Source organism: Myxocyprinus asiaticus, chromosome 45 (genome assembly GCF_019703515.2).
Source record: "Myxocyprinus asiaticus isolate MX2 ecotype Aquarium Trade chromosome 45, UBuf_Myxa_2, whole genome shotgun sequence".
Classification (NCBI taxonomy): Eukaryota; Metazoa; Chordata; class Actinopteri; order Cypriniformes; family Catostomidae; genus Myxocyprinus; species Myxocyprinus asiaticus.
The window spans coordinates 24,625,337-24,738,987 of record NC_059388.1 but is presented as its reverse complement, the minus strand read 5'-3'; the positions used below and the strand labels follow the sequence as shown (position 1 = coordinate 24,738,987).

Sequence of the window (113,651 nt, the reverse complement as noted above, 5' to 3'; positions counted from 1 at the left end):
TGACCATTAAATCTTTTTATCTTTAAATCGGACAATCTTTCCAAAGGTTTGACACTTGTGAGATGCGGCAAATAAGCATGCATCTAACTAAAAACAAAAATTTGCCGGTAGGGTTGAAATGAGGTGTGGGATGACTTTGTTTTTAGCCATTATTAAGTTTATTTCGTCATATGTAACAAAACACATCGCAAAGCACTCCAGGCTCAGTAGATAAACTTTTGTTTTTTTGTCTCTGAAAGTCTTGGTTCAAATCTGACAATTTTTAAATTTCTTTCATCATATTTAACAAAACATCCCTCCGAAAAACACACAACAACACACTCCAAACTCAGTGGCTCAGGAGGTAAACTTTGTCTTTTGTCCTGAAAGTCTTGGTTCAAATTGGACAATTTTAAAGTTTATTTCATTATATGTAACAAAATATGACCCCAAAATTATTAGTAATAATTCAAGTTATGTTTTTATTTGGTAGCCTAAGCAGAAAATTATTAGACTTCTATTGTGTTTGCCCTCACAAAAAATAACAGTGGGTTCACGAAAGTAGCTATAGTTTAACCATAGTATTTAGTTAAACCATAGTTACCAAACAATTAAAAATGGTTTCTACTGCAATATTACTGTAGTAAAACCATGGTTTCAGCCAAAAAACAAATCAAACCAAAAAATATGGTTACTGCAATATTACTGTAGTAAAACCATGGTTAACTATTTTATTTAATTATTTATTAACAAAAATTACCCACAAACTCATTATAAGAAATGTCACTTTAGATATGTTGTTATTTTAGTGTGAATTTACTCCAGAAGCTGTTTCTCTGATTTTCTATCATTACATCTACAAGGCACTGATCCCTCTTGTTTGAACGAGCCTTGTGATGGCGCAAGTGCTTGTCTGCTCGTGTCTTTCAACATGCATGTTAAGATGAGCGGAGGAAAAAATAGTTCGCATCCTGCACAAGTAGCCTATTTGCTAAAATAGCCTAATCCTTTTTATTTCACTTTGAAGCTTATTGTACATGTTCATGGTCACCAAATGATAATCAATCAATCAATCAATATTTATAAAGCACATTTAAAAACAACCATGGCTGACCAAAGTGCTGTACAAGGTAAAATGGTTATTACATGAAAATAAAACAAAGTAGATAAAAATACAATAATATAAAGATAAAACAGGTGACAATAATTAAAGAGTATTGAACGCCAAAGAGAATAAATATGTCTTTAGAGTAGACTTGAAGGTTGAAATTGAGGGAGCTAATCTAATATGTAGAGGTAGACTATTCCATAGTTTCAGTCCTGTGACTACAAATTCTCGATCGCCACATTTTTTTAGTCTAGATCTAGGCAAACAGAGTAAACCAAAATCTGAAGATCTCCGAGTTCTAGACGGAGTATATGGCTGAAGCAAGTCTGAAGGATATTTAGGAGCCAAATTATGTAGTGCTTTGTAAACAAACAGTAAAATTTTATAGTCAATTCTCTACTTGACAGGAAGCCTGTGCAAAGCAATTAGAATTGGTGTAACTGACTCGTACTTGCGAGTCCCCGTGATAAGTCTGGCAGCTGCATTTTTTACCAGCTGTAGACGAGAGAGGGAAGACTGAGACACACCATGGTAAAGTGAATTACAATAATCTAAACGAGATGTTACCAAAGCATGAATCACAGTTTGAAAGTTTTACCATTGCAAGTCTATTTTTTGTTTTAAAAATGGCCAAAAAGAAACACATCTCTCTAGAAATTAATCAGTCTATATTGTTCTTTTGAGAGCTGAAGGCTATTCCATGCACTACTGTCTTGAAAGAAATCAATCATCATAGAACTCTCTCACAAAAGCTGAAATCTACACCTGAATATCACCACGTGTGATTAATTGCAAATCACCTTTGCATTGTTTTACAAAGCTGAAATCTACACCTGAATATCACCACAGTGTGATAAATTGCAAATCACCTTGCTACCCCCCTTCTCTCTCCCCCTTCTCCCCTTTAACAGCTCTGGACCAACACAAAGACACAAGATTTATATGTAAAAATATAACAAATACCATGAAAACAAAGAATGCAACTGTGTGTTTGATATCATTTAAGAGGTCTCTGTGCGACTGGTATAGTGGTCTCTTTCCCATGTTGATAAAACTAATGGTAACATGGTTATAAGGTCTTTGCCAAATACTGCATAATTCTGGAGGTGGCTATGCCCCTCCTTGACCTACAATTGAAATGATCTCCTGTATGTTAACAAGGTTAAACCCCAGGAGGTCAAGAACCCATTCACCCCCAAATTCTCATTGTTCAAAGGATAATACCATTTGGTACACAATGTTTATTCTGTCTGGATATTTAAGGAAAGTTGTCAAGAAGCTCGGGGAATCTTTAAGCAGATCTCCCATGCTGTACCGCTGCATGTAGTTTATATTTGTCGAGGTCTCTGTAGCCAGATGATCCACACAGTAAACATTGTGTGTTGTTTTTTCTCTACCAGGTAATTGCAATTTGTTTTTCTTATGTTTGGTAAATGTTTGAATAGAATGCAACTTTAATTATAATATTATGCTTGGTTCATTGATAGCTTTGAATTTGATTTAATATTTTAATTTGATTGTTTGAATATATTACTATTACCCAGTAAATAAATTGTTATTATGATTCATTCTGAAGGACTGTTTTCTAGTATACTTATTAACTACAAATCTATGGTTGGCTTAACTAAGCTACTTCAGAAGTAACCCATTAGTTATGTAAAAGGCTAAACGGCAAACCGAGAATCTATAATAGAACTTAGCCAAGTAGAATTAAACAGGAATACTAAGGATAGGACTGAGAATCTGTGAAACAGAATTTAATTGACTGGGTCTAAACGGTGAGTCGAGAATCTATATGAACTTAGCCAAATAAGACTAAACGGATAAAGCCGAGAACCTATAAGGACTTAGTCTAAAACTTACTAATATCTGAAACTGATGAGTTTTGTAGTTAAAGGACCTGTGTCCGGCCGGGACAGGACCCAAATAACATTGAAATAACAAATGCAGTCTAGAAGAGAGAATTTAAAAATAATAAGATACAAAACTCAAATTCAGAGCATAGATACATCAACAAGTTTTTTTCATAATTGGAGTCAGATGTAATAAAGAAAAGAATTAAATGATAAGATTAATAAAACATGGAACTCAAATCAAATAATCAAAGTATTATTTTATGTTGCGCACGATAAGACAGAACACGCAGGAGACCTTCAGCCACGCCATTGGATACTGTCCTTGGACCAGTGGGTGACTTCCCCCTTACAATGCCTAAGGTGTTATTGCTGAAGTGGAGGATTCATTGATGAACAAAGCATGAAGAATAAAGGATTTATATAAATAAAAATAGTAATTTAATATGATACATTTATTTACTGTAATTCTTGATCAATAAAGCATCCTTTAATGTTAAAAGTTAATTTTAAATGAATGCTGATAGGCAGGGTTGGGGAGTAACGGAATACATGTAACGAGATTACGTATTTAAAATACAAAATATAAGTAACTGTATTCCACTGCAGTTACACTTTAAATCATTGGTATTTAGAATACAGTTACATTCAAAAAGTATTTTGATTACTGAAGAGATTACTTTGCATTTTATTGTCATTTGTTTCATTTAATATTTAGTCCTTTCAGATGGAAAACATTTGTACATATAAATGATGTGATCCAAAGTGCATTTGAACAGCGGTGAAACACTTTCTTATGATGTGTTACATTCATACGAGCAGACAGAGAAGTAAGTTTGAAGTAAGTCTGGAGCAGAAGAAATAGAAATAAACCTTGTGTAAACTGTCAGCTTTACGCTAAACTAAAATGCTATTTCTAGTCATTTTACATGCACGTTACATTATCAAGCATGATCATAATTTTTTTTTTTTATCAAGAAAATTTCTTTTTTCTAGTAAGACTTTTGATATTAGAGCAAAAATCATATTCTTGATAATTTTTGTATAGTTATCCTGTAAAAATATCTAAAAATCCTTAAAACAAGATCAGTTAGATATATCTTGTTTTAGAAACAACACTGCATAAGATATTTAGGTTTTTCAGAGAATGTATTTTTAACGTGTATTTTGTCTTACTGTACTGGCAGAGTTTTTATAGTCAAAACAAGTGAAAAAATCTACCAGTGCTGAAGAAGTAATCCAAAGTATTTAGAATACATTACTGACCTTGAGTAATCTAACGGAATATGTTACAAATTACATTTTACAGCATGTATTCTGTAATCTGTAATGGAATACATTTCAAAAGTAACCCTCCCAACCCTGCTGATAGGATAGCCTATGTTTTAGTCTCTAGTACCAGTGCTGCTTCAGTTGGACTCACCCTAAAGGTTTAGAGAACCTATCCAAATTTAAGGGACATGCTAGATCAAGGGTTGTCAGCTTTTTTGACATGAAATGCCATTTATAATTTTTCCCTTGTTAATCATTGTGCAAACTCCCCACACCCCAACCCCCCTCATCAAATTGATAGCATGAATTTCATAGTTTCTTAATAATTTGGAATTTCCTCCTGCTCTTCATTATATTAACCTTCCCAATCATAGATAAATGTTATTAAAATGAATTGTATTCCAAAATTTAACTACCTGTTACAATCTCTCCCTGTAGATGTCCCCCTCTCTTATTTCAAGCAATTTGATAGCATAGCGAACACCTTCATTTGGAATGGTAAACGTCCCAGATTACATTTCAATAAATTACATAGGCCAATTGACAAAGGTGGGCTAGGCCTACCCAAGATTTTGTTTTATTATTATGTGTTTGGTCTCAGACATTTGGTTCATTGGTTGCTTCCACCTGAGAGAGCCCCTCCCTGGTTTGGTTTTGTATTGAACAGGAAGTTCTTGCCCCTATTTCGCCACTGCAAACCCCATCTATCAAAATAATCTTAAAGTTAAGTTACACCCAGTTATCTTGCATTTGCACTCAGTATGGACAAAAGTGTCCAGAGTGTTTAATTCAGACATTTATTTAAATGTTGCCTCGAGCATATGGCTGAACCCTAAATTATGTATTAATAAGTCCCCTTTCTGCTGGTCAGACTGGATTGTGAGGGGGCTTACTACACACGGTGACCTATATGAGAGTGGAGTATTGAGATCTTTTGAAAATTTGGTTCAACATTTTGGGATTCCCAGATCACAATTCTGTAGGTATTTACAGCTGCACCACCTGCTCTGTACTGTTTTTGGGGGTAGCACACACCCCCCTAAAGCAGCAGATACTCTGCGAGAGATGATTACTGCTTTTGGAAAAGGTCATGAGGCATCAGTGTATTACTCCCTGCTAATTCAGAGTCTGGGGGACGGAGCTTTGGCTTCTCTCAAGAGATTATGGGAGAAAGATTTAAACTTGGTAGTTGAGGAGGGAGTGTGGGCTAGGATTCTAAAAAACATCAAGTCTGCATCTAGAGATACAAGGGTGCACCTTATACAATTTAAGATTTTACATAGATTTTATTGGACCCACTCTAGATTGTATAGGCTTTGTCTTAGACACACCCACCTGCTGGCAATGCCAATCAGTAGATGGAGACAAAACCCATATTTTTGGGGGGTGTGGTAAGATCAAATAATTTTGGTTGAAGGTACAGAGTTTTGTGTGTGACGTGTTGAGCACTCAAATTTCGGTCTGCCCCAGACTCTGTATTTTGGGAGATGGGGCGGTCATAAATTTGGAGGAGAAGTACATAAAAAATTGGGTTTTGACCAGTGTTATGATTGGTAGGCAGGTTATTTTAAGGGGATGGAAGTCGGATGGAGCGCCCCCGTTCCCGGGGTGGTGTGCAGAGATGGAGAGGGTGGCTGCTTTTGAGGAGGGGTTGAGCAGGAGGATGGGAGTTGGGAATTTGTTTGATAGGAAATGGGGCAACTATTTAGTGTTTTTGGGGGACTCTCGAGGAGGGGCGGTGGAGAGAGTAGTTTAGTTTAATTTTAAATATATACTTTATTATATATATTTGTGTGTGTGTGTGTGTGTGTGTGTGTGTGTATTCCTATTGACCACAGGGTTGTTCGTGGGGGGTCAGGGTGGGGTGGGTGATTGGGAGGGGGAGGGTTATAGTGGGGGTTTCATGTTAAATGTGATTCATTATATATGTATGTTGTGGTTTTTTCTTTGTGTTAAGTCTATGAATCAAAAAATGTTAATTGGAAAAAAAGAAAAAAAAAATGTCCTGCTGCTTGATTTGAGAATGTTCTACAAAGCATCTTATGTGCTTCAATGGAAGCAACAAAGCCTGACCTTTTGTAAAATAAAATGAAATAACTTTATATAAAAAATAAATAAATAAATAAATAAAAGGAGTTAACACGATTAAGGTCACAAATTTGCTAATCTGATTAGTGACCTATCCAACCATTTCTTTTGCACCCCACTGTGTGTATGAATGCTCTTTTCCTTTATGTAGTTTTGAGAGTTACTGTCTTTGGGGTTTAAGGAGGTGTATCCTATGTGGGGTATGGTGAAAGATATATATATTATTTCTTTTTCTTTACTTAAAAGTGCAGTCAGTAACTTTTGTCTTTGTGTCATTTTGGACTTACACTGACACCTATAGCGGCTTAGATGCAGCATAATTTAAAATCAATAGTTTTCAGTTTCAGATGCCATTGTAGAAATTTAGTATTCACAGTCAGCCATGATTAATTTAATCAATGAGTGAAAGTGTCAAATAACAGGATGGTTACTGAGATTAAGCCAGTAGTATTTGGCTGGTCATGTGATTCTAACATGGCAGCCCCCATGTGCAGACCCTCTCCATGTAGAATAAAACAGCTTTCATAAGGTTACTGATATGACTGGAGTCTTCATTTTAATGTGAGTGGTCATGATTTCCAACATATACTGCAAAATTAAAATTCAGGTCAAAGTTAAACTTTTTTAATGAGGAAAAAATTACTGAATGTACCTTTAAAAAATATTTTTATGAGACAATCATTTATAATCAGTTATGAAATCTCATTCATATATCTACACTCATGTACACATTTATCTATTCATTCATATTATCAATGAACTCAATACTCAAAATGTATACTGTTATTTTAAGCATCAATTTATACAAAATGTCTTAGTATTCTCTAAGGATCTCTGATCTTGTGCAGATGATGTACAGTACTGTGCAAAAGTTTCAGGCACGCAAGATGTTTCACAAAAACATTTGTCTTAAAATGGTTATTTATATCTTCAGCATTAGTGTCAATAGAAAATATACATATTAGACTCCCAAACATTCCTTTTGCAAATAAAATAGAATAGAAGAACAGAGAGCTCTGCAACAGATGGCATGCCCCCACAGTGCTCCACACTGAACAGAGTCTGTCTAGGATTACTGAAGAGACAAAAGCAACTGAGACAGAAATGATAGAATAATTGTGGAGAATTCTCCAAGAAGCTTGAAACATCCTATCTGCCAGCAACCAAGACAAATTGTGTCCAGGTGTACCTAGGAGAATTGGGGCTGTTTTGAAGGTAACACCAAATATTGAGCTTTTTTTAATATATGTTTCCTGGACTTTGTATGACGTTAACTGATAAATGAAAACTATTTATAACATTATTTTTGGAAGAAATACTCATTATGCAACATTTTTTCACAAGTGCCTAAAACTTTTGCACAGTACTGTAGGTGCTAGGTTTGCACTTTTAAACAATTTATGCAATGGGGTAAGGACACAGATGCCTTTACCATCTTGCTGGGATCGGTATACGATGTATAACTCATACAGTCTGCAGCTGTGGTTTTGTTTTTCACTTCTATGACCTCATCAACCTCACCACATCTTTTACACCTCTTTAGGCAAGAGCAATGTGACCTTACACTTAGGGTAAGCTTAGCTGAATAAACATCCTGTACTTTTAAGGAAGTGCTCTGTTCCTTGCACATAAACAATTCTACCCTATATAGTTATAGACAAATAAATACAACACACTCTCACAGCGAAATCGTAAGGATTCATACGACAGACTTCTTGCTCTCTGCATGGATTCCAAATCTCTGAGGCCTCAGTCTCTTGACTTAACCTTTTCTTTCCTTACTTCATTATATTATATAAGCTGTATTATTAGTTAATACTAGACTCAGTCCACAGGTATATCTAGATTGATTTACTAAAATATATTCAAACATTTATTTCTGTATTTTTTGCATTTATTCAGTATTCATTTTATTTTATTAACTAAATTGTTACAAGTTAATGTCTATGTTATTCCTTCTACAAAACCCTCTGGTTGTGTTTAATCATTTGTCTGCTGGATCTTATTGCATCACTATGGCAAGACAAATTGCCTTTTAATCATGTGCAGGATATACAGTTTAGATATCAACATTTTCATTTGCACAAATATTAATTCTTGATACCAGCAATGGAATTACAATTAGTCAAAGTGCTAATTTGTGATATCAGCAAATACATTTGCACTAGTAAAATGGTTAATTCTTGATATATATATAAAAAAATACACATTCTTGATATCAATAATGGAATTTAAACTAGTAAAAAACAATCCTTGATATCTGTAAATGTATTTTCCCTTATAGAATTTCACAATGATCTATCATTCAATCCCATTCAAAACACAATTACAGATATCTTTAATTCTGTACTAGTTGGAATTCCGAATAAACATATCAGCTAAATACACATCTTAATAGTAAAAATGCTAAATTTTAATATCAATAATTACATTGTTACTAGAACAATGTACATTCCTGATATCAACAACTGAATTTAAAAATAAACTGTTCTCTGTAAATGTATTTCAACATGTTATATTTGGTATTTCAGATATCTGGAAATGGATTTCAGATATCACTAAATTGAAGATTAATAAAAAATATCTTAAACTTTTTTTCTTAGTTAAAATTTCATTACGTATATCTGAAATTAACATTGCCACTAGTGAAATCCAAATTACAGATATCAAAAATAAGCCTTCTTACTAGTTGCAATTCAGTTGAAATCAATCATAATCACAAAATAATTATTGATATAAAAAAATATGAGTGCAACGATCTTTGTCTTAAATCCGTGACCAGTCGTGCCTAGAATCAGGGCTGATCTATTTTGCAGCACGCAGGGAATCACACATACATTGCTACTCCAATAAATGAGTGCTTGCTCAGACCTTGAAGCATGACAGAGTGGCCTTTGGAGAGTGAGTAGTCAACAATTCTAAGCATTCACGAATTTAAACTTTCAGACATTATGTAATTCAAATGAATATACTGTTTTGTTTTCAAAAATGTGCAAGAATTACACGTGTATGAATATTATGTTGCCCATTTTGTAGAGTCATTATGGTAGTAATTCTGACGCTGCAATGTGAGCAGGAAGAGGATAAAGAGGCTGTTAATTGGTATAAAAAATTAAATAACAAATAAACATGCATACAAATCTGAGTACATGCTACAATCTCATGTGACAATGGCTCTGGGTTACTGACTATAGTATATTTTCAATATCAAATATAGAAATAAAGGTACTAATATTGAAAAAGAATTGTATGAGCCAGAAATCTGTATTATGAGAACTGCATATATGATGTCACACTCAACAATATACAGAGTGGAAAAAGGCATTCATAAAGCACAGTATAGCCATTAGACAGGATGCTCATTGTTAACCCAATAGACAGGATGCTTATTATGTTTAGTTAACCCATTTAGACAGGATACTCTTTATGTTTAATCACCTTAATCTGTTTTCTTAGAATGTACAGTACACTTCCTAAAAAGATGGGACCAGAATGTTATTTTTAAAAAACAGATGGGTTGCTAGGTTTCCACCATTAGAAAGAAGTCGGATGATCTAATAATGGTGGCAAGCAAAGACAGGTGGGGAAGCAAGCCCATTGGTTAGAGATAATGAGAATGAACAATTTATGAGTTCAGAAGAGATAACAGAAATGTATGTGAGAAGGCAGAACGGACAGCTGGCCTTCTTAGGTTTATTGGTTTGTTCAATAAACTTTTACCTTTGACATCTGGAACCCCTGACTCTGAGAGATTTCTTGCAAAGAGGGAAAGAATCTTCAACATTTTCCAATACATGACCAGAAGGTCAGGGGTTCAAGCCCCAGCACTGTCAAGATGCCACTGTTGGGCAAGGCCCTTGACCCTATCTGCTCCAGGGGTGCTGTATCATGGCTGACCCTGCGCTCTGACCCCAGCTTAGCTGGAATATGCAAAAAAAATAAAATAAAAAAGATTTTCACCGTATATGTTCAAAATATATAATGTGTGACAAAAAATAAAGGCGGCTTCTTCATCAGATGCTGTGTGGAGCAATAGAGACTGTTTGAGCGCTTTTAGCTTTACTCTCTTGAACATGAGCACTCTCGGTGTCAATAAAACATGCATGCTCTCTAGGTGCTCTCAATATCTCATTAGTCACTCATCCCAGAGCTATTCTGTGAGGATACCAATTTAAATCAGATTAATGTTGGTCACAATACCACTAAAGGGGCCTGGGTAGCTCAGTGGTAAAAGTCGCTGGCTACCACCCCTGGAATTCGCTAGTTTGAATCCCAGGGCGTGCTGAGTGACTCCAGCCAGGTCTCCTAAACAATCAAATTGGCTCGGTTGCTAGGGAGGGTAGAGTCACATGGGGTAGCCCCCTCATGGTCGCTATAATGTGGTTCGTTCTCGGTGGGGCGCGTGGTGAGTTGAGCGCGGATGCCGCTCTGGAACCGTTAGCAGCCGTGATAAGAAAGGAGGCTGATTTTCCAGGGGTGGTGGCGGGAGGTGTTATAAGCTTTTGCTTTATGCAGATGTTATTTTATTATTCGTCTCCGACCCTTCTAGATCTATGTCTTGCCTCCACAGAATTATTCATTCCTTTTCTAAGTTCTAAGGATACAGAGTTAATTGTTCTAAATCCACAGTTTTGTCTCTGACAGCGTACTGCCCAGTAACGGCTTTTCAGCTGGGCGCCTTCCAGTGTTTGGGTATTTTATTCCCAGCAAATTTGTGTGAGCCACACAAATTGTTGTATGGAAAAGATTATGGGAGAAAGATTTAAACTTGGTATTAGAGGAGGGAGTGTGGGCTAGGATTCTAAAAAACATCAAGTCTGCATCCAGAGATGCAAGGGTGCACCTTATGCAATTCAAGATTTTACATTGTTTCTTTTGGACCCCCTCTAGATTGTACAGGCTTGGTCTTAAAGACACACCCACCTGTTGGCGATGCCAATCAGAAGATGGAGACACAACCCATATTTTTGGTGGTGTGTTAAGATACAAGAATTTTGGTTGAAGGTTCAGAGTTTTGTGTGTGACATATTGGGCACTCAGATTTCATTTTGCCCCAGACTGTGTATTTTAGGCGATGGGGCGGTCATCATTATTGGGAATAAACACATTAAAAATTGGGTTCTAACCAGTGTTATGATCGCCAGACAAGTCGTTTTAAGGGGATGGAAGTCGGCTGGAGCGCCCCGACCACAGGAATGTTTGTTGGGTGTCAGGGTGGGGTAGTGGTGGGGGTTAAATGTTGATTCTGTGTTTATATGTTTTGCTTTTCTATGTTTATTTTATGAATTAATAAAAAAATGTTAATCACAAAAAATTATCAAGTGATGGAGACAGGAACTCTTAACCATACTTTTTGTGCACAAAACAAACCCAGTTGGGACTTGTGAAAAGCCGCAATAACATGTCGTGCTAGTAGGGTATAGACAGAGTACATTTGGAACAAAGGAACAGTTGAAACACTGTAAATATTTCCTTTCTAATGCAAGTTTGAACTTTCATTTTCAGTGTGGAAAATTTGAAGAACATTGTCCACAAACTGATGAGAAATTATAAAGGGGGGGGGGGGGTTCTTCATTTTCTCACTCCTCTAATGGTCATTCAGAAATAATGATTTCTGAATGACCATTAAAGGAAACTTTGCTTGTTGTAATTATTGATTTTACTACCTTCAATTAATGTATTTTGGGACATCCTAGGATGTAAAGTCACAGAGAAAATCAAGCAAACATGCAAAGTGATCAGCGGGGGACAGATGAAACACTGTGTTACAACTGTACCCGTCCCATAGTTGCCAATGCTCCTTCTGGAGTTTTGTTAGCTTTCAGTCAGAAAGCTTAATGAATGAATTTGTTTTGCTTACGATCGATAGATCGATCGATAGATAATCAAAAAATATGATTGTAAATGTGCATTTCTGTTTGTTTGCATATTTGTGCATGTCACAGGATGCCTTGTATCAGGGTGAAGAAAACAGAGTATTTCCAGCTGATGTGTTAGAAATGATACAAATGCAAGCATTAGAAATATTTGAAAACAGTCACAGAGTATAAAATGTGTCAGTAAATTTCACTTAAATTAGGCATAATGCCATATTTAGCAGATTACAAATGAGTGTTTCAACTGTACTTGGCATGGGTACATTTGTAACAAAAGCACTCATTTTCTTCAAACACTGACTATAGAAAATAGGAACAACGTATGCAGGTTTTTAGCATTTTATTTGGATAGTAGACAGATAAAGGTATCTCATGTGAAAAAATGGCATGTTTATTCTGCTCTTAATTTGTGTAGTAGAGCGAAAAGCAAAAAGTGTTCCAACTGTACTCGGTCTAACCTAAAGCATCAGCATTTGTACGGCATTGCACTGTGCATTCATCTGTAAGGGATTTAGCTCAAGAAGGGAATAATAATTAATTTGGGGAATATTGAAAGAATTACTGATTACGCCTGATCAACTTATTCGGCCAGTGATAAGTTGAGGTGAACGTATCTACTAATTCAAAAAGGATATTGGTCTCGTTGGCCACCGACAATTGTTTGAAAGAGCTCCCATTCTCAGTCTGTTTTTGGATCAGTTGCGGCTCCTTGATGAATTGTCTTTTGTTCTAAATCACGAGTTCAATACGGCCCACAGGAAGTTGTAGATCTGCCATTTGTTTCTTGTATTTTGCCTGAGCTAACACAAAATGAAGGGGGTTTTACCAGTGGGAGCGGGGTGAATATCCAGTCATGCGTTATCTTCCCTGTCCTGCTTTGGTTCCTTTGACAGTTGAAGATATACAGAAGTGGACTGGCCTCAGACAACTGGTAGAAGAGCTCAGACAAGCAGGCACTATGTCTCCAGGGTCTCTAGTTTATGGCCTTAATTGTCCCAGTCTATGGATCCAAAGCCTTTTGAGACATCTTGTTTATTGCTTTGCCTCACACTCTGTTGGTAAAACGTATACCTCCCTGATTACTCTGAAGTCCTACACATCTTAAAGGTGTTGTAAGCGATTTTTTCATGGAAAAAGGTATGCAAACAATTTTCCTACTCCCTGAAAGATTTTAATGAATTAAGTGTTGCAAGATATCTCACTTGACTCTGTGACAGCACTAGACTGCAAACAGTAAACAAAAATGTATCCACAGCCTCAGTAAAGCTCATTTGGTATCTTTAGAGTTCGGGGTTTTGGAAAGAGGGGACGTGGCTAACAACTGAAATCTCAACTTGCATTAACATACAGTGCCAGCACTAAAAGCAAAACAAAACAAGACGTTCTCTGCAGCACATTTCATGTGGAGTTCAAAGTGGTGCAAATCACGTAAATGTGGAGGATGAGTGTTACAGAGATTTAATGCCCATTGCGATTAATAAGCAAACTACGGGGATCAGTTCTTTCAATTAGTCAAACTCCCTCTTACACTTAGGGAAATGTTTAATGTTACCTGAATTGGTGCTATTTTAGAGTATCTAGGGAGTGGTGCACGGAGATGGGGAGGGTGGCAGCTTTCAAGGAGGTGTCATGTAGAAGTCTGGGGATCTGGGATTCATTTGATGGGAAATGGTGCAGTTATTTGGCTTGCGGGACTCTCGAGGAGGGGCTGTTAAGAGAGAGGTGTAGTTTTAGATGTGTATGATTATTATATTTTTGTACTTGTTTTTTAATATTATGTAATTTGTGTGAGTGTGTAAACTTACATGACCATGGGGATGTTCGTTGGGGGTCGAGGTAGTAGCGGGAGTTAAATGTTGATTCAGTGTATATATATTTTGTTTTTCTTTGCCATCTATATGAATCAATAAAAAAATGTTAATAAGAAAAAACTTTGGGAAAATATTCCACATAGAGTCTTGTTTTTTTTTAGATAATTTTGTATCCATTTTATCTTAAAAATCCTATTTGATGTTCGGTACCCCAAAGCATTTAGGCCTCCTTTTTCTCAGATATTACATATCTCTTTTTTTAGATAATGAGGTTTATATTATACATGGTTATATGATCCAATTTGCACATCGGCCGCCCCGTTTCAATTGTGTTCTGTTTTCCATGGTTCCGTCCGTAGACACGCCAGTGTAACGAGCCGAAATACACAATTTTCTCACAAAGAACGTGTAAGGCTGGCACCAGAATGTCTACACCTAAAAGGCTCTGTGAGAACCAACATCATAAAACTCTCTCACAAAAGCTGAAATCTACACCTGAATATCACCACGTGTGATAAATTGCAAATCACCTTGCTGCCCCCCCTTCTCTCTCCCCCTTCTCCCCTTCAACAGCTCTGGACCAACACAAAGACACAAGATTTATATGTAAAAGTATAACAAATACCATGAAAATAATGAATGCAACCGTATGTGTTTGATATCATTTAAGAGGTCTCTGTGCAACTGGTATAGTGGTCTCTTTCCCATGTTGATAAAACTAATGGTAACATGGTTATAAGGTCTTTGCCAAATACTGCATAATTCTGGAGGTGGCTCCCCCTCCTTGACCTACAATTGAAATGATCTCCTGTATGTTAACAAGGTTAAACCCCAGGAAGTCAAGAACCCATTCACCCCCAAATTCTCATTGTTCAAAGCATAATACCATTTGGTACACAATGTTTATTCTGTCTAGATATTTAAGGAAAGTTGGCAGGAAGCTTGAGGAATCTGTAAGCAGATCTCCCATGCTGTACCGCTGCATGCAGTTTTGTCAGGTATGTTTCTTTGACTTGTCTTTTATTTTTAGTAATGCTTGTTTATTCTGATCATGTGAAATTGGCTTTGATTTGAATTTCTGCAACAATGTTTTATATCCTACCTGAAAAATAAATTGTTATTATTTGATTTATTCTGAATTCCTCCGAAATCATTACTGGATCTTTAATATAGGAGGAAGCCATTTAAAGACCCGCAGTTTGAATTTAAACCCAGGTAGGACAACCAGCTAGGACAAACCGGGTAGGATTTGAATTTCATTAGACCAAGGTAGACAATACTGGAGCTGTAATATAGGAGAAACCACTCAGGACAACCAGGTAAGATAACCACCTAGGACAACCGTGTAGGAGAAAGCCATTTAAAGACTCTGTCACTGCTCACCGCCCGTCTTAGCAAGTTGTATGTACGTGACTAAGCGGCAATATCGTCTGGTTATGAGACAAGCCAAACCAGACGATATTAGTTAACCCTACAACCGCTGACTAAGAATGGAACTGGCTATCCATTTTCGGGAGGTTTACGTAATTTAATAACGGCCGGCGTAAGTCTCCAAAGATCGAAAGGACAATGAATAGAAGAGGATTTAGAGTAATCAATGACCTAAAAATGTTAAATTAAAAGAATGATCAGAAATGTGGTGGTGTAGTGGACTAAAGCACTGAACTGGTAAGTGGAAGGTTGTTGGTTCAATCCCCACAGCCACCACCATTGTGTCCTTGAGCAAGGCACTTAACTCCAGATTGCTCCAGGGGGACTGCCCCTGTAATAAGTGTGCTGTAAGTTGCTTTGGATAAAAGCATCTGCCAAATGTGTAAATGAATAAGAGCTTAAATATAAATTAGAGGTCAACTTAAAATTGGAGTCAGATTAATATAAAATTGGAGTCAGATAAAATGAATAACAGAGTGAATTAACAATAATTGCTTTACTTCAGCGCTCAGAAAAGACAGAACAACGCAGAGACCTTCATGGGCAATTTATTGAAGTTCCACTCCGGAACGGATAGAAAATTATCCCTTTTTACAAATGCGATAGAGGTTGTTACATATGAATTAATAAGCCTGCTGTCCCACTGTGTGAATGCGTGGCAAGTCCTCACGGACGTGTCAGAGCTGGTGTTTACAACAATCGAGCATAATCTGTGGTCTAACCACATGTAATGCCGGTGTTGCGTGCACAGACTGTGACACACACAGCGAGATTTACAGCTGTTAATTCCTCGTTCTGGAGAAGGACAGTGAGCTTCGGCCCATTCTAGTTCTGAGACGCTTGAATTGCGCGCTCGCGATGCACACATTCAAAATGTTTACTCAGAAACAGATCTTAATCGCACATCCATCCTCAGGACTGTATTGCGTCAGTAGATCTGAAGGATGCGTACTTCATGTACCAATTGCACAGTGTTACAGGCGGCTTTTTAGATTTGCGTTCGATGGAACTGCATATCAATTTAAAGTCCTTCATTTCAGTCTGTCTCTGGCTCCTTGCACGTTCACAATGTATCGATGCGGCACTCAACCCATTGAAAATGAACGGTGTGTGTGTTTTGAATTACCTCAGCGATTGGTTATTACTAGCCAATCAGAGGCACTACTGAGCGAACACAGAGACTTGCTGCTTTGCAATATGGAAAATCTGGTCTAATGTCAACTGGCAAAAAGCACACTTTTCCCCTGCCAGTAAATCTACTTTTTAGGAGTTAATGCGTGCGCACCTCATAACAAGCGCGTACAGACCATTCTTCTGTGTCTGTTTCAGTTAAAAAATAAATAAATTATAACCACTGAAGTAATTTTCATGTGCATTGCGGTAACTCGCCACTGTCTGGCTGCTCTAGCACTATGGACAGCGCCAGCCTTCTACTAACAGGGTGTTATGCTGGGTCAAGTTTTCAGAAAGAAAGTGCTGACCACAAATGCATCCAACACAGGTTGGGGCGCGGTGTGTTATGGACGCCCGACTTTCGACACCTGAAAACAGGTGTGAAACGGCCGTGACATAACCACCTAGAGCTAGTGGCTGTCTTTCTAGCTTTGAGAGCTTTTCATTCCGATATTATGAATCACCACATTCTTATTCATTCGGACAACACAACATGCTGGCCCACGTATGGCCGGCGAAACGCAAGTATGCACTTCCCAGGTCCTGGGTAGCTTAGCGTGTAAAGATGCTGACTACCACCCCTGGAGTCGCAAGGTCGAATCCAGGGTGTGCTGAGTGACTCCAGCCAGGTCTCCTAAGCAACAAAATTGGCCCGGTTGCTAGGGAGGGTAGAGTCACATGGGGTCACGCGGTCTCTATAATGTGGTTCGCTCTCAGTGGGGCGCATGGCGAGTTGTGCGTGGATGCCGCGGAGAACAGCATGAAGCTTCCACACGTGCTAGGTCTCCGCGGTAAAGCACTCAACAAGCCACGTGATAAAATGTGCGGATTGACCCTCAGTCAGAAAATTCTGAGGAATAGTGTTTGTGCACCTGCTTTTATAGCGGATAACTTCACACCTAAAAGGGTGGGGCTCAAACACCATAGCCAATATTAGAAAATTGGCATTATTGTAGAGAGGTTTCAACTAGGTTGTGTGGAAGGACAACTCCCCATATGCGTTAGCACACAATGTCTCGTTCCCTTCATCTCAGGGAACCGAGGTTACATACGTAACTGAGACGTTCTTTCTGGTCTTTACAGATTTTGATAAATAGGTGACTTGATTCCTCACAGAAATATCACATATAGAGCTTAACGTGCATTTTTTAAGTGGTAACAATTCACATTTTTTAACGTTAATGCATAAACCAGACACTTTGGAAAAAGCTACCAAACATGCAATTGCTTTATGAACCTCATTGCTATCTCTTAAAAAAAAAAAAAGTAGTGTCATCTGCAAGTTGACTACATTTAATTTCTCTTGAATTTGAATTCCTTTAAACCAATTTTTTTTATTTTTTTTTTTATATGTAATTTCATTATTTGGGCAACTAATAGAAAAAGAAGGGGTGAAATTGGATATCCCTGTCTGATTCCTCTACTGATATTAAATCATTTTTTTTGTTCCATGAGCTAATTTCACTGAACTGTTGATGTTATGATACATAGGGTTGTAATTACTTGTTGAAAATATTCACCAAATCCAAAAAAACAAAAACAAAAAAAAATGAAGGATTTTAAATATAAAATATGCTCAATGGTATCAAATGCTATAAAGAAATCTATAAATAAAATAAATCTATCTTCTGGTATAAAATCACTAGTCTATTAGATCTAACACCAATCAAATATTATTACAGACATGCCTGACCAGGGCCGTAGCCAGGGTTTAGAAATTAGTGAGGTCGAGATTTGTTCTTCTTTTAACAGATCTTATTTACGCAATTCATACCAAAATTACATCTAAACATAACCAAAGTTATACACTACAGTCACACAAACTCATTATCTATAATGAAATACATACAGAGGGACCTGTTGGCAAAAATAATTTTATTAAAGCTGCACAATCTCTTCTTCTGTGTGTGTGTTAGTGTTGTGACAGAGAGGGAGAGAGAGAAGAGAGATAGATAGTAAAAAAGAAAGGGGGAGAGAGAGAGAGAGTCAGGAGAAGACCAAAAAAGCTAATAAACTATTTTGAAAAGGACTATTTGATTACATTACATGCAAAAAAAGGAGATCCACAGCATTATGCAGATATTATAATGTTAGCCATAATGTGCATTAATGTCAGTGCCACTTATATACAGTTTGGAACAAAAGCTTTTCAAGCAGGCCAACCCTCTCTGAGGTGTTAATACATTGATCTGTGCTGGAAACCCTGTATGACACACAATGTATGACATTTCTGTGTTCTGGTTAACAGGGAGAATAATAAGTTGCAGTTTACAGACTTTCAAGAGTGATCTCTCTTCAATCACAGAGAAATTATTGCTCCAAGAAGGCCATAATTATATTCAATGTGGCTCTTAAGGCTCCTACCTGGCAGTGAAGGCTTGAACCGGGCAGTGGGCAAAGCAATGTTTGGTTGAAGAACACACTAACTACAGGCCGTTCATCATGGTCTTTCTCTCCACTTCTTGGCTCACTGAAATTGCATAAAATAAGACAGATACAGACACACAAGTTATGATCAGGTAGTGCAAATGTGTCAATCTTGGTATACTAATCTTCACAACATGCATTACCTTTTGGAAGGCTAGTTGGATCCTCCTGTGGCCAGAGGCATCCCACTGCCTGAGAACTCTCTCTTTGTCAATTTTCACTTTCCAGTGAACATGCATAAGCACCAGTCCTGTGAGCCGTTCATTGGACATGCTGGCTCTGAGCCATGTTTTGAGCCTTCGCATGGCAGAGAATAATCTTTCACAGGAAGTGTTAGAAACAGTTTCAACATACATTTTATGTTTGGAAAGAAGGCCATTTGTGTTGCTTGCAGAGTTTCCAAAGCTGATGTAGGCAGGGAATCATCTTCCGAGTGAAACTTGTGCCTCCAGCGTTCTATTTCCTGCTTCACTGTGTCTGAGTCAGGTAGGTCTTCTCGGTACCACTCTACCAGCACTTCCTCCCTTTCTTCTGTCAGCTTTTTTAGAGCTTTTGGTACAAGATAAGCTGCTAGCATTGCAGATTCATTCTGTAAAAAAGAGAAGGATAATTTTCTATCCGTTCCGGAGTGGAACTTCAATAAATTGCCCTTGAAGGTCTCTGCGTTGTTCTGTCTTTTCTGTGCGCTGAAGTAAATCAATTATTGTTAATTCACACATTTAATTCCGTTATTCATTTTATCTGACTCCAATTTTATATTAATCTGACTCCAATTTTAAGTTGACCTCTGATTTATATTTAAGCTCTAATTAATTTCTGATCATTCTTTTAATTTAACATTTTTAGGTCATTGATTACTCTAAATCCTCTTCTATTCATTGTCCTTTTGATCTTTGGAGACTTACGCCGGCCGTTATTAAATTACGTAAACCTCCCGAAAATAGATAGCCAGTTCCATTCTTAGTCAGCGGTTGTAGGGTTAACTAATATCGTCTGGTTTGGCTTGTCTCATAACCAGATGATATTGCCGCTTAGTCACGTACATACAACTTGCTAAGACGGGTGGTGAGCAGTGACTGAGAGTCTTTAAATGGCTTTCTCCTACCCGGTTGTCCTGAGTGGTTTCTCCTATATTAAAGCTCCAGTATGGTCTACCCTGGTCTATTGAAATTAAAATCCTACCCGGCTGTCCTAGGTGGTTGTCCTACCGGTTGTCCTGAGTGGTTTAAATTCAAACTGCGGGTCTTTAAATGGCTTCCTCCTATATTAAAGCTCCAGTAATGATTTCAGAGGAATTCAGAATAAATCAAATAATAACAATTTTATTTGTCAGGTAGGATATAAAACATTGTTGCAGAAATTCAAATCAAAGCTAATTTCACATGATCAGAATAAACAAGCATTACTAAAAATAAAAGACAAAGTTAAAGAAACATACCTGACAAAACTACATGCAGCAGTACAGCATGGGAGATCTGTATACAGATTCCCAGAGCTTCATGCCAACTTTCCTTAAATATCCAGACAGAATAAACATTGTGTACCAAATGGTATTATCCTTTGAACAATGAGGATTTGGGGGTGAATGGGTTCTTGACCCCCTGGGGTTTAACCTTGTTAACATACAGGAGATTATTTCAATTGTAGGTCAAGGAGGGGGAGCCACCTCCAGAATTATGCAGTATTTGGCAAAAACCTTATAACCATGTTACCATTAGTTTTATCAACATGGGAAAGAGACCACTATACCAGTCGCACAGAGACCTCTTAAATGATATCAAACACATACAGTTGCATTCTTTGTTTTGATGGTATTTGTTATATTTTTACATATAAATCTTGTGTCTTTGTGTTGGTCCAGAGCTGTTAAAGGGTGAAGGGGGAGAGAGAAGGGGGGGCAGCAAGGTGATTTGCAATTTATCACACTGTGGTGATATTCAGATGTAGATTTCAGCAAAAGGCGATTTGCACTTTATCACACGTGGTGATATTCAGGTGTAGATTTCAGCTTTTGTGAGAGAGTTCTATGACATTGATTCTCGCAGAGTTCTTTGACTTTTACTGGAAATGGTGCCTTTTGGTTGTAGACATTCCGGTGCCAGCCTTACAATTCCTTTGAGAGAACCTGGCATCCAGCTCACTAGTGATGTGGTCTATAAAAGGATAAAAGACATTTTGGCATTCTTCTTCTCACTATTCTGTCTGACTTGTTTTCTGTGGGAGGAGGGATCATGGAGGTTGATTAGACCTTAATTGATTACATCACAGCATGCTGCTTGAAAATAATTTACTAAGGGTTTGAATGAATTTGAGTCCTGCACATGTTAACAAGCTAGTTAGCCATCATAACCTCAAGTCAGCTAGCCTTGCTTGAGTCCTTAACTCTAACTGTTACTACTTCAAATATATGAAATGCTGCTGTATCAACATTGATGCTCTAGTTAATGAACGCTTCTTAGCAATAATATATATTTTACAGGGTTGCCTTCTTAGTTTGGATACCTGGCTGTAGTGAGATTTTGATGCCATGTGCTTAATCATGCGAACGAGCAGTTGTGCACTTAATCACGTGCACATATTTGGACTCAATTCAGGGTCCCCTCATCTCCTTCTCTCTCTCTTTTAGCTTCTAAAAATACCTCAATAAACTCAACCGGAATAACGGAGTTGATAAGTCTTTCTTGAAAACATACATAGTATTAGTTGCTAGCTAACTAGTTGCATAGAAAAAATGAATGCCATTAATTAGTGTTGCTTTCTTCTCTCGTGCCATGCACTTAAGGATAGCTTAACGTTAACTAAGTTACATTTATTCAAAACAAATATTATATAGTTAGTTTATAGCTAACACCCTGGGTTACTTAATTAATGCATGATTGTTAGCTGTCTTAGTCACATATCTTGGTTCATGCCAGGTCAGTTCGACATTGGACTGTGGCTGGATTGCTTGATCCCTGCTGGCTGTGAACTTGAGCAGCTATCCAGTCAACACAGAGATGAGCATCACGCACCAATCAGAGAGTAATTTAAGATGCAGCTCCATGGAAACACCCGCTGTGAGGATAGACCAGATGTTTTCAACTCCTGATTATGAGGTCTGGATCTCGGTGACCTCATAGCTGGCTATGGCCCTGCCTGACCTTCTTAAAACCAGACTGACAATCTATGTCATTCTATGGCATTCAAATCTTAAGACTTTTTTTTTTTTTTTTTGTCTTACTGAAAACCTTTATAAACTAAAATGTATAATATTTTAAAAATATTAGCCCCAAACATTGGTTGCTGATATACACATAGATACATTAAAAGAGTTCATATAAATCCTTATCCATCGGTCTGTTCTGACCATCGATGAGATAAGTTACAGGCACATCATGATAACGCCACTTCCGGTTGGCTTCACAGCATTGGTCTGAGCAATAAATTACACCTGAATAATTACACTGAGAAATTATAATAGGCATTGAATTAAAAATACACATAAAAAACACAATTTGAAACGCTGTTTTAACTCATTATACCTAACCACTCAGAGATCACATCCGGGCAACTAGGTCCCAGTCCCTTTTAAAATTAGTGATGGGAAGATCGGATCATTTTACTGACTTGAATCTTTGAGTCTCGTTCAGCAAAATGAACGAATCACTCTCTGAGACTACTCGTTCTTATGAGTCACATAAAAGATTCGTTCAAAACGAACAAATCGTTCATGAACGACCCATCACTCTTTAAAATTCCTCAAATTTATGATGATCGCCACATCGAAAATATAGGGTAGGCTAAAACACAAATATCAATCGATTGTTTTGGCCAACAAATTTGCCCTGGCCTGGCATGTATGAAAATCCCCTTTGTAAACTTTTCAGTTAAAATCTTTATTACTTTATTAGAGTATTACTTGACACTTGTCTGAATGTAGCTGTTCTAAAGTGGTTTTATTGTGTTTGCTTGTTTCCCCAACAGCTATAGCAAAAATATTATAATGAAACTTTTGTTTGAAAGAGAGAATCTACAAAAAATATTCTTATTAAAGAGGGATTGGAACAGGACAATTTTGCCCAAGACGGAGCACATATATTAAAATGAATGAGATTTGAATGAATTTTTTTTTTAAATTAATGGGAGAAATTGGAGCGCCCAATATGTCGGTTGTAGAAATAGAAGCCCCGCCTTTGATTTAAATGACATTTAAATGAGCCAATCACATTTTAGATACAGACATGGTATGTTAGTCAATGGAGAACGTGCATGCACGTTATATAGCCAGTCTGAAAAATATATTTTTTATTTAGCGTGATCAGATCTAAAGAAGCACAATTTATGATTCCATTGTTGCCAGAGTATACTTTAAAATATGTTTTGTGATAATCTTGACCAAACGTTTTGGAGATTTTTTGTCTTTCCCCATTTGTCAGGAGCTGTACTTTCATGCCAATTGTACCTATAGAAAATAGTTGCCTGGGAGCATTCCAAAGATGGCCGCCAGTGGACTGACTTGCCTTGAAATGAACTTTGTTTAAACTCAAAACTTTAACTGAGATTAAGTTATTGTGACAACTTCCCTGTGTGACAACTAGCCCTATAAATAAAGAATATTAGAAGTATGGTAGATTTGGCCACCTGCAGTTGAAATTTTTAACCTGTTTTTTTTTTTTTTTATCCAGCAAAGAAGCTCAAAATTAAAAGAAAACATCCTTTCAAACAACTATTTTCCAGTACATTTTCATGTCATTTATTTTCAAGACAACAAATTATTTTTAAAATAACATTATTATATCTTAAAATAGTACATTTAAAGATCACTGTGATCAAACAACATGATTCAGTCATACACAGAGTACTATACAACATTATAAAAACAATAAAACCCCAGGTAAAAAACAATATTGTATATATATAAAAAAATGTTTTCTACTTTGCCCTCAGTGGTGAAAGTACAAATTAAAAACAGTCAGCAATGTCATTTACAGAAAACATTCACACATTTCAGCCACAGGTATTATATGTCCTTTTAAGTAAACATATTAAAAGCAACAATTAAGCAACTTCACAAGGCAAAAGTTAACCGTGTAGTGTATTCGTAAGCTTTTGCTGGGAAAATGGTTTTCTGGAGGAATTTAGCTCTATCACTTTACTGGATAGCTGCATGGCTCTTTGTTTCAACTGGCTTTTTAAAGCATCCATGTTTGACTTCAAGACTTCCTGAGGTTTCTGAATTTTTGTATTCTGCTTTGGAGATTTGGGTGGAGAAAAGGTCATCTTCATCTTCTTCTGTAGTGATTTAGGTGGAGAGGGCATCCTTTTCTTCTCCTGTGGTGACTTGGGTAGAGAGATCTTCTTTACTTTGGGTATGTAGGTGCTGCTCCACTGGTTGTGAACTTTTTGTTTAGCAGAAAGCACACAAGCATAGTCCTTGCCAGCATTAGAAACTGTTAAGGTAGGAGGGGCAGAGGGACGCCGCTCCAGGGCAAGGCATTGGTCACCTTTGGATCCATATAAGGCAAATTTAACTTTATTTTTCTCATTTGTTATTTTCTTCACTGATTGAGCACCATCATACATATCAAGCTTCTTATTTGACTTGTGAGGCATTGTGGTCATGCATGGTGTTGTATTTGAATGAATGGACACTCTCTCTCTCAACTTGTGTAGGTTTTTTGTAAGGTTCTGAGAGTTTCTGTCCATCATAGCCTGTAAGGGATAATTTTGTCCATCTTTAACTTTTTTCAAATTTCTGCAGTTCTGATTTTCACCACTAGAGTGGTTAATTTCAGATACACCATAAAGGTTATGCTCATCAAAATTTTTCTTTTGTGGCCAATTCTTTTTAATCACAACATCTGGAGCGAAGAGCTCACAATCATCAACAACAATCTTAGTGCTACCGGATTTTGGCTTTTGCTTGACAACAGATTTTGTTGGAGGAAGTGTGATGCGTTGCATGGGCATTTGGAATTTGGTCCTGCTGATTTTGTCTGATTTGACCTTATCTGACTGAATCTTGGGAAGCTCCTGTTTAACTAAACTCTGAATTCCAGGCATTCTGAGATTAGGCATTGCTGATCTGACCATGCTGTCACTTTTTTGTCCTGCCAGTCTATCATCGGCAAAGTGTGCCTCTGTTGAAGGAACAATTGGCTCCTCCCCTTCTAGTTCAAGCGATGGTGCCTCAACCCAAAAGTTAGAGCAGAAAAGTTCACCATCATTGCCCATTGGAGGAGGCGCGTTGTGTTGCATGGGCATTTGGAGCTTGGTTAAGCTGATTTTGTCTGATTTGACCATATATGTTTCAATCTTGCTAAACTCCTCTTCATCTGAACTTTGAATCTCAGTTATTCTGAGATCAGGCATTGCTGATTTTACCATGTGGTCATTTTTTTGTCCTGTCAGTCCTTTATCCTCAATGTTTGCCTCTGAAGGAACAGTTGTCTCCTGGACTTCCAGTTCAAGAGTTGGTGGACTACTTCTTTGCTCTTGTTCATCTGATTTATTAAGGATGCCAAAAGCATCAGTCTTGTTCCTCTTAGGAGAGCATGACTCACTTTCTAGTTCAAGTGATGGTGCCTCATTCCAACAGTGGGAGTACAAAAGTTCACCATCATTGTCCTTTTTAGTAACATAAGTGGAATTGGATTTCTCAGTGCAATTGGTACCACAACCAGAGCAAATCTGTGCTTCGCTACATACATGGTTAGGCTGACTGGGCGAGCTTAACCATGCCACAAGTTCTGTTGAGTCAAAGCTTGATCGAATAGACTCGGCTTTCATGTTACATTGAGGTTTTGTTTCTAACTGTTGTAAGAGCACACAATCATCAACACCAGTGCTAGTGGTATAAAATTTTGGTTTATGCTTAACAAAAACAGATTCCGTTGGAGGACGCGTGTTGTGTTGCATGGGCATTTGGAGCTTGGTTAAGCTGATTTTGTCTGATTTGACCATATATGTTTCAATCTTGCTAAACTCCTCTTCATCTGAACTTTGAATCTCAGTTATTCTGAGATCAGGCATTGCTGATTTTACCATGTGGTCACTTTTTTGTCCTGTCAGTTCTTTATCCTCAATGTTTGCCTCTGAAGGAACAGTTGTCTCCTGGACTTCCAGTTCAAGAGTTGGTGGACTACTTCTTTGCTCTTGTTCATCTGATTTATTAAGGATGCCAAAAGCATCAGTCTTGTTCCTCTTAGGAGAGCATGACTCACTTTCTAGTTCAAGTGATGGTGCCTCATTCCAACAGTGGGAGTACAAAAGTTCACCATCATTGTCCTTTTTAGTAACATAAGTGGAATTGGATTTCTCAGTGCAATTGGTACCACAACCAGAGCAAATCTGTGCTTCGCTACATGCATGGTTAGGCTGACTGGGTGAGCTTAACCATGCCACAAGTTCTGTTGAGTCAAAGCTTGATCGAATAGACTCGGCTTTCACGTTACATTGAGGTTCTGTTTCTAACTGTTGGAAGAGCACACAATCATCAACACCAGTGCTAGTGGTATCGAATTTTGGTTTATGCTTAACAAAAACTGATTCCGTTGGAGGAGGCGTGTTGTGTTGCATGGGCATTTGGAGCTTGGTTAAGCTGATTTTGTCTGATTTTAACATATTTGTTTCAATCTTGCTAAACTCCTCTTCATCTGAACTTTGAATCTCAGTTATTCTGAGATCAGGCATTGCTGATTTTACCATGCTGTCACTTTTTTGTCCTGTCTGTCCTTTATCATCAGTTTTTGCCTCTGTTGAAGGAACAGTTGTCTCCAGGACTTCCAGTTCAAGAGTTGGCGGACTACTTCTTTGCTCTTGTTCATCTGATTTAGTGAGGATGCCAAAAGCATCAGACTTGTTCCTTTTAGGAGAGCATGACTCACTTTCTAGTTCAAGTGATGGTGCCTCATCCCAACAGTGGGAGCAGAAAAGTTCACCATCATTGTCCTTTTTAATCACATGATTGGAAGTGGATTTCTCAATGTGATTGCTACCACAACGAAAGCAAATCTTTACTTCACTACATTTATGGTTAGGTGCACTGGGTGAGCTAAACCATGCCATAAGCTCTGGGGAGTCAATGTTTGATTGAGTAGACTTGGTTTTTATGTTACATTGAGGTTCTTTTTCTAACTGATGGAAAAGGTTTCTAGCATCTTCAGATGACAGCACAGTTACTTCCATCAACAGGGAGTGATCACTTGAATTTTCATCATTAGAAACATCTTCCATCATATATACATCTGTCTTGCCTGAATTCTCATTGTCAGAAATATCTTCCACCTGCCATACGTCTGTCAATTTTTTAAGAGTCTCTGCTTTACCTGATTTCTCATCATCAGAAATATCTTTCACCTGCCAGATGACTGTGGAGTTGCTAGCAGCCTCCTTATTCCCCGAATTCTCATTGTCAGAAATATCTTCTACTTGCAATGTGTTTGTGGATTTACTAAGAGCCTCTGTAGAAAAGGACACCTTAGATTTATTCAAATCATCTGAAACAGCACTGGCACATTCCAAAAGTTTATCTACAGGTCTCACAGGAAATGAATCAGACTCTAAATGTATGACTTCCAGGGGGGAGGTGAGACTGACATCTTGTGTGACTCTGATGTGTTCTTGGTTTAATACTTCCATTTCTTTGCTGTGGTCTGTTAGTTCTTCTGAAGGCATTTCTGATAATGGTGAGAGGTCTGCAGGCCCTTTGTCCTTGATAGCTGTTTCCTCCCTGCCATTTCCTGCCAAAGGTGTGAAAACCTCTGTATGACTTTCAGTAAATAAACTGCATGTGTTTGGCTTTACACTTTGCTCTGTTCTGATGGATGTAACCTCAGGATCTTCTTTAAGTGAATTCTCACCTGAATAGTTTGAAGGAACATAATCTGGCAGTGGTTCTGAAAGCACTTTATCAATATCCGCAGGCTGTCCATCAACATTTAACCAAGAGGATCTGAACTCCTCAGATGACAAACAGATCTCATCGTTGAGAATGTCACAATGAGCCAGTTTATTAAAGTTTTCAGATGAAATGCTTTGAAATACCACAGATTCATCATTCTTTACACCTGATGAGCACTCCGTCAGTTCTCTATGCAACTTTAAAGATTCCAAAAGATTGTATTTGTCCCCATTCCAGTAGAGTTCCAAGATCCAATTGAAAACACTCTCTGGTATATCTGCATATCTAGCGCATAACTTGGTCATCTCTTCCATCTCTATAGATTTTGTCAAGTTCATCAGTTTCAGCAGTGTGTACTCAACCACTGGCACACTGGAAAAGTCAAACACAGTATCACCTGAATCACAATCACTCTGCTCTGTATAATTTTTCTGCAAGCAAATATCAGGACTTTGAGGTATGCTAGTGACTGTGATGTTGTTTGTGGTCTCAGTTTGAATGCTAAACCTTCTATCATCCTGCTGAGTGACTGGTGCAGGCAATTCAGACAGCTTGTCATTTACTTTTGTGACAAAACTCAGTGCATCAGGCTCTTCAGCAATTGACCAAACAGTATCAATCTTTAGAGGTGGACTGTCAACTGTTTTTGGACTTGTATCATCCATCAGTTCAGTATTTGAGGTCTGCTGGGAAATGGGGGGCACGATTGCTATGGCCTTGTGAACTTGCTGAGCAGCTTTCTGTAGAGAAAACACCGCTTCAAGACAATCTGCTGGGTCAGCAGTGTATTGTACCCCATGTTGTCTAGTACCATGTCTCTTCTCACTGCTACTCTGTTCTGTTCTGCCTGTCTGATTGATGTCAGGTAAGACAGATTGTGACGCAAACCCACTCGCATCTTTGGAGATGCTTATTTTTTTGGAGGGCACTTGGTTCCAATAGTCTTTCTGAAATACACCGTAGTACATTCTTTTACTAGGTGGTTCATCTGTAAACTGTGCACTCTGATGTCTAGTTCTTCCATCTGATGGCTGCTTATTTACTGCTGAACTATTAGCAAAACCTTCTTCATTGTCATCCGAACACAGTAATCGATATAATAATGGGTTAACATAAGAAATTAAGTTTAAATCAGGCTTAGACTGAGGGTTAGGTTGGGCTTCATTGGTGAGAGTCTTCTGCTGTGTTTGGTTTTGAGCAGTCTGATTAATGCTACATGTCCTATTGTCTATGCTCTGCTGTTCATTGTTGCTTTGACTATTCTGAAACTGGGTGGCTGATACATTTGGACCTGTATTCATCATCATTCCTAGCTGGCTCTGCATTACAGGACTCTTCTGAAAATTAATGGAAGGCGGTGAAATGCTCTTTTGTGCTCCAGAGTGTGGCAGTCTGACAGAGTTGTTTGAGGTATAATGGATTGTTTCAGTGTTCTGAGCTTGGCTGATGTACATTCTCTGCATCGTACCATTGTTTTGGGCCCAAGAAGTGGATTGTTGAGAGCATCCAGGTTTTGTGTTTTGCATAGTCTGCTGTTGGTCTGACTGTTGTCCAGAGAACCATTGTTGGTGATGAAGAGGTGCTGTTCTAGAAGAACAAGGTTGTTGCTGGTTGTTCATGTGGCAAGAGCTCCCATTGTCAGAAATGTGGAAGTTCCAACTCCTGGTGTTATCATTACACCCAGTTCTAGAGCCTCCACGGTCTGAACGTAAAGACAGTGGAGCTTGGTTAGGGCCACCATTATTTTGCACTGGGCCTATGTTTCCGTAGTTCTGTCGGGAGTAAACATGCGGAGTGCTGAATTGGGCATAATACCTATGTGTATTGGGGTTTTCAGATGGTACTTTTGTTTGAGAGACCATCCCTTGTGTGCAGTGCTGCTGTGTCTGGGAGCCTCTGAATGGGTGGGGGTGGGTCTGATTTGCTTTTGGTTGAAAAACAAGAGCAAAAGAGTCCCCACTGTTTGAGCGAACACCTTGAGAAGAATTCCAGTGATTTACATACTGTTGTTGTCCACTTGAATATCTTTGCTGCGGTGAGGTATATAGTTGTGGGTTGAACTGTGTCTGGTTTGTGTTGGGTGGTTGATAATTCCTGGTGGGTTGGTACATAGGCAGGAGCCTTTCTTGGTACTTGGGCAGAGGTCGTTCTTGGTACTTGGGCGGAGGTCGTTCTTTTTCTTGGTACTTAGGTGGAGGTCGTTGATTAGAAGTCCAGTTGTATCCTTGCATGATTATGGTAATGGCTGCTGCCGTTGCTCTTTAGGCAAATTACTCAGTTATACAAAAAGCACTCTAAAAACAAAAGAAGTTAAAGAAAGCAAATACAGATAATTAGTTAATGAGCACATTTTAGTCAAAGTATACAGACATGTTAAACTCTCAATAGGTGTTCATTAATGAAATTTTGGATTTAAAATGAGTGCCCTAATTACTCTCTATCAGACAAATAATAATTTCATAACACATTTAAAGGTGCTGTTAGTTTATTTTATTATACGTTTTTATTAAAAAAAATTAAATCATGCATTAAAAACTCCCTACTCATAGACAGATAGGCCTGTTTTTTTTAATTAGGTGTCTTGAGAAAACACACTGGTTTTTGCAGTGGCCCCCGACTCTGATAAAAAGCCAAAAATGTGTCAGGGGTGCATTTTTGTTTTTTTTTAAATCAGAAAATCTCTTTGGCTGTCACTCAACAGTTAGTTAGTCAATTGAGAGCTGTAGGGTCTGTTGACATTTATTTGTTAGACATATCTTTGAAGGGCGGAGTTTTTGGAGAGAGGACATGATGTTGAAGGAAATAATGTCAATTACCTAGACATAGTATGCACTCATTTCTCACTATCACAGTATACCAAAGCTAGACAACAAAACTCAATTTAGTGTCCTTTAAGCTGTGAGTTTATGCATTAAGATATCATTAGTACATACAATAATACTTCAATGATAAGGTATTATACAATTAAATATATGTATAACAATGGTAACAAACATTACTTAATACAGTAAAGGCATATTTACATCAAGTCCGAATTTTTGGTACGAATGTTTGTTGCGAACAAGCTTTTAAAAAGGAACAATGGTTTCCTAGGCACAAACACTGAATTCAATGCAAATATGCAGTAAATAAAAGAAAATGTAAACTGTAAAAGCTGTAAACACATTCTTTATTTTTTTTAATATTTAAGTCATGTGCTGATACCTCTTAATTTATTATATACCTGGTAGCCTAAAAAGTAAAACAGTAAAAGTTAACTTTCTTGAAAAAATAAATGTTGGCATGAGTTGTGTTGAATTATCTTTTATTTTTTTAAATGCAGTGAAACAAATGTATTTTAAAATATGATTTATATTTGAAAAACAAATGTCCACCAAACCAAAGTCAAGTGGTGCAACCAATACGTAGGTATTGAGAAGAAGATTTCTTTAGACCCATTAACAAGATTGTGTGTAAAGACATTTTGGTTCAGGTCACTTGGTGCAATGGTGAGATAACTATTCTTGACTAAAAAAAATACATTTATATATATATTGTTTTTTTCACCTTGAAACATATGTTTGAAAACTTTTTTGAAAAGATGTGTACACTCATGTAGGCCTATTCAAGGTGCAATGAAACTATTTTAATACCCTTTACTTAATGGTTGCACCACTTGACATTTTTAAAGTCATTAAATAATTTTTTTGGTACAAAATGCTATAAATGTAGTGCCGACCATATATCGGTCGGACGATATTAGCCTTTCACCGATATATCGGTATCGGCGTATATTTTACCGATATGCGCCGATATGAAAACGTTTTTTCAGAACATATAATGCAGAAAACAATGCTTTAGAATTGGTGTCATAACGTAGTTTGTCCAGCAGAATGCGCTCTTACTCCATTGTTTACAGAGCTGAGCTGATGGTGTCTCTCTTCATGGTAAGTTTTTAACTAATTTGTGAAATACATACTGGAAACTTAAACAATGACCCCATCATTTTCCCTTTTCAATATAACTAATATAGCGTTAACCCTGCCCCTCACAACCATGTCACTCATGTCTGTTTGCTGTTAGCCAGCTATAGTTTGTCAGTGCAGTCAGTAATGTAGCAGATTGAAAGGTGAACATCAGAGCATCTTTTTGCAGCTCAGCAGACAATGGTGGTGGATTGTGTCTGATGAGTGTTGATTTCATGCTATGTTGTTACCTAGTTGGTGAGCCAATTTTCCATGCTGGAAATTAAAATAAACAATGTCCATCTTTTACTCTCCGTGACAATGAGCTTATAGCTAACTAGCTAATCATGTATTTCATTGTTGTCAGTTGAGTGGAAGCTAATGTGTAAACATGTATTCACCAAACTGTTTTGTTCAGGATTTACAGTTTGGTACCCCCTTCAACCGAACAATTCCAGTTGTTGCATTTATAAAATGTAATATTTAAAAGTCTGGTTTTCCACCGTTGAAAGTTTCCCCTGAACTTGTATAGTAGAATACGGTGAAACACTGCTGCCGCTGTTTATCTTGACTCAGCAGTATTAATATAGTCAGCGTTTGACTGATACTAAACAGTACTGATGTTTATTTAGCTATTTATTTTATTTGTATTTATTCTTTATTTTAATGGTCAGCATCTGACTGATACTAAACAGTACTGATGTTTATTTAGCTATTTATTTTATTTTAATTTATTCTTTCTTTAAATGGTCAGCATTTGACTGATACTAAACAGTACTGATGTTTATTTAGCTATTTATTTTATTTTTATTTATTCTTTATTTAAATGGTCAGCAATTGACTTATACTAAACATACAGTACTGATGTTTATTAAGCTATTTATTGTATTTTTATTTTCTCAGTGTTCATTTCTAGAATTTGTTGACAATGTATAATAATAATAATAATAATGTCAAATATACTTTAATAAAAAAATTTAAGAAAGCAGTCTTCTGAGTACCTTTGCATAGTCATATCGGTGAAAAATCGGTGAAAAATCCACATAGAAAAGGTCTGTTTTCATTCCAGCTCAAAAACTAGATTTATCGGCCACCATATTGGTAATCGGTGAATTTTCCCTCTCTAAAATAGGTATCGGTCAGGCTCTATATAAATGTTTTTCAAACAATTTGTAAAAAAAACATGAACTCAAAGATTACTTGACACATTTGTTTGAAACCAGATTTTTTTTAAATATTTCAAATTTTTATCACCTCGGACAACCTTATTTGTCAATGACCCATATTCCTCAAATGCATCAAAAACAAATCCCATCCGGTGCTGCTGACAGTTCTATTTATTATTATTATTATTACCACCATTCTTTTTTTTTGGGGGGGGGGGGTGCAAAAAGGGTTAACAATTGTATAAATGTATGTGTATATACATAAAAGGCATTGACAATAGATCCTTAATGCAAAAAAATATAATTTTTATCAACTGTAGAAAAACAATAATCACTCAACTCACACCAAAATTTCGAAGACATATTACAAGAGAAAAATAAATGGCTAAGGCTTTCACTTTCATTATTACAAAAAGTACACATACCGCTTACATCACAATATCTCGCCAGATGTGCGTTACATGGATACACTTTGTGCAAAATTTTAAAATGCACAACCACGCTTTCTTCCATTGAATGTCGTCAATGACAGACATAAAAAAAAAAAAAAATTATAATAAAAAAAAAAACAAAAAAAAAAAATCCTCTTGGGAAAATTGACGATCGCGAATGGGATAATTGCCGGATAAATGTATTATTACAGGCTGTACTTAAAAATAACTTTCCTCCCAAAAATAACTGAGGTAGTTGTTTACGACCAGCTCCGTAAGTTAGAGACGATTTCATCAAAAACACTATGCTCTCTGGTATAGCCTTTACAACAGATTGATAATCTATAAATGGCAAAGGATATTGATAGATAAATGTTTTGGGAAGTCTTGCTGCCAATATATAAGGAGAGGGAGGGGTAAACAAATCTAGATAGACCTTCCGCTTTTGACAAAAAAAAAAAAAAAAAAAACTATTCCTACTGAAGATAAATCTCTTTGAAGCCAATTATTAAATTTATTTTTAATTCAAGTGCTGTCTGCTCATTATATTTTTTGTTACCTGAATCCCCAGATAGGCCACCTTCACTTCACTTCTGATCGGTATGCAGCTGAATTGGGTTTCTGAAGTATTATTATATAAACAGATTATTTCACACTTAGATAAATTGAGTCTAAATCCAGATGCATTTGAAAAAGGGTTGATTGTATGTAACACCGGTTCTATTTGTTCTTTATCTTTCAGAAACAAAGTTGTGTCATCTGCTAATTGCGAAATACGAAACTCTTTTTAAATATATTAATGCCTTCAAAACTACTCTTATGCAAAATATCAATAGACAAAGATTCTACTACAAGTAAAAATAAAAGAGGGCTCAGAGGGCACCCCTGACGTATTCCACGACAAATAGGTAAATTACTACTATTCCTACCTCATGCAGCTGTGCATTTATTTTCATAGATCCCAATGACCCTAATGTACGGACAATGCATTGATGCATGACATGCAACACACATAAAACGACCTATCAATGAAATCAAAGATGGAAACTTTCAGAGCAGGCTACTTTAATTCGTGTCTGCCCTCATCCGCGTGGTTCTATCTTCGAGCCGTCCAAGATTTACCCTCTTTACTCGTTTAATGCTCTTTGTATACCATTATAATAATATGACGATACATTTAATACTCACTAAATGGCTAATACTCACAATTTACTGCGCATTCCCAAGACCGACCCCGTGTCCACTTTGGGTCTCCAAACTTTTCCAATTTGCATTTCAAAACAAATATTTAGTCCGCATGATAATCCCCAGAATTTTTTAGTTTAAACTCGTTGCATTAGATTTGCGACTTGCATCTTCAATCTATGACCGTCAACAAAGTGTACATCCGAATGAGCGGGTGTTTCTGAGGCATCTTGGCGCTTTTCCAACGCATGACAAAGGAGGGGCTGTGTTCGTCTAAGATTTATCCTCCGCCCACCAGCAATTAGCTACAAAATGAATATGTAAAAATGCAAAGATGCAAAGATGGGTGGGAGAAATCTTGTGTATCCTACTGTTTTAAAAAGTGTTTGGTACTGTCGTGGAATAATAAAGTCTTTTCTCTATTTGCAATAAAACTCTGGAAGTCAAGGAGTTCCAGATGTCAAAGATTAGACTTTATTGAACAAAGCAACAAAGCCCAGATGCCAGCTGATCATCTGAATATCCTATTCCAAACTCTCATTCCTATACATTTCTGTTATCATCTTTTAGCCATTAAGCATACATTTCTGTTATCTTAGCCAATAGGCGTGCATACCCATCATATCTGTTTGCCACAATAAGTTATCAAACCTTCTGGCTTCATTTTAATAGTGGAATCCTGGCAACAAGTCTATATATATATATATATATATAAAATAACCTTTAATCCCATTTATCAAGAAACTATACATTTCATGTAAACAGAATAGAGTAGTTTTGACTAATGATTGTACCATCCAGTGATTGAGGAATGCTTTCTCCACTGTTTGCCATTCTGTATAATATTGCTGATGTACGATAAGACAGCATATGTGCAACCTTCAGGGTTTCCCATAGCATAGTCACGTAGGCTATGCAGCCTTTGTCGTGGAGCATGGAAGACTCTTCTCCCTTTCTATAAGAAAACTCTCGAAGTCAGGAGTTCCAGGTGTCAATGGTTAGAGTTTATTGAGCAGACCAACAAACCCGAGATGTCAGCTGAGATCTGAATTACTTGGTCCAAACCCTCAGTTTTTATACAGTTTGTTATCTTGCATTACCTCATGCACATGGCCTTTTATTATTTTTTGTAGTCAGTGGAGACCATCCGCCAACATTATTTCCCAGAGCCTCTGATTTCTTTTTAAAGGTGGAAACCTGGCTTTTAGTTCATTTTTAAAAAATAACCTTTTAAAAGCATTTATTATAAAAGTATACACTTTGAGTAAATAAAATATAACAGTCTAAGCATAATACGGTCACTTTGACCATTGGCTGTGTTAATCTTTAATTCTTAGCTGTGTCTCTCAGTGCTTTTTCATATCATGGTACCATTGTTTCTGCTACAGCTGAGTGCACTGTGTGTTTCCTGTGTGAGTTCGAGCCCCACGTTGGGCACCAATTTGTTGTGGCTTCTGCCACCTCTGTGAAACATCACTCCTGAAGTCTTGGGGTTTTGATACCAGAAGATAGACTTTATTATCAGAGATAAAAAAAAAGCCGAGTTGCTCCCAGCGCAACTAACTTTCTATATTCAAACATGCCTATATTCACCTAGGGCGTGACCAATACACCCCATACATTTTCTTCTGTGTCTTCAGTCTGTTTAAGAACATGAAACTATTTGAGAGGCCCCTCTCCGTCTGGAACCTCTTTACAGGGCCTTATCCTATATTTTCTCTAGTGTCAAAACATGCGACTCAATTTTACCATACGTGAGGGGCCCCACATTCCAAGACAGACTTCTTACACAAACACACACTCAGTAAAATTAATGCTTGAACGTCAGAAATAATTGTAGAATAAAATGTCTATATTTACATTGATTGTTCTTGATTAATTTATATTTAACTTGATAAAAATATTCTTCACTTGCAGCACAAACACTATTAATAACCACATTTGCTCTCTCCTGGGTCATATAAATCCAGGCTATTCTATACAAGTACTTTTCCATGTTTGATATATAAAAATACACTATAATATAGAAAAATATACTAACCTTCAGAGTTTTCCTGGTTTACATAATGCCCAGGCTACTCTACATTTTTTATATATTTAATCAAATTATACTATAGTACATTTAAATTCTTTAATAAACAGAGGCATAACGCTGCATGGAGAAAAAGCAGCAACAGTGGAAAGTTAAATTTACATTTAACCAACATCACTGTATTGCAATTAAAATACGTCTGTATACTAAACCTTTTGTCCTGTATTATTTTCAATGCACTCTAAAAGAGCATTAAATGTTTCCTAGTAGTAGCATAACAACATGTGCAGATTGATTTGAGTTATCATGCCTGCTTCTCTGCTTTCTTTATGGGGCAACATCTTATGCTGATATTTATTTGCTGTGCATCAAATGTTTTTCTGCATTTGTTTTTTGCAGATAAAGGAAATGAAGAACAGATCACATATAAAAACACCACATCCTTTGGAGGTGAAATGAGGTGAGACCAGAGCATTTGTGTCATAGCCCAAACAAAACAGCTGACAAAGTAACACATACAGTGCATCCGGAAAGTATTCACAGCGCTTCACTTTTTCCACATTTTGTTATGTTACAGCCTTATTCCAAAATGGATTAAATTCATTATTTTCCTCAATTCTACAAACAATACCCCATAATGACAACGTGAAAAGTTTGTTTGAAATCTTTGCAAATTTATAAAAAAAATAAAAATAAATCACATGTACATACAGGTGCATCTCAATAAATTAGAATGTCGTGGAAAAGTTCATTTATTTCAGTAATTCAACTCAAATTGTGAAACTCGTATTAAATAAATTCAATGCACACAGACTGAAGTAGTTTAAGTCTTTGGTTCTTTTAATTGTGATGATTTTGGCTCACATTTAACAAAAACCCACCAATTCACTCGACAAATTAGAATACATCGTAAGACCAATTAAAAAAAAAAAACATTTTTAGTGAATTGTTGGCCTTCTGGAAAGTATGTTCATTTACTGTACATGTACTCAATACTTGGTAGGGGCTCCTTTTGCTTTAATTACTGCCTCAATTCGGCGTGGCATGGAGGTGATCAGTTTGTGGCACTGCTGAGGTGGTATGGAGCCCAGGTTTCTTTGACAGTGGCCTTCAGCTCATTTGCATTTTTTGATCTCTTGTTTCTCATTTTCCTCTTGACAATACCCCATAGATTCTCTATGGGGTTCAGGTGTGGTGAGTTTGCTGGCCAGTCAAGCACACCAACACCATGGTCATTTAACCATCTTTTGGTGCTTTTGGCAGTGTGGGCAGGTGCCAAATCCTGCTGGAAAATGAAATCAGCATCTTTAAAAAGCTGGTCAGCAGAAGGAAGCATGAAGTGCTCCAAAACTTCTTGGTAAACGGGTGCAGTGACTTTGGTTTTCAAAAAACACAATGGACCAACACCAGCAGATGACATTGCACCCCAAATCATCACAGACTGTGGTACTTACCACTGGACTTCAAGCAACTTGGGCTATGAGCTTCTCCACCCTTCCTCCAGACTCTAGGACCTTGGTTTCCAAATGAAATACAAAACTTGCTCTCATCTGAAAGAGGGGACTTTGGACCACTGGGCAACAGTCCAGTTCTTCTCCTTAGCCCAGGTAAGACGCCTCTGATGTTGTCTGTGGTTCAGGAGTGGCTTAACAAGAGGAATACAACAACTGTAGCCAAATTCCTTGACACATCTGTGTGTGGTGGCTCTTGATGCCTTGACCCCAGCCTCAGTCCATTCCTTGTGAAGTTCACCCAAATTCGTGAATCGATTTTGCTTGACAATCCTCATAAGGCTGCGGTTCTCTCGGTTGGTTGTGCATCTTTTTCTTTCACACTTTTTCCTTCCACTCAACTTTCTGTTAACATGCTTGGATACAGCACTCTGTGAACAGCCAGCTTCTTTGGCAATGAATGTTTGTGGCTTACCCTCCTTATGAAGGGTGTCAATGATTGTCTTCTGGACAACTGTCAGATCAGCAGTCTTCCCCATGATTGTGTAACCTAGTGAACCAAACTGAGAGACCATTTTGAAGGCTCAGGAAACCTTTGCAGGTGTTTTGAGTTGATTAGCTGATTGGCATGTCACCATATTCTAATTTGTTGAGAGAGTGAATTGGTGGGTTTTTGTTAAATGTGAGCCAAAATCATCACAATTAAAAGAACCAAAGACTTAAACTACTTCAGTCTGTGTGCATTGAATTTATTTAATACGAGTTTCACAATTTGAGTTGAATTACTGAAATAAATGAACTTTTCCACGACATTCTAATTTATTGAGATGCACCTGTAAGTATTCACAGCCTTTGCCATGACACTCAAAATTGAGCTCAGGTGCATGCTGTTTCCACTGATCATCCTTGAGATGTTTCTACAACTTGATTGGAGTCCACCTGTGGTAAATTCAGTTGATTTGGCATGATTTGGAAAGGCACACACCTGTCTATATAAGGTCCCACAGTTAACAGTGCATGTCAGAGCACACACCAAGCCATGAAGTCCAAGGAACTGTCTGTAGACCTCTGAGATAGGATTGTATCGAGGCACAGATCTGGGGAAGGGTACAGAAAACTTTCTGCAGCATTGAAGGTCCCAATGAGCACAGTGGTCTCCATCATCCGTAAATGGAAGAAGTTTGGAACTACCAGGACTCTTCCTAGAGCTGGCCGCCTGGCCAAACTGAGCAATCAGGGGAGATGGGCCTTAGTCAGAGAGGTGACCAAGAACCCGATGGTCACTCTGACAGAGCTCCAGCGTTTCTCTGTGGCAAGAGGAGAAACTTCCAGAAGAACAACCATTTCTGCAGCACTCCACCAATCAGGCCTGTATGGTAGAGTGGCCAGACGGAAGCCACTCCTCAGTAAAAGGCACATGACAGCCCGCCTGGGGTTTGCCAAAAGGCACCTGAAGGACTCTCAGACAATGAGAAACAAAGATTGAACTCTTTGGCCTGAATGGCAAGCGTCATGCCTGGAGGAAACCAGGCACCGCTCATCACCTGGCCAATACCATTCCTACAGTGAAGCATGGTGGTGGCATAATAGGGTTCAAAAGAGTGTTACTATGAATGCAAATTTTAATACAGTGAAAAAGACACTCTATTAGCATAACATAAATAAAAATTTCCAACATTCTTTTGAATGTCCATGTACTAAAATAAAATATTTGATGCCATCAGTGTACCTTCATTTACTATTATTATTATTTTGAATGGCCATGGAAAATTAAGCAATGTGATAATTTTACCTGGTTGCAAAAAGTAGTCCGTTAATTTACCTGATGGACCAGTCTCCAACAGAAGCTTTGTAGTATAAGACCTTGAATAGGAGAAACTGTGTGTGTTTCTCCAAAATTATTTCTGTTTCAGGAATTCAGTGAAGTGAGAATAGCAGTCGAGAGGTGGACAACTGGACCTCAGAGACCTACTATTGTCCATAAAGGGAAGCCTGTCCGTGGCCTATGACCTGACTCGGACCATTGGAGCCTATATATGGAACTAAAGCATCATGCCAATAATCAATGAGATAAACGATGTACACGATGACCATTTTCAGAAATGTTCTATAGTTATCTATGCTTGTAACCAATCAGAATTCTAGAAGCTATTGCATTAACGTCAACTTGATGCTGTATCTGTCTATAAGTATTGATGTTTTTGGACCCGAGTTCAGTTCGTGATTCTCCTGTCTTCGAACTCGGAGGCTTTTGTACTGCTGACTTCTGCCATTTGATTTTGCAAACAACTGTCTTCATAAAATTTCAACTCATTTGATTGACACCTCGACTCCTGGTATTCATTCCAAGTCTACTGCTCTACGGCCCCAAGCTGTAATCCCCTACAATGCAATCTGAACAAAAAAAAATTTACTTCATTCGATGAGTCTAATGGTCATAAAATAAAATGCAACACCCCGGCTGTTAGCGGTGTGATGGAAATGTTTTATGTAATGGCATCAGAATTGGTCGAAAGGGTATTTTAACATGGAATGTGCAGAAAAATGCAGACTAAGGATGCTCAGGTCAAAGACCATGTATAAATCACATGATTAAAGAATCTAGACTTACCAAAAAGTGCTTAACACAGTAGAACTAACAGTCATATGATTTGCTTAGATTATTACAAACCAGTCACCAGAAGAGTATAACCAATTACAGTGAAGAGGACTTGAGTGACATTGATTTTTACTCAATTATAAGATATAAATGTACATGTATCTTACTGTTCAGGGAGACTCTCTTGGTTGTTATGACCAGTGAGCTCCCAGCCGTGAATAAAACTTCATTCCTGCAAAGAGCAACTTGGGAGTCGTGTCTGGTATATGCTGCGCAGCTGCAGAATAGAAGTACTAAAGATTCTATGCTCAGAGGACCACAGCAAGGACAGTGATAGTGTTGGAAGACTATAGACCTGCACTCGGGGTGAGGCTGTAATACTCAGAGTTTGCATTAATGATCCTGTATCGGACCAGCGTACACCTGAGGAGGGCGGTGAGAGTGTATAGATGCCTAAGACCTGGTCCTCACGTGTGGTTTGAGGTAGTGATAGTAGCTTCTTGACGGGACGCCGTCACCATACTTCGGGAGAGGAATTACCTTGAAGTATTGGATTGTATTATAAGTATTCGGGAAGGGAATTACCTCGAGACACTGTAGTATATTATATCGACAACTGGAAGTTGTTTGAATTGTCCGTAGTGAAGAAGTCAGATTAGTAGGTTGTGTTTGTATTGAGTATTTTCCACGACAGCGGTAAAAATGACCGACCATAGGAAATGAATGGGAAAGACCCTAACACAGAGCAATTTTTTTTATACATGTTGAATACAATTTATATATCAGCCACAATGCTGAACAAACACACACAGAAACGAAGGGGTGAGACTATAAAACATCAAGAGTGCAAAAGATTGCACTCTTGATGCACCCCCCCCCCACCACACTTTTACAGAGAGAGAGAGAGAAATGAATGGGTTAGACTACGACACAGCCAGAATGCAGAATGCACACACACACATTCGCACACAGTCCCATATTCCAGACAAAACACTGCATCTTTTTGTTATGGAAACAAAGAAACTTTCAAACAGTTCTGAGTTATAAATGTGGCCTCTTGGGCATTGGTCACAGTTCATTCTGTGGCAGCACCATGGTGAAATGCTATACTGTTCATGAGACCCTGGAACAATTGCTTGACTCCAGTGATGAAGAACAAGGGCTTGCTGAGGTGGCTGCATAGAACACTGCAGCTGTACTGGCTATTATTATACATTATCTGCTATTATTACAACTTTTCGTCATCTCCATGTTCATTTTCTTTTTCTCACCAGATGGCAGCAATCTATCCTGTCCCAATACATGACACATTCTCATTTTTATTACGTTTAAACTTATAGAAGTGTAGATTTGTAATGTAGCAAAGGTGCTTATTTGCATATGTAAATGATTGTGATATTGAAAAATGTACATGTAAATAAGATCTAAATAACCTAAAATCCCAAAAGAAGTGCATCATTTGTTACTACTTCAGGGCAGTTAGTGTTATAACATTTCATTCATTCACAAATGGGGTACACCTTTATTGTATCCGGTAAAAATTGACCGCAAACAGCCAAGGTGTTGACCATTTTTGAATAGCTTAGAAGGGTTAGTTAATTGTTCTTGTTATTCTTCATACAATTTGGATCTTAATGGGGGCGGGGCGACATTCTTTAGCAACATGTTGATAGTCCGATCTTTTTGAAGTGAGAACAAGGGACAATTCCTCTCAGTACTGGCGCCAATTTGGTGCGAAAGCTCCTTAACATATTTATGACCTGCAGCTTAGGCATCCATTAACACACTGATGGGCGTTTCAGTGATGGTCGGATCTGAGCATGATTAATTTCATTCCCGATGCACAAAATACGTCATGACAAAACATTTCAAGACTTCTGCAATTTAAGTAAGAGACAATAGAGAAAAAAAGAAAAAATAAATTCCAAAATACCCGCTGAATTTTGTAAAAAAGACAGTAAGGGGCTGTTCACACCAAAACGTTTTTGGCGTCCGTCCATGCTGTTTATAAATATTTATATGTAGCCTAAACATGCGCTAGATCATGATTTTCTTTCTTTTGTTTTTTACTTTTTGATGCCAAGGACCCCCAGATATGATGACCCCCTTCTGGACCTTCCTAAAATATAAAAAATAAAATATATATTTTAATGTAAAAAGACCCAATACTTACTGTGTGAGGAAAAAAAATAGTTTAAGATGTGAGATCCAGCAGATGGAAATGACTTCAATAAATCAGATGATTTATAGATGGAATAACAACTTTAATTTGTAAAAATTAATAAATGAATAATAATGAATGCTAAGAATAAATGTGATAATACAGAAAATAAATATTTGATTATAAATGTTAAGTAGATATATCTTAAGGATATATCCAAGGACTAAGTCCTGGGATAAACCTAACAACTCAAAGTCTTGTCTTTGTCTAAGGAACTTAGTAAATGGAAAAAAGTTAAAGTACAGAGATGAGTCAAGATGAGGCCATCAGAAGCGAAGAGCTAGAGAGCTGAGGTGTTAGTGTGACACCCAAAGATTCGTTAAGGTCTTTATAACCTCTTGAGACTGTGCCAGAAAACACTTCCTTTTTAAGCATAGAGAGCTCTGCACGAGATTAAGTTGTAATTCAAGGTGCCAGGTCAGGACCTACTGAAGTGTGAAAACTGCGGTTGAGTGGAAGGAGTAAACTGCAGAATAGCTCGTACAAATATCTTTGCCAAGTACTCATAAATGTCCTGATCTCAGCAAGATACGAACACGGGTGTCTTAGACATATCCTGTGTTTATAGACCTCGCCATATAGTATATTTTATTAAACATAGAAAAGATATTTGTATAGAAGTAGCCTGGGCATTATGTAAACCAGGAACATGTACACAAGGCTGTAAGGCTCACGTGACTATTGCTATGAGAAACACATATATGCTGTCTTAGCTTAAGAGCACACTCAGCAATTTACAAAGTGGAAGAAAGCATTTCTAAAGCGCTGGATGGTACAGCCATTAGTCAAGTCACTCACTATGTTTAAACTACTCTATTCTGTTTACATAGAATGCACACTTTCTTAAATAAATGGGACTAAAATGTTATTTTTTTTAAAATAGATGGGTTGCTAGGATTCCACCATTAGAAAGAAGTCAAAGGGTCTGCTAAATAATGGTGGCAAACAGAGACAGATGGGGAAGCCATTGGTTAAGATAACAGAAATGTATGTTTACTGGCTCAAAAGAGATGTGTAAATGTATAAAAATGAGAGTTCGATACTGGATAGTCAGATGAACAGCAGGCATCTCAGGTTTTGTTGTTTTGCTCAATAAAATCTAACCTTTGACATCTGGAACTCCTGACTTTGAGAGTTTTCTCGCATAGAGGGAAAGAGACTTCAATATTCCACAACAGTCTGTACATTACTTGGAACAATAACTATAAACTAAGCTCTCTTGCTCCAGCTCTGAAACCTCATCGAGTCATAAATTAACATAAACACATATCAGAACACACAAGGAATAAAGAGTTTGGACACATAAGGAGCACATCTGGTAACTTGAATGTAAAGTGGAGAATATTTTTATAAAGTTTAATATATAATCAAGTATAATCAATGTAAATAAAGCCATTTTATTTTACAATTATTTCTGACGGCCAGGCATGTATCTTACTGTATCTTACCTTGTCTGTGTAGAGGCCTGTGTAGAAATGGAATGTGCTCACATATGGTAAACTGAGTCTCCTGTTTTGAAACTAGAGAAAATATATGGTGAGACCCCTCCACGGACATTTCTTGTCCACTTAAAAAACAACAGACTGGAGTCACAGAACAAAATGATAAATAATAGTAACATGTATGGAATGTATTAGCCACGCCTTGGTAAATCATATGTATATAAGCGGGTATAAACCCAGATGCTAGAGTTGCTCTGCAGACAACTTGGCTTTTTTTAAATCTCTGATTGTAAAGTCTATCTTCAGAAGCCACGACAAAAGGCACAGAAATACAATGATAATTTGAAAACATAGCTGCAAGCAGCAATTAACGGGGTTCAAGTGGTTTAAGGCCTTTAAGCACATGTGTAAAAAGGTATTATGTTTTATTTAGCAAGCATGTAACCACCTAGATCATAGATGGATGGAAGACCATTTACAGCCAATACAGGCAATTTACTAAGGAATTACACGGTTTTTAAAGCTTTTTAAAGTGCCACCTATGGTCCGATCTCCATAAAAGTCTGCATGCTTGTTTAGAATCATGTGCTCACCTAATTTCGTGACATTCTGAGTTTTTGTTTAGGAATTATGGGCTTATTTGTACACTTGACCACGGCCATTTTCTAAATGACACTGTTATAGCTACCCAAGGGGAAAAGTTCAACATTTTAGCAAAAAACCTAGGACTAGTTCACAAAAGTAGTTTTTTTCCATCCAAAAGTTTGGGTGCATTATATTAGTATTGAATGAATGTGGTACTCAAAAATGTGTTCAAAAACACACAACCACCACACACACACCATCACAAACACTCAAGCATATTTTTACAACTGTTAAGAGTTGTATTCTGTCTCACAAGTATGATGAATTTGCGAGACAAACTTTCATTGAGTGAGTTTTGGTGAGGGGAGTTGCCTTTTAAAATTATATCCTTGTTAATGTCAGTCATTGAAATTATCTGAAGGTGAGAAGAAAAATTAAAACATAAGACTCTTTTCCACAGCAGAAGAAACTTTATTAAAGTTCAGCCGGGAAGAGAGCCTGCTTGTGGCAAGGCTACTCTTCAAAGTTTCATCCTCAAAACACTTAAATACTGATGCATGCAGCCAGATGATTTTCTTTCTTGTATACTTTGCTTAAACAATAATATAGGACAGCTCTGAAGTCATTTTCATATGCTCAAAATGTATGCTAGAATTTTACATCATTCTCTTTGTATAATCCTGAATGAGAGTTTGTGAACCTTATGGCCTCAAGAGGCCTCTGAGTTTGGGCAAGAGACCTTAGTGTATACCTTATATGTGCTGTCTAGGCACATTTATGACTCCTTTTCAACACAAATACACAAGGGGTCTGTTTTCTACCTCTCGACTAAAGCACAAATTTTGCACCTCAATAGGTTATAACAACCTGACACCTTGAGTTACTGAACATAATACAGAACTCGTACCTAAAAAGGATGTGCTTTTGGAATTACACACAAAAGGTTATAAAGACCCTAAGAGATCTTTGGTTGGCTCTTCCGCTCTCTGCACCTGACTCTAACTCGGAGGCCTCAACTCATCCCTTAAACTTTTTCATTTACTTGCTTAGGTCATTAGATGAGACAAGACATGTACTATTAGATTTAGATGAGACAATGCATATCACCAGTCTAGACTTAGTACACTTGTGTACTTTATTTTATTAATTTATTAAGTTTCATTTATTCATTGTTCATCGTTATATCTATTTTTATTTCATTTATTACTTCTACAGATTTAAGTTATTCCTTCTACAAATCATCTGATTTGAGTGAAATCATTCCATCTGCTGGATCACCCTGCACCAAAAACACTCGATTTTACCAGTTTATGTTGTGCTTAAAAGTCCAATGAAAAAAAGACTCATGCAGTTTATTTTTCAGTGCATACATTTAAAATGATATTACTTTAATTTTGCAAATTTTTTACATTCTTTTCTACTGTTTTCTGTTTGATTACTTTGTTTTAAAATTGTTTATGCTCTGTTTGTATAAAGTCATTATATTATCGTAAAATGAGTAAGTAATTTGGTTTTAATTTTTCTGATTTCCACTGAAGTGGTTCATTCTGCTGAGTAGCACTTATGCAGTTGTATACATTCAACCAATGCTGTGCTAAATTCAAGAGCGAAAAATATTGCTTTAAAGGGATGCTTTACCCCAAAAGGAAAATTCTGTCATCAAATGATCCTCACCTTTATGTTGTTACAAACCTGTATGACTTTCTTCCATGGAACACAAAATGAGGTTGGCAGAATGACAGCCCTACTTACCCTTCACATTCATTGCATCTTTTAACATACAGGGGAGGAACAGGGGCCTGGGTAACTCAGTGGTAAAATACGCTGGCTACCACCCCTGGAGTTCGCTAGTTCGAATCCCAGGGCGTGCTGAGTGACTCCAGCCAGGTCCAAATTGGCCTGGTTGCTAGGGAGGGTAGAGTCACATGGGGTAACCTCCTTGTGGTCGCTATAATGTGGTTCGTTCTCGGTGGGGCGCGTGGTGAGTTGAGCGTGGTTGCCGCGGTGGATGGCGTGAAACATCCACATGCGCTATGTCTCCGTGGCAACGCGCTCAACAAGCCACGTGATAAGATGCGCGGGTTGACGGTTGACGGACGCAACTGAGATTCGTCCTCCGCCACCCGGACTGAGGCGAATCACTATGCGACCACGAGGACTTAGAGCGCATTGGGAATTGGGCATTCCAAATTGGGAGAAAAAGGGGAAAAATCCCCCCCCAACAAAAAAAAAAAAAACCATACAGGGGAGGAAAAGATGGTAAAAAAAAATATATATATATTTTTGGTTGAACATTCTCTTAAAAATTACATAAAAACAGTGTTACAGGGTCTTTAGTTTTCTTTATTTATAATGAACAATGAGTCATTTCAGAGCTGGAATTTAGCTTGGTCATAAAATCTGAGTGACAGGACACTGTTCTGCCTGATCCAGGAACAGCGTTTGGAACATGTGGTCATAGAAACTGGGATGATAACGACAGGCCCTTTCACAGTCCGGGCTGAAATTCACCTCTAGTATCTGAGGCTGCATCACACGCTCTCCTAGTGAAAATAAATGGATTCCTGTTATTTATGTAGTTTAAGTGGTGTCATTCTTTTATATTTCACAGACAAGTACTACACAGAGTATATCTCATAAGACATGACCTCCCCCTGAACTTCCTCATTAGGTTTGGGTCACACAGAGTGACATGTACAACAATATGCTTGCAACTATCAAAAATCAGCACATTCTAAACATTCGACAAGGCAAGAAAAACACATTTACATGAGATTTAAATGCACGCGCACACACATGCAGTAATAGGAGTGAAATCAGTAATCAGGCAAAATTTAGGTATGTCAGTAGTATTAACACAGACTATCAAATTTTGATTGATTGATGACCCTTGTCAATTTATGGCAGCTCGCTGTGAAAGTTTGACTGACTGCATCAAATCCACAATGATCTGTGGACTAATTATCTTACCCCTATCCACTTTCTTATGGTTTGTGTGGTAGGGGGTTAAGAATGTCATTTTACGGACAAGGGGCACAAGAATACCTTTATGGCAGGTGTCCTGTTGCCCTGATGCTTATGCTTCAAAATAAATAAAATAAAATAAAGGCCTTTTGTCCTTTTCTATCTAAATTAAATTTAAAAAAAAAAAAAAAAGTGTTGTTCTGAAGATTTTTTTATTTTTTTTATTTTTTTCAAAAACTAAACTAAAACTAAAATAAATACATAAAATAAATCATAATAATTCAAAGAACATTCCACAAACCACTACAAAAATACTTTTTCTTGGATGTATCTGATTCTGTGAGAATGTTTAACATTTAGTTCTAAATTATGCCTGATCACATGTGATGTATAAAACTTGCATAAACCTTCCACTTTTAAAATACTGAATAAAATAAAAGCATGATAGAGACAATGCCTTTTTTCCTATTGCCTCCCTCTCTTTTCTATTGTTTTTCTCTTTAAAAAAAAAACAAAGTTCACAGTAACCTTTCATTTTTGTTTTAGTTGAAACTTAATACAATTAAATAAAATTAATTTAATTTCTTTCACTTTCCTACCAACAAAGAGGGCACAAAGTATGAAATAGATAAATTTTGGACAAATATGAACACGACTGCCTAAAATACATGATATACCTTCTGCTGTCTGATCCCATTTCAACATGAGGTCAATGGCGTATATGGCTCTTGAGGAGGGGTATGCACAGATCCCATATGGAGCAGGGCGACAGGATGCTGCCTGGAAAAGCTCCGAAAATGCTTTGAAGACATCCGTCTATTTAAAAAAGTTTAAAATGTACAATGCAAAAAAAATTAAAAAAAATGATTAAAAAAAAGACATTTGATGATTATGCTCATCCTTTATCATGATTGTCAAAAGTGAATCTTTCCATTCAATATTAATTCTGTGTGTATTCAGACTGCAAATTAGAAAGCTTCTCAGAGAAAAGTTAAATTGTAAATATATGCGATACATTTTGGTGTCCCATTCAGGACACAATAGCAACTATTTTAGGGTTTAGTATGAGAGACAGCTAAGAAGTGGGGCATAGAGGGGTCAGTGCAAGTGGAATTGTTTGAGGGGAACCAAAAGCGGAACATGACATTGTGGAACATGCAACTAACGATGACAGGAAAAGAGAAACTGGAGGTTTAGGTATTATGCTGCAGGTTGCAGCAAAGTCTAGATCTATGTGAGATGAGTATTATGGTAAAATCGCTAGCGTGGTATTGCAGGGTACAAGATACTCTGGTCTGAGTGAGTAGGCCTACTGACTGCGGGGCAGGACGCTGCCAACTTCTCAGTGGACTCAGAGTCATAACGGACTAGGAGACCAGCGTTAGTTTAGTAGTTAAGGGAATTTAATCCTTATTGGGTCAATCTGAATTTCCATGACAGTCCCATCTCAGAGGTATTGCCCTTCTTGTCTTAACCCAACAATTAAAAGCATACAATAATGTCAGTCTTGACAATCTATTAAACTGACGTTCAGTTAATTGGTGTAAAAACTATTTGTAATTCCCAAAACCATAATATTAAGCTGTGTCCTACATTTTCCCTGCAACCCTGATAATAGTATGTTTATGGTATGCAATGCCATGTGTTTACTGAGATAAGACCAACACAGGGCATTAAGTATTTGGGCATTTTTTTCTCAGCAAATTTGTCTGATTTAGTTATTTTCGACCCTTTAATAAAAAGGTTTTTGAGTGATGTAGGCAGGAGGGCTTCAATACATTTATCTATGATTGGGAAGGTTAATGTTATTAAAATGAATTGTATTCCAAAATTCAACTACCTGCTACAGTCTCTCCCTGTAGATGTCCACCTCTCTTATTTCAAGCAATAATGATAGCATAGCGAAGTCCTTCATTTGGAATGGTAAACATCCCAGATTACATTTCAGTAACCTGCACAGGCCAGATTGACAAAGGTGGGCTAGGCCTACCCAAGATTTTGTTTTATTACTATGTGTTCAGTCTCAGACATTTGGTTCATTGGTCACTTCCACCTGAAAGAGCCCCTCCCTGGTTTTGGATTGAACAGGAAGTTCTTGCCCCTATTTCACCATTGCAAAGCCTTTCTAATCAAACTAATCGGAGAAGTTATACCCCATTATCTCGCATTTGCACTCAGTATGTACAAAAGTGTCCAGTGTTTAATTCTGACATTTATTTAAATGTTGTCTCAAGCATATGGCTGAACCCTAAATTATGTATTAATAGGTCCCCTTTCTGCTGGTCAGACTGGATTTTGAGGGGGTTACTACACTTGGTGACCTATATGAGGAGTATTGAGATCTTTTGAAAATTTGGTTAAACTTTTTGGGATTCCCAGATCTCAGTTCTATAGGTATTTACAGCTGCGACACCTGCTCTGTACTGTTTTTGGGAGTAGCACCCCCCCCAAAGCAGCAGATACTCTGGGAGAGATGATTACTGCTTTCGGATAAGGTCATGAGGCATCAGTGTATTACTCCCTGCTAATTCAGAGTCTGGGGATCGGAGCTTTAACTTCTATCAAGAGATGATGGGAAAAAGATTTAAACTTGGTTTTGGAGGAGGGAGTGTGGGCAAGGATTCTAAAAAAACATCAAGTCTGCATCTAGAGATGCAAGGGTGTGCCTTATGCAATTGAAGATTTTACATAGATTCTATTGGACCCCCTCTAGATTGTATAGGCTTTGTCTTAGACACACCCACCTGCTGGCGATGCAAAACCAGAAGATGGGGACACAACCCATGTTTTTTGGGGGTCTGGTAAGATCCAAGAAAGGTACAGAGCTTTGTGTGTGACGTGTTGGGCACTCAAATATCATTTAGCCCCAGACTCTGTATTTTGGGAGAAGGGGCAGTCATAAATTTGGGGGATAAATACATTAAAAATTGGGTTTTGACCAGTGTTATGACTGGCAGGCAGGTTATTTTAAAGGGATGGAAGTCGGATGGAGCGCCCTCATTCCCAGAGTGGTCTGCGGAGATGGGGAGGGTGGCTGCTTTAGAGGAGGGGTCAAGCTGTAGGGAAACTATTTAGTGTTTTTGGAAGACTCTCGGGGAGGGGCAGTGGAGAGAGTAGTTTAGTTTTAATTAGAAGAACAGGGAGCCCTGCAACAGATGTCATGGCCCCCACAAAGCCCCCCACTGAACATCGTGTCAGTCTGAGATTACATAAAGAGACAGAAGCAATTGAGACAGCCTAAATAGATAGAAGAACTGTGGTGAATTCTTCAAGAAGCTTGGAACATCCTATCTGCCAACAACCAAGAAAAACTGTGTCCAGGTGTACCTAGGAGAATTGGGGCTGTTTTAAAGGCAAAGGTGGCCACACCAAATATTAATTTAGCTTTATGTTTACTGGACTTCGTATGATGTTCATTCTTAAATTAATAGTATTTATGGCATTATTTTTGAAGACATCCTCGCTATGCAACATTTTTCACAAGTGCCTAAAACCTTTGCACAGTACTGTATGTTGTGTTTTTTTCTTTGTGATAAGTCTTTGAATCAATAAAAATGTTAATTGGAAATAAGACCAACAAAAAGACATCTTGTTTCACTATATATCCATTGGTGTCTGTACTTAAGTAAAAGTGAGGATACAAGCAGGAACTCAAACTCTTCTCTTGGGAAAAGAGCTTTAGTTGTCTAATAATAAAACAGAAATTCCACCACAGAAGGCACAATTTATACTTGTCATCAAAACTAATTTCAATCTTATACACACACAAGCCTTTAGATGAACAGGTATTTAAGATCATGAGAAACAAATTCAGGCAAGTGTATTTAAACTATTGGCAAGTAGTGTAAAACAAAGCTAGATGTGTTGTTAATGGACTAATAATGGAGTTTGTAGAATTAGAGGCCTAGGGAATATGCCATACCTCAACCTGTTTCCATGGATACTGTGGGTACTGTCGCTCAAACATGGGAATGAATTCATCATAGTGAACCTAACAGAGAAAAAAATATATCAGAATAATTTCATCCACACCAAATGCTACGGATCTGGACAGTCATGTAGTATTCAAATAATAGAACCAAAACTTTAAAAATTAAATAAATAAATTGCATTTTGGAACAAACAGGATGTTGCATCCAAACATAAGTGAATAAATCTGATCATATTCACATGATTAATTCAAAACTCCATGATTCATAAATGACACCCTCTTATTTCTGCAGCCTGACAAATTCCCATGTCTCAGATAAAGTTTCATACCTGTTTCAGTTCAACTTCTTCAGCATAGTTCATCACTGTGTAGTGCTTCTGATAGTCATCAAAATTATCCAGTGAAAAAGGTCTGAAAAGAGAGGAAGGTAGACGAGCAGAGATCATCCTAATGTAGTGATGTAACAAACACATGAATATAAATTATCCAGTGAAAAAGTCTGGAAAAAGAGGAAGGTAGATGAGCAGAGATCATCCTAATGTGGTGATATAACAGAAAAACATGAATATGGTTTTGCATAATTAAAAAAAGCTTACTGCATAGAAACAGGTTTGCTGATACGAATAGAATACCGTTTTTAATAAAAGTTGAAGTATGAACCACTGGAAATGCTAAAATAATGACAAAAAGATATTCCCGCCCCAAACGGAGACCATTGGTTGAGCCAATGTTGCTGTTTCGGGGTGGTTGGGATGCTCAAACAAATGGAGCAATATTTTGATAGCGCGCAGAGCCACAGTCTGTACACGTTTTGTGGAAATCAATCTACAAATGACTTATGTTGTAGATGTCTCTGCATATTAGGCAGGGATAGGAGAAAGTATTTTAACATTAAATGATCAATGACACACTTAAGCTTTAAAATGACTGCCACTTAATATTATTAGATTAATAAATGCAGCTTGGAGAGAATGGGACACATTCCCTAACACCAACAGTCAAAGAACATAAAGCAAAAGGGTTACAGGAGGCCATTCGTTTAACTTAAACTTAACTTCCACTGTTAGTATTTAAAAGAACGCCCCTGCTTATACAACCACTAAAGCTGTGAGCTTATCTTCAGGATTTACTGTATGTCCTTGTTATCTCGCAGACATCTCTTAACCTTTAGGTAACCTGGCATGGTTGCCCCAACATGACAATTCGCAGGAGTCCAACTTCTCACATCAGGAAATTCTTCCACAAACATTATTTATTTCTTACTTTAATTGTTGCTAAAGATTCATTATTATGTCTTTTATTCACCTTTACACTTTTGTATTCTGAATTCTATATTTTCCTTGCATGTCTAACACATGTAACACATTTTACACATTTTGACAGTTCACATTTTGCAATTGCAATACTGTTTAAAGAGTGTAATTTCTGTGCCACGAATATCAAATGGAATTGCAAAAACTTTTCAAACAACTTTCCCGAAGACTCCCCCCATCTAGCTTTGGTTGGAACAACAGAGCCCCAAACTCACACCAATGGTAAGCCAATGTTGCTGTGTCGGTCTGGTCAGGACGCTAAAACAAACAATGCAACGTTTTGATAGCACTGGAGAATGGTGGAAATTTGTAGCTACAAAAAGTTGGAAAGTATTTTTAGCCTTAAAAAAAAAAAGAAAAAAAGAATCACACCTCAGATTTTACAATTAATTTATACATGTGCATTTCCTATTTGACATTAGTTCTGTGAGACAGAGGGTCTTCTGTGTCTTTAGAGCCAGTGGGTTCAGAAAGACCATATTTCTTATGTAACATTCCATCTGTATGTTGTAATGCATGGAGGATCTTGGTTTTCTCATACTTTTGTTTGAAAGCTCTAGTATAAAAACAGTGCCATGAACAGTGAGATGGAACAAATCCATTTATAACTTCCTAGGCAATGGAAGGTGGTCTTCTCATAGAACAGACACACAGAGGAAAATAATTCAGAAGGACCATTAACTGGACATGGACAAGATAAACTTTCCTTGTCCTCAAGAAAATGAGATGACAATAAGATAAACAATGTTTTGGTGATAACCTTTGGCGTTAAGATAGTCACTAATGCTTAGCTAGCAGGACTAGCAAGGGCAGTGGCGTTAGCGGAATATTTGGGGGTGGGGGGGCTTGGTAGTATTGGGAGAATTCACTGAACATTTGTGCCACTTTTGCACATTATTTCAGCGCATATACCTGCGTCTTATTCACTAACCACCTGCAATCTATTTTAGCAGGTGCAATCAGTGCTGAAATTGTGCTGGGTCTTGATTTAATTAAAGTCATCAGCATACAATACACCCAAAGTTTACACGTATACATCCACAGATAGCGCAAATACTCCCACCCACCCAAAATGCACATTAAATCTTAAAGGAATATTTCGGGTTCAATACAAGTAAAGCTCAATCAACAGCATTTGTGTATTAAAATTATAATTTTTAAAAATCAATTAAAGTTAACAAAATAATTAAAGTGCTTTTATCAAATTACAAGCTTCACATTTCTGCCTTTAAACCCTCCAAAAAATTGGCCCCGCATTAACTTCCGTTGTAAGTGCTTCACTGTAACCCAGATTTGTGCTTTTTTAAATGAGGAATGATTCAAAATAATTTTTTGTGATCAACATTATACCACATATGCTGTTGACTGAGCTTAGCTTGTATTGATTTCCGAATATTCCTTTAATGGACCTGAAAGTATGCTTCATTTTCTTTTCTCAAAATAAATTTTCCCCTATTGACTTTGGACTGAAATAAGACTGATTTTTGTAATTTGAGTTATTTTTGGACAAAAAAGTAAGAACAAGAAATGTTTATGAGACAGGAATGACTCTCTGTGATGAACTAACAATGTCTGGAGAAACTGAATATGAATATAGGAACTAGGACTGGTTTTGTAGCTGATTTTATATACTGACATATAATGCTTATGACTAAAACAATACCAGGAACTGTCTCCTTATGTTATCCACTTAGAAACAGAGCTTTTGCTTAGCGATACGATTTAAACCAATCAGAATGAGGTAAAAAAGTTTTATGGGATGTTGACCATACAATGTAATGCATATAAGCGTATGGGAAAACTTTGTTCGGAGGGTCTCTCTGCTGTGTCTGTATAGTTCTCCTGGTCGTATATTAAACATAACAAAGGGAAAGCCTGTCTGAGTTATTGCTGCAGTAAAAAAGCAGGATATGTGAGACCCTGAGTCTAAGGATGGGGAGGCGATTCAGTGCTAGGTAGGATATACGAGACCTCAAGACATAGTGGGAGTATATCTGAATGACTGAACGCTGTCCACCTCTCATTTAGAGTCTAAGTTTAAGGTATCTTGGATACCAGTATGGAAAACTTGAGTCAGATTTTTTTTTTTTTTTTTTTTTTTTTTTTTAAAAATCGCAAGCTACTTGAACTGCAGTAATCCAAATCACATCACCTCACATACCTATCTTTTGTTTGTTACAAGAAATTATATATCTGAAGGATCCCATGAAAATGTGTGACCTCCAGCTTTTTTAATTGTGTGTGAGTATGTTTGTGGTGGGGGAAGGTTTACCTGTTAGCAAAACGCAGCCAGAACACGTTGTATGCATACAGACGCAGAGGTTCCACAGACCGGAGTAACACCATGTAGCGGATGTCAAATTTCACCATACCCACTTCCTCTCTATTAAACAACACAGGGTCCTCCAAATACTTACTCACCACCTGAAAGAAACACATTCACAGGTAGAGGTTAACACCCATGTTCAAAATCTTGCAATTGCCATACAAGTGTTCTGATAGGTGAGACCAAGGCTTGTCGTGGCTATATCTCAGTAACTATAAGGTTAGGAGTCAAAAGTCCAGCTACGCAAAAGTGTGGATTTGCATGTTGGCTGCAAGTACCTCGATCAAAGCACACCCGATTCTACGTAGCCCATAAAAGGACCGGAAGGGAATTTATTTTCTGAAATAGATTTGCACTCCCCCGCTATTATTTTGAGTTCCCTTGCAATAGCTTTATCCATCACTTATGAAAATTAATCATAGTTTTACTACAGTAACCAAAGTTCAGACATAATATTCGTTGCAAACCCACAGTAACCACAAAATGTACCATGGTTTTAATAGTAACTAGTAACCATAGTTCAACTGTGGTACTTGTCATAAAACCATAACCACAAAATGTAACCATATTTTAAATATGATACCGTATTTCTAGTAAAACCATTGTAATACAGTTAAACTAAAACTATAGTAATAAAAAAAACTATATTAAGTACCAAAAAAAAAAATGGTAACTACAATTTTACTATAGTAATTCCATGGCTAAATTACAAACATAACACTTTGCCTATGTGGGGGTAGAATTTAAAATAATTATTTATGCATGATTCATTCTTCAATATATACATTGGTGTGATGAAGAGGAGGGCAGGAATCAGCTGATCAGTGGGAGAGCAAGATAAAGGAGAGCCAGAGGCACCAGTTCGAGAGAGAGAGAGAGAGAGAGAGAGAGACGAACTTGCTTGCCGGCTCCCGGACACGCTGTCGCCCGCTCCTCAGCCCTCTGGTGGACGCCAGCTCGCTCCTCCCCCGGCGGACAGCAGTGAGTCCTCTGGCCCCTGGCGGATGGAACCGCTCATCCCCTTCTTTGGCAGATGACAGCGGTTCCTCCGGCTCTCGGCGGCCGGCAGCGACCCCTCCGTCCCCAGGCAGACGGCTGCGGCTGCTTCCCTGGCAGATGGCAGCGACGAGGACTAAGCAACAGCGCATCCCTCCTCCCTCCCGGGTTTCAGCACCAATATAACAGGGTAAGGGATGCGCAAGGAGGTGGGAACTGGCTAAACATTCAATGTAAAGTTTAATGATATAAATGAACATCAAATATAGACACACAGACACACACATTTGCGTCTCTCTCTGACTGGCACCTCTGGCTCCCCTTTATCTCGCTCTCACACTGATCAGCTGATTCAGCACCGGCCGTGCATCATCACTGCCCGGCCACGCTCTCCTCCTCGTCACAATGGGTTTATAATCAAATATTAATAAAAGTGTTTACTTATATAATCATGGCCAACAGGTGTATGTAACGTCAAGTTCCATCCTATATTCTGTGGTGCATGTGTGTAAATCTGTTGTGTAGGCAGAAGAGTGCTAGTCCATTTAGGGGTCTCTAGGGACATGCTGAGAGAGCTTTCTCAGAGAAAACACTTGCACATACTCTTTAGAGTCAGACAGATTGACACTAAACTTCAGAAGGACATGATAAACTTACAATGGCCCCAAAGAAGGATGATAGTGGTTATGATGGATGATGGTCCCTTAGGTGCACTGAGACTAACTGTACCCTCTAAGGGAGTCCTAAATGCTTAGTCTGCGGGGTGTAATTTTTAGGAATCATCTATAAGCATTTGAGGATATGTGAACGGGTCACGTAGATATAACACTGATAGGGATGTTGATAGGACGTTGGGGTTTAAGAATAACTGAACACATGTGCAAAGTCCAAAACTCAGCATGTGAACAGATTGAGAAGAAGAGTTGAACATTAATAAACATTACGCCCACATTAATGGTATATAAGCAACTGTTTGTGAGGATGAGAGTTCGAAGAGCAGCCTCACCACTGTAAGGGGGTGGGGGGTCATAACATTTGATCATCGTATTTAACTCTATTTTATATTATACTCGTTCATTTGGATTCCTGTTGCTTAGAGAGTCTCGCGCCGGCTGTGTGCGCGGATCTCACGGTCACACATACGCCAGTATTGGTCATTAAAACACTAATTGACTAAATACTAATTAGATGGCTGCTCATGCTTGCCATTTTATCTAAAAGTATTTTGTTTAGTCCCCTTATATAGTAAACACTTAATTAGAGTAACATTATTTCTACCCAGAGGTCATGACCACTAAATTTACAAAGATAGATCAACAATACCCAAGTTAAAATAGCTTTATATAATCATGCCATAGTTTCCTATGTACACTTAACTAGAAAATATTACAATAACCAGAGGTTTAGACCTCACCCTATTTAGGCTTGGTCGATCAACTTCATGTTGTACTAAATGGAAATTCCATATCGAGCCTGTACACTCAAAGTACACTTGAACTAATGCCAATTTGTTAGTCGGAGCTCTAAAGTCTCAGTCGGTGTGTGCCCCATGCTCCACTCAGAACTGAGCTTTAGTCCGCTACTAACCTGGTCGTAGATTTGTAGAAACATGGACTTAAACGTAATCTACTAAAGACACTCATTTCAGAATAAACTCAAACGTAACAATTTATTTACCAGGTAAAATACATTCATCAATTCCAATTAGACAATAATAAGTCAAATTTAAACATTTATCAAAACACAAGGAATAAGAATTGCATACCTGGTAGAGAAACTACACACAGCAGTTGTGCTGGATATCTGACTACAGACTCGCTGATTCCTTTGTCATCTCTCCTTAAATACCAAACGATTCTATTGTTATTTCAGGTGTGTGTGTTTGATGTTATTCAGGATTTGGTTTACAATTTAGGGGTTTGAAGGTAGACCTTTGAAACTTGTGAATGAGTAGGTCGTTTGATGTTTAGAAAGAATGCACCTAATCTGCTATGCAATCATATTCATATATTCACACTTATGTACTTTTGTATTCATTTATATCATCACTGTATTAATATCATTATATCCATATTGGATGCCTTATGTGTCCAGTGTTCCCGTGAGAACTAAATGCATACGTGAGACCAAATGTATACACATCTGGTCTTCTAGTATATCAGTTTGTTACCCTTTTGACCTGATGAGGTTTCAGAGCTGGAACAAGAGAGCATAGTTTACGTCTGCTATTGTTCTAAGAAACGTGCAGACATAGAACAGACATAGACCTAGTACATAACAGGATATGTTTCGGGATACCTGTCCTCGCATTTCGCTGAGATGAATAAATTTATGAGTTGTTTGCATAAACAAATGTACGAGTGGAGCTATAGACGATCTTTCCACTCAAACCACAAGTTTCACACTTCTATAAGCCAAAAACGCCTGACCTGACACTTAGGGTCATTACATCATTGTGCAGAACTTTCTGCACCTAGAAAGGAAATGCCTGCTGGCATAGTCCTAAGAGGTTATAAAAACCTTATTTATTAACAATTATCTGGGCATTAGACTAACATCTCAACTCTCTAGCTCTTCGCATCTGATCTCCAACTCTGAGGCCTCATCTTGACTCTCTGTACTTTAACTTTTTTCCTATTTTACTTAGTTAATTAGACAAAGACAAGACTTTGTGTTATTAGGTTTATTCCAGGACTTAATCCTTGGATATATCCTTAAGATATATCTACTTAACATTTATAAATCAAACATTTATTTTCTGTATTATCGCATTTATTCAGTATTCATTCATTCATTTATTAATTTTTACAAATTAAAAGTTGTTATTCCGTCTACAAATCATCTGATTTATTGAAGTCATTTCCATCTGCTGGATCTCACTGCATCAATGCCTAATTAACAACATGCCCCGCTATTGGGGCAATTAATTTTTCTTTTTTTTTTTTTTCCCCCAAGGGCAATATTGCTGGAAAAGTTTAAAGGATTTTTACAGCTAAGACTTCAAGTTTTGACCCTATACAGAAATTGACTTTCAAAAATACACCTAGCCTGAGAAATATTCACTGGAGTAAAAATAACCCCGGCCTCCCCAGTCTGATATCTGTGATTTGTTCTATTCCTTATCACAAGGACATGATGTGTCCTCACTCTCAACCTTACTGTGGATATTTAGTGGCTAGGATATTGTCCTCTTGAAGGGGGATGGAGAGCTAGACACACCTGTTAGTATGGGGGAGGGGGAGATTCACAAACTTCTATTGAGTTTAGAAGGAAAAGTGATCAGGTGGGAAATGAACTTTTCTGAATTTTTCTAGCCACAGACTTTTCAGCCATATTTTTCTCAATTCAAATACATAAAATAACTGTTTTTGTGGTGTGTGTACCTTTGGTGTGCTCTCTCTCTGTCTGATGATGTAGTTGAGGTTGTTTGTGGTGTGTGTGTCCAGACCGCGAGCCAGGTTCCAGGGCTTGCAGATCCAGTGGTTATCCAGTCCTCTGAAATAGTCATTCACAAACTTTATACACAAACACTACTAGAGGTTGTACCGACTAGAGTGTTTCTCGACTAAGGAGCCTTCGCCAACTTCCAATGGTAAAAGGTACTGGTGAGACGATATGATATACATATGTGATTTTACAATTTTCTTGAGATTTTCTGGAATAACGTTGAGCTTAGATTTATAACTTTTGGACAAGCATTTACTTCAGAGTATATTTGATCCATTGTTGCAAGATTGTTTCACATTACTCTAACAGAACATGTCACTTTTTTCTCATTAGTATGTATTGTTAAAGGTGCTGTAAGGGATTTTAGCCATTCTGGAACATTCACCAGGCTAGCCGTTGAATTAACAACGCACCCTCTTTCCAAAACCCACATTCCAAAGATAGGTGAGCACACACACACTAGAGACCGCTGTGTTGGAGCAAATGGAGGGGGAGGGGTTAATGGGAGCAGGACACCATACCGGCACTTACACGAGCTTACACCGATCAGCCACAACATTAAAACCACCTGCCTAATATTGTGTAGGTCCCTCTCTGCAAAGCGTGCTGCCATATGGTGTTTAGTGTAAGACGTAGATGGAAAATTGTGACTTTTGCGGGTTAGAAACCATGAAATTAACAAGTACGCTCAAGACCTTTTTAAGTGTAGCATAAAAACCACTATTTAGCATATACTGTAACTAATCTGAACAGTGACATTGAATGTAAACTTTAATTCCAAATGTACCTTTAATACTTTAATTCCAAAAATAATGTTCTTTAAAAAACATTAAGAATTCTTAATATGAGGTTTTTATTCATGCAACGTTTTAGTAGATAGACTAATCCAGTCCCGCTGGTTGACAGGTGTTTTAGACAGCTCACCTCTCCTGCCTCTGTAGGTAATGTTTGATAAACTGCGGTAGCTCTGTTTGAAGATTAAAGGTCCTGGGGAGCCACGGGGGCTCCTGACCTTCCCTCGCTCTCCGTGCCACAGATGCCAGACAGTCTTTAGTGGTCAGCACTGTTTCACAAGGGAACTGGTTGAGCAGGAGATGAGGTCTTTCCTCACTAAGATTCCTAATGACAAATCAATTAACAAAACAAATTACAATGTGTTTGTAGAGGTGGTTTTGCCAACACTGTTGACAAGACAAAAAGTGATGCAGTGCCACAACTTGCACCACGCAAGTTATTCAATAACGAACACATAAAAGATTTATATTTCAAATAAAAATCTGAAGATAAATAATATTAAAAAAAAAAAAAAAAAAAAAAAAATAAATACTAAATGCCAGTTCATAAAACCAGTCAAATATTTTATATTCAGAATTTTGTAGGGAAACTATTTTCATTTTATAATTGTATTTGTAATAGTATTTCCTATATTTTGTAGCAAAGCTACAGTTTTAAATTACAATCACTTTTAGTTGTGCCACTGGTACCACTTACCCCACAGCTACCATTGCTCCATTTAATAATTCATAGTGCAAACATTTACGTTGTTTATTACACTATCAATTTACCAACATCCAGTTACATATGTGATACTGTATATTTCTAAACCTTAAGTAGTTTGGGGGGCCTGGGTAGCTCAGCAAGTATTGATGCTGACTACCACCCCTGGAGTCGTGAGTTCGAATCCAGGGTGTGCTGAGTGACTACAGCCAGGTCTGTTAAGCAACCAAATTGGCCCAGTTGCTAGGGAGGTTAGAGTCACATGGGGTATCCTCCTCGTGGTCACGATTAGGGGTTCTCGCACTCAATGGGGCGCATGGTAAGTTGTGCATGGATCGCGGAGAGTAGCATGAGCCTCCCGTGCTGCGAGTCTCCACAGTGTCATGCACAACGAGCCACGTGATAAGATGCGCAGATTGACAGTCTCAGACGTGGAGGCAACTGAGACTTGTCCTCCCCCACCTGGATTGAGGTGAGTAACCTCACCACCACAAGGACCTACTAAGTAGTGGGAATTGGGCATTCCAAATTGGGAGAAAAAAAGACTTTTATTAGCATGCTTTGACATTAAAATTAATTTACCTGACATGCAGAAAAGTTCGTTTTTGCATAAAAAAAAGCTGTGCACTTTTACAATGTGCACTTACAGGGAGCTGTATATGATGGGCATTTCTAGACACAGTGTCACATGGCAAAAACTGACCTTTCGCTAAGCCCTGATAAATATGCTTCACAATGTCACTTTTCATTCTAGCCTACGTATACATTTTTACCAATTTCGAATATTTTGCCAAAAACCATGCCTTTCACTCCAATCTCCCATTCATTCCTATGGAAAGTTCGGAAAAGCTTGTCAGAGCGAGCACCGGTAACCAAGGGGGGCAGGGCTTAGCGAAGGGTTAATTGTGCACAGTTAGCTAGATTTAGGGGGTGACAGTTTGTGTGTGTGTGTGTGTGTATAAACATGCCTACCTATAATCTCGAATATGGGAAAAGGTCCAGATGATATCAGCCTCTTCTTTGTTATCAGTGAACTGGAAACGTGGGTGTTTAAGATGATCTAAAACTTGCTTCATCTCAGTATAAACCCTAAATTTGAGCATACAAAAATAGAAACCTAATCAGAAAGTCAGACAGACAAGTGCGTAGACACACATTTAAAAAAGGTGAAGGGGGGTGGGGGCTAAGGTCAAGAAACTTGAATTAGGCCAGTAAGAAACTACTTAGTAATGCCCTGGGAATCACTAAGACCACTTTAGCAGACACATACCCAGATAGCACAGGTATATCTCCAAGATGTCCATCTAAGAACATTTCATCTGTAAAGAATCACATTCTAAATTGTGTGCAAACATCTGATAAACATCTAAAAAAATAAAAATAAAAAAAGAGCAGATTTACATACATCCTGAATCATAAACACCTCAAAAGACATCTACTGAATGTCCTTTTGACAATAGAGAGGAAAAGTTTTATTGTAGATGAGCAAGCATTCTAAAAAGTCAGATGAAACTCGATGTCTGGGTGTTGCACAAGTGCTATCTGGGTAGCACTGGAACACCTAGAGCACCCTAGCTACCACTCAGAACACATTAGCAACCATTTACCAATGCCCTAGCAACCACCCAAACATTGTGGTTTATTACGGCTTCATTCTTCAACACCAACATTTTCGTAGTCTGTTTTACATTGTGACGGATTAGCAAAGCAACCGATTCTGAAATAGACTGAAATGATCAGGGACATTGTTTGCACTGCTGAAAAGGCGGCTGTGATCTGATATCCCCATCATCTGATAATGTCAGATGATGGGGCCAGTCTGGCAAGTAGTTAGCACAAAACTAGATTGCTCCCATTTTGAAGTCAACAAAACTGTCTTCACTAGAAAGCCTGATTTTTAAATATCATGTGTGAATTGATTACTATGAATTTTATTTGTCATAACTTCTGACTGTTGCATAAACAGCAGTTTTGTGATATCATAAAAACTGACTCAAAAGACTATGAATGTTAAAATACTGTATGTTCTTAACATAAATGAGACTCTTAAAAAAAGACAGCAATAGTCAGTTATGTCATCGTTTGGCAAAAAAAAAAAAAACAGCACCATATGCTAGAACCAGCACCAGTGGCTAAAAGAAGCTACTCTGAAAAGCTGAAAAAACGTTTTTCGGCCAACAACCCTGCATCTGTGTGGAGAGGCCTGAAGGACATCACAAGACACTACCCCTTCACTCTGTAGAGAATCAACAAATGGCTGATGACCTCAATGTGTTTTACTGCAGGTTTGAAAAGCCCAGCCTCACAGCCCTCCCCCGCTCTGTTCTTCCCTTCACACACCCACTTACACCTCCTGCAACCTCCTCCTCCCCCTCCTGCTACTCAATCTGCACTTATGGTCTGTGGGAAGGATGTGTGCCAGGTCTTCAAGAAACAGAAGACGAGGAAAGCCTCAGGCCCAGATGGGGTTTCACCTGCCTGTCTGAAAGTCTGCACTGACCAGCTGGCCCCCATTTTCACACAGATCTTCAATAGATCACTGAAGTAGTGTGAAGTTTCCTGCTGCTTCAAATGCTCGACCATCATTCCGGTCCCCTAAAAACCCAAAATAACAGGACTTAATGACTACAGACCTGTCGCTCTCACATCTGTGGTCATGAAGTCATTTGAGAGACTGGTTTTGGTCTACCTGAAGGACTTCACTGGACCCCTGCTAGACCCCCTTCAGTTTGCTTACCGAGCAAACAGGTCTGTGGATGATGCTGTCAACATGGGACTGCATTATATTCTGCAAAACTTCAACAGACCTGGGACTTATGCAAGGATCCTATTTGTGGACTTCAGTTCAATCTTCAATACCATCATGCCTGATCTTCTCTCAACCAAACTGACCCAGCTCTCCGTGCCCACCCCAATCTGTTGATGGATCATCAGCCTTCTGACAGATAGGCAGCAGCTGCATACAGACGGGAGGTTGAACAGCTGGCTGTCTGGTGCGGTTACAACAACGTTGAGCTGAACCACTCAGAGAGGGGGATGGGTGCTGGATATGTCACGCCCTACATTCCAATTGGGTTGTAGTACCTCTAAAAAATAAGACAGCTAACTTTTCAGATATGCACAAGGATGAAAATGGACATGTGACGTGCATGGTTCCACATTACTAGCAGTGGGTCAGTTAATGAGAACTAATTCTAAGGCCCTGCCAGACATTATAGGTATGTAAATGCAGGGGAAGAATGTGAAACTGTGCACCCATTTTACAATGAAGTCCAACAAACTATGTGGAGATGTGTGTAGGTAATAACCAAAGTTTGAACAACACAATTATGGTAGGAATGTCCGAATGCTACTCCTACATTGATGTTATGCCCGATAGCAATGGGAAAACGAACCCCAATTGCTCGAACCGTGACACAGACTATACTAATCATAAATGCCCATTTAAAAAGTTGTACATGGCTAATTGTCAATATTGGGTATGTGGTACCGTTGCCAGGACTATGTTCCCAGTAGAAATTAGAAGATAGAAGAAATTAGAGAAACAGAAAAATGTATACGAGACACAGATAAATTGGTGAGAAACAGAAGTAGACTATTAGACAGTAGGGAGAGAAAAAGTGAAAAGGAGTCATCATTTGATGGAGGAAGGTGGGCACAGGGAAGAGAAAAAGGCTACAAATCAGACTCCTGTTAATGTGTTAGGGAGAGATGCATTATGTAAATTGGGAATGTTTTTGGGAATTGCAATAATGATAGGAGGCCTATTGTTTTGTTGTGTACTTCCTTTATTGAGGTCACTAGTTATCAAAGCCATGGTTAAGCAAATGGAAATGTAAGATGTCAAGAAAGAGAGAAATTAAAAAGAAGGGTGAAAATGACTAATAAGCAAATTATATTTTGTAACTTGAGTATGAAAAAGTAAACCATAAATGTGAAAACTTCACATTCATGTGTCTGTTTTATGTTCTGTCTGGTCCAGTTTATGAGAGAATACAATTTTTAACGATATTAAATCAAAAACTATAAAGTCTTGATATCTACATGTAAGACCCGATGATTATTTGTTTTGTTTTTGTTAAGGACTGTCTGGTGGAGAGATTGAGTGAGACCTGTTAGAGCCCTGAATAAACAAAGACCTATGACCCCATGCTCTGTAAGGAGAGCGAGCGGGAGGGGTTATACCCCTTACTCTCTAAGGATGGTGTCTGCAGACTTTGAATGGGAGAACTCATCTCTCTTGATGTCTCCACTCAGACAGGGGCACCCCAAATTTAGAAAAAATAGATAGCAGATTATTTTAGTTAAGATTAGATATTTTTTCTTTTATTTTCTTGTTTTATATACACAGTGTAGGCATTGGTTGATCATGGGTATACTGAGAAGATGCCTTTGAGACTAAAATTAAAGGAAAGAACATTAAGAATAATTTGGATCATTTCATGTTCTCTGTTTTTTCAATTAGCTGAAGTTGTGCTCTTAATATCTGTTCTCATGATCTTTATGTGTGACAACCTTACCAACATTGTGATGCTTTATCTTGGGTTTGTTCCGTGACCAATCATGCCAGATAAAATGGAAAATAAAGTCCCAACCTCCAATAAGGAGGCAGAACTAAGCAAACGTTGTAAACAGTTTTGCTCAGATGCTCTGATATCTAACAAAATAGAAGTTCTTCTTTTGGAAGTACATAAAAAGGAAAATGTTATTCGTGCTAGAAGTTCTGATTTGAAGATTTAAGAAATATCTTGGACCTATCTGATTGTAAAAATTATTGATAATGCTAAGGAAAAAATTGTTAATTGGTAGTAAGTGAAACCCATGAAGAAACATTAAGATTAAATTGAACATCATAAATAACTTCATACTAATGCATCTAGTCTTTGATACTAACTATGTTTTATTCCTGTTATCATCATTATGTGTATGTTGTTTCATTAACTCAGTCTGGAACCAGTCTCTCTCCACTGCAGATGGCTAGGCCAGATGATTTGAGACTGATAATATTGCAGGAGGAAGTCCGGAAAAAAAGACTGAGAATGATGTGAGCTTTTATACGATTGATCCTCCCGCTCACATGACTGCTGGTAATCATTACTGATTTAACATTTCAAATGTGGATTCAAATCTCTCTGGATAAGTTGATTTCAGTCTTATACCATCAATGGGGTGTATAATTTACCAGACTGCCATCAATGGGTTGAATACCCAGGTCTAAATTGTTCTGAGGGTCTAAATTCAAATCCAGCATCTAACCGCTGAGTTACTGATGTGAAGGTTAAATATTCCAAACTTGATGGCAAAGTTAAGAGTTACCTATTGGATTGGTTACTCCCCCAAATTTTCCAGAGAGTACCCTCACTTTAAAGAAAAAGGTTAGTGGGTGCTACAAAGTGTTGATTGAGTGTCTTTTTCTAGTAAATTATTTCTATTTTGGGATTAATCCATGAAAGTATCACTTTAGAGGCCTATAGTTTCTGCACTGTGAATTTTGGTTTTGCTATTTAACTGAATCATTTGTCAAGAAATGCTGAGAAGTATAAAAGAATAATAACTGAAAAATCTTATTGTTAAATGATGCTGAAACAGTAGATATAAAAATAAATAAGAGAATGACAGGAAAACGAAATTTTTTTTTTTTAAGGATCATTTGGGAAATCATGCAGGATAAGCAGTTGTGAAAAAAGACAGATTATTTTCACAATATTGCATTCAACCTTGTTCTGCTCAACTAAAAGAATTAAAAGCTCTTACTGCTGCATGTCAGTTAGCTAAAAGACAAATAGTTAACATTTTCACTGACTTGACTTATGCTCATGGTGTTTGACACCTATTTGGAGCAATATGGAAACAAAGAGGTTTTAGAAAAAGTGATGGAAGCCTAATTTAACATGCAGAAGAGATTGAACAGCTGATTTCTGCAATGATGTTACCTAATAGATTGGCTATCATTAAATGTCAAGCCCACAAAAAGGGCAATGACTTTGTCATTAAGGGAAATAATGCTGTAGAGTTAAAAGCCAAGCAGGCTTCTGGCTGTCAATTGAAATATTATTGAAATCACAACCACAATAGGATGATATAATTCAAATTCAAAATAAAGGTCAATATGAACATCCTACATGGGAAAATAGGGGTGCAAAGAACATTCGCAAGGTATATGGCATTCTCATGAAGGACAGATTGTTGCATCAACTACATTTCTCAATGTTTTTATTTACGATGCGCACGGTTTGACCATTGCGCAAGGGGGGAAGTGATAAGGAAAATTAAACAGCAGGGATACTGGTCTCCATACTTATATGCAATGATAGACGATTTGTGAAGTCTGTACTCAAAACAAGGTCAGAAAAGAAATAAAAACGCGTATAGGTCACATACCAGTGCCAGAAGAACCATTCAAGCATTTGGTTATGTATTATGTCGACATGATCAAGAAAGTGCATGGAAAGCATTATATGCTTGTAGTAATATGCAGATTTAGCAGATGGACCCCCACCACTTCAAGGGCAGAGGTGATGGGCAATAAAAGTAACAGTGAAATACAGATCTTCCTGAATTACAATGAACACAACGCCAGTTCTATGACTCTATATTCTGGACAAAAACCAATTTTCTAGGCTCCAAATTAGTCATGAGACATCCTCTCTGATCAGTATTCTGAAAACAGCAGCTAAAAAAGAAGTCCCTTTGTTTAATTTATTTAGTAACACAGGAACACTTAAAAAAAATGCTCATAACTTCAAATGTACAAATTAACTTTTCAATACAAGTGTATCTCAAGACATCTCATCTAATCCAGGAACATTTCAAACAAAGTCACAGTACTTCGCCAGGTTAACCCCACCATACCTAGCTTTGCTAGATAATTCTCAAAATGACTATGATCTGTGATCACTTTTATAACTGACAACTTAATGACTATAGCCTGATGTACCTTTTAAAATATGTGTAGTGATTTGTAATCACTTATAACTGACAAATCGATGATTATAATCTTTAATCTTGTATTATTCATGTAATTTTACTAAGAACGGTAACTACTCATGATAAAGCCCATCATGTTTACTATCGTTGAAATTCAGGAATGTTTATGTTAATTATTTTTTATATATTCAGTTGTATCCAAGATATAAAATGTTTAGAAAATGTACCATTTCGAGCAGAAATTAAGAATCCTTTACACAAAGGATTGTAAATAAACTTTGAATAGGACAGACAAGTTGACCATGTGACTCTGAAAAGCCGCCTCTGATTGGCTTAGAACATCTCTGGGGTGTGAACAAACCGAATGGGTTAAAAGGCCAGCTTGAACAACCCCCAGTTTGACTTGGAGTTTGAGTTCTGCTCTTGCTCCGTGCTCCACTTCCTCTTCCTCCATGCTCTAGCCCTCATGGCTTTCAGCCTCCATGCAATGTAGAAGTCCAGAAAGGCTCAGAGTAAAGCTAACAGGAAGCCCTTCTCTTCTCTGCGCTATGACACACACAAGTTACGGTCCTCCCAGCGGAAGGCCTCGCTTCAAAGCCCTCATCATCCATCGACGCAACAGACAACAACTATACACGATCTTAACAGATGTCCAAAACATCGATGGAACCACCCAGCAAGGAAACACAACGACATGCAAGTACATCTCCAGACTTTGCTGAAAGTGCTGGTGTCTCTCTAATATAATTCGGGTTACCCGATTGCAAATCGAGTTAGACTGAATTAAGTATTAATGGCTCTTAAGGCACTGTCTACAGACTCCATAAAGTTCCTCTTCTCTGTATAGATCATTTCCATGCAAGTCACTCTTTCACTTTACTCACCAACCTGTTTCATGTTTGTATATGTTAGATTAGTTCAGGGGACAGGAACCTATGGCTCGCAAGTCACAAGTGGCTCTTTGTTAAAAATCAAGTGGCTCGCCGGGTGTCTCACCATTCACCAACACATGATCGTTTAAAACTTTCTAGAGATAATTTTCCTGCAAAAAGTATGGATGCAATTGCAAAGCTTGAAGTCAATGACACTGTTTTGATTTCCTTTCTCCCGAATTTGTCATACAGCCTAATCCTGGTGAACAAGATTTGAAACGAACACCCGCCAAATGCAGATTTTTCATGCATAGTATTTTGCTGATGTACCAGCCACTGTGGAAGGCGACCTGTAAGACGTCTCGGAGTGATATATTACAAGAAATTAGACACAAAGTCGCGCGTTTGACGAAACGTGACAATATATTGAAGAACAGATGAAAGAAAAGCCGCCAATGTGAGTCTGATTTGATATGTGCGCAGTGAGCTCTGCAATTCATGGGTGCAATGAAAGCGCTTCTCCAAGACACGCACATTCATAGAGTTCTGGTCCTCGTTTCCCCACTAACTACTGATCTTGGCTATTAAGAGCATTTTCCATGAGTGATTTTATGAACGTTCATTATTTTTTTATGTGCACCCAATGTGTGAAATAGCAACCACCACACTCCAAATGCGACGAGGCTCAATCCAGTTCGCAAGCTCCTTGTTCAAATGCAGGTATTTCATGTTTCGGGGGGCCTGGGTAGCTCAGCATGTAAAGACACTGACTACCACCCCTGGAGTTGTGAGTTCGAATCCAGGGCATGAGAAGAAAAAAAGAAAGAAAAAAAAGCTGGCTCAGGCAGGAAACATTTTAAACCTAAAGCAGAATTAGTGGAGATGAATGCAAGTAAAATAAAGTTTATAGGATAAAATACAGTTTTACATGATTTGTAATGACCAAATGATGATTTGTTCATTTAAGGCTAATGTTATGTTTGTGCTTCTGTCACACTCACAAAGGCAGCAAATGGATTTAAGCAGTTATAAGCAATGTTACGATGGGCCATTTGTTTGTTCATGCATTTATTTGTAGCGCAACAGTAAGCCTACAGTGTGTTTATTAATAATAATAATGTTTATTTGTAAAGTACTAAATAGAATTTACAAAGTGCATACAGGAAATTACCTGTAGAAAGGACCGTACTGTAGAAAAAAAAAAAAAAAAAAAACACCAATACATAAACTACAAATGAATAATCATTAATGTTTTAGTAGGTATTGTTTAGAATCAAACTAAATTACAAACTGTATCTGTATCTGAACTGTTAACCTGGGCAGTAATCATTACAAATTATTAGTTTTATTATTTATTTTTTTTGGCTAAATTCAATTTCATAAATCTTAATTCTGAAATTATGTTTTATAGTATGGCATACAATTAAATTGCAGTAGGGAACATGACTTTTTAGTAAATAAATATAAAAATAAATTTATATTTACATTTATTAACAAAATATTAAAACTTAATAATATATTAGCAATGCACATTAATGCGGTGAGGGTTATCATACAATGAAAATCTCATACCATTGCACCCCTAATCTACACAATAGATAAAGTTGTTTGTTTATTTAGGGGGGTTGAGAAACTGCTGCGGTTAGAGGTTTTAGCTGAGAGGAGAGGATATACTGAGGGTACATATGGGTGCAAAGATAATTAAAGGTTAGAGAATAGCATAGAACAGGGCTATTCAATTCTGTTCCTGGAAGGCCAAGTACAGCAAAGTTAATTTCCAACTACCTCAAGTAATCCTGAACACCTTGATTAACTGCTTCACGTGTGTTTGGTGAGGTTTGGAGTCACAATCCAACAAATCTGTAAATAAAAGGCCATTACAGTACTTACTTCATAACTTTACCATCTGGTACACAGTAAGGATGGATGTCCACAGGAAGCTTCTCCTTGTTCTCCTGTAGAATGGTCTAGAAAAGTGCAAAGATGCAAACGGAAAATAGATTTTTATTCAACATGTAAACTGCTAAGAAAACATCTAAGCTGCTTCCAGGAGAAATATGATGTCCACAAATAACACCCTGATAGAAGCATTTAGGGGCCGTTCACATACAAATGAGCACATCAAATAGAACAGAATGCGTCTCGAGATGCGTTTTTTTTTTTTTAAAGTTCAAGTTTGTGATGGAGAGCCTGTGAATTGGTCTCATCACAGAATTTTACTGTGTTCCATGGACTTATTTATTGTTTTACTCCACATTTTGCAATATTTATTGGGGTTTAATTGTGCAACTGTTTTTATGCGTCCTATTTATTGAATTCATTGGTGTTCTTTTTAACTCATTCTTATGTATTTATTCAAAGATTTTGTATTTAAGAATGGGGAGGTGAGGGTTAATTTTATTTAAAATAATGGTTTGTTCCAACTAGCAAAGGTGGGAAAATTGTGTATTTAAACCAGCCGCCACTTGAGGAGAGGAAAAAATATGGATGATGGATTGATTGTGTTTGGAGAAACAAGGTTGTCTGCACTGCTTGAGTGCCTAGGACTCCGGCCTCCATTGTTGAAGGAGGGGAGTTGGTACTGCTTTAGTACCCAACAGTTCTAGTTTTTAGACTGTTTTTAAATGACCTTGTTTTTATTTGCTCTTAACACTATTTATTTGCACCTCATGGACAAAGTAAACATCGTTTTGGAATGCCATTCCTTCTCTATGGTGTGATTCTCCTTGTTACTGCCTTGGCCTCTATCACAAAGTTCTTTTAACTTGACACACGTTTTAAAGGCAAAGGTGTCGATGGTCAGAGACGTCCGTCTAGCACGTTTACATGGAAAAACAATTCCAAAACAGCACAGATGACACAAAAACATTTAAAATGGGATTAAACTCACTTCATAGTAAAGGTCAGATGGTTCCTGGATGTCCTCGCTCACGGCCTCAAGGTCATCAGGTATCCATGGTAACAGGCGGCATCTCCTCACAAGAGAGTTTGTCTCTCCATATGCATAATCACGTGTGACTTCATCTGATGGAGATGTTAAAACTCATTACATCAAACAGATCAACTTTAATAAAATCACAAACCAACATTACAAGCATCAACAACCTAATTTCGCAAAGTTAATTTCAGAGGAAAAAGGGTTTTGTTGTCCAAAGGTTGTCCAAGACCTTTACACTCAAAAAGGAAAGATCCTGACAGCTGTCATCACTGGCTGTTTTCTTATTTAAATTTATAAAGAGAGGAGATCAAAATGACTTTTAAACAATTTTACAGAGATTCTAAAAGGTTATTTCAGCTATTCTGGAACTTCCACCAGACTAGTACAGGGGTGGGTTCAGCCCTGTCTCTTTGGTCTCGAGTTGAATTCATTCACTAGCAATTGTTATATTCAAAAGGTAATCAAAGTCCTCTTACAAGGGGCCTGGGTAACTCAGCAAGTATTGACGCTGACCACAACATCTGGAGTCACGAGTTCAAATCCAGGGTGTGCTGAGTGACTCCAGCCAGGCCTCCTAAGCAACCAAATTGGCCCGGTTGCTAGGGAGGATAGAGTCACATGGAGTAACCTCCTCATGGTCGCTATTATGTGTGGTTCTCGCTCTCGGTGGGGCGCGTGGCGAGTTGTGCGTGGATGCCACGGAGAATAGCATGAAGCCTCCACACGCGCTACGTCTCCGCGATAACACGCTCAAGCCACGTGATAAGATGCGTGGATTGACGGTCTGACGCGGAGGCAGCTGAGATTCGTCCTCCGCCACCCGGATTGAGGCGAGTCACTACGCCACCACGAGTACTTAGAGTGCATTGGGAATTGGGCATTCCAAATTGGGGAGGCAAGAAAAAAAAAAAAAAAGTCCTCTTACATTGTGCATTTATTCAGGTTGTGTGTATAATTATGAATATTACATGTCATTTGTGTATTTCATCTCTGAGGGGTGACTGAGGGTCTGACCCATGTCAGGAATGCAGTAACACTGCTTGCTCATTTAGTTTGGCTCCCAGAGAACAAATATGCATGCGAGTTGTAGTTAAAGGAATATTCCGGGTTCAATACAATTTAAGTTTAATTGACAGCATTTGTGGCATAATACTGATGACAACAATTAATTTTGACTTGCCCCTAGTTTTCTTAAAAAAAAAAAAAAAAGTTAAAAAGTTACAGTGACAATTATACTTACAATGGAAGTTAATGGGGCCAATCTGTAAATGTTTAAATACTCACTATTTTAAAAGTATAGACACAAGAAATAAACAATGTGCTTGAATTTAGTCTGATAAAATCACTCACTGCTTTTCTGTGTAAAGTTATGGCCAATTTTAAAAACTTTGTTGCCATGACGATGTAATGTCAACAAACACTAAAATGGCTGTAAAAATGATGATTTAAACAACTTTAAAGCTCAAATAATACACAAGTTTTAACAGAAGAATTAATGTAAGTGCTTTTATAAAAATGTAAGATTCACATTTCTGCTTTTAAACCCTCCAAAAATTGGCCCCATTCACTTCCATTGTATAGTGCCTCACTGTAACTTCGATTTCTGCTTTTTCAAAGAAAAGTAGGGACGAGTCGAAATTAATTTTTGTGGTAATCAACATTGCCAAAAATGCTGTCGATTGCACTTAACTTGTTTTGAACCCGGAATATTCCTTTTATTCATCAATCAAATTTTGATTAAAGCAAGAGTTTGTGCGTTTAAGTTTTAGGTCATACATATATTTACTGAAACAAATGCATTCTTAATATTTGTAACTAAAAGTATATTTCAGCCTAACTTTTCTTTGTTGCATTTGAACGATCTGTTCCATCTTCATGTTTGTAAATCTTGAGGGAAAGATAGCCACTCTGTTTTGTTCTGTCTAATGATGCCATTGCAGGGATTATTTGGAGTTTTGAGATTGATGCGAATAAGCCAGATGAACTGAGCTCCATTACCATAAAAGGAGAATAACCTCTTGATTTATGACTCGCACACTTATCGGCTGACCAATTTGACTGTTCAACTACATGAATGTGTAAGACTGGCACAAAATTATCTGCATCACTTCCGGTAAGTCAAAGAGCTCTGCGAGAACCAATGTCATAAAACTCTACACAGAAGACATCTCTACCTGAGACAACACACCCCACTGATTAGGGACCATAAAACACAAATCACACACACATCTGTTCTCTCTCTCACCTCAGGTCACTTTAAGGACACCAAAAAACTAAGTTATGATTTATCCTGTTCTGTAATGTAAAAGGTTTTTGATCATGCATATTTGGTATCGTTTGAATGATCTCATTGCGACTGGTAACACCGTCTCATTCCTTTCCAGCAAAATCAAGTCACTAGTAAGGTTTCAGAGTTTAGTAGAATTCTGTAAGTATCAGTATGTCCCTCCCACAGGAACCATATGGAATTCTTTGTAAACATAAATGCAAGCTTCAAAGAACTTGCTTGCAACCCCTTAAATTGTAAACCAAATCCTAAATAACATCAAACACACACATCTGAAATAACAATAGAATCGTTTGGTACTTAAGGAAGGATGGCAGAGGAGCTCAGGGAATTTGACTTATTATTGTCTAATTAGAATTGATGAATGTATTTTACCTGGTAAATAAATTGTTACATTTGAGTTTATTCTGATTTATTCTGAAATTAGTGTCTTTAGTAGATTACGTTAAGTCCATGTTTCTACAAATCTACGACCAGGTTAGTAGCGGACTAATGCTCAGTTCTGAGTGGAGCATGGGGCACACACCGACTGAGACTTTAGAGCTCCGACTAACAAATTGGCATTAGTTCAAGTGTACTTTGAGTGTACAGGCTCGATATGGAATTTCCATTTAGTACAACATGAAGTTGATCGACCAAGCCTAAAGTGAAGTCTAAACCTCTGGTTATTGTAATATTTTCTAGTTAAGTGTACATAGGATACTATGGCATGATTATATAAAGCTATTTTAACTTGGGTATTGTTGATCTATCTTTGTAAATTTAGTGGTCATGACCTCTGGGTAGAAATAATGTTACTCTAATTAAGTGTTTACTATATAAGGGGACTAAACAAAATACTTTTAGATAAAATGGCAAGCATGAGCAGCCATCTAATTAGTATTTAGTCAATTAGTGTTTTAATGACCAATACTGGCGTATGTGTGACCGTGAGATCTGTGTACACGGCCGATGCGAGACTCTCTAAGCGACAGGAATCCGAATGAACGAGTATAATATAAAATAGAGTTAAATACGATGATCAAATGTTAAACCAAATTTAATAATAATAATAATAAAGATTGGAATATTAATATAACCTTGGAAACTTTTATAACTGGAGTCAGATAAAATAAACAGGGATCATAAAATGAATAATATAGGTATTTAATTGGAACAAAATAACAAACTGAATGCCCACGATAAGAAAGAACGCGCGGGTGACCTTCAGCCACGCTATTGGATACCGTCCTTGGGCCAACTGGGTGGCTTCCCTATTCCTCCTTTACCTTATTCCCCTTCTCCCTTACAAATGCAATAATTCAAAATATTTTTTTTTTAAACACTATGTTTGGACATTTCTGGAATGGTGCAGGCTGATCCAGCAGATGGAAAATAACTTCAATAACTCAGATGAATTGTAGAAGGAATAAACTTTAATTTTGTAAAATTAAGACATAAAAATGAAATAAAATGAATAATGAACAAAAGTAAAATTACAGAAATTAATGTTTGCTTATAAATTGAGTAAATACATCTAAAGATATATTCAAGGACTAAGTCTTTGAGCGAAACTAATAGTACAGAGTATTGTCTTGTATAATGAACTAAGTTGAGTAAATGGATAAAATTTAAACTATGAATTGAGTAGAGTTGAGGCCTCAAAGTTGGAGTCAGATGTGGAGGGCAAAAGAGCAGAGAGGTTAGTATATCACCCAAATGGCCCTTTCCCCCTGCAGGTACTAAAGTCTGTTTTAGGTACTTTTCCCAGGAACTAGTACTTTATCACATTCGCACCTAAGGAACTATAGTTCATCTATTTTTTTTCCTGGGATGATGGATATAAATAATCAGATGTTTATTGAGAGCAGGTAACTGAACTCTATTATACACTAAACTGTCCTGAAATCTAGTGAACATGAGGGAAGTATTGCGTGCCTGTTACTGTGTGGTAACTTGCATCATGACTTTTTTTATTTTTTTTTTTATAGTCAAACAATGAGTGAGTATTTCAGTACAGTAATTTATAGAGTCATAAATGCCTTTATTGTAAAAGATTGTGTTGATAAATAGGTTTATAGTGCTTTTAACAAGATGACATCACTATGAGGGTACTTTTGTGAGTTGGAATGTGAAAGAGGAAAAGTCTCCACGGTTGATCCGTTCCTCAGAGTTCTCATCTAGAAAGTTACTAAAGGAAAAGTACCGAGACTGTAGGTGAAAAAGGGCCTAAAAATTCGTTAGGGGTTTTATACCCTCTGTGTAGGTTCTAAAAGCACTTCCTTTGTTGATGCAAAAGTTCTGCATGATGTCATGCAATAACTCAAGGTGTCGGGTCAGGCTGTTCTGACCTATCGAGTGCAAAAATTGTGGTTAAGTCTAAGGGTACAAAACAAACCCTCTTGCATGTTTATTCTGGCTAGGTATCGTAAATAGACCTTTTTCACCCTCCGGGTTTTGGAACGCGGAAGTAAACGTTTGCAGGGTAAACTTCGACAGCGGTGAATGGGAGATCACAGCAAATATTATTTTCCACTTACTCATTTGCTCCAAGACCAAAAGAAAAAATCCACTGTTTCATTTGAATGTCTTTCCAGAAGAGGAAAAGAGCGGGGAGAAGATGCCAAATTTACTGTCAGTCTCTCAGCAGCTGTAATAGAAACCACCTCGCATAAGTGGTAATTCATTTTTTTTAAACTAATTCCAGGGTAATATAACACAAAGGATAATGTTTTAAATTTACACTCAATATTTAAAAAATGAATGTTTGTGGTGGAAGTTCTGTAATAACGACTCAGAGTGATGTGACTTTCTAATAAGTATTTAATGAACACACTTGCAAGGTGGACTCAAAACCATATGGAGACTCTAATGGTGGTGAGCAATGAGCCTCCAAATTCTTTGGTTATATGGGCCCTAGGAGACAGCTGGATTTCATTATTCAGCATTCCTGATAACAGACTTACTCTCAACGAATAATTGGTTTCTCTCTGGTGCCAGCCGTACCCAACTCCAACCTGCCCCAGCCATTTGTTAGAAAAGAAAAACATGTGGGAGTGGTACAAGGCCACTCTGTCTCCAGGGAGTGTGAGTTTTAGTCATGCACCCAGAGAGAAACACAGAAACACACACAGTATATTCATTCAAGACTTAATGTATGATTGTGATTACACATTACTTAGTATACAGTATTAAAATGTCTATTACAATAATATAAAAAAAAATTGCTAGATTTAAGCTGATAAATAAGGCTGCAATGCATCACTGTCTGTGAAAAAGGTCTATTCCTGAGCTCAACAAGGTAAGCAAAGCAACTGAGACATCCTCTGTCTGTCTCGATTGAGCAAAGTTTTAGACAATTAAGCATAAAACCCAGACACTAAGATCCCTGGTCACCAACTCTGAGGTCTCTGGAGGTCATAGAGTTTGCACGAACTTTCATGCAATGAGAGGAACACAATGTTCTAGCATACAGGTTTAAACATAATTGAGTTCATTGATGATATGACTGCATAGATAAATTAATATATAAAAATGGATATGAATATTGCTTAATAGCGGATTATAATTGATTACAAATATACTATCATATAAGCAAAGGAAAATCATCTGTCCACATGCATCATTTAATTATCTGTACTGTTCACCTATCACACTCTGTATTTGTAAGAGATGATGTCAATTTATTTGCATATGCATATAATTACCGCTGTTTCAGTCCGGGGTTGTTCTAGACATTAAGAGGCCCCAAGCAAATTTTATTTTGGAGGCCCACCCTCCCCTTACAAAACATATTTCTGATTTGGAAACTAAAACTATAATGTTATAGCAGTAATGTAAACATCAGTTTTACTTCAGAGTAGCTCACACCATTACAGCTGAAGTCAGTAGTTTATATACACTTAGGCTGAAGTCATTAAAACTAATTTTTTAACCACTCCACAGATTTCATATTAGCAAACTATAGTTTTGGCAAGTTGTTTAGGACATCTACTTTGTGCGCAAGTAATTTTTCCAATAATTCTTTACAGACAGATTGTTTCACTTTTAATTGACTAACACAATTCCAGTGGGTCAGAAGTTTACATACACCAAGTTAACTGTGCTTTTAAGCAGCTTGGAAAATTCCAGAAAATTATGTCAAGCCTATAGGCAATTTAGCCAATTAGTTTCTGATAGGCTAATTAGAGGTGTACCTGTGGATGTATTTGAAGGCCTACCTTCAAACTCAGTGCCTCTTTGCTTTAAATCATGGGAAAATCAAAAGAAATCAGCCAAGACCTCAGAAAAACCTTCACAAGTCTGGTTCATTCTTGGGAGCAATTTCCAAATGCCTGAAGGTATCACGTTCATCTGTACAAACAATAGTACGCAAGTATAAACACCATGGGACCACGCAGCCATCATACCGCTCGGGAAGGAGACGCATTCTGTCTCCTAGAGATGAACGTAGTTTGATGCAAAAAGTGCAAATCAATCCCAGAACAACAGCAAAGGACCTTGTGAAGATGCAGGAGGAAACAGGTAGACAAGTATCTATATCCACAGTAAAACAAGTCCTATATCGACATAACGTGAAAGGCTGTTCTGCAAGGAAGAAACCACTGCTCCAAAACCACCATAAAAAAGTCAGACTACAGTTTGCAAGTGCACATGGGGACAAAGATCTTACTTTTTGGAGAAATGTCCTCTGGTCTGATGAAACAAAAATGTAACTCTTTGGCCATAATGACCATTGTTATGTTTGGAGAAAAAAGGGTGAGGCTTGCAAGCTGAAGAACACCATCCCAATCGTGAAGCATGGAGGTGGCAGTAGGATTGCAACGGTATGAGATTTTCACTGTACGATAACCGTCTCAGAAAATATAACTGTTTCACGGTATATGGTATTACACAATTATTATTATCGGTTACAATGACCCTTAAAGGAGCGAAAGCAGCAGGGTTTTTTTTTTTTTTTTTTGGTTGAACAAACACTTTATTATAATTGAAACTTGAAACCATTTTTTTTTTATTGAAGTCTCACTTTTGAAAATAAATAAAATAAATAGAATAAGAAAGCAAACAGAATTATAATAAACCAAATTATAAACATGATAAAAAAAATAGCATGTAACTATAACATGTTATAAAGCAAAAAAAGTGTAGGTCAGTGTAGCTAATCTTAAATAATAGTAATAATAATAACAAATTATAGTATTCATGAAAAAACAAGTACTAGCTGAAATACATCTTGAGAAATGCCACTGTTGATATAAAATGAGGTCTAAAAGATACTACCTTTAGATTATTTAATATGAAACTATAACATTGTCAAAATATAACTTTTACTCATGTAAAATCATGAAACAATTTTGTAAAGGTGATGATGCATAATGAAAAAACATCCAGGTGACGGAGGATGAATCTCAGTTGCCTCCGCGTCTGAGGCCGTCAATCTGTGCATCTTATCACGTGGCTTGTTGAGCGCATTACCGCGGAGACCTAGCGCATGTGGAGGCTCACGCTATTCTCCGCGGCATCCACGCACAACTCACCACGTGCCCCACTGAGAGCGAGAACCACATTATAGCGACCACGTCAACTGTAATTGATTTTATAATAGGTGTGTTTGACTTCGGGGCTGCACAGACTGATCGGTGTCTGTTGTAAAACATATTGGTTTAAAACAAAAATTTATGTGAATTTTTTTTTTTTTTACCATTACTTGTTTTTATGAATTACTGTGGTATGATATGCAACATAAGTGGTAGCTTATTCAAATAATCACTTCATCACATCATCTGCTTCAAACAATTAAATTTCTTTCAAAGATTCAATGCCATAAACTTTGAAAGTTTTGGCAAATCTAATAAAAAAAATAAAATAAAATAAAAATAGTTTTTGACTAGTTCTTCCTCAAATGTGCTCATTACAACAGCCTGGTAAATTCTAAACAAAATTTTGTTACCTGATGAATTGATAAAAACCTGTACACCCCGGTCTCACAAGAGTTGCATTGCAGCCAGACAATCAGAATGGATTTTCTGCCAGCTCGTGCCATTTTTGCTGTAATATGCATAATGCTTGCTATGAATGGTCTATGATTATTCCATAGGCAAGCTGTCTGAGACTGTTTGTTTTGCAAGTACATCAACTAAAACAGAAGGGATTGCAAAATAATCAATCCCACATCCATAACACATTTATGTAATGACATACTTTTATTACTATTAATATTCATGTTACGATACATTATAGCCATTTCTAAAATGCCAACACAAAGAATATGCTTTTTTATTTCCCGCTTTTTAATAAACACTAATACAATAAATATGAAAATAAATAAATAAATAAATGTTTTATTAACATTTGTAAGGCTGGCACCAGGATGTCTACACCCAAAAGGCTCTGTGAGAGCCAATATCATAACTCTCTCACATAGAAGAGCATCTCCACCTGAGACAACACACCCTACTGATCAACGACCATAAAATGCAAATCTCATTCACATCTGCCTCCTCTCTCACCTCAGGTCACTTTCGGGTCACCAAAAACTAAGTTATGACTTATCCTGTTCTGTAATGTAAAAGGTTTTCTGATCATACATGTTTGGTATCATTCAGGAGGTCTCAGTGCAACTGGTAAAACGGTCTCATTCCCTTTCAGCAAAGTCAAATCACAAGTAAGATTTAAGAACTTAGTAAAATACTGCACTCTATCAGGGACCAGATGCTGTATGCAGATTAGGTGGATTCTCTGTAAACATCAAACGACCTACTCAATCACAAGTTTCAAAGGTCTACCTTCAAACCCCTAAATTGTAAACCAAATCCCGAATAACATCAAACACACATCTGAAATAACAATAGAATCGTTTGGTATTTAAGGAGAGGTGACAAAGGAATCAGCGAGTCTGTAGTCAGATATCCAGCACTGCTGTGCTGTGTTCTATTGCCAGGTATGTTTCTTTGACTTGTCTTTTATTTTTAGGAATGTTTGTTTATTCTGATCATGTGTGAAATTGGCTTTGATTTTTGTAATTTACGTTTTAAATCCTACCTGGCAAATAAATTGTTACTTTTTTATTTATTCTGTATTCCTCAGAAATCATTTATCATCAGTAGATTCGAGGGATGCCTTTTGTTACCGCAAACTTATGTTAAGGATAATGATCATTACTGGAGCTTATGAATAGGAGAAAACCACGTAAGACTACCAGTCACTGCTTATCACCGTCTTAGCAAAGCTGTATGAAACATGACTAAATAAAACTATCATCTGGTTATGAGCAAGCAGTAGGCGGCCGAACCAGATGATATTAGTAAACCCTGCAACCGCTGACTATGAACGGAACTGGTGATTTTATATAATATTACATTTATATTAATAAGTGTTTTTGTGCTCAGAAAAGAACAACACAGAAATCTTCAGCCATTCTATTGGAATCCGACACTGGACCAATAGTTTGGTTTATACCCTTTTTTACAAGTATTGTACTGGTTTAGAAATAGACCACTCAAAACCCCTTATCCATCAACCATTAATATGAATAACCTATTAGAGGAATGCATCACATAGTGTTTCTCTAAGAAACATGTTGAATCCAGTGTTTCAGAGTCAAAAGCACACCATCTTTAAGCTCATTCTTTGGAAGTCAAGCATCTAGATACTCACAGAACTGTGGGCAAACAGAATAATATCTTGCTTTTTATTTGATCGCTTCTCAGATTCTGCTGCTTGTTTTTTTTTGCATACAGCAGATAAAATTGTGATTGTGCCTCTTAAGTGTGGCTTACTCACTTTTTCAAAAGTATAACCACAAGACAAAGGATATGTGTGTAAACATGATTTTTGTGCGATAAATTCACTTACAAACCTTTTCTGTATAAAATTGGAGCCAATTTTACAACTTTGTTACCATGACGATGTAATGTCTACAAACCCTAAAATGTTTTTAAAACAATTTTACAGCTCAAATAACACACACATTTTAACAGAAGAATTAATGCAAGTACTTGTAATTATAAGCTTCACATTTCTGTCTTTAAAGCCTCCAAAAATTGGCCACGTTCACTTTCATTGTCCCCATTCACTTCCATTGTAAGGGCCTCACAGTAACATCGATTTTTGCTTTTTTTTAAAAGAAAAGGTGGATCGAGTCAAAATAAATTTTTGTGGTAATCAACATTATGCCACAAATGCTGTCGATTTAGCTTAACTTGTCCTTATAATGAAAGTACACAGTTGCCAGCACTTTGAATGTCCAAAAGTCATCTTTAGGCAGCATAAAAGTAATCCATGAGACTCCAGTCCATCAATGAATGACTTCTGAAGCAAATCGATACGTTTGTGTAAAAAAAAAATTAAAAACAAATCACTGCTGCCATTTCACAAATTTCCACTGAGATCTGACCACAGCAGAATTTGTTAAAACAGGAAGGGAGGTATTATCTTTTTTACTTAAAAACAAGATTGGTGACTTGAAAAACAGGATGGACATCAGCACATTACTGAGCTGCTCTTATGCTGCAAATGCTAGCTCAAAGTTAATCATACATAAATCATAACAATGTTTTAATACACCTAACTATTATAATTTCTTTCACAATAGTATTTCTGTAACTGCTGATCTCCTGAGATTTTTACACACAACAGTCTCTAGAGTTTACTCAGAATGGTGCCAAAAAAGTCCAGTTAGCGGTATTTCTGCAGACAAAAATGCCTTGTTCATGAGAGAGGTTAACGGAGAATGGCCAGACTCGGTCGAGCAGACAAAAAGACTACGGTAACTCAGATAACCACTCTGTACAATTGTAGTGAGCAGAATAGCACAACGTGTTGAACCTAATGGCGGATGGGCAGAAGACGATCTAAAAGAATCTGCAGTTGCGTGTAAGTGTGTTTATTTCACTGTTTTACTTTGTTGAAGAGTGGTATTCATTGCTAGACTTGTGCTGTTTGTTTACATTCTTGAACTCGCGTCGCTTAAACGTGTGTTGGTGTGTGTGCTATATTGTTTTGACTTGTCCCAGGGTATTCACTGCTAGAGTTAGAGTTGTTTGTCCAGTGTGTGTGTAAAATTATCGTTGTTTTTAATGTCTATAAAGAGTGCTTCACTTGTTTTCGAGTATTATTTATTGCTAAGTGCAGCATAATTTATTTGCGGTGTACTGAAGTTGCGTTTGTTCCCGCGCTTGTCACCTCACACAACCCTTAGTTTCAGTTGCCCACGTGACTAGCTTTGTTGTGCTGAGTAGCATTACGGCATGTCCTGAATTTTTCACTGAACGGCTCTTAACATAGTGTATATATTTGACTTAAATGCTCACGTGGAAGCGGCAGTGGAAGTGGTAGCCCTTGTGTAAAGCCCTCCTCGTGTGAAGACCTACTTGTGTAAAGACCAGCGAGTCTACCTGTGTGAGTCCACCGAGCAAGGACATGACAAGGCGCCACTCAACATAGCACTTAAGTATCTTTTAATTTTATCTCTTTTGCTATTTTCCTTGTACATACTAACATGTCTACTTCACAAATAACATATGCCTTCAAGCACATCCCTGTTATCTGTTACAGACCACTTACACAATATAGATGCAAGACCAAACGCAACCCACACAACCTACGGCCACTTTGCACTTCAGCACCTGCTCCGCTCTCTTTCTCAATGGGACTCTGGAACTGCCAGTCAGCTGTAAATAAAGCTGACTTCATTCAAGCCTTTGCCACACACACAGTCCACCCTCAGCATCCTGGCACTGACAGAAACATGGATATGTCCAGAGGATACAGCAACACCTGCTGCTCTCTTCAACAACTTCTTCTCTCACAACCCTCGACACACCAGTAGGGGTGGGGGAACAGGTTTGCTCATTCATAACAACTGGACTTTTTCACCACACTCTTCACTACGTAACAATACTACTTTTGAATTCCATGCTATTATTACAATGCAACCCACAAAAATACATGTTGTTGTCATCTATTGCCCTCTAGGTCAGCTGACAAACTTTCTCGAGGAGTTGCATGTCCTGCTGTCCTCCTTCCCGGAGGATGGTAGGCCACTTGTGGTTCTTGGTGATTTCAACATACACCACGACAAGCTCCAGGCCACTGAATTGAATACTCTTCTGGCCTCATTTGACTTGGAAAGACTACACACCACAGCCACTCACAGATCAGGCAACGAGCTGGACCTCATTTTTACACGTAACTGTACCAACTCAAATATTCTTGTTACTCCCTTACATGTCCCTGATCACTGCTTTGTTCAATTCCACATGACTCTCCCATCTACATTAAAACAGACTCCGCCTTTGGTATCCTTTCACCGTAACCTCCGTTCTCTTTCACCCTCTCATCTTTCCATTGCTGTCTCTACCTCTCTTCCAACACCAAATGTATTTTCCACGCTTGATGTAAACACTGCCACAGACACATTAAGCTCTACTTTAACAACCTGTCTAGACAACATCTGTCCTCTCTCCTCAAGGCCAGCACGTGCTACACCACCCAGCCCCTGGCTCTCGGACGTCCATAGTGAACATTGGACTGACCTCAGGGCAGCTGAGAGGAGATGGGGGAAATCTAAAGGTCCAGCAGATCTAGGTAAGTATCAGTCTCTGCTTGCAACTTTTTCAAAAACCTCCCATTACCAGAACAAGATCAACATCACCACAGACACTCGCAGCTTGTTTAGAACATTCAACACACTTCTCTGCCCTCCCCCTCCACCACCTGACACATCATTGACAGCAGATGTCTTCGCCACATTTTTTACTAATAAGGTTACAACCATCAGCAATACATTCTCAGCACCACACCCTGTCAAACACCCATTTCCTGTATGCAACTCTTCTGTTTCTATGTTCTTTCCTCTGACTGACACCGAGGTCTCTAAACTCCTCCTCTCCAACCACTCCTCCATCTCTCCATCCATCCTACCTGCACTCACACACATAATTAACACATCTCTGCTTACAGGCACTTTTCCCACTACATTTAAGCAGGCTCGAGTAACCCCGTTGCTGAAGAAACCCGCACTTAACCCGACAGAAATAGAACATTACAGACCAGTCTCTCTCATCCCATTCATGGCAAAAACACTTGAAAGGGCAGTTTTCAATCAAATCTCTGCCTATCTCTCACAGAACAAGCTGCTGGATGACAATCAGTCAGGCTTCAAAAGTGGACACTCCACCGAGACTGCCCTAACCCTAACTCCTTGTCTTTCCAGCCAACCCTGCTGTTGAACACAACATCAATGTGCAGCTGGGTGCAACTACAGTAACACCTTCCAAAACGGTGCGAAATCTAGGGGTAACCAGCGATAAACTACATTTCACAGACCACATCTCAAAGACCACAAGATCATGTAGATTTACACTCTATAATATCAGGAAGATAAGACCCTTCCTCTCTGAACATGCCACACAACTTCTTGTTCAGTCACTTGTCATAACTAGACTAGACTACTGTAACGCTCTCTTAGCACGTCTCCCTGCAAGTGCAATTAGACCCCTGCAAATGATCCAGAATGCAGAAGCACGTCTGGTCTTTTATCAACCAAAGGGAGCGCATGTTACACCACTCATTGTCTCTCTTCACTGGCTGCTGGTTAATGCACGTATCAAATTCAAGGCTCTGATGCTGGCATACAGAACAGTCACTGGGTCTGCTCCAGCATACCTAAAATCATTTCTGCAGAGCTACGCACCCACTAGAAGCCTGTGGTCGGCTAAGGAACGTTGCCTTGTTGTACCAACACAAAGAGGCACCAATACTTTCCCGAACTTTCGGCTTCATCATACCACGTTGGTGGAATGACCTTCCCAACTCCATCTGTGAAGCTGACTCACTTTCTGTCTTTAAAAAATTACTAAAAACACATCTTTTCCATGAGCATTTAACCAGTCACTAATTATAAAAAAATAAAAAAATAAAAATTCTTGTTGCACTTTAATCTGTTTTGAATACTATTCTGATGCTAGTGAAACTTTGTAATATGGCACTTTTTCATACCACTGTCTCCTTAAGATGATTTGCTCATGTTTTTCCTCTTTTGTAAGTCGCTTTGGATAAAAGCGTCTGCCAAATGAATAAATGTAAATGTAAGACCACATCAGACACTTCATTAGGACCATAGTGTTCATAATAGTAAATTACTCTAATCCTGTTCCTTCTCATTTATATTGTAAGAAAGGGAGATAGAGCCCCTCCTTCTGCTTGAAGAGCCAAACACAGTCTAATGAATTATTCAGATAACACCCTACAGATGGAAGACTTAAACCAGGGAAAATCCCACCAATAAATAAATATAAAACTCAGCGCACCTGACTCAAGGCTAAATCAACCAGAAAGAGAGAGTTCAGCAGAAACAGATCTACTGCAGGTGTTACGGGGGAGGACAATTACTCATCAGCTGCAGCAAAATACATGTCTGAGCTGCACATTGTCAAAAACCAATCACTGCCTTGATCAACATAATCAAGGGGTATTAATAAACATGTTACAGTATTTCTTTTTTGTTCATAGCATCCTGTTTAATGTTAATTTATTTTAAATTGTATAGTGCATATTGTTATTGCTATTATTTACCTTATATTAATATATTTTTATTGTTATGTCACTGTTATATTACTATTATTTTTTTCGTTTCATTATTTGTTTTTTGTTTTAATGCTTTGGCAATATTGTATGTAAACACAATCATGCCAATAAGGTACTTTAAATTGAAAATGTAATTTTGAGAGAGAGGTTAAGTAATTAGAACTGAATGCTTTTGAAGTGTGCAATTACCCTGCCTCCTTATTTTAGCCAATGTATTAAATATATTTTGCTGACAAGAGATACATAAAACTTTGAACTGCTATTATCTGTAAAATATGTTATACAAAGAATATAACAATTGTTACCCATTAGTGTTGTATGTATTAAATAAGTTAAACATAATTTATTATATAGGGTTATAGGGTGGCCAGACGTCCTGTTTTTCCCAGGACAGTCCCGTATTTAAGCACTTTTTCCTAGCGTCCCGACATATTCTGAAAAAATTGTGTTTTGTCCCGTATTTCCCCTCTCCCAAAATTTCTCTATAGCCTATGCCGCTTTCTCAGACACGTGAGTATTCTAATCAAAGGTAGCCAAGGATATGGCTTGTAAAACCAATAAAATCACACCGCGTTATTTGAAGTACATGACTGGATTAAACTATCTGATCAAAATCCTCTATCAATAGATGTCCAGTTAGTGAACTGATTGATGAGTCAGTCTGAAAGAGCACACAGATGAAATTGAGGCTGGAAAAATTTCAAGGAAGTGTGCATGTACATTGAGGACCTTCAAAAAGAGTTTACATTTCTAAAAAAGGAGACACAGACAGAGCCTAGTAAAGTGTGGTGAGAGATTTGTGGAGCTCGCTTTTCCATCGCCCATGGAGGCCACACCGGCATTGCGCAGTATGTTCATACAAAAAAGCATGTGGATGCTGCTAAAATGTGCCACACCAAGTTTTATCTATTTTATTGTGAAGCAAAGTTCAGAATCTGACAAGGTACACACAAGTGAAGGACTTTTTGTTTATCATTCTGTTGTGCACAGCCATAGCTTTGCACATTCATGACCTGAGAAAAGTCTTGCAGGCCAGATTGGAGGAATAATTTATACCCTCTGACATTAAAAAGCAGTTGGATGCCATGGGTGAAGCTGGTGACATGCGAGCAGATGATTACTTTTGTACAGTGAGAAACTTTTATTCAGCATCGGTGGATTACCTCCAAAATTGGAGCCGCTCATTGGAGAACACAAAAAATCTTGAGTGGGCCCTACTGAGAGACATCCTATAGTGGAAAGACATTCAGAGCAGCCTTGAACATTTCTACTCCAGAATCTCACTCTCAGTTTGATTGACGAAACCACGCTCTTTTATGAGCGGGCTTGCACGAAAAACATTGTCACTCGTCGCATCACTGTGTGGAACATGAACAAGATGGCCGTGTCAGAGATGGACAGAAGTTTTTCGTGAGCTGGAGAGCAAGACCATCTACTTCGGAGTCTTAGCCAAGGTCGTGGAATTTGTTTTATGCCTGCCTGGGACATATGCATCGGTGGAGCATGTGTTCTCATTAATGAACGCAGCATGGACACCGGATAAATCTCGACTCAGTGTAACAGTCATGAAGGCAATGCTTTTCGTACATTTTAATTTTGGACTGGACTGCTCTGCATTTTACGATAAACTCTTGAAAGACAAGCGCACACTGAGAAAACTTGCTGCCAGTGAAAAGTACAAGGTTACAACAGTTACAGTTTCAGATGCAGATGCACCCTCTACTTCACATTGATCTGATTCTGATAAGAACCTTAGATGCTACTTTGTCTTGACATAAGTCAAGGACAGTCCATCCACATTCCAGATTTTTTTATCCTGCTGGGGATACACAGGAAGTTGAACATTCCAGTTTTAACAATGTGCTAAGCTCAACATGAAGGTGATCCTCTAAAATATACTATAAATTCTTGCCTTAGCAAGCATAACTAATATAATTTTTATTTGGATAAGATGTCTAGATGTTTCTGGGAGTGTACTTTATTCATGCAAATCAGGGTTCTTAAACCTTTATTAGGTCAAGGATCCTTTTAGACAGAGAGACAGAGCAGTGAACCCATCACATTGTATAAAACATTTTAAGTCTTACATTTGAGTCTTACATATTAAGCCTGCCCTATAATGCACATACAGTACTGTGCAAAAGTTTTAGGCACTTAAAATGTTTCATAAAAACATTTGTCTTAAGATGGTTATTTATATCTTCAGCTTTAGTGTGTCAATAAGAAAAATACATTTTAGACTCCCAAACATTCCTTTTACAAATAGAATAGAATAGAACAGAAGAGCAGGGCACTCTGCAAGAGATGGCATTGTCCCCACAGAGCCCCCCACTGAACACTGTGTCTGTCTGAGATTACATGAAGAGACAGAAGCAATTGAGACAGCCTAAATAGATAGAAGAACTGTGGTGAATTCTCCAAGAAGCTTGGAACATCCTATCTGCCAACAACTAAGAAAAACTGTGTCCAGGTGTACCTAGGAGAATTGGTGCTGTTTTAAAGGCAAAGGTGGCCACACCAAATATTGATTTAGCTTTTTTATGTTTACAGGACTTTATATGATGTTAAATGAAAAATGAAAGCTATTTGTCATTATTTTTGAAGACATCCTCACTATGCAACATTTTTCACAAGTGGCTAAAACTTTACCACAGTACTGTACTATCAGTACATTTACATTCTGTTATTGGTGACAGTGAAATCAATCAAAAAATTATAATTTGATAATCAACATGATTGTTTTTTCTTCATCTATCTGAAGTGTAATTTGAATACATCTAGCTTTTAACTGAAAAGGTAAAACTCTGCAAAGCGGGCTGCCATATGGTGTTTAGTGAAAGACGTAGATGGAAAATTGTGACTTTTGTTTCGGGTTAGAAACCATGAAATTCACAAGTACGCTCTCAAGACCTTTTTAAGTGTAGCATGAAAACCACTATTTAGCATATACTGTAACTTCTTGTTTTTCTTGGTATTAAGGGCTTTCTGACTCATGTGATAAAGAATGAAATTCTCTACTTGATACTTGTGCACATATTTAGACAGTATATTCTCTCGAGTGTTGTTCCTTACTTCCCTTCTGCTCATGACTGGCATGTGATATACACCGATCAGCCACAACATTAAAACCACCCGCCTAATATTGTGTATGTCCGCCTCATGCCGCCAAAACAGCGCCAACCCATATCTCAGAATAGCATTCTGAGATGATATTCTTCTCACCACAATTGTACAGAGCGGTTATCTGAGCTACTGTAGACTTTGTCTTTGTATTTATCTAATTAGCCAATTGTGTGGCAGCAGTGCTGTGCATAAAAACAGTTAATGTTCACATCAACCATCAGAATGGGGAAAAATGTGATCTGATTGAGAGTGTCATGATTGTTGGTGCCAGACAGGCTGGTTTGAGTATTTCTGTAACTGCTGATCTCCTGGGATTTTCACACAAAATAGTCTCTACAATTTAATCCGAATGGTGCCAAAAACAAAAAACACCCTGTGAGTGGCAGTTCTGTGGACAGAAATGCCTTGTTGATGAGACATGGTCAACAGAGAATGGCCAGACTGGTTCAAACTGAAAGTCTACTGTAACTCAAGATAACTGCTCTGTACAATTGTGGTGAGCAGAATATCATTTCAGAATGCTATTGGCGCTGTTTTGGCGGCATGAGGGGGATCTACACAATATTAGGCAGGTGGTTTTAATGTTGTGGCTGATCGGTGTATATCTCAACTGCTTTTACTTGTTGTACCTACTTGACTCAGAGCTTCACCACTTTTTGACCAATGAAATTTAATTTCAATAACCTTTCCACACATTTGTGATTACTGGATATAGATGGATAAAAATCACCTAGATTTTGACCAATTTACTAATGAATCATTAAGACAGTTTAACTCTGCTCTAAACAAATCTCATTAGCTAAATATTTATCTTCTATAGAGGAAAACAAGAACCTTTTTCACTCTGTTCTTTATGGTATATTCACAACAGAAATGTTCTATTATCACTTTAAAGATTTTATCAATGAAATGACTCATTTTGATCTTTGATTTAAATAGCTTTTCCTTTTGTCAAAATTTCACTGATTCTCAGTCATTTATTTTCTGCTTATTCTACATGCATCAATCATTATTGATATACATAGTCACATACTTGTACATTATATTTTAATTTTACTAATTACCTTTTTATATGGGAGAGACAATAAATCAGTCATCTGAACTTTAACTTTGGTTAAAGTTAACTTTATACTATACTTTTGTTTAACACATTTTTTCACAAAAATTAGTTGAGATCAAACGATAACACCGCCATGCCCGCCTCCCGCCCGCCCGCCCCGCCATGGACCCCCTGTTGAAGACACCTGATGTAAATCAAAAAGCTAAATTAGTTTTTTGTGTGTGTGTGTGTGTGTGTGTGTGTGTACCTCCATTCTCAAGGTCTTGCAGTGGCCACAGCACTGAGTAAGCAATCTGTTGAGGGGCATAGAACAGAGGAGCCATACAGCAGGTGGGCTGGGAGGAGTGTTGGACCCGAGAACCAAATTCATCCATAATGTACCACACAGGCACTTTCTCTTCTGCAGACTGCAACATACATACATCATCATCATCAATGTCAAATCAAAATTCAGCAGCAACATAGTGTCTCACAAAGTGGATTGGTAGATTAAAGGAAAAGTTCACCCAAAAAAAAAAGTCTCTATTAACTCACCCTTATATTGTTCCAAACCTGTATGACTTCCTTCCATGAGACACAAAAGATGTTAGGCAGAATGACATCCTCAGACACCATTCACTTTCACTGTATGAAAAAAAAAAAAAAAAAATGGCCGAGAACAACATACTGCCTAACATCTCCTTTTGTGTTCCACGGAACATAGAAAGTCATACAGATTTGGAACAACATGAGGGTGAGTAAATTATAGCAGACTTTGTCATTTTAGCTGAACTATCCATTTAATAGAATTGTCCCCTTCTCTTACCCCTTGGGAAAGCTGATAAGTTTGGTTGTATTTCCACATGTTGTCTAGAACCAGCTCCACGATGTCTGGGTCAGGGGCCTCTCCGTGGAACGGCAGACCCATCAGACTGGCCATCCGGATCAACAGCCCGGGAATATCCAACAGCTGCTGCCGGGCACTTTCTGCTCTGTACGTCCAGGCGTGATCTACAAGAAATACACTTCAAATCAAAAGAGAGAGATAAAGAAAAATGTTTTCAAAATGTATTACAAAATCGATTTGTTCAATAGCCTTCATGACAGAAATCTACAATTAGTAGACCAAAAAAGAACCATGTTTTTGGACATGTATTATGGTAATAGCATGTCATCTCCATTGTGTTCCACAGAAGAAAGTCATACGGTTTGGAACAACATGAGAGTGAGTAAATAAAGACAGAATTTTCATTTTTGGGGCAACTATTCCTTTCATTCCAACACACATATGCCTTTGAGATCACCAACAATTGTGGTACAAGCTTCCAGCAGTTTCTTTCTCTTTCTGTGGGAGTATGCTCAACTTTTAGGATGGCCAAGTTTCATTCTCCCTGGAAAACAGTCAAAAGCAACTCGCACATATGCCTGCCAGCAAAATGACTCACTGCTGTCCTCACCTGGTGGGATCAGCAGCCTGCAGGCCACTCTCTCTAGTGACGATCACTTTATAAGTAATCTCATCTCCAGGATTGGCTCTCCGTTCATTCTCCTCATCCTGCTCTCCCTCTTCTTCCACATGCATGATCCCAAACACCTCACCAGCATCAAATACCTTCAAGAAAAAGAAAATCTATTAATCTGGTTGATCATACTTGGTTAACTTACATACAGTGGGCCATACTTGAACCCATAATTGAGCCAAATAAAAATGTAATTACATTAGATACCAAAAAATTAAGCAAAACTGATATTGTAAGGGGGAAAAAAATCATTAAAATAAAAATAAAAAAGTTTTCTAGTTCTTCTATCAGTGCTGTTGCATTGTTATGCATTAGACTTAGGGCTCCCAAGGAATATGAGGGGGGTAATTCTAGACATAGCCATCTTCAACCTTGATTGATAGTCTAGGTCTGGAGTCTGAGATTTAATGTAAACCACTGGAGGCCAGGTGGCATAGGCCCAAATATATCAGTAGTCTTGAACTAGTAGTGTTTTGTTCGTAAACGAATCAGTGTTTTTAAACAAATCTTTTTAAGTGAACAAATCGTTCTTGTTCAATCTATTGTTTCGGTGGTGTATGACTCTGTTTAGAACAAATCAGTTGATTCAATAAGATGCATCCCAAACAGCACACTTCTGCAATATTCTATGTAATTTTGTAGTGTAAGTAGTATGAGTAGTACGTTAACACTGAAAATGCAACAAAAATAAGTGTACTACGAGTACCTGGAAAATGCACTTTCAACCGCCAAAATGGAGTGTGGAATGTTGGACACTTCATGCCATAGATAACTATACGTAGATACCTTATGGATAGGTCAAGAGCCATCCATCAACATATTAATGTAAATTGACAGATTCAATTAAAAGTCTATTGTCTTTTCCAGCCAACATCCAGATTATCTGATTTTCCATAAACATTGGCCAATATTTTAATTATTAAAAAAAAGAAAAAAATCCTAACTTCACTTCTAAAACAGTAGAATAACTGCATAGCAAACCCCATAGCAAACCACAAATAAAGTCCTCTACAAATTAAAATATTATGGCAATCATACTGAAAATTAGCACTCAGTCAGTCAATTACATCATTACATGATGAACTGTTTCCACACAAAAGCAGTTTCGGCAGCGGTCTGAGGCTTCTTTGCCATTCACTTACATTCAAACAGCTCTCAATGACCGTTCCAACATGGCGCCGGGGATGACATATCCGAACCAGCCGAATCTACGTATGTATATCTATGATACTCAGCTCTCGCGGCTTACCGTGCCTAGCTGAATTGGCGGTTACTTTGCTGCTTTGCTGGTCTGACAAAACAATTGTAAATAGTGGAGAATGTAGCAACTAGCGAAACTTCAGTGAAGACAGCACCTTAAACATGTCAATTTAATGCTTTACCATCACCCCATGCTGTGTTAATACACCGATCAGCCACAACATTAAAACCACCTGCCTAATATTGTGTATGTCCCCCTCGTGACGCCAAAACAACCCCAATTCACATCTCAGAATAGCATTCTGTGATGCTATTTTTCTCACCACAATTGTACAGAGCAGTTATTTGAGATACCATCTGGCACCAACAATCATCCATGCGATTATCTAATCAGCCAATCGTGTGGCAGCAGTGCAGTGCATAAAATAATGCAGATACGGGTCAGGAGCTTCAATAATATTCACATTAACCATCAGAATGGGGGAAAAAATTTGATCTCAGTGATTTGGACCATGGCATGACTTGTTGGTGCCAGATGGGCTGGTTTGAGTATTTCTGTAACTGCTGATCTCCTGGGATTTTCACACGCAACAGTCCCTAGAATTTACTCTGTATGGTGCCAAAAACATCCATTGAGTGGCAGTCCTGTGGACAAAAATGCCTGGTTGATGAGAGAGGTCAACAGGAAATGGCCAGACTGGTTCGAAATGACAAAGTCTATGGTAACTCAGATAACCACTCTGTACAATTGTGGTGACAAGAATAACATCTCAGAAAGCTATTCTGAGATGTGGATTGGCACTGTTTTGGCGTCACGAGTAGGACCTACACAATAAGGTGGTTTTAATGTTGTGGCTGATCGGTGTATAAACGTTGTTTGAGATTCAAGTGTTGAACTGAGGTTGGCTAACTCAACACGTGCGCTTGAAACGTCACATCCGTCAGCTGTTAAACGGCGAATGCTTTTGTGCAGTAAAAAATAAATAATTAATAATAATTCCATTTGGCACGCTGCTACACTTTGAAAATTCTCACACTACATGGCTGAGTGCATAGTGCATGTGTCATTTGGAACACAGCATGAATGACTCGCTCGTAACATAAAAGACCCTCATTTGTCGCCAACGTCTGGTCAAATGTGCTCGAGAAATGGTCACTGAAATCAAAATAAACGATAAATAAAAATCCTCACCACTATTTTTTAAAGCCACGGACGCGCAGAAGCGGATATACAGTACATATAGTTTCATAATTGTTCTTTCTGTGAAATGTCTGAGCTAAAAAGCGTGCATAAGCTTTCTTTTAAATAATTGCAACTTGTTTTGATATTTTGTATATTTTAAAGTGTGGCTTAGGTAAATAATATTTTGTTAACTACATGCACAGTCAAAACAATATAATTTACTAAATTCACTGATGTTGAGTTACCTGCAGATACAGGTACTGTCAAACTATCACAGATAGGCACAACAGCGATGATGATGGCTGCATTTTTACCTCATTGGCAAGTTTTAAATGCAGACTCTTCCAGTAAAGCGGAGGGATTCTCGCCGCCTTTAATGCAGGACTGTGTAGAGCGAGGAAGACCATATACTCTTCATCTTCCTCTCCGTTAACATTACCGTTCTCCATCTTGACTTCTCTCTCTGACAACTCACATGTGTGCTATACAGAGGAGCAGTGTATTATGGGTAACCGGTTTAAAGGGCCAGAGCGTCTCTTGAAGTTGTCATGTACTGTCAAGCAGGACTAGTTGTAAATGTAGCCTAGTTCAGTTCTAGTGTATGCTGTTTTTTTAAATAATAAAGAGTATGCTAAATTGATGCTTACGTTTGCAAAGTGGTCAAAACAATGCTTATAGAAATGACACAATATAAAATACATTTATTACCCTTACACAAATTTACCAAAATAACCATAGTTTCCACAAAAATGTGTTATTGTTACTTCTCTAAAATTATTAACATTTTTGTGGTTTTTTTTTATTTATTTAAATTTGAATATGTTTATTTATATAATTAAATAATTGTATTAGCATCATTATTATTAATAATGTGTATTTTTCATTTTCATTACCTTTGAATCTTAAACGTGATGGTGTGGTTAAATATTTACAAGACATATTTCATTTTAAAACTTTCATATTTCACAAAATTCACATGCTGAGTTATTTGTTCCAGCAAATAAAATGAACATAGTGGCTTTCCAATGAAAACCTGTTGCTTTTATCACCATTGTGTCAATGTGTCAGAATATCAGATTAATTCAAAAAGAGTCTATAACTTATACAGTTTATGATGTAAATCTCCTCAATACTGACACACGACATATTTCACCAAGAAAAGATACAAAGATTTCATAGCCATTGAGAACTTTTATCATTTTTATCAGTACCATTTTATTTTTCAATAAATGTCAATATTTTCCAAGAACGTGCTCTTTAGGGTGAGGATGGAAAATAGACAGATTTTTTATGCATATTTTGTGAAATCAAAAAGGAAGATTCATGGGCTCAAAGTCTTTATTTGATTTGATTTATTTGATTTGATGGCACGTATAATAGTATTTCAAGAGTTGAGGTCTCAGAGAACTCTTAGCACCTGATGCAATAAGTTAACTTTCCTTTCTTCATTCAAGTCAGCTAAACAGACTGACTGATACAATAGTCCAAAAGCAAATGTGCTCAAATATACAGCCATACTCAAAGTAGTTTTACCAGAGAATTGACAAATACATCTTTGGTTCTGAATGGAGAAGAAAGGTACATATGGAGAGTCATATCACAAGAGGAGTGCTTGACATGTCATTTATACTCTAAGCTGTGTATTCCAGAGCTTACAACTACGCAAACCCATATTTCCTATTGCCTAATTTTGCAACAAATGTTTCAGAACTGTCCAACTGTCTTCCAGTCCTCTATATAGATTATTAAGGCAAGAAGCCCCTTCACTGGTCCATTTGGCTCTCATGATTGTCCTGTGAGCCAACGAAAAAGCACATCTTTCTGGGGGAGGTTCTTGTGTTATTTGATCTATCCAGTGGGTCGACAGAGGGAGCCTCACGGAGGTTGTCTGGAAAAGTCCAGTTGTAACCGTCAAGGTTGCTGGCAGAAAGAGGTATGTGTCCGTTTTGCTCTATGACAGGTGTCTGTATATCTACTATTGGTGGTTCGCTCACACATCTTCTCAAGGGGGCGCCACTAAACAATGAATGAGACAACAAAACAACCAATAGTACATGTTTAATTGCAAATACTGGCATAAGGTGTCTAATTTCTTGATGGTGGATTGGATTTTTAATAGAATGACCCCTGGGGGATCTAACCTGCTTTTCTCTGATGTCAAACCTTTCCAAGGCAGTCTGTAAAAACCTCCTGCAACCTCAGCAAGCCAGCGCACATCTGCAGGGACTTCTGGAATCCACTCCAAAAACCTTGCAAACATCAACAGCACACAGATGGATTTAAAAAAACCTTTACTACAAGGGTTCTGTCTATCACAACTAAGATTTTGACACTGACCTATCTATCCATCCATCCATCCATCCATCCATATATACACTGGCGGCCAAAAGTTTGGAATAATGTACAGATTTTGCTGTTTCGGAAGGAAATTGGTACTTTAATTCACCAAAGTGGCATTCAACTGATCACAAAGTATATTCAGGTCATTACTGATGTAAAACAGCACCATCACTATTTGAAAAAAGTCATTTTTGATCAAATCTAGACAGGCCCCATTTCCAGCAGCTATCACTCCAACACCTTATCCTTGAGTAATCGTGCTAAATTTCTAATTTGGTACTAGAAAATCACTTTCCATTATATCAAACACAGTTGAAAGCTATTTGGTTCGTTAAATGAAGCTTAACATTGTCTTTGTGTTTGATTTTGAGTTCCCACAGTATGCAATAGACTGGCGTGTCTTAAGGTCAATATTAGGTCAAAAATGGCAAAAAAGAAACAGCTTTCTCTAGAAACTCATCAGTCAATCATTGTTTTGAGGAATAAAGGCTACACAATGCTTGAAATTGCCAAAAAACTGAAGATTTCACACAAAGGTGTACACTACAGTCTTCAAAGACAAAGGACAACTGGCTCTAACAAGGACAGAGAGAGATGTGGAAGGCCCAGATACAACTAAACAAGAGGATAAGTACATCAGAGTCTCTAGTTTGAGAAATAGATGCCTCACATGTCCTTAGCTGACAGCTTCATTGAATTCTACCCGCTCAACACCAGTTTCATGTACAACAGTAAAGAGAAGACTCAGGGGTGCAGGCCTTATGGGAAGAATTGCAAAGAAAAAGCCACTTTTGAAACAGAAAAACAAAAAGAAAAGGTTAGAGTGGGCAAAGAATCACAGACACTGGACAACAGATAATTGGAAAAGAGTGTTATGGATCTTAACCCCATTGAGCTTTTGTGGGATCAGCTAGACTGTAAGGTGTGTGAGAAGTGCCCGACAAGACAGCCACATTTATGGCAAGTGCTACAGGAAGTGTGGGGTGAAATGTCACCTGAGTATCTGGACAAACTGACAGCTAGAATGCCAAGGATCTGCAAAGCTGTCATTGCTGCACGTGAAGGATGATAAGAACTCTTTGAAGTAGTTTAAGAAGATCTGAACATTTTTTTCAAATTTTAATAGTACATTTTCACGTTAGGAATGTCCTGAATATACATTGTGATCAGTTGAATGCCACTTTGGTGAATAAAAGTACCAATTTCTTTCCATAAGAGCAAAATCTCTACATTATTCCAAACTTTTGGCCACCAGTGTATATATGTAATTTATCTATCTAAAGTATCCATCCATCCATCCATCTATCTATCTATCCATCCATCCATATACAGCATCCATCCATCCATCAACTTAAATTAGCATATATTCTGTATGTAGTTTAGGAAGTAAGTTCAATATCGAGTGATGGTACTTACCTATGTGCTGCTGAGTAAACTGATTCCACTGGTAGCGTGTAAGGCATCAACATGTATGAAGCCACACGCATTGGCAGAAAACCAGTCACCTGTGCCAGTAGACCATGCTTTTCTCTGCAGGCCTCACAAAAAACTGCAAACAGATGCACATAGTACACTACATTGTTAACATAGTAACATTTTAATGTTTAACATAGTACATTTTATGTCTGTAAGAGTTTAAAATAGTCCAGTGAATGCATGATCATCCTACCTTTCTTAATGGGCATGGGCAGGTTGTCAACAAGCTGCTCATCCAACCACCAGTGATGCTTTCTCAAGAGGCGGAGTCTCTGCAGCACCCACTGTTTTGTGGTTTCCACGACAACTGGATTTTTATTGCCTGGGGGGCAGCAGCAGGTGGGTGTGTCCTGAATCAGAGTCATGTCTGCTGTCGGACAAGCCACCTGTAGCAAATCTACATAGAGACGTCACCAGTTATCTTCTTAACCATTGCACACACGATTTTAGTGGATAATTTATGAATACACACTACACTGTGACAGATAAAAGGGACTCACTGTTTTCCTGGAGAAATCGGAGGGCGTCTTTATACCCACTCTGACACATCTCTGCCAGCACCTGCCAGAGACATGATAGCAAAGAAAAATCAAAAGTTGCAAGATTGCCATTTCCTGAAGGAAATACCAGTGCTTGCAAGGTAGCAACAGAAGAGTGTTTAAGTTTTAGTAAGTTTATGTTTTAGGGTCTGTGTAAATGAAATGTAGATTATCTGCAAAACAAAGTTTGAATTGAGTCAGTACAAGTGGTTGGGATGAATTAATTGCAGAAATTGGTAGAGAAGAAAAATAAGTCAGAGAGAAATCAATATAGTGCTCGCCTTGCATATATGATCCGCTTGATAAATATGAAAATTAGTGATTTCAGCAAAAACAAGTCAGAATAGGAGTGAAAAGGAAATTCTCGAAAAGATTCAAAGATGAGGATCTATCAAAATTAGACTCCTATTCTGACAACAAATGATTCAGTTTCAAGGTCTTAAGAAGCAATTCATGATTAGAGGCATTAGTTTACATGTTTCTCAAGGGCTGATTAAAGATAGGGCTTATGTAACTGTACTTATGTTAGTCATGCATACCACACTTAGGCATGTGAATGTGTGTGTGTTTGGGCATTCTTACTTTTGGCTCTGGAGGGAACAGAGCTTTGCTTAGTCTGTACATGTTGTCGAGGTTGACTTGGATGCTGGTGTTGGTGAAACGCAGCTCGTGGAAGCTGGTGGAATTGTCTTTAGGACAGATGTCACTCTCTCCTGAGAATGGAGAAATGGTGATGGTGTTCTTCAGCTCTGACTGAGGCAGATTGTCACTGATACCACCATCTACATAACGCTGATGAGAGATGTTGCTCTTAGTCTCTTTGTTCATTATTCATTAGAATGCAGAAACACATTAGATGCAAAAGCCAGCGTAAATTGGTTTCAATAGTGGTCATTTCTCTTTGTATAAATGTACAAATGAGTAGTTAACAGATAACATGGGCATGTATCCTTTTGACATTTGATGAAGTACAGCATATGAATTATAAATATCTACAATAAATGTTTTCTAGTTAAAATGCTAAATCTTTATATTAGCAATGAAATTACTACTAATGAAAATGCACATTTATTTACTCAATAATTATGTTTGAACTAGTAAAAACATTAATTCTTGATATAAAAAATGACATCATTAGGGGCCAAGCACAGAAGGTGCATAGCCCTATTGCATCCATTAGTATTATTATTAGGGGTCAAGCACCGAAGGTGCATTGACCCTATTGTATCCGTTAGTATTATTAGGGGCCCAGTACTAAAGGCGTGTAACCCCTATTGTATCCATTAGTATTATTATTATTAAGCCTCATCTTCTTTAACCTATCATGTCAACTGAGTGGCTCAGTGTGTTAAAACACTGGTTTATAGTTTCCAGGGTTGTGGTTTTGAATCCCCCACATTGACATTTCTATTGTTACAGAGATCTTTGCTTTGTGCTTTTAAAAGTTTACTGGGCTTTTCTCCAATCAACTTTTGATTATCATTTTGTTGTAAAGTTACATGAATATAAAGTAGATTATGGTGACTATGATGACTGGCTGTGTGTTATATGTCCCTTTTGTAACTGTCAATATTATAGCTCTGTGGTCTAGTGGACTGTACAGTGACCAATTGAATGGAAAGTTGTAGGTTCAAAACCATCTTGAGGTGATGTGTTTGTTTGTGCTTTATGTCACGTGATCTTTTGGGTTGTGGTTAATGCTGTGCAATGTTTGTCATTTCGGTGCTTGGCACCGTGATTGCTGCTTGCAGCTATATTTACTAAATCTAAAATTACCCATTCTTGATATCAAAAATGGAATTTCAACTAATAAAAGCCAAAATTATTGATATCTTCAACTGCATTTTCAAAAGTAGAATTTCACAAAAATATTTTATTCACTCCTGTTCAAAATGCAGTTCTAGATATCTATAATTAGTTTCTTACTATTTGAAATTCCAATTTCATATATCAGCTTGTAAAATAACTAAAATGATCATTTATTTTATATCAATAATTACACTGTTGCTAGTGCAAATGTAATTTCCTGATATCAACAATTGAATTACAAAATGCAAGGTTTTGATATCTGTAAATGTATTTCAACATGTTAGATTTGGTATTTCAGATATCTGGAAATGGATTTCAGATAACAATAAACTGAAGAGTATTTAAAAATATCCTTAAAGGCTTTCTTACTAGTTATAATAACATTTTAGACATCTGATATTAACATTGCCACAAGTGAAAACCAATTTTTGCATTTTTAATAGTTACAGTTCAATTGTAGGTTTCAGAAATGGATATTTGCACTAGTAACTGTAATTACTGATATTAAAAATTTGTATTATTACTAGTAAGAAGTGCACTCCTGATTTGTGTTTTTGGAATTTTAACGAGTAAATTAATGAATTATAGATATCTGTAATTGTGTTTAGAATAGGTGTGAATAACAGATATCTGCTAATGAAAATGCAGTTACAAATAACAAAATATACAGCTTTTACTAGTTGAAATTTCATGGGTAATTCTGTGAGCAGTAATAACCTTTTAGTAGTAATTTAATTGCTGATATAAAAAAATGCATTTTAACTATTGAAATTGTAATTGTTGATATCTATAATTCAAATCCTGTGCATAATTAAACATCAAAAGAGCTTGCAATAGGTCATTACCTTTTTTTCAGGATCAGCTAAGATACTACATTCATTCGTGAGGGGAATTCATTGTTTGTAATGAGCAAAGACATATAAATCTGGCATTTGCCAGCTATTACATGTGGCAGTGTGGCTTAGTTCAGGGTGGGATGATTCAGGACTTGGCTGGTACAAAAGTGGTGGGGTGATCAGACCATCAGACTTGCATAATAGCTTTTATTTCTCCTTTAATAGGCCAACTTCACAGCTAAAACTTTCAAAAATGCACTACATGAACCACCATTTAATCCACTTACAGTTCAAGGCAAATTAATTAACCTGGCTTTAGTTTTTCTATGCAAATCATGATTAGTAATTGGCATGTACTGTATATAAAAGAACCATTTGTATTATCAGAATAAAGTCCAGAAATATAACAAAACAATTATTCCTTTACATTAACTAGCCTAAATAATAAGCTGACTTTGGCTGTCACTGTTAAGATAAACAGATGAATATTTAGCTGAACTGGTTGACCTTTGAGCTATTTCTATACATTGCAGACTCCTCCCAGTCCAAAGGAAGGAACACAATGTACTGAATATGGGAAGGAGGATCGGCTCTGTGCAGACAAACAAAGTCACAATGGAACAAGAGGAAATATGATTTTGTTGGAAAGCCAATGCCTACAAATCCTCTTTAGAACAATGGCTACATTTACATGTACACCAATACTCTGATTATTGCAATAATCAGAGTAAAAGGAATAATTAGATGTTTACATGATTTGGGCAAACCACTTCAATCCTGTTTACATACTACTTGACATTACTCAGATTATTTGCTGAGAAATTTGATTTGAATGCTTTATTATAAATGAATATTTATATATATATATAAAAACAACTTGTTGCAAATATTTCTCTTTAAATACAGCTTGTCATAAGGAAAATTTGTCAGTCAGTTTGAGTCTTTTTGAATGATTTATTAAAAGAACCACTTCATAAGAGTCATTTTCGACTACACTGGATGCACTGTCTGTTTTGATTCACTAAAAAGATTCGGTTCGTAAGAGTCATTTGTGTGTAAATCTAAATGAGAGCACAAACTCATTTCAAAGACATGTTTCCTTCCCAATATTTTGCGGCATATGGCCTTTTTATCTCCCCAACATTCAATTCAGACTGCAAACGGACATTCACAACTCGGGAAAATATGTTTTTTTTTGCCGTGGGGCTGTAGATGGAGGAGCACAACTACTGGAAAACAGTGCATTGAACTGATGTTTTACATGAAGCCGAAATGTGCAGCTTTGTCTTTTTCGAACCTGTGCTTAAGTGTAACATCATCTGTCTGCAGCACTGATGTAGGCGCACTTTGGTCAGAGTGTAAGAAATACGATTAAAGAGTTTACATGCCAGTATAAAGCGATTAAAATGGGAGTACTTCACATACTGTATCTTACTGCAATTATCATTACTCTGATTATAAGCATAATCGCAATATCATAATCACAATATTCTGTTTACATGAGCTACAGTTTAATCGCACTATAATCGCGTTATGAGGGTGCATGTAAACGTAGCCATTGCATATTTCATTCTCTTATTTGGCCAATGTTTGTTCAGTGTGCCCCAGTCACTGAATTCTTCCAGGCAAGTGTATTGAACTCTGGTAGCAATGTCCTAATTTTTCCTTGAAATAAATCCAACTTTCCAGCAATGTCACCTCATAGAGTGCCTCGGCTCTACAAAGTTAAAAATGACATCACTGTTGTTTTGAACTTTAACACTCACCACACCACAGAAGGCAGGAGGGATCAAACCACAATATACAGGAATGAAACAGCTACAAACAAGTGCCTGAGAACATGAGAAAAAATAGAATTAGAAAGGGAGTTACAAGACAAATAGAAAGTCAGTTTAGTTTTAAATTGCAATATTTGCCTTGCCATATTAATAGGCCCAGACTGAATCTGTCATATTGACACATTCTGATCATTTCAAGGGAATGGATTTAAAAATGGTAAAATGTGTTAAACAGAGCTGAGATAGTGAACTGTTATTAATAGCTGACAGAATAATCAAGTTAGCCAAAATATTTAATAAACAAACATGCAGGGGGATTTGTGAACAGGTGTTCTAATCCTTCAGAATTCTACAGGCACAGATTTTCGATTTCACGCCTGGTTATGACTGACAATTCTGGTGAACTTATCATATAACATGTAATGACATAATTTCTTAATGAGCATTTATCTAGAGAAGGAATATAGATAAAGGTATATAAAATGTGGGTTATCTCCCACAATATTGAGTAAGTTGCTGCCACCTAGTTTCCATGACAGCATGTCCCGCCATGTTAGCGTGCAGACAGACAATCAAATCATGAGCTCTGTTTCTCTGGTAACAGGGTCCTTACTTGGATGAGCTCATCTTTGGAGCTAAAGTCTGAGACCAGAACATTCTGTCCATCCATGACTCGTGTGAGGGATACACACAGTCGGCCTGACGCTAGTGTGTGTGCATTGGAAGGGAGGTCACGATACAGGCCTCCACGTAACACCTTGACCAGGTTGAACGTTGGGTGCAAAGGGCCCAGATTACGCTTTCGAGCCTCTTTGGCAACTTCAATGACATCCTCACAACATTTCTCTAAATCAAAACACAGTACATAGAAATGGACATTAAACAAAGAACGAATTAAGCAATTGTGAATGAATGAAAATGAGCTGGAAAAAAAACCTCTAATTGTAATACAGATACAGATACAGTGTGTTGAGCAAACTTTGAGCACACTGTATCTGTAATACAGATACAGTGTGTTGAGCAAACTTTGAGCAAACCACAAACTCACACACATAATCTCTGAATGTAATAAAGCAAAGGTTGATTAGTGTCTGATTCACCATGCCCTGTTTAGATATAAAACGAAAGTGAAAGAATCCAAATATGCAATCACGCAAATCATCAGTCATATGACAGTCTGAAACTCACTTTACTTTCCCATTTTACCTTATTTAATTGTGAATTCTTTGCTGTACCTTCTAAATAGTGGGGGTTTCATCTTTAAAAACCCAGGAACCCTCAATATATAAAAGCTAGATTTTCTCTGTAACACTTTATAATGTCTTTTATTGATAACATTAACAAACATTATTAATATTAGCATTATTATATAATGCTCATCTATTAGGCCTAAGTGTACATTCAAATAGTTTGAAATATCATGAAACTTCAATACATATATTTTCATTTATATATATGTACACACAACCGGTCAAAAGTTTTGAAACACTTACTCATTCTTTATTATAATTTTTTTTCTTCACATTTTAGAATAATAGTAAAGTCATCAAAACTATGGAATAACATAAATGGAAATATGGGAATTATGTTGTGACTCAACAAAATCCAAAATAAATCAAAACTGTGTTATATTTTAGCATCTTCAAAGTAGTCACCCTTTGCCTAGAATTTGCAGACATGTACTCTTGACATTTTCTCAACAAACTTCTTGAGGTATCACCCTGGGATGCTTTTTAAACAGTATTGAAGGAGTTCCCATCTATGTTGGGCACTTATTGGCTGCTTTTCTTTATTATTTGGTCCAAGTCATCAATTTAAAAAACTTTTTTATTTTTTAATTAAATTTTAGTTTTATAATGAAATAAATTAATATAGTGGCACAATTATATTTTTGTCTACAAAACTAATTTCAAACATTTAAGCATACGCCTTCAGATCAAAAGATTTTTAAGATCATGAGAAACATTTCAGTCAAGTGTTTCAAAACTTTTGACTGGTAGCGTATATATATATATATATATATATAAATAATGTTCATTAAACTGTTAATCAGTTAAGCATTATATAATGTTTTTAATGACTAATTAATGAACTTCTTAAAGTGAAACCTAAATTCTCAATTGAAATATTAATACATTATTTTAAATAATTTTGTAATAGGCTATTATGTTATTAGGTAATGCAATATAACATTTTGGTAATGCATTATATATAATAAATAAACAATAAACAATATATATATATATATTTTACAGCATTTAATTATCTTTGATAATGTTAGTTAATAAATACACAGTTGTTCATTGTTAGTTCATGTTAGTTCATAGTGCATTAACTAATGTTAACATATACAACTTTTGATTAAAAAAAAAGTATTACTGTATGTTGAAACTAACATTAACCAAGATTAACAAATGCTGTAAAAGTATTGTTTATTGTTAGTTAATGTTAACCAATGTTGTTAACTAATGTAAAAAAAAAAAAAAAAAAAAGAAAAAAAAAATATATATATATATATATATATATATATATATATATATATTTAGTTTTAAAGAAAGTCTGATATGTCTCACATATGGGACAGGCTGGAAAAAGATTTAAGTTTGATACATTGACACTAAGCTGACACTTTCATCCAAAGTTTTTATCCCACAGTTGTTTAGTTGAAATACTTCAGGGAATGCGCATTGTTGGCATTTATGTTACCACCAACATAGATCTTTAACCACCAACCTAAACTTGATTATTGTTTCCTTCAAGTATTTCTTTTTTCCCACTTATTGGCAGCGAAATCACAATCAGCATACTGTAAATTACATAAGAAATTACTTGATTTGGTTGGGCATCATAGAATAAGTTAATTTTGATGAGCTCCTCAAAAATGCTGTCTAGGTATGCAGCACACTAGGTTTTAAAACACAGCCTTGGAGAGACCTGCATACCTAAACATGCCTCAGTAGTGAGCACAGAGGCAGTGAGGGCCCCTGCGGAGGCTCCGTAGATCTTAGTGGCCCCACGGACCAGATAAGGTGCTTTCTCCAGAAGACAGCTCGCAACGCCGATGTGATAAATCCCCAAAAATCCGCATCCAGCGAACGAGAGATTCCACCCGCCATTTAAATCAAACATTACTGTCAAGTACAGGTGCTTAAATATCAGGACGTTATAATAAATCGGTTTGTACTAATGTCATGTCTTCTACTGGTCCTCACGTCCGTGTTTGTAACCGTGTTTGATTAAGGTCTCAGAGTGCAGAAGGAAATGTGCTGTTGTTGTGAGTTTCGGTCTTTAATTATTACGTCTGACAGCATTAGAACCAATAGAAGACATGCGGCGGCCCCAGAGAAAAAACAGGTGGAATGGCAATCAACATTAAAACGATTGAGTCGAATAGGTGGGGAAAACCACCAAGGAAGTTATTTCAAATTGGTCACGTTAAACTTCGTCTTAAAAATAACTTTTCTAATTTAACTTTTCACTTTGTGTTTTAAATTTGATGTCTATTTACATTTTCTCAGTGTACTTAATCGGGTATAAATTATTGCATAAGAACGCTGCCTGAAGCGCTGCATGGACGACATCGTCACGTGTGTCATGTTACTTTTCTCAACGCTGCTCGAGATGGTCAAATCATAGTCGTTTGTGATTACAGCTTTTAAGAACAACTTCATAAAAATATATACATAGCGGATTGACATTTGTATACTATGTTCTAATCTTTGGGATGAATGGCTTTAAACATTTATACGTTTTAATATACAAATGCCTCCCGCAAGAAAAATAAATAAATAAAAAATAACCCTTCTGAGATTTGCATTAAGCTCAATGGAGGATTTGTCTTTCTGAGCCGCCATGCGCCCCCTGGAGGAAATATATAATAGTCTGAGCCATGAAAGCGATTCATTATTCTGTTTATTACAGTATTTATGTGGTTGAGCTTTAAAATAAATGTAATTATTTTTTATTAATTTAATTTATTTATTTATTTTGCAATATACTAAACATGTACATTCAAACGGACAGAAATAGAAAAAATTGATTATGGCAGTATATTATAGACATTGGAATATAGTCTACATTACATAATGTTTTATTTATAGGCCTAAATGAAAGTTATTATAAAGGATAATATCATGGTCATTCATTATTTAGCAGACAAACATAAAGATAAAGATCTTTTTTCCGTCAGTTAAGCGAGTGAAAAATTAATAATATAGCGTTTTGTTGAGTTAGAGCTTTATTATGACTTTTTATAACTGAGTTCTTAAAGTAATATTACGATAATATTCAGAACATTCAAGTTAAGCTCAATCGACATGATTTGTGGCATAATGCAGATAAGCACAAAAAATGTTTCTCGACTCATCTCTCCTTTTCTATTTTCTTTCTTTCTTTTTTCTCCCCTTTTCTCCCCAATTTGGAATGCCCAATTCCCAATGCGCTCTAGGTCCTCATGGTGGTGTAGTGACTCGCCACAATCCGGGTGGCGGATGACGAATCTCAGTTGCCTCCGAGTCTGAGACCGTCAATCCACACATCTTATAACGTGGATTATTGAGCGTGTTACCGCAGAGACGTAGCGCGTAGTAGGCTTCACACTGTTCTCTGCGGCATCCACACACAACTCACCACACCCCCCACCGAGAGCGAGAACCACACATTATAGCGACCACGAGGAGGTTACCTCATGTGACTCTACCCTCCCTAGCAACCGGGCCAATTTGGTTGCTTAAAAAGCCTGGCTGGAGTCTCTCAGCACGCCCTGGATTCAAACTCGTGACTCCAGGGGTGGTAGTCAGCGTCAATACTCGCTGAGCTCATCTCTCCTTTTCTTAAAAGAAAAAGCAAAAATCTGGGTTACAATAAGGCACTTACAATGGAAGTGAATGGGGGCCAATTTGTAAACGTTAAAATACTCACTGTTTCAAAAGTATAGCCACAAGACGTAAACAATATGTGTGTTAACATGATTCAAGTTGGAAAAAATTGCTTACTATCCTTTTCTGAATAAAGTTATAGCCAATTTTACAACTTCGTTGCCATGACGATGTAATGTCAACAAACCCTAAAATGACTGTAAAAATAATGATTTAAACAACTTTACAGCTAAATAATACATGAGTTTTAACTGAATAAGTAATGTAAGTGCTTTTATGAAATTATAAGCTTCAAATTTCTGCTTTTAAACCCTCCAAAAATTGGCCCCATTCACTTCCATTGTAAGTGCCTCTCTGTAACCTCGATTTTGATCTTTCAGAAAAGGATGGACAAGTCCATGATTTTTTTGTTTGTTTTATATTTGGAAAATATTGAGCTTAACTTGTATTGAACCATGAATATTCCTTTATTTTATTATTACAAAATTGATCCAAAGCACATCATAAATGCACCACAAACCGTCCTAAACCATGCCTTATTACTTCCATTCTACAGATTGTATAGTTACTTTCAGAATATGTTAATTCTGTTTTTTAACACTCGTAATTAACCATGCTCGACGAACCGCCCCGACTGGTGCTGATGCTGAGCACCATCACTAAGAGAGTATCCCATTACATCATCTCTCCTCCACCTGATTGGCTGAAGATCATGGCGCATGCAAAACAGTACGTTTTTGCCAAACAATCAGGGGCTGGTGGATATCAAACGCGTCCTCTTCGACCCAAATATTGCGGAAAAAAATAAATTCCTTGAAGCTTTTTGTCGTGTGATCGCTTTATAGAATGGCGGAAAGCGAGGTGGACACGCCGAGCACCCCGATCGAATACGAGAGCAAATATTTTGAGTATCATGGAGTTCGACTCCCTCCTTTCTGCAGGGGCAAAATGGATGAGATCGCCAACTTTTCGTTAAGAAGTAGCGACATATGGATCGTCACGTATCCCAAATCAGGTATTGAAATGCACGTGCGAGCATGACACTTTTAAGGTGCATGTTTCCTCCATTGAGGATGCAACTGTCTTAGATGTTATGCAATAAGGGTGCCTCTGAGATCTTTAACATCACTTATGCATCCCCACAAAAATACTGCATAAATATTGTTGCTCAGTAAAACAGTAGTTATTAAGATCTAGACATATAAACGTTGGTTTGCCTTTATGCATGACTCATCAATGACGTAGATGACATTGGCAATATAATCTGTAGGCTATTGACTAAGAAACGTTTTCAAAACATTATGAAACACACGAGTTGTATTAAAAAATATATAGTTAAAGTCATGCATTTTAGAGATTGCATGGTCTTTCGTGGTTTTGAACAATAAGCGTGTTCATATTGTATGTTGACGTGCGAAACAGCGAGGTGAAATATTTGCCATGCTCACGTTGCGGGCCCACTGCAGAGGAGGCGCTGCGCGGTGCGCTGTGTGTGGACGGGTGGGTCTCCTGATAGGATATAGCGCACCATACCACACCAGGGCCGTAACCACCATAGACATGTCCCCCTCAATATTCATAATAGTGGTCTACTGATATGGGTTTTTCCATAGTTGATTGTTGCTATGTTGATGTACTCATAGTTAATTAGGAAAAAATGCAATGATTTTAAACAACCACTTTGGATGGTAAGTGGATGCGTCCAAAACAGTTTGTCCTGCATCAAAAAGCAAGCTGAAGACAGGAAAGTACTGGTGCATGAGAGAGCCATCTTATCTCCTGCTTGCACCTAGCCAGAAAAGACTAGAATAAATAAATAAAATTAAATAAATAAATATAAAACAGATTGGCCCTGTAAACAGCATCAGTACAGTCACAGACCATATGGAAACAGTTTGATACAGATAACATGACAAAAGTCTAAATCCATGCTAATTGTTATCGTTTTTCAAAGAATGCGGTTATGGAGTGTGTTTTCAGTGGAGGAAAATGCCATTCCAGTGTAGATGAGAGAAGTAAAACTTAGCAAAATCATTGTGTTTTCACATTAATTGATTACTGTGGATGTGACTTAATATTGACTTTATTGTCAGACAAGGTCTGAAATGTTCTTGCGTGACAGTATGTTAATTCACAATTATTACTACCTTGTACTGACGGTTAGATGGTAAAAGTACAATTTAATTGTGCAGCACATGATTCGGGTCAGAAACAATATTATTGGCCAACCTTAAGAGGTTCTTATGATAGTACAGTTCATATAGTTTTTCAAGAGGCTGACCTACAATCTTTGAACAAATTTTAGTTTTTGTAAACTAACAGACAAGCTCATGTACCATATGGAATTACAATACTGTAAAACACTCATGATCACAGACATAAAGAATAATAACAGAATCTGTTTTCTTGCTCCAAAGGACCTAAGACTTCGAAGGAAATAAATTCTCTGCCTTGTCTTTTAACAGATACTGTCCGTATGATCTTTCCACGATAGCATATTATCTATCATTACTCCTAGGTATTTATATATCCCTACCTGTCTGATAGTTTCATTATGTATAACAACAGGCAATGTATGAGCATTGGATGTTGACCCAAATACAATCTCTTCAGTTTTTTTTATATTAATAAAAAGGGCATTGTTGTCACACCACTCTACCTATTTAGTCACTCCCTGTTGGTGCAATCCAGGGCTCTCTGAGTCACTTAACACAGATATTAACACAGTATCATCAGAGTACTTTAAGATGTATTGACTAGACCTGTCTGTACGACAGTCATCTGTGTACAAGGTAAAAAGCATGGCAGAACTAACGCAGCCCTGGGGTGCTCCAACATTTGTTTTAACTGCCGATGACAAGATTTTGGTCACTTTAACAATTTGGACTCTATTTGTGAGAAAAGAAGTTTACCACCGAATCAAATTGGGATTTACACCCAACTGTACAAGTTTTGACTCTTAAGATGTCAGCTTGAATTGTGTTGAATGCAGAGGAAAAGTCTATAAAGAGGGTTCTTGCATAGGTGTTAAATTTGTCTAAATGTTTAGAAACAATATGCACCAGAGCAGCCACTGCATCTTCTGTACTGCAACCTTGCTTGTAAGCAAATTGACATTGATCAAGTTTGTCTTTGATTGTGCTCACCAGATATTTAAGCAATATTCTTTCTAAACATTTCATAATTACTAAAGTAAGGGCTATAGGTCTGTAATCCTTGCATTCTTTTGGACAAGGGATTGGACTTTAGGTTACTTGTAAAAATGTGGTCCACATGTCTTAGGCCATATGCACACTACTCCATTTTTGTTTGAAAACACATACATTTTGCTACATTTACTCCTCTCATCTACACTAGAACAGCATTTTCCTCCATCAAAAACAGAGTGTTCCGAAAATGCTATCCATAACCGCATACTTTGGAAAACACTGATGCAAGGAAACTAAAAACAGAGGTTTGAAACTTAAACGGATCATATGTTTTTGTTTGAAAAAAAGCACACATTTTGCTATGTTTACGCCTCTTTTCCACACTAAAACAGCGTTTTCCTCCACCAAAAACAGAGCGTTCCGAAAACGCTATCCATAACTGCATACTTTGTAAAATAATGATGTTAGGAAACTAAAAAAAAAGAGGTTTCAAACATAAATGGATCGTACCTTTTTGTTTGAAAACACACATTTTGCTACATTTACGCCTCTCATCCACATTAGAACAGCGTTTTCCTCCACCGAAAATGAAATGTTCCGAAAACGCTATCCATAACTGCATACCTTGGAAAACAATAACGTTTAGAAAGTGAATACTGAGTTCTCAAATGAAAATGGATTATTGTTGATGTGCCTTCTAGTGAAAATGCTTCTATTTAGCGTTCTTACTGAATAACATTTTTTAATCACAAATTATATTACCAGCATTCCAATTTCAGTGGACAATTTAGTATTTCATCTGTCCCCCTTTTGCTTTTAATGAGAACATGTACTCAGGCCAGCATGGACCCCACAAGTTTGTGCAAAACCTGATGATCCATGTTATCCAGCATGATTTGAGAATGTTCCAAAGAGCATCTGACCTTTTGTTCAAAGGAGTTTACATGGTTACAATGTCACAAATTTGCTTGCATTTAATTTAACAGCATTTAACAGGACTGACAGACAGCAGGAAAGTAAGAATTATTGTGTAAGGGTCTGAAATTGCTTGGCTTTGCGTAGACTGTTGTGTCACACCAGCATCTGTGTAATTGAGCAAGCCGAGGGAAGGTCCAGCTCTGCTGAGTGTTACACACTGAAATGTGTGTCTCCAGCAGGCCGTGATGGATGACAAGTCAGTAAAGTCACACGTTGTTCTGCTACTCGGTTCTGCAGAATAAACAGAAATAGCCATGTTAATAGTTTTGGTGTGGAGGGAATGGCAGAGTCGGTGATGCTCTTATGTTTTTAATTTAGATTTGAATGAGAATTACACAAACACAAAAGCCTTAATTTGTGCTTACTTTTTACAAAAAAATTCTCAGGCTTCTTATATATTTATTAGATGTTTTTCACATGAAATATTTTCATGACATTGAGAGCTTAAGTTTCATTACTGTTTTACATGTGGAATGAAGTACAGAGATCAGTTATTAGATGCAACAACAACAAAAATGTTCAAAGGAAGATATTAGTCAGTTAAAGGCTGGAAATACACATGGAGACAACATTCCTATTCACTTTTGATTACAATCAAGTTAACATTTTTTAATCTCTTAAAGCAATCTCCTCTTTGAACAAATCGACAATGTAAGTCAAGGAAGGTTTGATAACTTGTTAACAACTTGTGTTAGCAAAATGACAAATTTTTCAGTCAATTGGGGGGTGGGGTTACAACCATAAGGTCATGTGACACTGCTGTTGTATTTGTGTATGTTCATGT

General features: G+C 37.4%; 4 protein-coding genes and 1 long non-coding RNA gene across 5 annotated transcripts in view; 2 read left to right on the top strand and 3 right to left on the bottom strand.

Moving 5' to 3' along the window:
• Window positions 1–23,726: 23,726 nt before the first annotated feature.
• LOC127435250 (uncharacterized) lies at window positions 23,727–34,860 on the bottom strand. The gene is made up of 2 exons (XM_051688551.1): window positions 34,647–34,860; window positions 23,727–30,193 (listed from the first exon to the last, which is right to left on the bottom strand). The coding sequence occupies exon 2, from the start codon at window positions 30,128–30,130 to the stop codon at window positions 24,080–24,082; it is 6,051 nt and encodes a 2,016-aa protein (XP_051544511.1). The 5' UTR covers window positions 30,131–30,193; window positions 34,647–34,860; the 3' UTR covers window positions 23,727–24,079.
• Window positions 34,861–47,283: 12,423 nt separating this feature from the next.
• ttll12 (tubulin tyrosine ligase-like family, member 12) lies at window positions 47,284–95,559 on the bottom strand. The gene is made up of 14 exons (XM_051688558.1): window positions 95,400–95,559; window positions 92,640–92,794; window positions 92,009–92,207; window positions 91,451–91,610; window positions 72,119–72,252; window positions 71,119–71,195; window positions 62,402–62,518; window positions 60,857–61,051; window positions 59,869–59,980; window positions 55,436–55,587; window positions 52,180–52,261; window positions 51,842–51,910; window positions 48,597–48,735; window positions 47,284–47,498 (listed from the first exon to the last, which is right to left on the bottom strand). The coding sequence occupies exons 1-14, from the start codon at window positions 95,532–95,534 to the stop codon at window positions 47,347–47,349; spliced, it is 1,878 nt and encodes a 625-aa protein (XP_051544518.1). The 5' UTR covers window positions 95,535–95,559; the 3' UTR covers window positions 47,284–47,346.
• Window positions 83,693–86,939, top strand: LOC127435271 (uncharacterized). Its single transcript, XR_007896163.1, has 4 exons — window positions 83,693–84,275; window positions 84,408–84,620; window positions 84,904–85,019; window positions 85,562–86,939. It is a non-coding gene; the product is annotated as an uncharacterized LOC127435271 (long non-coding RNA).
• An 863-nt stretch (window positions 95,560–96,422) lies between the features above and the next one.
• Window positions 96,423–107,168, bottom strand: LOC127435257 (patatin-like phospholipase domain-containing protein 2). Its single transcript, XM_051688561.1, has 9 exons — window positions 106,806–107,168; window positions 104,477–104,709; window positions 103,852–103,917; window positions 100,023–100,232; window positions 99,402–99,462; window positions 99,095–99,298; window positions 98,842–98,974; window positions 97,227–97,334; window positions 96,423–97,101 (listed from the first exon to the last, which is right to left on the bottom strand). The coding sequence occupies exons 1-9, from the start codon at window positions 106,990–106,992 to the stop codon at window positions 96,849–96,851; spliced, it is 1,455 nt and encodes a 484-aa protein (XP_051544521.1). The 5' UTR covers window positions 106,993–107,168; the 3' UTR covers window positions 96,423–96,848.
• A 2,259-nt stretch (window positions 107,169–109,427) lies between these two features.
• Window positions 109,428–113,651, top strand: part of sult4a1 (sulfotransferase family 4A, member 1) — a 19,114-nt gene continuing 14,890 nt past the window's right edge. The window contains exon 1 of the mRNA XM_051688572.1: window positions 109,428–109,755. Within this exon, the coding sequence (XP_051544532.1) occupies window positions 109,587–109,755 (169 nt within the window). The 5' untranslated portion in view covers window positions 109,428–109,586. The remainder of the gene's footprint in view (window positions 109,756–113,651) is intronic.

Bases quoted from the DNA above. Each gene is read 5' to 3' on its own strand.
- ttll12 (XM_051688558.1), bottom strand. From the start codon at position 95,534: ATGGAGAACGGTAATGTTAACGGAGAGGAAGATGAAGAGTATATGGTC. The intron at 71,196-72,118 runs GTGAGTTTAATC...GCACTTTTCTAG, and splicing joins CATCTGACCTTTACTATGAA to ACCATTCTACAGGAGAACAA. The intron at 55,588-59,868 runs GTACACACACCA...TGTTTCTTTCAG, and splicing joins AGAGAGAGAGCACACCAAAG to GTGGTGAGTAAGTATTTGGA.
- LOC127435257 (XM_051688561.1), bottom strand. From the start codon at position 106,992: ATGTTTGATTTAAATGGCGGGTGGAATCTCTCGTTCGCTGGATGCGGA. The intron at 100,233-103,851 runs GTGAGTGTTAAA...ATCTCTCATCAG, and splicing joins CTCCTGCCTTCTGTGGTGTG to CGTTATGTAGATGGTGGTAT. The intron at 97,102-97,226 runs GTTAGATCCCCC...TTCATTGTTTAG, and splicing joins TTGACATCAGAGAAAAGCAG to TGGCGCCCCCTTGAGAAGAT.
- LOC127435250 (XM_051688551.1), bottom strand. From the start codon at position 30,130: ATGCAAGGATACAACTGGACTTCTAATCAACGACCTCCACCTAAGTAC.